This window comes from Vombatus ursinus, unplaced genomic scaffold (assembly GCF_900497805.2).
Source record: "Vombatus ursinus unplaced genomic scaffold, bare-nosed wombat genome assembly UNPS02005286.1, whole genome shotgun sequence".
Classification (NCBI taxonomy): Eukaryota; Metazoa; Chordata; class Mammalia; order Diprotodontia; family Vombatidae; genus Vombatus; species Vombatus ursinus.
The window spans coordinates 15,430,407-15,574,136 of record NW_020945064.1 but is presented as its reverse complement, the minus strand read 5'-3'; the positions used below and the strand labels follow the sequence as shown (position 1 = coordinate 15,574,136).

The following is a 143,730-nucleotide window of genomic DNA, read 5'->3' as shown; positions in this document are numbered from 1 at the left end:
ATCTTTCATTGAGTTAACAGGGTAGTATACCTGCCACCCTGGGGGATGTCCCATAGTTGCAGAGCACAATGGATTTCCCAACCCAGAGACCCATGGAAAGGTTTTTTATACTTTTAGAAGGGAGGGGGAGGAGATAGTATGAGGTCATGATGATGCAGTTTAAGGGTTCAGGGGTCCTGGGACCCCAAAATCACAACACGTGGGTCCTGCCTGAAAGAATTCGACCCAAGCCTTCTTTCAGCCAAAGACAAGGTTTATTAGAACATCCATCATATTGGGCAGACTCTTAAGGAGTCTGAACATTAGTAAACTATTGGCTTATTGGCTAGATTATAATAATCTAAGCAGTGACTAGATTATAAGAATCCCAGCATCTTAATGGAAACATGATGGACCTTATATACAGAAAGACTATGGAAGGGATCTAGGAGTGGCCAAGTAGTCTATGAGGTAATAGAACTCCAGGGGTGGCCAAGGGAGAATGGAGCCTAGATAGGATTAAGAGTGGTAAGTGGCCTGGGGCCATAGGGAGGTGTGGAATTATAGCTTCAGGAGAACCCCAGCAATTTGGCCATGTGGGAAAGTCCAGGGTTTTTCCTTTTTGGGGTCTAGATCCCATCCTCATCAATGAGACCCCAGTGACCCTTGGCAGCCTGGGCAAGGAAAACCACTTCATTCTGGCTATTCTGCCCTTCATGCCAAATTCCAAAGGAATTCCAAAGGAAGGGGGCAAGGTCATTAGAAGCTGAGATCCAGCTTAAGCTAGGTTGATGGGGTGGGAGAGTGGGGGGGGTAGGACCACTTAAAGTGTGGTTCAGATCAACCTAATGGAGAGTAGGAATGTAAAGACATTATTGAAATTCTGACATTACTAGGATCATTAAGGGAATGGCAAGTAACCTTACATTTGTCATTAACAATTTTCTGTCATCATATTAACAATTTTCTGTCACTTTTAGTGAAGAATTTATCCAAGATCACCACGGAAATCTGAGTGTAACCATGATTTACATTCCCTTTAGAGATATACATGACAGGGGATGGCAGAGGCAAACATAGGGAAGCTGCCCCAGACTAAGTGTAACAGCCATAAGTGACTTATCTCCCTCAGAAATCAGTAACCTACCTGGATAGAAACTTGACATTGATGTAACATTAGTCCATCATCTTTTCTACTTTTAACCTATGGGAATTAACATCTCTTATTACCAAAGTTTATCTTTAAAAGGTTAAACTTGGCCTGAACTTGGGGCCAGGCCCATACAATGTATATCTCTTGTATGTAATAATAAACTCCTTTTGCTATATATGCTATATTTTTCCTATCTATTTTCCTGGTTTCTTTAGAGGAAGAATTTTCTTTCAACACCTCCTTGCCAGATACGTCCCCTGCCAAGTTCTGGGGAAGCTCAGTGGCACTGATTAACCAACACCCATTAGCTAAGCATCTACCAAATGAAGGGAAAGTATCCTGAGATAGCCCTAGATCTGGAGACTGAAGACCTGGATTTGAATCCTGACTATATCAGCTACCACCTCGGTGACCTTGCAAGTAAATCACCTCTCTGCCTTAAGTTCCTCATCTGCAAAAGGAAAGGGTTGGACCAGTTGATATCTAAGGCCCGAACTCTAAGGTCCTTTCCACCTCTCAAGCCTAAGATACAATATGCTAGGCATCATCATCGTAATTAAAAAAAAAATAACTGACATTTATATATTTCTTTAAAATTTACAAAAGGCTTTACATATGTAATAGTCTGTCTTGTTGAGACTAAGCAAAGAGAAGATCAGAAGAGACAAAAAAAAAAAAAAGGCTTTAAAATGAAGGGGAAGCCCCTTCAGATACAGGAGAAATATTCTGAATTTTTAATAGGTAATAACATGACTAATATGGAAATGTTTTGCATGACTACACATGTATAATGTATGTAAAATTGCTTGTCTTCTCAATGCAGGGGGGGAGGGAGGAAGAGAATTTAGAACTCAAAATTTTTAAAATGAATGTTAAAGATTGTTTTTCCATGTAATTGGGGGAAAATAAAATGCTGAATAATTTAAAAATAGGTAATGATAATGCATATATAATATATTAAATATAAAATACACATATGTAAATGTACATAGGAAGCGGCCTTGCCAGTGGGCCAAAAGACTGGGTAGGGTACACTGGTTTCTCTCACACCTTTGTCTCTAGCCACTCATCTGCATAAGACCCCAACAGGCATCTGGGAAGTGGAACTAGATGAATCTGGATTGATCACCAGAAGCAAAGGTAGAGACCCTTACTGATGGGAGTTAAGATCCTAGACTTTGAGGAGGCAGGTCTTAGATACCATCTGGTCCAACTCCCTCATTTTATAGAGGGAGAAACTGAGGCTAAGAGGTTTAGTGAAATGCCCAGATCAGAGGTTGCATCAGAGGTTGACTTTGAACCAGGGTCTTCCTGAATCCCAGTCCTTCTTGATTTGAACCAGAAAGGACCGGCAAGCTAGAGAGGCTAGACTTTCCTCATCTCCTTGCTGAAGGTGACAAACCTCAAAGCTGAGGCTCCCTTGGTCAACCCTAGGACAAGGCTGGAGCTTTCATTGCCCCAACTAAAAGAACACAATAATAGTGCGGCCCCAAAGAGCATTGTGACACTCTAACTGAAGAGAGCGTTGAACTACCGAACTGAGCTAGTGTCTGAGAGTAATGAAAGACTGTTAGCATCAGAGAGCAAGTCTGGGGATATTGACCCTAGGGCAGGGGTGTAGGCTGGTAAATGTTTAACAGTCACCTCTCAGGAAAAAAAAAAAATTGCTGTGCGCTAAGAAGAGCCCAGCTTGGTAAGCAGCAGCACAACAACTTCCTTGACCAGGCTAGAAACGCACAGTGGGGTGACCCATTCATCAATGATACTAGAAGTTAAAGAAGGGTCTTTCTTAAAGGAACCCAGACTTAGTGATCAATGTAAATTATTCAAGGAAATGATAGGAACCATCCAATATATCACTTTAGTCTATAAAACTTCAATACCTACAGAATGCCTAGCAAGACATGCTTGGTGGCTAGAAGTACACCACACACCCTCAGCTGACCTTGCCTCATTCTTTCCTGACAAGATAGAGGTCATTAACGATGACTTCCTCTTCTTATTTCAAACCCCCTGACATCAGCCTCCCATTCTCTTCTCCTTTACTAAAGTCTGATCAAGAGATGGCCCTTCTTCACAAAGCCATTCCTTTTATATGAACCCTTGAGTCCATCTTCTCTTGTCCCCAAATCATCTCCTCTTTCTCAATAATCTTCAAACTCTCCCCATCTACTTCTTCCCTACTGCCTTCTCTACTGCTTCCAGATATACTCAAGTCTCCCTCACCTTTAAAAAAAAAAAAACAAAACACTCACAAGAAAGTCCTCTCAAGTCGTCATCCTGTATCTCTCCTCCCTTTCATGGCTAAACTCTGGGCCAAAGCTGCCTACTCTGTAATCTGGTTTCTGACTTCATCACTCAACTGAAGCAGTTCTCTCCAGTTACCAATGATCTCTTAATTGACCAATCTGGTGGTCCTTTATGAATCTTCAATCCTTCTTGACTTCTGTGTTTCACTTGACATTATTGACCACTCTCCCCTACTGTATACTCTCCCTATTCTGGGTTTTCATGACATTGATCTCATGACATTGATCTCTCTTGGTTCTCCTCCTATTTGAGAAGGTGGATAGAATGCTAGACTTGGAAGCAGAAAGACTCATCTTCCTTAGTTCAAATCTGGCCTTAGATATTTACTAGCTGTGTGACCCTGGGCAAGGGTTGGCCCTATTGGCTTCAGTTTCCTCATCTATAAAATGAGTTGGAGAAGTTTAAAATGGCAAACCACTCTGGTATCTTTGCCAAGAAAACCCCAAATGGAGTTGTGAAGAGCTGGAAATGACTGAAAAACAACTGAACAACAGTCTTCTTTGATAGCCCCACCTATAAGAATACCCCAAGATTCTTTGGTGACCTCATTACTTCCCAGGGTCTTATGTCTATGCAGATCATGCCCAGATCTTTGTATCCAGCTCTCCTCTCTTTCCTGAATTCTAGTCCCAAATCACCAATTGCTTATTGGACATTTCAAACTGGATATTCTAGAACTATAGCAGATTCGACACGTCCAGAACATAATTTACAGTCTTTCCCCCTAAACTCCTACTTCTTTCAAACTTCTCTATTTCTGTTAAGGTCACTGCATCTTTCCAGTCTCTCAAATGCAAAACCTTGGCACTAGCTTAGACTCCTCATGCCCCCTCACTCCACGTATCCAGTCAATGGACCAAATTCTGTTGTTCCTCCCTCCACAAAATCTCTTACAACTATCCCCCTTCTCTTCCCACGTGACCACAACTCTAGTTCATGCCACCCTCACCTCTTGTCTATTTCCACTGACCTCTTGATTGGTTTCCCTGCCTTATCTCTCTCCTCTCCAGTTCATCTGCCGTGCAGCTGCTAAAGTGATTTTTCTAGAGCTAGTGGTGACTTACCACTTCCCTACTCAATGAACTCCATGGACTCCCTATAGTCTCTAAGATAAAATGCAAACTATTTGGCATTTGAAGTACTTTACAACTGGACCCCTTCTTACCTTTCCAGCTTTATTATGCGTTATTCCTCTTCCTGCTGCATTTTAAAACACTTGGAGGTTTACAAAGCGATTGGCCCACATCAACTTTGTGAGGCAGTTAGTACAATTCAAGTCAACAAATGGTTATTGAGTACCTACTATGTGCCAGACGCCACGCTAAGTGCTGGAGATTAAAAACAAAAATGGCAGAAAGCAGACCCTGCTCTCAAGGGGCTCATAGTTGAATTGGGTAGATAATATGTAAATGATTATGTACAAACAAGATATAAACAGAGTTAATTGGAAATAATCTGAGAGGGAAAGCACAACAGGAAAGTCTTCTTGCAGAAGGTGGGGTTTTGACTGGGATGTCAAGAAAGCCAGAGAAGCCAAGAGATGGAAATGAGAAGGAAGATTCAAGGCATAGGGAATAGTTCGTGAAAAAAAGGAGATGAGTGTCTTGTGCAAGGAAGAGTAAGGGGGCCAATATCACTAGATCGCAGAGTTCATGGAGGGGAGAATGAATGAAAAGCCTGGAAAGGTGGGTGGGACCAGGTTGTCAAGTCCATTTTACAGATGAGGAAACAGATTCATAGTGGTGAAATGATCTGCCAATGGTCAGATGACTAGATAATGTCAAATTTGTTGTTCAGTCATTTCAATCATGTCCAACTCTTCATTTTCTTGTCAAAGATATCAGAGTGGTTTGCCATTGCCTTCTCCAGCTCATTTGACAGATGAGGAAACTGAGGCAAACAAGGTTAAGTGACTTGCCCAGAGTAAAGCAGCTAAGAAGTGTCTGAGGACGGATTTGAACTCGTGAGTTTTAGCTCTGACTGTTGACTCAGCACTGTCCCAAGATGACAGTGCAGCAATTATGTGGTAGTATGATGATTGGGAATGTTCAACCACTTCTATTTGGCTCTCATCCTGCTACTGACTTTACCTTGATGGGCTTCCCAGAATAAACACTTCTCCAGTCTGGGAAGTATAGTCAAAGGCTCTTAACCTTTTGTTAGCTCTGAGCCCCCAGCCAGAGTCAGTACTTCTGAGAAAACACTTCAGTGTTAGATTGATTTCTATCTCTTCTCTGGTGCTATTTCTCTCTGTTTCCTCCCAACTTTTGATCCAGTGAAACCTAGTTTGATTGGTCCAACTCCATCCCTAGCCCCGCCAAGATGCTTGTATTCAAGCTAGAAACTGGGCATTCCCCCACCTCCATCCTCTTGCTTGCTATGGCATAGTTAGAATTAAGCTTCCTAACTTCCTGTCCCTCTTTCCTCATTCCTAATTAGTCAATTCAAAATATCCTCATTCCAGTGGCCTAGTGATAGGCTAGGCTCCCAATCCTGCTCAAATCAGCTCTTTGTCTACAGGTTCTATAAGTTTTTTTTTAAATTAATTTATTTTGATTTATCAACAATCACTTCCATAAGCTTTTGAGTTTTAAATTTTTCTCCCCCTCCTTTACCACCTCCCTCCCCAAGACGGCGTGCAATCTGACATAGGCTATACAGGTTCTATAAGTTTGAACCCTGAATAGCTCCAGACATTCAACTAGAGTGCATCTCCTACTAGTAGCATCTCTGAAGTCTGAACCACCATCCATGTGCTGCCCGTGGGATTATAGGGCAATAGGAGGCCACATGCCTATACATCTCCCTAGTGATGTCTGTCCTCATTTCTCTGTGAATAGCGATAAAGCTTTGTTAAACACTGTCCTCATATGGTATCATCACTTCATCTGAAGCATACCCTCCCCTTTTGACTTGTACAACAGTAGCAATAATCATAAAACAGCTAACAGTTATATAGTGCTTACTATAGTGCCAGGCACTACGCTCAATGCTTTACAATTATCTCATTTGATCATAAAGTACATCCTAACCAGCAAATTTTATAGTTCATGATGTTCCTAAAAAAAGTAAACCTTTAAAACCAAGAAAGACAAAGAGATTTTTCCCTGTACCCAGAGTAAAAAGACTTCAGGCTCCCATGAGATCAAGGGGAGAAAGAAGCTATAGTATTACCAGCTGAGGGGGCAATGACTGTCCCAACCTACTTTGAGCTCAAGCAGTCTCACTCCAGGGTCCTGGTCCTTCCCTTTGTGGTGGTTGCCTCTGCCTGGACTTTAATGATGTAGTTTTGAAAAGCTTCTTTTTCTTTAGGACCTTGCTGCAGCTACTTGCCTTTGTCAAGGGATGAGTTCCTCTTTGCGACTGCCTCCTGTGCTCACTGAATTTACCATGACCACCTAGAAGTACGAGGCCTGTCATTCTTCATCCTCTAGTGTTTCTTCCTTTCTGTTTAACTCAAGAGACTCATTCACTCCTCATAAAGGGATCACCTGCCCTGGTCCAGTCTTTGTGATGGGTCTTCTAAAGGGTCAGAACCCTTTTGCTGTGATTAAGTTTGGGAAAGACCAACTCTGTTTACAAAACCTGGCCTAGCCCTCCATAGTCTTACCTCCCAAGGGCCCCAGGCCACTTCCCACCCTTAATCCTATCTAGACTGTATTCTCCCTTGGATTCCCAGATCTCTCCCAGTCTTTCTGTATAATAAGGTCCATCTTGTCTCCATTAAAGTGCTCAGATTCTGAAGAATCTAGCCAATAGCTCACAAATGCTCAGATTCCTAAAGAGCCTGGCCAATATGGCAGATCTTTAAGAAACCTTGTCTTTGGCTGAAAGAAAGCTTGAGTCAAATTCATTCAGGCAGGACCCACGTGTCATGATTTTGGGGTTCCAGCACCCCTAAACCTCAAGTCACAGCCTGCATTTGATATCTCACATCCTGCATCCTGTTTGCTTTTTGTTTCTCATCTCTTCAGGGTACAGATGATGCCTGTTCCAACTTCACCCCTGTTTAACCTCCTTCAGGTTCAAAGTTTTGAGCTCCAAAGGGGATACCCACTGATGTGAAAAGAAGTTGAGGTAAAGTGGAGGGTCAGGGCAGTGGTTGAGATAAGAGATGTTGTCATATAACAAGATAAGGTCAAAATTTAGCCACTTCATCAACTGGAGAATGACTTTACAAGTTGCAGTATATGATTGAGATGGAATACTATGTTCTATAAGAAATGATGAGGATGCTTTCGGAAAAACTAGGAAAGACTTACATGAACTGATGCAAAGTGAAATGAGCAGAACCAGAGGAACATTGTATGCAGTTGTAACAGCAATATTGTATGATGATCAACTGTGTTTTAGCTATTCTCATCAATACAATGATCCAAGACAATTCTGAAGGATTTATGATGAAAAATGCTATCTATCTCCAAAGAAAGAACTGATAAGTCTGTTTTGTTTTTTAATTTTTAGGCAATTGGGGTTAAGTGACTTGCCCAGGGTCACACAGCTAGTAAGTGTCAAGTGTTTGGTCTGAGGTCAGATTTGACCTCAGGTCCTCCTGACTTCAGGGCTGGTGCTCTATCCATTGCACCACCTAGCTGCCCCCAAGAATTGATAGAGTCTGAATGCAGACTGAAGCATACTTTTTTTAACTTTATTTTTCTTGGATTTTTTTTGGTCTGTATTTTCCTTCACAACATGACTAACACAGAAATATGTTTTGCATGACTACACATGTATAAACTATATCAAATTGCTTGCCTTCTTGATGAGGAGGAGAGAGTGAGGGAGAGAATATAGAACTCAAAATTTTAAAAAACAAATGTTAAAAATTGCTTTTACATGTAAGTGGGGGAAAATAAAATATTAAATAATTTTTAAAAGATTAGGGGATGTGGTCAGGGCAGTACTGAGAGTGGTCAGGCAACTGGAGCCTGGACAAAGATGAGAGAAAAGGAAGTAGTGATAAGTGAGAGTCAGAACTTTGATGAAGTAAGGGGAAGTGGAGATAAGGGGACTAGCATGAAACAAGAGAAGTTTACATCATGGAAAAGTCAGGGTAAGGCTGAAAGGATGGAAAATTGACATAAGGTGGGGTTCAAGGTTGTGCCCAGATTAAGGTGTAGTTTGGGTTCTGGGACTAGATCACAGCTAAGAAGAAGGGATTGGGTTTAGGTAAAGATAGAATAGCTAACATTTAAGATTTGCAAAGCACTCTACAATGTTATCTCATTTGATCCTATTATTATACCTATTTTTAAGGTTAAGTGACTTGTCCAGGGTCATACAAAACTAGTAAGTGTCAGTGGCAGTGATGTGGTGATGGGACCTGGACCCTGAATTTTCCCATACATTTCAGCAACCCAGTCCCTGGTGTTTTGCCTGAGCCTTCAGGCCCATCCCAACCCACCCAAATACTAATCCTTTTAACTACCCTTTCACTGTGACTCTCCACTACTTAACTCCTTTCATTGTCTGCACCTGGCCCACCCCAGGCTATTTGCCACTCCTTAATCCCACCCAGATCTTGGTCTTTTCTTTGTATATAAGTACCAATCTTACCCCTATTAAATTGCTCAGATTCACTTAGAATCTAGTGGCTTCTGTTGGTTTGATACTTTGACTGAAAGAAGGCTCGAGTGGGTAAATTCTTTTGAGGCAGACCCTTTGTACCCTTACATTTTGGGGTCCCTAGCACCCCAAACCACAACAGCAGGATTTGAAATCTGGGTGGATCACGGTGAGCTGAAGCAAGGAGAGAGGAGTGAAGTAAAGATGGGCAGGGGCTTGGGCTAAGTTTAAGTCGGGGAGGGGTGGGAGTGAGTCAGGGTGGTGCTGAGGTTAAGAGAGGCATTGAGGTTGTAGAGGTTGAGATAAAAAAGGGCTTAGTTTTGATGGGTTCAGATCAGAATCAGACTTGAAGGGACCTTTGAAATCCAAAATTCAAGGCACCCATGAGCAAGAATCCCATCTGCGACACCACACACACATGATCTCAGGTTTCAAGTCCCACTTCCTACAGGAAATCTTTCCCAATCCCTCTTAATTCCAGTGTCTTCCCATGGTGGTCAGAAAAAGCCATGCAAGGACGCTTTCAAGGTCTCTCTGAAGAACTTTGGAATCAGTTGCATGACATGGGAGACACTGGCACAGGACCTCCCAGCATGGTGTGCCCACATCAGAGAAGGCGCTGTATTCTAAGAGCAAAGCAGAATTGAAACAGCTCAAGAGAAACATGAGATGTGTCAACTTAAGAGAATCCACCCCAAATGCTCACATGGACAATTTGTGCCCAATTTGTGGTAGAGCATTCCTAGCTTGCATTGGTCTGATCAGTCACAGTTGGGATGCACTCTAACTTGACCTAGCATAGTGATGTCATTTTGGTCCTCTTTAAGAACAAAGGACAACAACCAGCCATTTATCCTGTCTATTGCTTCTTTGTCCCTGATTGTTTACACCTTGGCTCCTCCATTAGGTTGTGAGTTCTTTGAAGAAAGGGACTGTCTTCTGCCTTTCTTTGTATCCCCAGAACTTATCACAGTACCTGACACATAGTAGGTCCTGAGACCAATGATTTGGGGAGATCCAGAGTTTGCCCTTTTTCTATAGTCCTCGTATCAACGTTCAGTGTCTATAAGGACATTATTGATAATGAGATCAAATTAACTTTCCTCAATCTTGATCAGACTCCATCCAACTTTACCAGGAGGAATTTAATTGCATTATGTTCTACTCAGGTTTGGACGGGGATAAATTCTTTGATTAGATTGCCCCAGGATGGGAGTAATTTAAAAATGACATAATTAAAGTTCATTAGAATAGGTAGAGCCCCTCATTGTAATGTTCATTCTCTCTCATTACTTGTTAACTGATCAGAATCATTTGTCACCTTCTGGAATACTCACTTTTCCAAAGCCATATAAGCTGTGAGCCTGTCCCCATGAGGGTCTTTGGCATTCAAAAGTGCCACAGACCTCTTTTCTTAATAACACGCTAACCTTTATTAATAAAATGATTAAATTACTCAGAAACTAAACTATTTAAAACATCACAGTACTTAATAAATATTTCTTGACTGTTTTGAAGACCTCCAGGGATGGTAGACTTACGATCTACTTTGGAGCAATTGTAAGATTTTTCTTTAAAGCTAGCCAAAAATCTACACTTATAACCACTGTTCTCTGAGACCAAGAAGACAAAGTCTAATCCTTTTTCCTAGGGAAGACAGCCTTCAAAAAGAGTGATTCCCTGACCCCCATAATTTTTTTCCTGGACCAAATCAGGGTTGAAGTGAGGGAAGGGGGATCAAGGCCTGGCTGTTGTTTGAGATAGCTGAAGTCATGGAGGTCAGAATGCCACTAAGACATTGGAGTGAGGGAGGTCAGACCAGGTCTGAGAAAAAGGGATTGCTCATATTTTATGTGCCTCACAATGTACAAAGCACTTTCTTTACCACAACCCTGTGGGATAGGTGAGGTCCTGAAAGACTAAGGGACTTGTCCAGGATGACAGTGAGGGCCCATAGCAGGCTAGGCACATAGTAGTGATGGGGTGATAGGACCTGGACCCCTAAAAGGAATGTCTTTGAAATCAACTCAGTCCCTGAATTTTCCCACACATATCAGCAGCCCAGTTCACTGAGGTCTCCCCAAGGCATTTGGCCCACCTCAGCCCAACTTAGGTCACTTAGCTTACTTGACAGTCTTTTCACAGTCCTCTTAGAAAAAGGCAGCTACAATGGAGCCTGGAATCAGAAAGACCTGAGTTCAAATGTGACCTCAGACATAAGCTGTGTGACCCTGGACAAAGATTTACCTTTCATATCTAGATCTATAAATCAATGTCCCTTAAGGTCCTCTTTTGTGTCCAAATCTATGAATTTATAGTCCTACCCAGCAGACACTACCAGGCCTGACTACAGTGGAAAAAGTACTGGGATTGGAGTCAGGGAACTCGAATCAGAACCCCAGCTTAGGCCCAAGCTATGATTCCATCCATGTCCCTTAGCCTAGGAAGCACTTGCTCTCTATCTACCCAGGGGAGTCATGGGAATGACTTGAAAAATGGAGGCATCCTGACCCCCAATCCCTGTGGGGGAAATCCTCATGTTGGATGCAACCTTACCTGGAAGTAGGGGAATGGATTAACTGACCTCACAGAGTCTCCTCTAGGCCTATGCCCCTAGTACTAAGGGAGAAGGGCCCAAGTTTTCTGCAGTGGGAATGTCCCTTGTCCATGGAAGGTGGTCTGGACACCAAGGCTGGTTAGAATAAATTCCCCACCTTTCACAAAATACTGTTTATTGAGTTCCACTTATGTGTGGCCGGAGGAGGTCTAAGAGTTGGGGGAGCATAGTGGAGATAGCATCGATACCCTCTTGGCCAGGCTTCTCCCTCCCTGGCTCTGTGGTCCTTTGGGCTGAGGAGGAACGTTAGGCCACCTCATCGTCTGGACCTTTCCTTCCCCAGGTGTGACCTGAGGAAGACTCCTGGGCAGGAAGGAGAGGAAGCCTCTAGACAGGTGCTGGGAACGGCTTGCCTTTGCTTCCCCTGCCCCTTTCAGGCTGTCAGGACAGGCCACCCCAGCAGTTCTTGGAGAGGCCATCCCCATCTACTGTTGCTCTAGGTCTTCTGAGCTTTGTTTTCAAAGGCAGCTGCAGCTGCAGCCTCATAACCTTGGGGCTCTCTCCTTTCTGCCTCCAACAGATGGAAGGTAAGAACCAGGGATTTTGGCAGCCTCTTGATCCTTGTCCTCCTTTCGCAGCCCTGGCCGACTTTGGACCTTGGTCAGAGGTAGCTGGCAGAGACTCTGGGGAAAAGGCAGCTCTCGGGGTCTTCTCTTAGTTCTCCTACCATGCCCCCTTTCCCCATGCTGCTTTGTCTCAGAACTGGTCTTTCTAGTTCAGTGATGATGCTAGTTGTCTTTTTCCTCCACTGGGAAGCTACATCCCTAAGAACAGAACAGAACTGAGCAAAGAGGAGCCAGGTTCCTTCAGGAAGTAAACAATTGTTTCAGGCTAGCTCCGCTGCCCTGATATATGCAAAGGCAGCCCCTTATTTCAAACCGTAGTCCATCGTGTCCCCTCTCTATAATCAGGGTCAGTGGAAGAGGGCCTTCTGGTTAGAGGGGAAGCATAAGCAGAGGTCCAGGCTCAGTGTTCTAGCTCCACTGATGAGCAGTGGAAGTGGGAGGTCACAGCAGGGAGAGCTACTGACTTAATCCTGGGGAAATGTCATCTCTAGGAAGCTGCCTGGCCCGAGTGCTTCTGGCTGGGAAGCCTCCTCCTCCCACGATGCCACTGCCGCCGGACTTTGGGACCGGGGGCCCCCAGCTCTTTGTCGGGCTCTTCCAGGGCATGGTGCGTCTTGGGAGCTCGGCTGGAAATCGGTTTCTCTGCTTCTGCCTTTTCCAAGGAAGCCACAGGAGCGTCCCCATATGTCCGGTAACCACCAACTAGGCAGTAAGTCTCCCCATGCCAGCCCACCTGAGTCTCCCCACAACCTTGGTAGAGGACATGGTAGTGACCAGGTGTAGGGGGAGAAGTGGGAGCTGCAGCTGCTGAGAAAGAAATTAGAACAAATTAGAAATTGCTGCCTAACAGTACAGGTTTGCAATTCAATTCAATTCAGTAATTAAATACCTACTATACAACGAAGCATTGTGCTAGGTGCAGAGGATACAATGACTATTATGAAATAATCCTTGCCTTCAAGAAGCTTCAATGAGGAAGAACAGGGTGTACTGGGGTAAATATAAACCAGATCCCCCCCGCCAAAAAAAAGAAATAATTTGGATAAGGAAACCCTAACAGCTCAGGGGATCAGAAAAGGATCCACGTAGGATTTGGGTTAAACTTGAAGGGAGAGAGGGATTCCATGCCTGAGGCTAGCCTGTCGGGAGCATCACTTAGGCAGCTGTGGGTGGAATGTGCAGTGAGTGAGAAAAGAAACCGCATGAAATCAGTCTAGATAAAGGAACTCTTAACCTTAATCAGTACTCTTATTTTAAAGATATTTTGCTAACTGCATTTCCATATAATTAGTTTCCTTTGTAATCCTATGTGTTTTACACATTTAAAAACATTACTCTGAGAAGAAAATTAGTCTGGTTTCCCCAGAATTTCCAAAAAGGTCCAAAAAAAGTTAAGAATCCTTGGCTCTAGGAAGGCTGTGAAGGGTTTTAGTGTCCAAATTGAGGAGTTTACTTTGTCCTAGATGCAATAGGGAGCCACTTGGGCTCCTTTAGCAGGGAAGTGACATAAATGAATGAATGAAAAAGCATTTATGAAGTGCTCACTATATGCAAAAAACTGCTAAGCACTGGGGGGAAATTAAGAGAGTCCCTAGTCTCAAAGAGCTCACATACTAGTATGAGGTGACAACACATATAGGAGGTGTCAGATGGAAAATCCCAGCGGTCCTGGAGAGGGGGAGGGACAGCGACAAAGCTGAGCTTAGGAATATCTATTTGGCAAAAGTGTAGAGGAAAGATTGGGGAAGAGACAAACTGGAGCTAAGAGACTAGCAGTCTATTGAAATATTCCAAGCAGGATACGCTGAAGACCTGAATCAAGATGGTGGCCCTATGCGTGGGGAGAAAAGACAGATGATGGCGGTAGTATGCAGAATTGACAAAGCTTGGCAACTCATTGAATATGGAGTAGAGAGAGAAGGTGAGCTGAGAATCATGAGTTCAGAATGATTCCTAAAGGTATGCATCTGGATGACAGGAAGAATGGTGGTGCCCTTGATATAAAAAGAGGTTAAGAGGAAGGGTAAGTTTAGGAGGAGAGATAATGACTTCTGTTTTGGATATGTTGAGTTTGAGATGACTATGAGACAAACAGGCAGAGATACTCAAGCAGGCAATTAGAGATGTTGGACTAGAACACAAGACAGAGGCAATGTCTGGAGAGATAAACTTGGTTGTCATCTGTATTGAGATAAGAGTTAAATCCATGGGATCTGGTGAAATCATGAAGAGAGAATGTAGAGAGAGAAGAGGAAGGGCACAGAACTATGAGACACACTGAGGCATAGGAAGAAGGACAAGTATGATAATCCTGCAGATGAGAGGAGAGGAGACAGGACAAAAAAGAGAAGAGAGGAGAGGAGTTACCCAACTGGAATTGGCCAGTTGGGTCCCCAGTGGGGCAGCTCAGACTACTCACATGTCGTTGTTTGTCCTTCATTCTCTGAGAAGACCAATGACATCAGGAAGATGATGTCTTGACTTGCAAGTGAGTCAAACTTGAGTGAGGGAGGGCTGTGCAAGGTCTCCAGTCTTACTTTCTCCTCCAGAGCCATCTGGGTCCAGTGGAAAGATGGAGATCAGAAGACTGGAGATGGCCCCAATGCAGTGGGAGACCTTGGCCTTTTAAAGCTAAGGTCTTTCCCAGGCCTCAGTTTGACTGAGGCAACACCCATTCAGTGATTAAAGCTGGTAAAGAAGTGAGCCTAGGAATGGCCCCTTTTATCTAATTTAAAAAAAAAATCAATCTGGGAGAGGAAGACCCTCTTTGGGTTTCTGGCCAAAATAGAAACAATTACTATTTACATTCACTCTGAGACATCTGGGCCCAAATAATGACCACTAAGTGATACTTATGACTGGGACCTACTGTTGGCCAATCAGTGAAAGCTAAAGTGATTGGATTTAAAGGCATAGTCAAGTAGCTCCATTTGAATCTAAATGGTTTTTTTTTTTTTAATCAAAGCCTGATTTAATCAAATCAATTATGGATGAAAACTACATGGGACAAAAGAGTTAATTGTCCCAGTTTTTTTTTAATCAAACAAAAAACAATGACCGAATAAATAGAGAAGAAAAAAATCTTAGCTCCCCAACCCCAAGATATCTTGTGAAATACAAGAGATCAAAACCACATGTAAGAATATGACTCTCCATGTAGATAGAAGGAAAAGAGATGGAGGAGACGTGGAGGATGGGGAAGAGCAAACACTTTATAGGTATCCCAGAAAGAAACCATCCTCCTTACTCTACCCCCATTCCTAGATCCTACTCTTTGGAATGAATTAACATTATCTGTTCTAACCACACTAAATCTGAATTTTTCAAACTGAAGTTTATTAAATTAGAAAAAGACAAACCTTCTGAGACCAGAGGGACCAGAAGCTGAGGGGCCAAGGACATGATTGTCCTCTTCTCACCTGAAACCTAACACTCTGTCTAGGGCCTCTTTTTTTTTCTCTTTCTTTCTCTCTCTCTTAATGTATGTATGTATGTATCTTCCACTGATGGTCCCATTAGCTTCCATAGATTCAATTATTATCTTCTATGCAAATGACCAAAATCTAAATATCTAGCCCGTACCCCTCTCTGAACTCCAGTCCAATATGCTCAGTCTCCTATCGGATATATCCGCCTAGTTGTCCCTTAGGTATCTCAAATTCAACATGTCTAAAATTTAACCGATAATCTTCTCCCCTTCCTCATTTCTATTTTCTAGTGAATCCAAAACCCAGCCTTCCTTCAGTCTTTCCTATTTCTATGTATGGCACCACCATTTTCTAATCATCCAGTCCCTTTGCAGGCTTTACCAGTCTCCCCTGACTCTAGAGCCTTCACTCTGAGATCATCTCTAATTTATCCTGTACATATGTACATAGTTGTTGCATGTTATCTCCCCCATTAGATTGGGAGCTTCTTGAGGGCAAGAACTCTTATCTTTCTTTTTGCACAGTAAACAGTTAATACATGCTTGTTGATGTGGACTGACACTCAGGTTCACCACCCAAACCCATCCTAGACTCTTCTTACTTCTCAAATCTATTCTCTTCTCTTCATTCCCATAGTCTCTAAAGTCGAGGCCCTCATCACCTCTCTTCCTAATTGGTCTCCCAACTTCCAATTTCTTTCCCTCTCCAATCTATTTTCCACACCGCTGCCAAACTGATATACCTAAAATATAGATCTAAATTTCATTATGCTACTCAAAAATTATGGCTCCCTATTTCCTGGATAAAATACAGACTCCTCAGCCTGGCAAACAAAGCCCTGGGTCCTACCTACCTTTCTAGTCTTACTTTATATTATCCCCGCCTTCCTGCAGTTCTCCATTCCAGAGTAGCATGGTAGCTGTTCCCACTCACAAGATTCCATGTCCTGTCCCAATGCCTTTGTACTGGGGGTCCCCCATGTCTGGAATGCAATGCCTCCTCCCTGTGGACTCTTAGAATCCCCTAGCTCAGGGCCCACCTTCTCCTCCAGTTTCTCCCGATCTACCAGTTGTTAGAGCTCCCTCTCTCTTGAAATTCTTTTGTATTTTCTCCTTGTGTGTATAGTATCTATCATCACAATGGAATTTAATCTCCCTAAGGGCAGGGACCATTTTGTTTTTGTTTTTGCACCTCCAGCAAGGACTGCTGTATGTAATAGGTACTTAATATTTATTGACCTAAGCCCAATCTCCAAGAGCAGATTCCTCTGGCCTTCTTCCATACATACCCCATCTGTCAGCATCACTTTCATTCTCCCTTTCCCGGGGTCTGCTCTTCCTAGGACTACCACTTCATCCTTTTTTCCACCTGTGTTCAGCCCTTGAACATGGCGGTACAAGACTGCCCCAGCAATGTGGATGGTTCTCACAATGCCTTCAACCTCCACAGATTCAGCAGCCTGCCATCCAATTCACTCTGTGCATTACTTACTATGGTAGACAAGACCAAAAGTATTTTACTGAAAAGGCTGACCTGGGGAAATACCTGTAGCATCAATGTATATACATAGTACTTTCAATAATTGACTCACTAATTCAAGTATCAATGATCCCATCATCTTGCATCCTACCTCTACTGACCACAAACCTTCCACAACTTATCAGATGGATGGTCTTTGATGAATTAATGTGGCTGAAAAAAATGAGCTTGGAGTTAACTTGAGCCTTTCTAAACTTCCCAAACCCCCCACAACTCATTAGATGGATAGTCTTTGATGAATTAATGTGGCTGAAAAAAATGAGCTTGGAGTCAACTTGAGCCTTTCTAAACTTCCCTAGTCTGGTTCTTGATTGACAGACTACACAGCCTATCATTGGCCTTATATCCAGTTTTTTCAGGTGGGTGGGATGGGCCAGAACTTGGACTCTACTGGCAATAGCTTTTGAGAACCTAGGGTCAGTTCCGTGGCACAAGGCACTGGCAGAGGACTTTTGTGGATGATCTTCTCATATGGGAAATGGCCTGTTGTGCATCTAGTTATGCCCCCACAGGCAGACACTGTTGTACAGTTACTTCCTCTGTACATCAAGCCTACCTGCTGTACTGCCCTCCCAGGGAACAAAGGATAAGTTGGAGTGTATATAGAAGATCCGGTCAGACATTCCACTCGGCTAACCAAACAGATTGGTATCTCTTTGAGAAATGGTAGGGAAAGATTCCCCCGGAGTGACCTGTTTATGTGCTTACCCCACCATGGAAACTGTTGGGTAGCGAGGGGGCCTGTGAGGTAGTCACTGCCCTGTGAGGTCATCACTGACACCGTGAGATCACATAAGGAACCTGCCTTAGGACAGCAAGAGTCTCAGTCTCAGAGTTTTCACATGGGGACAGTGAAAACTCTGCTTATAAACTGGGTTTTAAGCAGTATGGTAGGAAGGGAGTGGCATTCCTTGGCCCTAACACACAGCCTCTCTCCCAACAAACATGTATTTACTAAGCACTTTTAGGCTTAGCATTGTGCTAGGTGTGGTCAGAGATATGTAGGAAGTTCCTCTCTGTGAAGAACTTGGAGAAATGACTTTTCTTTTTTTTGGAGGGGAGTCCAGACCTATGGTTTAATTGGCGTGAGGAGTTTCCTCCGTCTCTGCAGATTTGCAGCTATCTGTTATTTAAAGTCTTAGAGAGGTGACTAGGGTACCAGGAGGTTAAGTGACTCACCATGGATGTCCCACAGCTAGGATGGGTCTCAAGCAGAGGTCTTCCTGACACTGGGGCTAGCTCACTTATTGACCACACCTGCTGCCCCTTGGAGACAAAACTAGCATGCATGAAAAAATTAGTGTCTTAAACTGCAAGGTATTGTTGTTGGTGACATTCATAAAAGGAAAATGTCTGTGGGCTGGGCTGGCCAGGGAGGGCTTCAGTGATAAAAACAGGACTCTAAAAAGATGTAGGTTGGCAGGAAGGGAAAGATATTTCAGGTAGTGATGCTAAAGAAATGTTGAATCAGCTATGAGTAGAGATAGTACGATGAGAATGTGCACAGCAAGTGAGGATTATGAAGAGGACAGACAGCCTGACGAGAGTAGAAAAGGGCACATATTGGGGAACCCTGGATAGGATGGTACTTACTGGCCCATGAGTCCTTGGACCTGAGTATTCATGAGGGACACCTTTCATCTAGTGATTTAGAGGGCTTCACCAATCACCGCCATGATGTACTCTGGCAGGTAACTCACCAAGATGCCCCCTTAGACAAGTGAAAGACACTGTGGAAAGAACATTGGCTTTGCGATCAGGGGACCAGGGTTCAAACACTAGCTCTTTTACTGTGGGACCTTGGTAAAGTTGCTTTAAAACAGCAAACATTTACCCCTAAACCTACTATGTGGACATTACTGCACCAGCAATACAATCTTTAATCCAAGAAACATTTATTAAGTAGCTACTATGTGTAAAGAATTTGCTAGGCACTAAGGATACAAAGATAAAACAAAGTCCCTGCCCTCATGGAGCTTATAGTCTAATGGTCTCATAAATGATAATTTGAGGAGGGAAAGGGCACTAACACGAGAGAGAATCTATATACACTGAACTGATACCGGACAATCAATAAACATTTATAAAATAAAGTCCCTGGTCTTATGATAACATTTTGCAAATTGGAAATTTAGAGGGCACTCTGAAGTCTGAACAACAACAACAAAAAAAGTCCTTCTAAGACCAGCATCATCTAAAAAGAGATGTTAAAAGCCCACTAACAATAATCACATTTACATAGCACTTTAAGCTTTGCAAAGTTATTTGTGTTTATTAATAGCTCATTTGAGCTGTGAAATAACCCTGTGAGGCAAAGACTAAAGATATTACTATGCTCATTTTATAGAGAGAAAAAAAAAGTTGAGGTTGAGAAAGGTTAAATGTCTTACACCTAACTCATAAGTGTTGCAGAAAGGATTGAAATCTAGGTCTTCTTCTTTTCCCTACCCCCAACTATATGTCAACACAATTTTTAACATTCATTTTTACAAGATTTTGAGTTTCAAATTTTTCTCCCTCTATCCCTCCCCCCCTTCCTAAAACGTTAAGCAATTTGACATTGGTTCTATGTGTGTAATCATGTGAGACATTGTTCCATATCAGTCATGTTGTGAAGGAAGAAACAGACCAAAAGGAAAAAACTACAAAAAAATGAAAAAATAAAGTAAGTGAAAAAAGTATGCTTTGATCTACATTCAGAGTCCATCAGTTCTTTATCTGGATGTGGATAGCATTTTCTATCATAAGTCTTTTGTAATTTTCTTGGATCATTGTGTTGCTCAGAAAAGAGCTATGTCATTTATAGTTGATAGTCACACAATGTTGCTGTTGCTGTGTATAATGTATTCCTGGTTCAGCTCATTTCACTTTGCATCAGTTCGTACAAGTCTTTCCAGCTTTTTCTGAAATCTGCCTGCTCATCATGAAATCTAGATCTTCATGTGCAGTAGACTTTTCTCTATACCATGCTAAGGAAGCTTACTTTACACAGAAGAGAAGTTCAGGTGAAAATTAATGCAAACCTAAACCATGCTGATACATAGAAAGAGTCATGCTCATGTTTCCATTTCAGCTGCAAACATCAGGTTCAGCTTTAGGAAATCTATACACTTTGAGTACTGGAGACTTTGTAACTTCCCTTTTACCATGGAGGGTACCACCATCCTGCTAGCCTGGCTCACCACCCCAATGTCATCCCCAATTCCCCATTCACATTCATCCTACATATCTAATTTATTGTTGAATCTTACCATTTCTACTCTCACAATATTTCTGGTATATGTCCCCTTCTCTCTACTCACATAGGCATGGCCCTGGTACAGGCTCTCATCATCTCACACCTGGACTTCTGATTGGTCTCTCTGCCTCAAGACTCTCCCCATTCTTTTTTTTTTTTTTTTTGGCTAGGCATTGGGGTTAAGTGAGTTGCCCAGGGTCACACAGCTAGTGTCAAGGGTTTGGTCTGAGGTCAGATTTGAACTCAGGTCCTCCTGACTTCAGGGCCGGTGGTCTATCCACCGCTCCACCTAGCTGCCCTGTCTCTCCTCATTCTAATTCAAAGCTGCCAAAGTGATTTTCCAAAAGCTCTGTTCTGCTATCACACTACCCCCTTACTTAATAAACTCCACTGATTCCCTATTACCTCCAGAATAAAATGTCAACTCCTTTTTTTGTTATTTAAAGCCCTTCCTACTTTTCTAATCTAATTTATTCTATTTCATATACTCTATGATCCAGTGACATTGACCTCCTAGGTGTTTCTCACACATGACACAGCATCTTCCCACCTGCCTTTTCATGAGCTGTCTACCATGCCTGAAATGTTCAGTTCCCTCACCTTGGACTCTCAGTTTTCCCTGGCTTTCTTCAAGACTCAGCTAAGATCCCACCTTCTCCTGGAGACCTTTCTCAGTCTTCCCCAAAGCTAGTACTTTTCCTCTAGGATAATCTCCTATTTACTCTGTAGCTTTCAAGTATGTTATTTACATATGGAATCTCTCATTAAAATGTGAGTTCCTTGAGGGCTGGCCCTCTCTTTATATCATCAGATGCTTAGCACTGTACCTGGAACACAGTATGTGCTTAAGTGCTTATTGACTAACTGAAGTCTAACAAATCAAATATTTTCCCTGTGCCCCAGGGATCTGATGAACATGGGAGGCTGGAATTTCTTTGGAGGTATCCTAGAAAAAGTCCACATCCACCTAAATAAGAGAGATCTAATTTATTATCCAAAGGGGGAAAAAAAGTCCCTACCTTTAAGGATTTTACATTCTGGATCTCCATTTCCACATGTGCAAAATGGCGGGGAGGAAGGTTGGCCTAAGGTCCCTTCCAGCTCTAAATTCTATGACCTTGGGGGCAGCTAGGTGGTACGGTGGATAGAGCCCTGGGCTTGGAGTCAGGAGGAACTGAATTCAAATCTGGCTTCAGGCACTTGACACTTACTAGCTATGTGACCCTGAGCAAGTCACTTAACCTCGATTGCCTCACCAAAAAGCAAAAAACAAACAAACAAAAAATTTCTATGACCTTCAACTTGATTGTCACCAACTCTTTGGAATGCCTAGCTCTCCCACCACAGCTGCCACTTTAACTGTTTGATCACCTGAGAGAGACATCAGCTCTTTGAATACTTCCTGTGTTACCCTTCTCCTTTGGCAGGAGAAGGATGCCATGCACTTTAAACTCAACTAGTTAGCTAGATACCATATTGAGGAAAGTGCTGGACTTTGAGGCATGAAGACTGGAGTTCAAATCTTGCCTCAGATGCTAATTGTAAGACTTCAGACAAGTCACTTACATCAGCTTCCTTTTCTTCTAGTGATGTAAAGGGCTTTACAAATTTTAAATCGATATAAAATGTTAACCATTAGCACTTCTTGCTTCAACTGAGTATTAGATATTCTTTAGTTATTTTTTTTTCATTCCCTGCCTCACATTTACAGTCTAATAGGCAGGACATCCCATTCCAGCAGGATCACAAAGCCAAGTCCCAAGATGGGAAATAAACCCCAGAAGTCTATCCACAGAAGCCTTACTTGGGCTAACAATGTGTTTGCTTTTAGCATGATTCATTCATGTGTACTATGATTCACATAGTAGTGACAGAAAAGAAAGAAAGGGCATCACTGAATTAGGATGAGGCACTGTGCATTAATGAAAAGGGCATTATGAGATTTCTGACAAGGCAGCTGGCTGCCTGAAGGCAGGTAGACCACTCACCTCCCGTCTACCTACTCTAGCCAAAGTCCACTGTTGCCACCAGAATAAATGATGTTCAAGAAATCCAATGAGGAATTACAGAAAGTGATTCTCTTCACTCCAGAACTATACAACATTCAGCCAGAAGCTCATAATAGCAGGAATTGGAATTTTGGCACCAAAGGCAGCACCAGGTAAGGTGGCTTCCCAGCACAAGAGACAGGACATATGTAACCTTCTCTGTATCCCTAGGCAGTAAGAGAGACCACTGAGAAAGCTGCAGGGTGGTTAGAAAACTTCAGATAAGGAAACCAGAATCCCAGAGGCTCAGATCCTTAACACTTTGTCTCTAGGCACCAAAGGAGACAATTTCAGAGAATCATGAGTAGAATCAACAGATGCAAAGTGAAGTGAGCAGAACCAGGAGAACAATTTATACAAGAATATCAACACTATAAAAAAAAAAAAAAAACAACTGAAAGACTTAAGAACTGAGAGAGATGATTTTATTTAGGTCCCTATTTTATTCCAATCAGTATTAATCAATTCAGTATGATTCCATAGGGGTAGTAATTGTTAGCAATTATTAGTGATATACTCATCTAGTAATATACATTTAGTCAGTTTAGTTAACTAATATTAGCATAGGAATTACATATATTAATACATATTTTGTATATATCTAAGGATAATTAGATAAGATAGATTCTTTCTTATAATAGACCTCAAATTTTAAACTACAAACTATAAATTCACTGTCCACTGATAACAACCTATTATAAAGTTCACTTGCCTAACCACAGGAATGCTGACTAGGGGACCTCTACCCAACATGGGTGGGAATAGTCTGAATCTGCATTTTGCTCAATCACCATGACCAAGCTCAGAATGGGCAGGATGTCTTGACGTGATATGGAAAGTCCCTCAATTTACTGTTGTATCTCCGGACCACCTTCTCTTGCCCAACATGAGGAGCAGCCTATCTTATGATCTCTTAGTCAGCAGAGATGACCCCTGCCTTGCCCATCCTGTGACCCCCAAGCTGATAGATCATTTCTGGCCCTCCTGGCAAGTCTATTGATTACCTTGTCTCTTCCCCTAGTGTCTGGGGATCAAATCCTATAGAAGTAAGGCCCTGGGGAGAAGGCAGCATCTCAAATTGTGAGGATCTGAGGTCCACTTCATCAGAGGGGGCCAGGTTCCATTAATAAAGTGTTATTGGCTCAGAGCTCTGCCTCCATTTCTCTTGTTGTAGATAGGGTGTTTCAGACCCTGCAGAACTCTGATAAATGTAAAGACTAACTATGTCTCCAGAGCACCAATGAGGAAGCATGTTATCCACCTCCTGATATAGATATGATGGATATGTAGGGTATGTGTATGCATGTGCCCATGTGGGTCTGTTTAGATGTGGCTTTCAGGGAAGCTGGAATAGGTATCTCTACAATCTCTTCTTGTGTCATGTGAGAGATGAAATGACTGAGCAAACAAAGGTTTGATCTTCTGAGCATATGGATTTATTAGCAATGCAAGTCAATTACCCAACAAACCAGGACCAGACCTCCTCAGCTTAGGCCTGGACCCCTCTGTATTACAGAGAGAGACAAACTTTCATACATTAAAAACAATCAGATAAGGCCAATTAATTAAAAGGAAACAATACAACATTAGGTAGTCTGATTTCTAATTATCTGAAAGATTAGGGACTTTCCAAGTTGGGAGGGGGAGAGTGAACAGGTGCAATTCCCTGAAATCAGAAAACCTGGCGTCCCACTCCTCGCATGTGTTGGTAAACAGTCAAAGGGATATGGAAACAACAACTGATTGATCAGTCCAGGGCCGGTTTTCAGAGAAGACGTAGGTTGCTTGAGATGTACAATTGTGAGGAAAACTTCTTGCATCAGTCTGTGGATCTGACCGGGTTTCTGGTCAGCCTAATCTAGGTCCTTGGTTAAGGGTCTCTAAACAGCAGGAAGAGGGGGTCCAACTTCCCAGCCATGAAGTGCTAGGTTTGAACAATACAATAAGGTTTTCTCCTAATTCTTCCAATTGAATAAAGTTTTCTCACATGACAGAAGTTGGACTAGACCCATAATTGAATAGAAAGGGAACTGGGCTGGCTTTAGAATTAAGTCACAAGATGGAGTCAGTGTGGTTCACTCAATACCACAATTAACCAATTCTTGTCCTAATCCCTTCAATTCCCTCATTCTGCCTACACTTCTCTGAGTTAGTCTTTGATTCTACCAGGAGATAAAGCAGGCAATTGGCACCAGAGGATGGCCACTGTGCTCTCCTCAGAGAAAGGATATCAGGCCAGAATTAAGTGTATCTGTCCCCTAAGTATTGTTAATCTGGAGAAAATAATTTTTAGGATCAAGCTTAAGTCCTGATCACTATCCCTTACCAGGAAAGAATGCCCCAAGTTATAGATCTAAAGCTTGACTCCCCTCCCACCAAATGCCAGTTTCACAAAGACCACACCTAGGGGCAGCTAAGTGGTGCAACTGATAGAGCACTGGCCCTGGAGTCAGGAGGACCTACGTTCAAATCTGAACTCAGACACTTACGAGCTGTGTGACCCTGGGCAAGTCACTTAACCCCAATGCCTCAAAAAAAAAAAAAAGTGAATAGCAAATAAATCCAGAAATCAGGGAAGGTATATAGATGAGAATACACTAGACAATACATAGAGTGAATGAACTCTACCATTCAAAGTAAGCTGTCTCAACTAAATGGAGAGAGTCCTAGATCTCACCCAAGTGGAAATTCCCTGCTGTCTAGTGTAGTAAGCTGGAGCTATGGACATGAGAGAGGTACCAGATCCTCTACAAGTCAGATTCTTTCCAGAGTATTTTTTTTCCCTTCATAGACCTCTCCCTAAAGAGCATCTGGAATCCCATGTCTTCTCTCTCAAAGGTGGACTCCAGAAGATCAAGCTTTCATCAATTCCACCCCTCAGGAAGGTGTGGAGCATTGAGTAATCAATCTTCATCATTGAGGAGAATCTAATATACATGGGCAGCTAGGTGGCACAGTGGATAGAATGATGGGACTGAAATCAGGAAGACCTGAGTTTACATCCAGCCTCAGACACATTACCTATCTGACCCTGGACAAGTTGCTTATCCTTTGTTTGTCTCAGTTTCCTCAATTGTAAAATGGGGATAATAACAGCATCTATTTTTCAGGGTTGCTGTGAGGATCAAATGATATATTTGTAAAGCCCTTAGCAAGTACCCGGTACACAGTAAGAGCTATATAAATGTTTACTCCCTCCCCCACCCCTCCACTTTTGAGCCCCTGATTACAGACACAAGGTGCAGAAACATACATTTTTGGACATGGCCACTCCATGTATTTGTTCTGCTTGACTATTTATTTGTTATGAGAAGTGCATTTTTATTTCTCAGTTTTTAATTGACAGGAAGGTCAGAGGGGAGGAGGGGTTAACAATAGTGATACCAAAAAAAGAGGCTCATTGGAATTTTTTTTAAGTGCACAGAAGAGACCAGAAAGAAGTTCAGAGGGAAACAAGGATAAGCAGAAAAAAAAAATTTAAGTAATGTGTGGAATTTGTTACATTCTTTTATTATATTCCTTTAAAAGAGCAAACAGTAGAACTGGAGATTTGGTTTCATCTAGAATTCTCTTTATGTGTTCTGCTGTGTGTATGAAAATGCTCCCTTTTTGGTGTTTAAATTTAGGACTAATTTTTTTTTTTAAAGAAAAATCTCTGGTATAAGAAGTGGAAAATCTGGGTTCACAGCCTGGCTCTACCATTCATTTTCCTCTGTAAAATGGGTTTTAAAAATACCTGTATTTCTATCGTACCAAGAAGTTAAGGTTAAAATCAGGGAATATATGAGGAATGTTTTGGAAAAAACAAAAGTGATACAGTCCAGGCATGCCACATGTAGTTTATGAGACTAATGTGGCTCACCAAAGATGTTTAGCCCTACAAAATGTTAACTAACACCTGATATCAATACAGCATTTTAAGGTTTACAAAGCCCTTTGTATGCAATATCTCATTTGATTCTCAGAACACTTCCTTTTGGGATAGGGATATCAATCAATCAATAAGTGCCTAGTAGGTACCAGGACCTGAACTAGAATCTGAGATATAAATTTTTAAAGTGGGAAAGTCTCTGTCCTCCAGCAACTTATATTCTAGGGAGATGCATTTTCACAGAGAAGTAAATGCAATACGTCTCCAAAGCAAGAGTGGTTGTTGGGGATGAGGTGTAGCAAGGGCTTCTAAGAATGAAAGCTAAAGAGAAAGAACATAGGGCAGAAGAGGTAGCCTGGGCAAAAGCCCAGAAGAGGGAGACAGAATGTGGTGTGTAAGGCATAACAATCTGGCTGGAACATTGGATTCAGATTATGAGGGGCTCTAAATATCAAAGTGAGCAGTTTATATTTTATCCCAGAAGCAGTAGGAGGCACTGAGGTTCCTTAAGGAGGGGAACAATGTCAAACTTGTGTTTTGGGAATATTAATTTGTCAGCTGAGTAGAGGAAAGATTGGAGGAGAGAAACCCATCAGGAAGTCACTGAAATATTCCAGGCAAGAAGTGATGAAGGCCTAAATTAGGGTGGTGGCTGTGCAAACAGAGAAGGGGACAGATGTGAGGTATCATGGAGATAGAATTGAAAATTATGGGTAGGTAGTAATATACTGTTGGTGGAGCAGGGAGTTTTTACTGTCATTCTGGAAAGAAATTTGCAACTACATCCAAAAAGCTACTATGCTGTATGTAACCTTTAACCCACCCCCCCCGCATACTATTACAATACCTATACCCCAAAGATACAAAAGAAAAGGAAAAGAATTCATGTTTACAAAAATATTTATAGCAGCTCTTTTTGTGGAGGCAAAGAACTAGCAAGTGCTTATTAACTGGGGAATGGCTGAACAAATTGAGGTATATGAATGTGATGGAATACTATTGTACTATAAGAAATGATGAAAGGGATGGTCTCAGAGGAACCTAGGAAGACTTATATAAACTGATGCAGAATGAGGTGAGCAGAACCAAGAGAACAATTTATATAGTAACAACATTGTGAAGATAATTTTGAAAGACTTAAGAACTCTGATCAATGAAACAGCCAAGTACAATTCTAGAGGACCAAAGATGAAGTATGCTACCCATCTCCTGACAGAAGTGAGACATTTTTTTGGACGTGTCCAACATGGGAATGTTTTGCTTGACTATACATATTTGTTACAAAGACTGTTCCTACCCCTCCTCCATTGGTGGGAAAAGGAGATAGAAGGGAGAGAAAATAGATTTTTGCTAAGTGAAGTAAACTTAATTTTTTTAAGTTGAGGATATCTTCTAGGTTGCAAACCTAGGTGACTAGAAGAACAGTAGTGTATCAATAGAAATAAGAACATTAGAGAAAGGGGTAAACTTCAAGAAAAAAGATGATTTTTTTTTGATCATGTTGAATTTGAAATGCTTATTGGATATCCAAGGGATGTCCAGCACAAAGTTGTAGTTGTGGAACTACAGCTCAGGAGAAAAATGAGATTTGGGAGTAATCTGCATAATTGAACCCATGAAAACTGATGAAATTATCAAGTCAGTCAATCATAGCATTTATTAAGCACCTACTATTTGCTAGACACTATGCTAAGCCTTGGAGACACAAAGAAAAGCAAAAGCCAAGTCCCTGCTCTCAAAGAGCTCACAGTACAGAAAGAACTTTATATAAACAATATACATTGGAGATAATCTCAGAGGGATGGCACTAAAACTAAGGAAGACTAGGAAAGGCTCCGTGCAGAAGGTGGGACTATAGCTAAGACTTGAAGAAATCTAGGGAAACCAGGAGATGGAGATTAGGAGGCAGAGCGTACAGGCACGTGGAAGAGCCAGTGAGAATGCCTAGAGTCAGTCTACTGGGGAGATCAGCATGGAGGACAGTATCACTGGATTGAAGAATATGGAGATGGGGAGGAGGAGGTGGTATAAACAAATTGGTTGAATTTGGCATAAAAAGACTAGAAATGTAGTAAGGGGTGAGGTTATAAAGGGCTTTGAACACCAAGTAGAGGATTTTGTATTTGATCCTGGAGGAAATAAGGGGTCACTAGAGTTTATTGAATAGGGGATGACATGGTCAGACTTTTACTGAGGGATGTTAGAGAGGAAAGGGCCCAGGTATACCCAAGAATAGGGTATAGAATAAGGATGCTGATCCTGCAAAAGAGATGGAAAAGGATTTGTCAGATAGGTAAGGATAGAACCAGAAGAGAGCAGTGTGACTAAAACTCAAAGAGAAAGAAGTATCCAGAAGATGTTCAACCATGTCACTTGATGCATAAAGTCAAGGCTGGCACTTAAGAAAATTCCATTAGATTATGCAATAAAGAGATCATTTGTAATCTTGGAGAGAGCAAATTTAGTTGACTGATCAAAAGGGAAGCAGATTGTAAAGGATTATAAAGCAGAGGCAAACAAAAGGAGGCACCTTTTTTTTATAAATTTGACTGTTAAAGGGAAAAAATATATAGGATTAAGGAGATAGTAGGATCAAATCAAAGTTTCTTAAGAAACAATCAATCAGCAAGCATTTGTTAAGCACAGAGTACTGCTAGGCACTGTGTTTGTTGTTGGAGATTGAAGTGACAAAAACTGGGTCATCTTCATTTTTTTTTTTTTTTTAGTTTTTGATAGTTTGATTGGTATGGATAAGTAAATTAACTTAGTTAGCTTGTTTGTTTTGTTCTTGAGGCAATTGGGGCTAAGTGACTTGCCCAGGGTCACACAGCTAGTAAGTGTCAAGTGTTTGGTCTGAGGCCAGATTTGAACTCAGGTACTCCTGACTTCAGGGCTGGTTCTCTATCCACTGCGACATCTAGCTGCCCCTCACCTCCAGTGTTCTTGATTTTTGCCTTGCCAATGAAATCTGATGACTGGAAGAGAAAATGAGGCAGATGACTTTGCATTGCTCTGCCTAGCTTAAATCCAATTCACTTGCAAGTCAAAACATCACCCTCCTTGGTCCTCTTTGAGAATGAAGCAGGAACAACAGTAACAACAGTGACAAAAACAAATAGTACCCACCTTAATGTAGTACACATTCTATCGAAGGAGACAACAGCACTCTACTTTGCCCTTATCAGGTATATTGTGGTCAGTACAAGATGCAAGTTTAAGCAAGACACTTACAACCTAGAGAGTCTTCTGAAGGTGACCAGGATGGGGAAGGACTTCAGCCCATGTCACATGAAGACTGGCTAAGGAAGCACTTCTTAAGCTTTTTGGTCTTCGGACCTCTTTACACTCTTAAAAGTTATGGAGGACTCCTCCCCCAATAGCTGTTGTCTATGTGGGTTATGTCTATTGGTATTTACTGGATTTTAAATTAAAGCATCTTAGTATTATTATGAAAATAGTTTTAACCTAGTAGACCCCCAAAAAGGTCTTGAGTACTCCTCAAGGGTTCCTAGACCACATTTTGAGAACCAATGGGCTGAAAGGACTAGAGGCTTTTAGCCTGGAGAAGAAAACACTCATGGGGGTACCCATGCTAGTTGTCTCCTAGAATCTGAAGGGTTGTCATGTGAAGGAGAGATTTGGCTTACTCTGTCTGACCTTGCAAGGTAGAACTAGGGAAAATTTCACCTGAGAGGACTGTGATTCTATGTATATGTGTATGATGTATGCAGAGTGAGTACAAGGTAATTTTGAGGGAGGAGGCAACTGTTAATGGTTGAGGGGAGCTAATCAATTCATAAGCATTTGTTAAGTACTATGTGCCAGGAATTGTACTAGGTGCTGGGGATACAAACACAAAGAATGAAACCATCTATATTCTCCAGAAGATGGCATTCTAATGAGGGAGACCACAAGCGTATTTATATGCATGTGTAGTATAAATATAGAGAAGATTAAATACAAATAAATACAAGGTGGTTGAGGGGAGGGTACTAGTAGCTGGAAGGATCAGGAAAGGTTTTATGTAGATTATGTTGGAGCTGTCTTGAAGAGATGGATTCTATGGAGCAGAAGTGAGGAGGGAATGAATTCCAGGCAGGGAAGACAGTCAATGCAAGGGCATGGAGGTGAGAGATGTGTGAACAGAGAGAAAACCAGTCAGGCTGGATGGGAGACTGTGGGAGAGGAAATAATGTCCAATGAGGCTGGAAAGAGAGGGCCTAGGTTGGGTAGGCCTTTATAAGCTAAATGGAAGACTGTATACTTGTTCCTAGAAGTAATAGGGAGCCACTGAAGTTAATTGAGTAAAGGAGTAGTATGATTATATCTGGGCTTCAGGAAAATCATTCTGGCAGCTGTGTGGAGGATAGACTGGAGAGGAGAGAGAGAAGAGGCAGTAAGATCATTTATGAGGCTGTGGCAATAATCTAGGTGACCGGGGATGAGGGCCTGAGGTAAAAATGGCAGGTTTGGACAAATGATTAAGTAATGGGACAGGGAAGCATAAGGGCTCAAGGATAATGTCAGGGGTAAGCACCCTGGGAACTGGAAAAACGGTGTTGCCTTTGAAAGCAATATGTTCACTTGAAAAGGTTGATTTTGAGGAAAATTGGGTTTGAGGATCAGTAAAGGCCTAATATAGAAAGTGGTATTTGCTAAGTTTTGAAGGAAATTAGGAATGCTAAGATGCAGTGGTGAGGAGCAAGTGAATTTATTATGAGGGAAAACATGCAAAGGCACAGGATTTGGTTGTGTTCAGTTATTTCCAACTCTTTGTGACCCCTTTTGGGGTTTTCTTGGCAAAGATACTTCGAGTGGTTTGTTATCTTCTCATTCCAGCTCATACTGCAGATTAAGGAAAGTGAGGTAAACAGGGTAAAGTGACTTGAGCAGGGTTACATAGCTACTAAATGTCTGAGGAGAGATGTGAACTCAGGTACTCCCGATTCCAGGCCTGTCCCTCTATTCATTGAGCCACCCAGCTGCACACTTAGCTAGTATGCAATAAGGCAAACTGATGGGACCACAGGGTGGATGAAAGGCAGTCATATCTGTATAAGGCCAGAAAGGTAGAGTGGGGCCTGGTTGTGAAAAGATCATCACAGATTTAGAGTTAGAATGGACCTTAAAGGCTATGTAGTCCAACACCCTCATTTAAGATGAGGAAACAAGGTTGAAGGGCTTTCCCATGGTCACAGTTTGGCACAAGAGGTGGGATATGAATACAATTCCTCCAGACTCCAAGCCTAGGACTTTACCCATTTCATCACAGGTTTTAAATGCCAATGGGAGTTTTTATTTGACCCTATTACTTAATAGGGTACTGAGGAGTTTTGATAGAGGAATGACATGATCAGATCCGAGCTTTAGGAAAAAGAGATCTGGTCACATTTGAAGGAAGAAGGGGTCAGTACACGAGACTGACATTTAGGGAAAGGGGATGACAAAAGGAGCAAGCTCTCAGAGGAGTCAGCAAGACAGAAGTCCAACAGATAGTATTATCTAAGAAAAGGGCCACCTTGTCCTCTGAGACTGGCAGGATTCCTCTGAAGTATGGATTTGAAGAAAGGGGAGGAACTCTTAACAGGTTAGTCCATTGCCTTCAATAAAATGAGTCAAGGTCCTCTATGGAAGCAGGCCAAATATCAATATGCAGGTACCTTGAAGAAAGGTTCTGAACAGCCCCTGCAGTCTGTAGGGCAGAGCCAATCAGAGCAGAGTAAAGCAACACTGCGGGGCCAGGTGAGGCTGATTCACAAATGTACAGTGAATGCTGCTGGCACAAGTTCTCCAGAACATGAAGAGTGACAAAGGCAGGTAAGAATGACTCAGGGTTGGGGTTTGGGAAGGGATGTGTGGCAATAGGTCAAGGCCACAAAGAATTCAAGGGTAGAGGCCAGGGTACAATTAAGAGGTTAATTACAGGGTCAAGATTTTGGAATCGTAAAGTATTCATACCCTTTGGCCAAGCAATCCCACATACACCCCCAGGAAGTCAAAGACAAAAAGGAAGATCCCATAATATACCAAAATATTCATAGTAGTGCTTTTGGTGGTGGCATAAAACTGGAAACAAAACCCCATTGATGGGGAACCTCTTTAAAAATTTTTGCTTTTGTTTTTACCTCCCCTCAATGTATTTATCTCATTTCTCAATATGTTCCCCCTCTCTCATCAAATACCATGCTTTTTAACAAAGGAAAAGAGAAAAAAAAAGTTTAGCAAAACTAACCAACACATCACTGAAATCTAACATTCTAAAGAGTGTACCACGCTCACAAGTCCCCATCTTTGCAAAAGAAGGGCAACATGCTCTTATCTCTTATTTACTATAATTCCAGAGTTTAGTTTTTGTCCTTTCCATTCACTGTTTTAGTCATTGTGCATATCTTCCTGGTTCTGCTTAGGGGAAAGGGAGTAATAAAGATATTCAGACAGAGATTGATAGATTAAAGATACATTTTACTGTGCCAGGTGTTGGGTGAAAACTTTGTGAATATCACCATTTGGTCCTTACAACCACCCTGCAAGGTACACAGACATGGAGGAACTTGCCCAGAATCACACAGCTAGTGTCTGAAACTGGATTTGAACTCTGGTCTTCCTGACTCCTGGCCTAGCACTCTATCCACTGCACATCTTACTGCTTACTTCACTTTGCATCATTTCTTGTTTCCATGTTACTACATATAATTTGTTTAGCCACCCCCTAATAAATGAAAATCTAATTTTTTTCCAGTTCTTTACTACTACAGAAAGGGTTACAAAACTATTTTGTTGTATACAGGACATTTCTTTTTATGACTGACCTTCCTGGGATATATATTTAGCAGTAGCATCTTTGGGTTCTAGCATATATGGACACTTTAGTTGATTGGGCAATGATCAAGCAAATTATGGTATATAAATGTATCAAATCCTTCTGAGAGGCAGCGTGGCATGTGGGACATAGAGCCAGCTAATCAAAGATAGGTCTCAGAGTAAGCCAGAACAGGATTCAAGTATAATCTCTGAAACAAACTAGCTGTGTGACCCTGGAGAAGTCACAATTTCTTTCAATACCCAAGGCAACTAGCCACTAAGACCAAAAGTTACTAACAGTTAGAGATCTGCATTGGTAGAGAGAGCTCCCTACACTGATGAAATCACTGGGCTGGAGACCAAGAAATAAAAAAAAAAAATCTTGAGGAATATGAGGAATTCAGAGGAAAAAACTTGTATGAAAAAATACAGAGCAAAGTAAGCAGAACCAGAACGACTCACATGACTAAAGGGCTGAATGTGGAAGACTGGGATTGACACAGCTGCTCTATTGGCAAAACTTTTTTTTGTTCCAAGAGGAGAGTGAAGAGCCTATAAAAGGAATGATTGTGATGTAAAAAAGGACACTAGTAAAAGTGGGAAAAAAAAGAAAAGGATATATTTCACCACACAAAAAATTCATATGACCTGCATATTTATTGATCATGTATCCCACAGTAAAAAATTTTGGACGTCCCCACCCCATACAAATAGAGTAGGTGTTATTATCTAGGTAGTTTACACTAAATGCAAACCAGTCAAATTAGATTTTATTACACAAAAGTTCACACTATTATGCAGAGCTACACAAAATTCAACACTGATGTTTGGCAGCCCTAACATACAGACAGACTGGTGCTTCACAAGCCCAAAGCAGTTTAATCCTTCTCTTACTTTGGAGTGGCTCTCCACATTCTCGGACAGCCACAAGTGTCCTTTGTTCACAGTCATAAATACCCACATTTTTAGTGTCACTGGCTAGCTAACCAGTCAATTCTATTGGGGGCAAAGGCTCTTTAACAGCTCTCTTTATCCCGGGGAGGCTTCTCCGCCTCCGAGCTGCCAGCTCAATCTTCTGGACTAGCTCCACGTCCCAACGATGAGTCACAAAACTAAGCACAGATCCCAGCACCTCGCTCCCCACTCGGCCTACTCTGCCAGTTCTGTGAATATAGTCCTGCAAAGTGGGTGGAAAGTCATAATTGATAACCAGCTCCACCCGAGTACTGTCCAGGCCCCGAGAAGCTATATCAGTGCAGAGGAGAACGTCCCTGGTGCCATTCTGGAAGGACTGGAAGATGCCTGCTCTCATGGAGGCAGGCATCTGTCCCTGAAGCCTCAGGTGCTGGATTTTGTGGTCATCCAGGATATAGCCCAGCCAGTTCACGGTACTGGAACTATTACAGAACACCAGAACAGCCCCAGATGAGGCGGGCTTGTCCTCTCCTTGGTGCTTGAGAATCTGTATCAATTCCGTCACTTTCTCACTACCCTTTAGCCTTAGGAACCTTTGCCGGACGTGAGGCATAATGCAGTGCAGCCTGGGGCTGGTGATGGTAGTGAGGTTGCTCAGGTCCGTGACTTTGCTCAACAGCTCTCCCACTCCCTCCGGAAAAGTGGCCCCCACCAGCACCAGCTGGGCCCTGGGGTTGAAGGGGTCTTCCAGGTCGGCCAGGTGCTCGGCTATGGGGCTCTTGCCCAGGATGTATTCCACTAGCTCCAGGAAGCTCTCGTCCAGCAGGGTGTCCGCTTCGTCCAGCACCAGGAAGCAGAGCTGCTCCAGGCTCAGCAGGCGCCCCTTCAGCGTCTTCCACAGGGCTCCCGGCGTGGCCACCAGCACGTCGGCGGGGGGCTCCACGGAGAGCTGCCGCCGGACGCTGCCCATGCCCCGGCCGCCGCCAATCTCCCGCACGCACAGCTCCAGGGCCCGGCCCAGAGGCCCCGCCACGGCCCGCACCTGCTCGGCCAGCTCCCGGGAGGGCACCAGCACGAGGCCGCGGGGTGCGGGGCAGGCGGCGGCCAGCCTGGGCCGGCTCAGCAGGCGCTGCAGCAGGGGTAGCACGTAGCTCAGGGTCTTGCCGCTGCCTGTCTCGGCCGCGCAGAGCAGGTGGCGGCCGTGGAGCAGCGGGGGCACGGCTCGGAGCTGCACCCACGTGGGCCGCACGACGGCGGGCGCGGCCTGCTGCAGGGCCTCCAGCACGCGGGGCTGCAGGCCCAGCGCGGCGAAGCCGGCCCCAGCCCCGTGCTCGTGCTCCGCCACCCCGTCGGCCCCGGCCTCGGCAGGCAGCGCGGGCACCTGGCGGTGCGTGCGCTCGATGGAGAAATGGTCGCCGCGCGAACGCCGGTGCTTCCAGCCGCGCGAGGCGAGCGGCGCGCGCTCCCAACGGCCCAGCGTGAGACGCGCCGGCTGGTTGAATTCGGGCCGCCGCGCCTCGATAAGCAGCGGGCCGGGCCGCAGCACTACGGCCCGCGGCGCAGGCCCGCCTCGGGCCCCCGCCCCGCGCCGCAGCTGCAGAGGCTGCGGGACGCGGATCACAGGCAGCGGCTCCTGGGGCCCTTCAGAAGACAGGCCCCGGTAGGGCCCACCCGGCCCCTGCAGGAGGAGCAGCAGCAGGCGCGGCGGAGCCCGGAGCGCCATCACTCGGAGGCCGCTACCCGAGGCGGACCGGGACAGGCCGGGCGCGCCGCAGTGACATCACCGTCGCACAGCGCTGACGCACTACGGAAGCCCACGTGCGAGGGGCCGTCTGCGGCGTCGCCTGATCGCCGAGTGAGCGAGGTTCGTAGTCAGTCCCTAAGAAGCGCGGCCGGGCGTCGGGTCGGGTTCTGCTTCCACCCTCGAGTCCGCTGCCCCGGGGTCCGGGCCTGGCGGAGGGTCGGGCTTCCTCGGGCCAGGGTCTCCTTCGTCTCAGGACGGGAAGGGGTGGACCAGAGGCTGCGGCGGTCCGCTTGCGGGGCGGGCGGAGCGGGTCGGTGCCGTGCCCTGGGGCAGAGCCCGGGTCCTTGTGGCTGAGGCCTTCAAGGCCCCCCCTACCCGCAGCCTCCTGGTGGACAGCTGAGTCCGGGGGGGTCCTTAGCGCGGGGCGGCCTCAGTCTCTGGGGCTCGTGGGAGGAGCTGGACGGGCATGGGAGGGCCGCCCCCTGCTCGCCCCTCACTGACACGAGAAGCGCCCTTCAGTTACAACATTCGTCCTTCCGAGGGATCCGCAGGCTTCCCGGTGCAAGCCCAACCTTGTTCCCCGGGGGCTCTTCTTGGGGACTGGCTCATCCCGGTGGGGGGGGGCCAGGGGACCGAGGGACTGACCGCTCAGGGCCTCGGGACCCTCGGGCTTTGTGCTGCTCTCGGGGCCTGCAATCACCTCGGTTCTTTGCTTCATACTTTTTCATGCCAGTTCACCAAGATGTTCTTCCACCGTTCATTCATTAAACGTTAGGCGCTCTACGAGGCATTGAAGGGCAGTACGAAATCCACCTGAGACACAGCCCCTTCCTTCCCAGAGCTTAGCGTCTAGGAGAGAACTAAAGGAAGAAGGTTTGGGATGGTGGTACCTTGAGAGCATAGACAGATTTAAGGAAGAATTTTTGGTGTTAGAGAGACCTGATTATGTTTGTACACAGTCAAGCAACCAACATTTACTGGGTGCTGTGCCAAGCGCTTAGGAAGAAGTGTCAGGTCCAGCGCCCAGGAAGGGGGGCAAACTTCCCGTAATTGGTGCTGGAAAGAGCGGGACTTGAACAAAGGTCTTCTAGCTGGAAAGCCAGAACACTCTTGCCACTCTGTAACTCAAGTTTACCCAAATAGGAAGGGCTGAGTGGCTTGGGAGTGATGAAGGTGATTGAGAGGGTAAATGTGTGACTAGAAGATTTATTGGGGAGCAAGACAGTGGAGGAGGCACCTGGCCATAGGAGTAGGGTCAAACTGGGATGATTTACCTTATCAGGCAGTGAGGGGCACTTCTTCCTGGAGAGGGTGAGGAAGGGGAGGATGTATGAAGAAGACGCTGAGAAGTTTAGTGAGGTTTCTAGGATCAAACTGTCAGTGTCAGAGATGAGATCTGAACCCGGGTCTTCCTAATACTGAGTCTAGTGCTCTATTCACTGCCCCAAGGGGCCTCCACTTTTATTAGTATTGAGATAATGCTGTATAGACTGTACATTTGTTATGAGAATATAGAGAAAAGAGTGGTCTTATTGGAAGTAAACTCTGAATTGGTACTTGAATGAAGTAATAGACTGAGATTAGTGGAAAAGGAAAGAGGATTGGTGTGACCAAAGTTATGGATCCAAAAATGAACAGGATGTTTTTAAAGAGGCAGTCAGTGAGTTGATTTATTTGCAGAGAAACTTTATATGCGACCTTGCTATCTGGATTCTTGTCTTCTCTCTGTTTCTATTATCTCCACCTTCAGCTCCTTTCAATCTTTGAGACTTTTACTCTACAGCTAGAGGCATAGCAAGTGAAGTCAGGAAGACCTGAGTTCAAATGTAGCCAGACACTTTATAACTATAAGACTCTGGGCAAATCACTTAACCTCTGTCTTCCTTGGTTTCTTCCTTTGTAAAATGGGGATAACAATGGCATCCACTTCCCAGGGTTGTTGTGAGGATCATATGAAATAATATTTGTAAAGTATTTTGCAAACCTTAAAGCACTATATAAAGGCCAGTTATTACTATTTTCTGAGGCATTGAGGTGGCACAGTAAATAGATGCTGGACCTGAAGTCAGGAAGACCTGAGTTTAAATCCAGCCTCAGACACTTATTAATTGTGTGACATTTAAACTCTGTTTGCCTCAGTTTCCTTAACTGTAAGATGGGGTTCATAACAGTACCTACCTCCCGTGGTTGTTGTGTGACATAATAGTTGTAAAGTGTTTAGCATGGTGCCTGCCACATAGGGGGGACCTAATAAATGCTTGTTCCTTTCCATTGTTACCCTAAGTGGTTCCCACTTAAATCTAAACCTCTTATGCATTTTAGGGCTCCCCTAACCATCATTCATATAATGCCTTTCATTTCTCATTACAGTCTTGCTCAACTAAACAATCACAATTAACAAATTACTTTCTTACTTCCAAACCTTTTTATTTTGTAAATATATACTGTCCTCTCTTTCTGACTTCCCTACCTTCAGATGCTAATGGAAAGTTGATGTAGTTGTCTGGCAAATGAGCTATATTACACTACATAGAATCCAATCACTCTACTTGTACACATTAGCAGTTATGTATCTATTGGTTGTAGTGGAAAGAATAGTGGATTTGTAATCAGGAAAGATCTGGGTTTGAATCCTGGCTCTGATATTTACCAGTTGTGTGATCATGGGTGAGCCACTTTAATCTTTTTGAGGTTATTATTTTTTAAAATGTTCCAATATTGTATAAATTGTTCTTTTTTTTTTTTTTTTTTTTTTGGTCTAGGCAGTGGAGTTAAGTGACTTGCCTAGGGTCACACAGCTAGTAAGTATTATGTGTCTGAGGCTGGATTTGAACTCAGGTCCTCCCGACTCCAGGGCCGGTGCTGTATCCACTGTGCCACCTAGCTCCCCCTAATTGTTCTTTCTGTAGCTGTTCATACATACCTGCCCAGGTTTCGCTGGCAATCTCTTTTGTCATTTCTTACAATAATATCACATTAATATAATTTGCTCAGCCGTCATCCAGTGTATGAGCACCCCCATAATTTAGTTCTTTGCCACAGCGAAGCGTGCTTCTCTGTGAATATTTAGTGTATGTAGATACTTTTCTCTCTTTGATCTCTTTGGATATATGCCCAAAACTTACATTTTAATAGGGAAAACAACATATCAAAAATTATATGAGAGAGAGAGAGAGAAAGGTAATTTGTGAGGGAAGGCTTCTCACAGAAGGTGGGATTTGAGCTGAATCTTGAAACTGGGAGGCCAGAGGTGAGGGGGATGAGCATTCCTGGCATTGGAGATAGGAAGAAAACCACTACATCTGGAGTTGTAGTGTTGTGTTCCAGGAACAGCAGGAAGGCTGTGTTGCTGCATGTTAGAGTACACGGGGGGAAGTAAAGTGTAAGAAGACTGGAAAGGGAGGAAATGGCCAGATTGTGGGAAGAGATTTAAAGTCAAACCAGTGCGTCTATATTTGATCCTAGAGGAAGCAGAGAGCCATTGGAGTTGATTCAGTTGGGAGGGGGGGTGTTTTTGTGACACAGTTAGACCTGTGCTTTAGGAAGATCCTTTGGCAGCTGAGTCAATAGAAGATGCACTGGAGTGGGGGGAGTCCTAAGGAAGAAGGGACCAACTGTTGCAGTAGTCCAGGCAAGAGGTGATGAAAGGTCCCAGCCCCAGGGGGCCAGCTGTATGAGTGCAGAGAAAGGGATGTGTAAAAGAGATGTGGACGTAGAAAGAAGGCTTGGCAGCAGATGCCAAGAGTGAGAGGAAAGAGTTGAAAATGACCCCAAGACCATGAACCCAGGTGACAGGGAGAATGCTGGTTTACTTGACAGTGATGGGAAAGAGGAGAAGAGAGGAGGGTTTGGGGGGGGGGAGAGAGATAATATTTGTTTTGGACATGTTGCGTTTGAGATGCCCATGAAATATCCAAGTCAAGATGTCCAAAAGTCAGTTGGTGATGTGAGACTGGAGCTTAGGAGAAAAGTTAGAAGTTGGGTATTTAGATCTGGGAATCATCTGCATAGAGAGTCTGGTCATTGACCTCTTGGGGGCTGTCAGAATGGCCAATCAATATAGTATGCAGGGGTTCTTAACTTTTTTGGTATTATAGACTGCTTTGGCAGTTGGGTGGAGTCTATGGACTCCTTAGGATGATGTTTTTGACTCCATAAGATTACATTACTGTAGGCGCAGTGGATAGAGCATTGGCCCTGGAGTCCAAGAGGACCTGAATTCAAATCCAGCCTCAGACACTTAACATTTAATAGCTCCTGGGCAAGTCACTTAACTCCGATTGCCTCACCCCCAAAAAAATTACATTACTGCATATGATTACAAAGGAAACCAATTATATTGAAATACAGTTATCCAAAAAAATTTTTTAAGAGTTTGGAGACCCCAAGTTACAAACCCCTGGTACATACAGAGAAGACAAGATGGCTCAGGACAGAGCCTTGAGAGAAACCCACAGTTAGTGAGTTGAAGAAAAAAAATTAATACTAATAATATACTCTGAAATTTAGATCCAAGTCTGTCAGGAATAATTTTAATGTATAACTAAACCATTTATAGGTTGGAGAGAGAGATGTCTAAATGGGCATGCTTTCCAACCTATCTCTCTACTCCAAGAAAATTTCAGGTAACATTTGTAGGAATCTTGAATAAGGAAAAAATCATAATATGTTAAAACACAGTTTTGGGTTAATGTTCCAGAATAGTCACCCACTCAATTTCTTCCTGGATTACTGCTTCCCCTTAAAGAGTTCCTTCTTGTGATCAATATCTTAACCTTGAATTTTGAAAGAGATGACCCCTACTCTATGTGGGTCATGGCAGCAGTCACTCCAATTGGTGGGGAGGCAATCATACCATTTAGACAAGAGTTCAGTTTGTTTATCACCCTTAGTCCATTTCAAAGGAAACCCTTTGTTCTTTCCACTTTCCGAAAGGGAAAGGTCTAGAAAGGATTTTTGGCTAGAGAAATAATATTTCTTACTATTTCTAGAGAAACCATAAAAGCTTTTTTTTTTTTTTTTTAAATATGCTTCCGTATTTGGATGAAGACCCAGCAAAGAACACTGAGAAGGAGTGGTCCAAGAAGTAGTAAAACCAAGGGAGATTTAGTACCAGTGTTGCCATGAAGGGCATGCAGAGGTCATTCCAAATTAGCTTTCAAAATGGTTGGACCAGTTCTCAGCTCCACAAACCATACATTAGAGGTCCTGTTCTGCTACGTCCCCCCTCCAATAATGTAATCTTTTTTTTTTAATCTTTTTTGCCAATCTTATAGGCATGAATTGTTTTAATTTGCATTTCTCTTTTTTTTTTTAGCAACCTGGAGCATTTTTTCACGTGGTTTTGATAGCTTGCTTTCTTTCTTTTGAGAATCACCTTTTCAAACCCTTTGAGCATTTTTCTATTGAGAAATGGCTCTTATATATTTGAATCAGCTGTCTGAATAACTTAGCTATCAGGCCCTTATTATAGAAACTTGCTGCAAATATTTTTACCAGGTAACCACTTCCTTTCTAGACCTAACTGCATTGTTTTTTGTTGGTTTTGTTTTTTTTTTTCTTGTACAGAAGCTTTTCAATTTTATTTACTCAAAATTGTCCATTTTATCTCCTGTGATCTTTTCTCTCCCTTTTCTGGTCAGACCTTCCCTAGCTAAAATTTTGAAGGATGTCTCCTTCCATGCTCTGAGAAGTTATTTATGATCACCCAGGTTGTAGTTGCATTTGGTGCTGTTGGCTTCTGGTTAGCAGTGCTTACTAGGGTATGTGGTGTGAGATGCTGGCCTGAACCTGATCTGTACCAGACTGCTATCCAGTTTTCCTAGCAGTTTTTATGTAGTAACGAGTCTTTATCTCAGGAATTGGGGTGTGTTTGCCGCTTGTTAAAGTTCTTGCTGAGGCCTAGCAGGAGGTCTAGCAGAAACCCAACAGTGTCTGGGTACTCACGGTTTTTTCCCTCATTTTTTGTCTTGGAAGAAGCAAAACCAACGATTCCAGGGCTCTGACTTGTGTAACACTGCTGCCTCAGACTTTTATTGGTGGTGGTGGTGGTGGTGGTGGTGGTGGTGGTGGTGGTGGTTCAGTCATTCAGTCACGTCTGACTCTGTGTGACTCCATGAACTTTCTCCGTAGGTGGTTGTTGTTTTTTGGTTTTTGGTTTTTTTGTTTGGCAAAGATACTGCCTTTTACTTCTCTAGCTCATTTTACACATGAGGTACTGAGACAAATAAGAGCTAAGTGACTTGCCCAGGGTCACATATCTAGTAAGTATCTGTCTGCGGCTTTGAACTTAGATCTTCCTGCCAGTGCTCTATCCACTTCACCACCTAGCTACATTGGTACCTGCCCTTCTAATAGGCTGTCACAGTGTCCTCAGAACCTGGATTCCCACTTTCCTGGCACTTTTCTTATCACCTAGGGCTCTTTCTTCAGAACAGAAGTGCCATTCTAGATATTTGTTGTTCAGTCGTTTCCAACCAAAGATATTGGAGTGGTTTGCTATTTCCTTCTCCAGCTCATTTTACAGATGAGGAAACTGAGGCAAACGGTTAAATGACTTGAGCAGGGTTGTGCAGCTACTAAGTGTCTTAGGCCAGATTTGAACTCAGGAAAATGAGCCTTCCTGACTCTAAGCTGTGCACTTTCTGTGCCATCTATCGACCCTGATCTGGATATTTAGGAAGATTTATTTTCAGATATTTGCACTATTATTAATTAAAGGAAGAGAACAAGCATTTATTAACTACCTACTATGTGGTGGACGCTGTGGTAGGCACTTTACAATTATTATCTTATTTTATCCTCACAACAACCTTATTAAGGAAGTGCTTTTATAATCCCCTTTTTACAGGTGAGGAAACTGAGGCAGACAGAAAATAAGTGACTTGCTCAGGGTCACACTGCTAGTAAGTGTCTGAGACTAGATTTTAATTCGGGTCTTCCTGAATTCAAATAGATCCCAGTTCTCAATCTGATGTGTCACCTGCTGCCTCAGTTACATTAATTAACATACTCTTAGGCTTCCTGTTGGTGGCAGGGGTCAGTAGTTGGGGATGGTGGTTGTGATTTGACTCATGTGGCACGTGCTGCCTCCTGTCTCTCCCTTAGGTACCTTGCTGCTTGAACTCACCTGACCTGTCTGTCTTAGAGGTGCCAGTTGGTTGGCCTCTTTTGAGGTACTATTGGTCAGTTTATAGAGGCAATGCACTAGTTCCGAGAGCACTGGGCTTTGAATCAGGGGAGTTGTTCTTGAATCCTGCTATATTTTTCTTTGGACTAGTCACTGAATTTCCCTATGCCACCAGTCTCTTCCTGCATAAAACAAGGAGACTGAGCTAGAGGAACTCAGGTCCTTCTAGTTCTGGATCCATGGCTTGTGACCGTGGTTCAGAGGGAGCCCTCTGGCTCGTCCAGGCAAAGTCCCTGAAGCTGGAATAACAGAATCGGGAATCTTGATTGGGAATCACTAAGGTTCAATTCAATTAAACCCATATTTGTTAATATTAATAGTGCCTACACTCTACTTGGGGGAGAAAGGGACAGAAAAATGACCAAGAATGAGTTTGCATTAGAATAAAACATGGTTCCTTTTCTCAAGGAGCTCAAGGGTACAAATGCATGTACACTATGCAGTAGATTCCAGTGTGCTAGGGAGGGAGGGAGAGACAGAGACACAGAGAGAGAGAGAGAGAGAGAGAGAGAGAAGGAAAGGGGGTGGGGTGGTTGACTTGAGTCTTCTGGGTCCAAGAATGTTTCATGGGAGGCCACTGGAACTGGGGCCTAAGGGATAGGTACAGTCTTATCTTCTCCTGTATAGGGAGAGAGCAGATTACAGGCAGGAAAGGGTGGGATGGCCGTGAGTCGAGATAAGCAGCCTGAAGTTCTAGGAAAATGTGGGGTCAAAAAGCACCCTTGTTTTCTTGAGATGTTGCTACCCAGCATGCCGCTTCCCTTCCTGTTACTTTATCAGTCACTGTTTGAAGCTGCTTTGTTTTCCACCCACATATAATGGTGATTGAGTAAATAGCCACCCATGGAGATTGTTTTAAATACCAGAGAGAAGTAACTTTGCTGTATAATTTTTCTCCAGTATTGCTAAGATACTTTTTGGGGTAATCCATACGTTTTAACTTCCATTGGGCATCTTCCAATGAATTATCAGGTAGATAGCCGGTTGGTACAGTGTTTGGAGCACAAGGCCTGGAGTCAGAAAGACCTGAGTTTACATCCAGCCTGGACAGTTACCAGCAGTGTGACCCTGGGCAAGTCACTTAACCTTTGTCTCAGTTTCCTCAACTGTAAAATAGGGATAATAACCTACCTTACAGGGTTGTTGTGAGGATCAAATGAGGTGATATTTGTAAAAGCATTCAGCATAGCAGCTGGTACATAGGAGGTGCTATATACTACTACCACTACTACTAATTATTATTATTATTATGATGATGATGATGATGTCAAGGTGACCCTGGACTCTTTATGCTTGAATCACAAGAACATAAATTCTGGTAGATCTGATGAAACTAGAAAGGCTCTGAATATGGACCCAGTGAAAAATTGTGCATCTTGTCTGTTATGTCCAAGATCAAGTTTAAAATCCTCTGTTTGGTTTTTATAACTGTTCATCCTCTCCCCACCTCCCACCCCAACTTTTCTAGTCTTATTGCCCCTTACTCCCTGCCACATACTCTACTATTTAGTGACATGACTTTTTTTGCTATCCGTCCAACAAGACACTCCATCTCCTTACTTACTACATTTTCACTGCCTCTCCTTCATACCTGAAATTTTCCATCCTCCAAAGAACTGATGGAGCCTAAATGCAGATGAAAGCATATTATTTTCACTTTTTTTGTGTGTATGTATGGTTTTTCCCTTTTGTTCTGTTTCTTTCACAACATGACTAATACGGAAATGTCTCACATGGTTGCACATATATAACCTATATCAAATTGCTTACCATCTTGGGGGGCCTGGAGGGGAGGGAGGGAGAAAATTTGGAACTCAAAATTTTATGAAAAGTGAATGTTAAAAATTGTTTTTTATGTGAAATTGGAAAAAATAAAATACTGTTAAAAAAAGAATTCTCCCTCTTCATCTCTGCCTCCTGGCTTCCCTTCAAGTCCCAGCTATAATCCCACCTTCTACAGGAAGGCTTTCCTGATCCTCCTTCTTGCTAGTGCCTTCCTTTTGTTGATTATCCCTGATTTTTCCTGTTTTAGTCCCTTTGTCTCCCTCATTAGACTGTGAGCTCCTCGGGGGAACAGCTGTTTTTGTTTCTCTTTGTATCCCCTGTACTTAGCACAGTGGTTGGCAAGCCATAGACACTTAATAAATGCTTCTTGTTGTTATTGTCGGCTTCTTCATCCTCAACTAACCCCAGCTAAGTTAGGAAAGGATTTATCATCAAAGGGTTAGTTAGCCTTGGGGTTTGACTGTCTGGCGACATTAACAAATGAAATCATCTACTAAGGGAGGCAAGGATAGTGATCTGCACTGGCAAAGGGAATAACAGTGAATGGTCATGGCTGATATTCATATAACATTTTAAGGTTTACAAAATATCGTATATATTTTAACTCATTTGCTCCTCACAATAGCCCTGTGAGGTAAGTACTACAGTTAGTTTCCTCTTCTGTAAAAATGGGGATAAGGTTAAGGCTGAGAAAGGTTCATTTGATAGTCGAGCTGCAGGTATTTATTAAGCACCTGCTTTATGCCAGATGTCATGTGATAGGAGATGGGGACTCAAGCACAAAGAATGAAACAATGCCAACTCAAAGAGCTTACGTTCTAATGAGGGAGACAAGTACATATGTAAATATATGCAGCACAAATTCAAAACGAATACATGCAAACAGTTTGGGAGAGGAGGGTATAGGCTGTCGGAGATAAAGTTTGGAAGATGGAGCAGTGTGTACGAGCAGTAAAGAGACCGGTTTTGTTGGGTTGCAAAATGCAGGAGGAGTAGTAACGAGGCTGAAAAGATAGGCTAGGACTGGGTTGTGAAGAGCTTTAAATGCTAAGCAGAGGAGTTTGTATTTGACCCTGGAGAAACCCGGGAAACCACTGGAGTTGATGAGTAGGGAAGTCAAAGTCAGACCCAGGCTTACAGTAGATTCCTTTGTCAGTAGGGAGGATGGAGTGGGGGAGACTTGAGGGAGGAACACTAAGTAGGAGACTGTTTCAGTAATCAAGGAGAGAGGTAATGATCTGCACTAAGGTGGTAGCCATGTTAGGAGAGACAATGAGTTAGTGTAAGAAATATTGTCAAGGTAAGAATGGCAAGATTTGGCAACTGAGTGGATATGTAGGGGTGGTGGAGAGGAGTTCAAGATCACCTGGAGGTTATAAATCTGGGAGCCAGGAAGGATGATGGTGTCTTTCCCAAGAATAGGGATATTTAAAAGAGGGAGAGAATTGGGGGGGAGGGGGGTGAGTTCAATTTTGTGCTTACTGGGTTTGAGACATTTCTTTTTATATATATATATATTTTTTAGACAATTAGGGTTAAGTGACTTGCCCAGGGTCACACAACTAGTAAGTGTCAAGTGTTTGGTCTGAGGTCAGATTTGAACTCAGGTACTCCTGACTTGAGGGCTGGTGCTCTATCCACTGCACCACCTAGCTGCCCCAGCAGATAACTTTTTCAAGGATTTTAGCTGACGAAGGGAGGAGAAATAGAGGAAAATAGCTTGAGGTGAAGGAAAGTCATAATGAATGTTCTTACTGTGTTTTAAGGGTAGAGGAGACTTGAGCAAATTTGAAGGCAGTAGGGAAGAAGGTTGAAGGTTTGAGGGGGTGAGGATGATTGAGATTTTGATCTGCCAGAGAAGACTGAAGAGAATGGGATCAAGTGCGCGTGGAGAGGAACTGGCCTGCGTGGGAAGGACTACTCATTGTCCGAGATGAGGGTGCCGGGAAAGCAGAGGAGAAGAAGAGAATGAAGGATGATGTCAAGGGGCTCAACAATTAGCCCACGGTTAGCCAGCTGGGAGTTACTGCAGGCCGGATTGGAAACCGTCTCTCGTGACTTCACATCTAGTGCTCTTTTCTCCTACTCCTTAACTCCTCTTTTTAAAAAAGCTTTTATTGATGTCTTTGGGTTTTTACACCACAGTAATTTTCCCCATTGTCCCTTTTTCCCAGCCCCAGAGCCATCCCATATAACAAATAAGTTATTTAAAGATGAAAAAGAAAAAAAAAAGATCAAAAATTAGCACAACTGATCAACATATTGAAAAGGGCTGAAAAGATGTGGAGTGTCTTCTCATATCTCTTCTTTCAAGCCATGTTTGTTTTCTGTAGTTTTACAGTATTTTACTTTTGATTTTGTGTGTGGGGGGGGGAGTCTTTCAATCTACTTGTTGTAGTTGTGTACACTGTTTTCTTGGCTTTGCTTACTTCACTTTGCATTAGTTCATACAGATCCTTCCATGCTTCTTGGTATTTGTCATATTTGTCATTTCTTACAGCACAATAATATTCCATTATATTCATGTACCAAAATTTATTTAGCCATTCTCCCAATCAGTGGACATCTATTTTGTTTCAAATTCTTTAATATCATGAAAAATGTTGCTGTAAATATTTTGGTGTGTATGGGAACTTTATTCTTGTCAGTGGCCTCTCTGGGGTATAAACCTAGCAGTATGCTCTTGGTCAAAGAGCATGGACATTTTAATAATTTCATTTGCATAATTTCCAATTGTTTTCCAAAATGGTTGTACTGTTTTACAACTCCACCAGCAATGTGCTGATGTGGCTCTCTCCCTACAACCCCGCAAACATTGACAATTCCCATCTTTTGCCATGTTTGCCAGTTTACAGATATACCATAATTTCAGTCACTCATTCTAGAAGTCTTCTCTTGATTAAATTGATATTGAAACAAAGTAATATTTTAAACAATAGTCACTGTTGTTTGTGGGATCTCAAGTGACACTGACAAAGACTGATTTCAGTGTGGGATAGCCCAACATGATATCTGAATTTTATTCAGTGTTATAATAACAGTGATGCTATTTTGCATAAATATTCACTGCTGATTACTACTCTTAATTTGGGAATGCATGTAAATGAGCAGATTCTGTGTATATATAGCTATTACTGGTGATCTACCCATCCAGGTAAGCACATTGAATACCAACATATACATAACTTAGGAGCGCTGATTATAAAACAGATTGGGCCAGACAGAGAAAAGCTGTGGCCTACCCACAACGCCATAGAAAGGCAGGTACGCAAATCAACCTTTGGGGTAGATTGTGGCTATACTTAATATAAAAGGGCTAAGGTGTTTACTGACTTTCTTTTCTTCTTAGATTTCCTGCAAAGCCTACAGGGGTTGAACAGAGCACCAAAGGGATGTAGAAATGAGAAAAAGCAGCAAACGCTGGCCAATTCTTATGCTGCCTGGCTAAGAACCGGGTCTCTGTTTACTTTCAGCTTTCCAATTCTGAGTGTCCTAAGTTGGAAAAAACTTTGTTTAGCGATTCAATTCAACACATTTATTGAACAGCTATTATATACGAGGCAACCTGCTTACTTTTAGGGTTATGAAGATAAAAACATGTATAGTCCCTTACGCAGTTAAGTATAATGCAAGGGGGTGGCAAATGAGAGACGCAAGTGAGTGTTCTGGGAGACTTCGAGAAGGGAGAAAATCCTTTGAAGTAAGGGGTCATCAGGTCAGACTGTATTGAGTCCAGCTTTGAAGAAAGATTATTTGACAGGAGAAGATGAGAAGGGAATGGATTTCGGTTATAGGTGATGGCCTGGAAGAATGCGAAAGATGTGAGGTTGGGACTACAGCCTAGAGGGTGCAAAGGGGAATAGTGTAAAATGATACAGGAAAATAGAGCCAGATTGTGGCTTAAATGCCAAGCTAAGGAGTATTTGTATTTTACTCAATAGGTAATAGAGAGCCAATGAAGGTGACTCTGATGTTTTAACTCTATTTACAGATACTTATTGAGCATTTCCTACTGTATATCCAAGGCACTGTTAGAAATTGTAGGAGCTGTAAAGATGAGGAAGACAATTTGCCATCAAAGAGTTTATAGTCTATTAATAGTCTATTATAGTCTACGTGCATTCCCAAAGTTTGATTTCAGTGTTAGATGACCATATCTTAGTTGTTTGGCAACATAGGGAAACAGTACAAGGCAGGGGAGGTAGACAGAGGTTAAGTTACTTGCCCAGGGTCACATAGCTAGTATGTGTCTGAGGCTGGATTTGAACTTAGGTCTTCCTGAGACCAGGCCCAGTGCTCTATCATCTCTGCCACCTGATAGTCCTTCAATTAAGTTCTTTCTGGTGCCTCATGATGGCATGGAGGTGACCCTTGGTTCGCAAAACCATGCCAGTGCATCCAAAAGCCCCAACCATTCCAGAGAAGCTTTGGGAACAGGCCTAGCAACAGATTCTGTGTCTGATGTCCAGGGACCAGCCTAGTTAAGTTTGGCCAGTTGAATTTTACAGCCATAACAGCCCTCAGATTCCTTCTAGTAAAGCTGTAGAGAGATCATGGCCTATGTAGGTGGAGTGCATACCCACCCACACTCATGAAATCTCAGCTCTTTGAAGTATTTAAGTATACAACCGATTGAAAAGGAAAGCAAGGGCAGCTAGGTGGTAAAGTGTATGGAGCATCAGTCCTGGAGTCAGGAAGACCTGAGTTCAAATCCGGCCTCAGACCAGACCCTTGGCACTTATCAGCTCTATGACCCTGCAAGTCACTTAACCTCAGTTACCTCACCAAAAACAAAGGAAAGCAGGTGAAGCCACAGTGTTTCCTCAATTCATGAAAAGCTGCGTGCTGAACATATAAATGATAGGAAATCTGGGGGTCAAGCAGAGCACAGTGTCCTGCTGCTCTTTCTCCAGTACTGCTTTCTCCAAGCTGATTTCTTGGAAGGGGGCCCACGTAGTGCCTAGAAAGCCAGGAAGACCTGGTCTCAAGTCCCAACCCTGACACGTGTTGCCTGGGTGACCCTGGGTCACTTATTTAACCTCTTGGTGCTCTAGCAGTTCTGAGACTATAGGGTGTTCTGAAAGTTTTAAGTTATTAAAGTTTAAGTAAGCACCAAGATTTATTTTCATCCTTTATAAACTGCAGAAAATATACCAGCCTGGATTCCTAGAGGGAGTTTACTCATCTGGGAGTTCCCTGTATCAGTGAAATCACATGTCCAATCCCTATTCTGGTTTAATGTCTAGAGCAGTGGTTCTCAAAGTGTAATCTGTGGCCTCTGGGAGCCCACACGACCCTTAGAGAGGGTCTTCGAGGTCAAAACTATTTTTATGTTACTAAGATCTTATTTGCCTATTAAAATACTCCTCCCTTTTCCAACTGCATATCTGTGTGAGGTTGGATTTTCAACCAAAACAGTATATTGCAACAGATTGAATGCAGAAGCAGATGTGAGAATCTCATTTTCTTCTATTAAATCAGACATTAAAGAGATTTGCAGAAATATGTGAAACAATCCCACTTATATCACTAAATTTTGTTTTGGAAAATTGTCATTTTTCATAAAAATGTTATTTATATGAACATGTTTATTACTGTTATTTTAAAAATGAATTAAAAAATATTTAAAGAATTTGCCATTTTAAATTTCTAATACAATAAATATCTGTATATATAACCCACACAAACAAAAGATCTCTGGGTAGAAACTAATTATTGGTTTTAGGACCCCTTTATACTCTTAAATATTTTTAAGAACCATTGATCTAGACTCCAGTATTCTGCTATCTAGCCTACTGTAAGTAAGTTGTCATAAGGAACTTAACAGTAAACAGGACTGCAGAATTGTGTTACTACAGGAATTTTGTCATAGTAATTTATTCACCGGACCAATCTCCCGTAACCATTTCATTGATCATGTCATTCACAGAAACCTTTCTTTTGCTTATGGGACAGGCTTTTAATCTGGCATTTAAAATCCCCGCAATCTGGCCTCTTCTGACCTTTCAAACTTTATTTCCTGTTGTTTGCCTTATTGAGCTCCCACCAGGCTGGTCTGATCTCTGTGCCTAGAATGTATTTGGCACCTTGCCGCCCTTCACATTGCTTTGGTCAGTGCATTGTATACAAGAAACATAGGAGAAAGAGTGCTGGACTGAAGGGGTGGGGGGGTGGGGTCAGGCTCAGCTGTATCACTTACCAGCCTGGTGACTTTGGGCCAGCCACTTACTTGCACTGAGCCTTATTGTACCCTTTCATAAAATGACTAGATGATCTCTAGAGTTCTTTATTGCTCTAAAAATCTATGATCTATATTTCAAACTACAAAAGCATGAACACAATTTCCATTTTAAACTAAGATTCCTTATTTAGTCTTAAATATTTAGACAAACAGGACTTTAGAGTATTATTAGCTAATGTAGTCTTCCAGTTTCCTCCTCATTCTTGCAGTCCTACTTGTGTGTTTTTTTTCTCCGTCACCTCCTTAATAGCTTATGTTTATATAATAATAATTCACATTTGTATGATGCTCTAAGGTTTACAAAGTGCTTTCTCCTCAGCAGTCCTGTGAGACGTATAGTACAGGCATTAATAGTTGAGGAGACAGGCTCAGAGAGGTTCAGTGATTTGCCCCCAGTCACACAGTTAGCATCCAAGCCACTCCTCAGACCCAAGTGTTGTGACCCTTGAGTCTAAAGTTCTTTCCCCTGTTCTGGGCTGTTTATAAGATGTTTTAATGTTACCATGCTACATAGTGAATATTGAGAACGGTACAGAAAGAGATGACACAGGTGAGAAGTCATGGATAGCTTGCCATGCTTTGCACTGAGGGAGGGAATATCACTTGCACTTGTGAGATCATCACTCTGTTGCATGGGATTGTCATTCTAACTCTGTGAGATGGCTTGCTCAAGGACACACAATTTGTAATTGTCAGGGCTAAAGCTCAAAACCCAGACCATCAGATGAGGCCAGGTCCTTTGATTCCTTCCACTAATCTACACCTGGATCACTTAATCAACAGGCATTTATTCAGCATCTACTGTGTGCCAGGGATCATGCTAAGGATTGGATATACAAAGATGAAAGTGAAAACATTCTTGCCTTCAGAGGGCAAGGATATTAAAATACTCTTATATCCTAGCGGGGAGATGACGGTGGTGTGCATATGCATGTGTGTCATCCAGGCTCTAGAACAAGAGCCCTATCCCCGAACAGGTGTGGCCACTCTGGATGGATTCACACAGACTAGGCTCCTTCCTGGACAAGCCTGACCCAAGAGAAAGGGGAGTCAGACCTTTCCTCCTGTCTCAGGCTTAAGATGTCCCCTGATATTCCAGGCTTGTTATATCCCCGCAAGAGTAGGCCCCTTCTTTCCTTCTTATTGGAAGAGGTTTGATATTTAAAAGGAGAAAATAGTAGAATTCTAGGAGTCTGGGAACTTGAGAGACTGGTAAAAAAAATATTATTACCCTGAATTAAGTTGTTGTGTCTTATTAGAGTTCCTTGTTGCAGGAGATTTTGGTATCAATCAACTTAGGAAGATTCCTAAAAAAAAGTGGGTTTAATGTTTATATAACTAGTATATCTCTGCAAGCATATTGGATGAGAATCTGATTGTTCCTGTATTCTCTAATACCAATCTCCATCCCCCTTTAGGTAGAGAATTCAGCTCGTAACAACTGTGATTATTTCCTTAGCTAGGGGCAACATTTTGAAGGTTTGTGGTCCTTTGCAGCATCTAACAATGGAGTTGTACATGTTTGTCACTTGCAGCTTAGGTGTAACTTATATGACTGCAGTCAATTGTTCTGAACACAATTTACAGTGGAACTCTCTCCTCCCATAGAAGCAAGTCATTTCAGTGTTAAGACAACTTTTTTAAAAAGCTGCTTGAGGCATCACAGTATAGTGGAAAGAATACCTAACTTGGCATCTGGATTCAGTTCTTAGTAGCTAGCTGGGTGACCAGATAAGTCTCCAAGTCGCAGTTTCTTGATCTGCAAAATGGAAGTATTAGTACCTACACTAACTACATCATCGGGTTGTTGTAAAGTCATTGGTACTACTACCATGATCATGTGTTGAAGCATCAGATGGTATGTGACTGAAAAGGCAAGAAATTCAGTCATATTTCGTTATAGAAGATACCCTTCTTTCAGTAGGAAACGGACAAACAGGACAGTGTTGAACATATGTTTATTTTGTTGTGTACTTGAAGGGAGAAGTGAGTTGTATACAGCTGGGTGTGCAATCCTCTTTTACTCTTCTGCTTTTGTGTGGAAATGCTTGTTTTATTTGGTGATAAGTTCAAAATTTTTTTTAAAAAATCTTTTTTAAAGATAAAATATCCTCCCCATTCCACTGTTTTTCTGGATATCAGAGAAGCAAGTGCTTACTAGTTGGTCTGGGAGCATTTAGGACAATCATGATATAAACTTGAATGACATCTATTGATAGATGCTTCTGATGATTGTGCAGGTTGGGAGCCAGGATAGCTTCACATAGGTACGTGAAGCTGGTGAATTCGGACGAAATTAGGGCAGAACAGGCATTTGCAGTGAGACCATGTGCCACAATTGGGAGTGGTGAGTGTTTGCCAGGGATTGAAGTAGTTTACTGGAATCTACTGGAATCAGGGTGTGAACTAATTGCTAGTGGGACTCCTCCCTCTCCTCCCCTCCCCCTCCCCCTTCCCCATAATGCCAGGGAGTCATGATGTGAGGCTGTAAGATCAGATTTCATTTCATGTAATATGTATGCATTGTGGCTTCTTAAGTCCCTCCAGGATTCTGTTTTCAATGGAGATTACCAGGGCAGGGGGAACAGAATAATTGAGGTAGTGTGACAGTCTGTCTCTCACATCCACCCTTCTTTTTCCATTTACTGTATACACAGAGTATTGCTGTTAATATCAGCATTCTTGCCGTGATTCTGTGTGACTGTGAGTCATTGAATACCATTGTCTCTGAAGAATTAAGGTTTCAGGTTATCCAAACGGTAATGGAGAGATGCATGGTGGCTGTGAACAGCCTTTAGCATATTACCAGTGAAAAACTGCTCAGTAGATGTGGTATAAAGGGAGAGAAAAAAAGGGATCTATGACCAGCATGAGGTCAAGTGTTAAAATTTAGCAGACAGCCCATATGTTACATTGGAATCCACCCAGGGTCCAGAGAGCTAGGGGAAGACCTTTGGAGGATAGGAATAAAATTGACCAAGGAAAAAAGAGAGTGAATGGGCTATAGTTGCCACCTTTAGAGGTGTTCACACTTAGGAGATCCTGAGCTTTACTTTGACATCAGTATCTCTCTAATGATGTTGTCTAACCACCAAACAGATACTATGCATCATGGAATACCAGTCTGTGAAGACTCTTAGTTCAACATCATCCGGAGGGCAATGGGAGTGAGGACTCTGGTGTGATGATAACTCACAGCTTATATAGTACTTTAAGGTTTTAAAAATGCATTTCTCATGGTAACCCTGTGAATTGTAGGGTGTATGTATTATTATGTCCATGTTACAGGTGAGGAAACCGAGGCTTAGAGGTAAAGTGACCAGGGTCACACAGCTCGTAAGTGTCTGGGTCAGGATTTGAATTCAAGTCTCCTGAATCCAAATCCAAATCTTTTCCCTGCTGTGCCACCCAGGTAATTTCATTTGTTGCTTTCCCTGGAAGGCTGTTATAGAACCTAGAATTTGCAATTAGCCTGAAAGACCAGAAGTTTTCTTTCTTGTGATGAGTGAGTAGTTTGTCTAGGCAGATAGTGTTTTAGGGTTTTCTGATTTTTGGTTGAAACAAAAGCTTCCTGTCCCAGAGATGTCTGTGTGAGTAGGTCTTTATCACCTCTGTCTGCCACCATGTGCTTGCTAGATTGACTTTCTCAAAGACAAAATATATTTTCTGTTGTTGATGGATGCCTAATGGGACGTATTTCAAAGTCTAGGGCTTTTCTGAAGTGGACTTTGAAGTTTTTGTGCGTACATCACCAAAGGAGGGAATGTATCATTAGCTTCCATTATAAAATTAATGTTAATAGAAGAAGAAAGAAGGGAAAGGAGCAAATAAGACGCCATTGGTGTGTTCTGCAAACCTACATATGCTTTTTAGTGAGGGAGGGATCAAACTGAGTATTTTGGAGCTCAAGTTTTGTTAAAATTTTATTTTGTTTGTTAATGGTTTTAATGTTTATAATAAAACCTGAAAAGAAAATGAATGTTTAAATAGAGATTTAGGATGGAAACAATCAAACCTTTGCCCTTATATTTATATTTTCCCCTTGATAGCCACATCACTTTTTTTCCCCTTCAAAACTGATTGTAGTATGATCTGACTTCCTCTCTATGTTGTCTTGGTCAACTTGGTTGCTTAAAAATTTCCTAGCTTTCATCATCAGTTAATAAGCTGAAGCAAGTTTAGAGAACAAGCATAATGAAGAGACCCAAAACTATGTCACATAGGAAGTTTAAGGAACTGGGGATGTTTATCCTAGAACAAGTAGCATTGGGAAGGACCTGCTCACTGTTTTCAAACATTTGAAGGCTGTTCCATGGAAGAAAGATTAGCTATGTTCTGTATGACTCCACAGAGCAGAATGGTGACCAATGGATAGGAATTACAGAGAGACATGAGACAGTATAAGGAAAGACTTCCCAATGTTGGAACAAGCTCCCTAATGAGATGGTGGGCTTCCTGCTCCTGGAGGTGTTCAGGCAAAGGCTGGACAACCATTGGTTGAGGATATTCTAGTGGATATTCTGTGCCAAGTAGGAGTTGTCTAAGCATATTTTTGTGACATTTTTTGGTAGTTTATTATGGGACCTAAGACAGACTGTGTGTGTTGGCCAAAGACCAATCTAGCTTCGTTTGGAGAGGCTCATCACTGTTAACTACAAGGTGACAATTTCTCTGCCATAGTAACTTTTCAGGAAGACCAAAGTTGTAGAGAGGTTTCTATCTGCATTGGTGGGTGCAGTGCTCACATTGACAAAATCATAAATCCCAAAGCTTCGCTTTATAGGGAGCTCAGGATTTTCCAGCTAGCTTCATTTCCCACCAGCTGTGCTTGCTTGTTTTAGGTGCCAGGAATATCATGCCTCTCCCAGGATAAGCTCATCACCTAAACTCTCATCATCATGGAGATTAATTCAGCTTTGATACTTTCCCCTTTGATTCAGAATTTTCCAGTTAACTTCATTTTCTGTGCTGCTTGGTTTCATGCTGGAGGGACTGAGTCCCTCTAGCACCCAACACCTGTCCCATCTCCCTACTCCCCACCTTTTCAGCTACCTTTTGTGTATTGTTGTCTCTATTAGATTACAAGCTCCTTGAGGGCAAGGACTGTCTTTTTAAAATTTACATCCCAGCATTTAGCACAATGCCTGGCATGTTAGTAGTTGCTTAATAAATATTTGTTGGCTATGATTGTGAAATAAATTTCTTAGTAACATCGTAGTCGTTTAATAGGATTTGGACTCTTGTAAAGCTCAGATCATTAAATCCTAATGATTCTCATGGAAGCTTAACCAGTTTTCTTTTTTCCTCAACTCTAGACTTTTAAAAATTATTTCCTTCTCAATTAGCAAAAATCTACCTTCTCTCTCTCCCACCTTCTCCTCACCCTTATCCCCCACTGAACAAGCAAGAAAAATAAGACCCCTGCTATAAACATAGTCAAGCAAATCAATCCCATGACCTCCCTACCCCCAGTCACCCCCAAATAGGTCACAGTTCGTACTCTGCATGTTTCATCATGAGTTTTCTATAATCGTAGTTGGCATTGTGTTGATGAGAGTTCTCAGTATCTCAGAGGGGTTTATCTTTTAATTATGTGGGTATTATGTAAATTGTTTTCTTGCCTTCACTTATTCACTCTGCATCAGTTTTTACAAGTCTTCCCAGGTTTCTCTGAAACCATCCTCTTCATCATGTTTTATAGACCAGTTGGGATTTAAGAAATTGGGCTATACCGATCAATTTGTTCTTGTCTCCTGTGAAAACTGTATTTTATAAATTAGAGCTCCAGTGGCTCAGCTGCGTGCAACAGTGGTGTGTGTGTGTGTGTGTGTGTGTGTGTGTGTCTGTCCGTCCGTCTGCGTGTGTGTGTGTGTGTGCGCACAGGCATGTGTGCATATGTAGTGTTTATGTGTATTTTAATTCCTCCACAAATAAGGTATTATCGGCTTCCTATTATTACTCTCCTCCTTGAGTATTGATAATTTGTATACAACATTCTTGCCTTGATGACTTTTTTATGGAACTAACCAGTCAGGTCAAAAAAAAACCAAAGTGAATCTGGGGCAGAGTACCTTGATTAGACATAAGATGAAAATAAGAACTGTCACTTTGAACGTTAGAGATGATTTTCCTTCTTTATCTTTCTGACTCTTGTTTCCTGTTTCAGCTCACAGCAGAGGAGGAATGACTGTGAACAATCTCATGCTGTGTTACCAGGGCAAAGTGATCCTGGCTCCTATGGTTCGAGTAGGGACTCTGCCTATGCGTCTTTTGGCCCTGGATTATGGAGCTGACATAGTCTACTGTGAGGTAAGAAGGCCTCAGAGCTTCCTCGAGTGGCCTTCCTGCGGTGGGTTCTCCCTAGTGTAGGGGAAGATTCACTGACGCCCCAGAACTCGCTTTTCAGAGATGTACTGGAGCCCCACGGAAGGAAGAAATGTGTGTTTAATATGTGGGCGTGCACGCACATGTGTCTCCTGAATGGAGAGTTTTGGCTGAGGAGATCTCAGCGTTGAAAGCCCAGCATTAATGGATGCCAAGTAGTCTTGGGCCTCTGGACTGGTCTGTTTCAGGTTCAGCTCCAGAAAAGGAGGTTGGCCTGGGAATCCAGGTCTGTTTTAGATCTGCCCTGGGGGCAGGGACACATAGATATGTTCTGGAATGGCCTTGGGTACCTGGGATCTACTCTAGAACAGACCTGGGTCTCAGACTAGAATATAGAAGTGGACTGAATGCAAACTAACTAAAGTTTTGGGGTCATCTGGAGATAAAAGGATTTGGGGTGGAATTGGGCCAGGTGTCAGTTGCTTAACCTCACTTGGCCTCAGTTTCTTCTTCTGTAAAATGAGGAGGTTCAACTAGATAATCTCTAAGGTTCATCTCTAAATTCTGCGATTTAGACCATAAGAGCATATATGTACATTAATTTGAACACACAAATATCAGAAACGTCCAGTTTGCTTCCTTGACTCTTGTTTCTTCTTCTTTGTGATTTTGTTGTGCTCCTCGCTCATTCATTCATTTTTCCATAGTCACGCTCATTGTGCATCTTCTAGTGCTGCTTTTTTCACGCTGGACTCCTTCATCTGTTTGCCCTCATTTGGTCCAAATCATTCCTTCATTAATGTCATAGGCACTTAGGAGACAAAAATGAAAGGCAAAATGAAACAGCCCATACTCTTGAGGAGCTTACATTTTGGCAAGGAGAAACAACATGCACATAGAATATTCAATACAGAATCTATGCCAAGCAGTTTGCTAAATAGAAATACGTGAGGATGATTGAGGGTAAACTCCCAGAGGACATGGGCATGAATAGGATCAACAGTTGCTGATAGAGAGCTGATCAGTGAGGACTAATGCAGCAGTAAGGACCCAGCCGAGATAGGATACCTACATTTGCAGTAGGCTCAGTTACGCGGTGGTGTGACTTCTTCCATCCACATATTACACGTGGAGAAGTGGAGAAAAGCTGGTGGTTGGAGTGATCCTGGGTGGGGTTTTGGAAATGGATGAATGTAGATAAGACCAGGAGTTAAGGAACTCAACCTGGAAGGATGATGGCATAAAGTTGAATGGGCTACTCTGAGGCCTAGATTTTGAAGGGAGAAGCTGGAGGCCAGAGCAGTAATTAATTAGGGCCTGGGAAAGCATGGAGGAGTGGGTTGGAGGTTGATGTGAGATCAGAGGATGGGTTTAGCATGGGTGATGCACAGGGAGGCATGGGGAGGCTAAGAGGTTCTAGTCAGAGGACTGTCAGAATTATGGGTGTTGGGGGTGGAGTGCTTGTGGGTAGTGAAGAAATCAAGGGCAAGACCAGTCCCTTGCGTGACTGAGGTAGAATGAAGATGTGGATCATGGAAGCTAAAGCATTGGGAGGGTCATCAAAATGTAAGTGGAAGTCCCAGAGTATAAGGGTGGGGGTGGGGAGAAGAGGAAGATCGTATTTCTTTACATTTCCTGTTTGTCATTTTTTGTGACACCATAATATTCCATTACATTCATACAATACAATTTGTACCACTGTTCCCAGATTATTCAACGCATGGGTTGTTACCAGCTTTTACTTATGCTTCTAAAAATTGTTAAGATTGTATTCTGTGCTCTCAAACCCTAGCTGCTCCCGTGCAAGTTAGCCAGGAGGACAAAGCTGAGTACTTTGTTTTCAGTTGTACGGTTCTCCATACGTCAGGAGAGGAGTGTGGGGGTATATGAATATATGTGCGTATCTACATATGTGCAAGCATATACACATCTAGACATGTGTACATGCATGTGTGTATATATACACGTGTATATACCTCTAGACCTGTGTACGTGTATGTAGGCATAGGAGAGAATTGTGGGGTGTATATGTATATGTGCACATATACATATGTGTGCGTATGTATGTGCATACATGTATAGAGGATTGTGGATGTGTATGTATATGTGCACATGTGAGTATACACACATACATATGTGTATAGAGAATGTATATGTGTTAAGACAGTTTGGCACAAGGGATAGAAAGGTAACTTCAGAGTCAGCAAGGCCTAGGTTCAGGCCTCACCTCTGTCAAATTGACTGCGTAGCCCTGGGAAAGTCAATTATTTCTCAGTGGCCCAGACTACTCTTTAGAACTGTAAGTTGCAGAACAGATGCCTGAATGCATTGGTAGGAGGCTTTTACTCACTGGTAGCCCCTCATGCCACTGAAGTCCCTTTCCAAAAAAACAGTGTCAATAAATGCTTGACACCTTTTCAGAAGCTATGAGAAGACTTTGCTTATTATTATAATTGTATTAACTAATATAAATTCAGCTAGTCTAGTATTATACTAGAAAGGCTAAGTGGGTCAATTGACACAAAGATTCACTTTGAAATAAAAAAATTTCATCCTGTTATTTGTATTTTCTTTGCCTCATGGATTAAGAAAAAATGTACTGTTTTGATTGACACAGGTTGTCATAGAATACCTTCATACATAGGAATACCTTCAAGGTATTCTTAAATTCCAGTCCTTCTGGTGTTAATGCACAGGACAATAAGCAATGTTTTAGTTCATTTGTCTCAGCTGACACTTTCCTAATGTTTGGAGCATTTCCGCTTGAGCATCAAAGTTAGAAAATTTATAAGAGTGAAAGGTCAAGAAGAAGGGGAAACACTGTATGGTAGTCCCTGTTGAATAGGGACATGCTATAGAAGAATCATTTCTAGTGTTGTTGGTAACAAAGGATATTTTTGAAAGCATTATTCTAATGTTAATTTTTTTTTCAGGATGTTTTTTCCATTTTTAAAAATTGTGTTCTAGTATAAATGTCAATTCTGTTTTTTTCATGCTATTCACCAGTCACTTTTTGGGGGTTTGATGGTGTCTTCAATTGTTTGTGGATTTATTTATAAAAAAAAAACCAAAAAACAAAAAACCCCACAGTTTTTTAAGTTACAAGCTAGAGACTTCAACATGGCAGAGTGAATAGGAGCAGAATCGCCCAGCTTTCTTGTGTAACTACTCTGGCAATTATGAATAAGAAGAGCACCAGGCTGAGTAATGCCCAAGTAATCTGAGGAGAAACTGTAGTTAGTGCATTTTTTCCAACCCAGGTCTCTATAAGGAGATAGCCAGAAGCTTGCAAGCATTTCACTAGAGAAAGGGTTCAGCCAGGAAAGGTGGGTCCAAAAACACAGAGCTTGAGTGCTGTACAGGGCCAAGGGCAAGCTAGGGAATCTCGGAGCTGTGCTGCTCTGACCTCAGACTGGTGATGGTGAGCCTTCTGGGCCTGGACTGAGAAAACAGCACTTCATCTGCGCTGTGGGTTGTGCTACACCAGAGCAGCCCCCTGGCCTGAGCCGCCCCTGAGGTCTTGGAAGACCATATCGCTTAGTACGAGGAAGAAGCAGTGGCAGGATCCCAAATGTGACGTATCAGGATCACAGTAGGCCCTGTCGTTGCTTCCAGTGCGCAAAACCTGGTCCTGACACAAAGATAGATTCAGGTATTAAGACTGGAAACATAAGTACTCACAGGAAAATCCCAGTGATCCAGGCATGCCCAGGACACAGACTCAGAAGCGAGGCAAGAGCGCCTTGCTTCATCTCTAAGCATTTACATTCTAATGGTGGGAGACGTAACAAGTACCTCTCATAACTCTAAGGTCTTCAAAGGCAGTAGAGGGAGAAAATAAGACAGAGGCCTGAGAGGAATTTTTCTAGATTTTGATGATTTTTTAAGAAAGAAAAGGGAAGGAAAAAATGAAGTTGAGGAGGAAGGATGAAGGAGGTTACTTACTATCTCACATGACTGAAGTGCGTGAGAAGACTATGCAAACATGGTGAAAGGGTTGGGAGAAGAAGTAGGCTATTACATGGACCTCCCTTTCGTTTCAACCAGACAAAGGAGGGTTGAAAATATAACTCCATGTACTCACACATACGCATAAAGACTTTGGGGTAGGATTATATCAAACCCGATAGGGAAGCAGGTGGGAACAGGGGGAAGGGAGATGGGAATAAGGGGAAGAGTAGATTTATGGAGAGGTTAGGCATTAGCAAAATAAACTCCAACTTCAGAGAATAGATCCAAAAGGGAAGAATAAAAGGAAACAGGAAAAAGTAAGAACATGATCAGGGGCAGGGTGAGGGAAAGAGAAAAAGAGGAGAGGAATAGAAGCTCATTGCATCAAATATAGATCACTGGTGTTAATCACACTCCCTTTTCTTTGTGGAGGAGAAACCAAGAGAGGAAGGGGATGGGGAAGAGAAGAGATGAGGGGAAAAAGTGTAAGAGCATAGGGTGGAAGGAAATGCACAATTAACAATCATAACTGTGATGGGATGAACTCGCCCATTAAATGGGGAATTCACAACAAATGAGCAAGAAAAAAGGAAATTATTTGAAACTGCCTTGTCCAGTTATGCCAACAAAACTCACAAATGGAATGGCAGTGTCAGAGGAGAGAAGTGGATGGATATGTAAGAGAAGTGATGAGAAGTTAGAAACTTCAAGACTTGGCAGCTGATTAGACATGGGGGTGAAGGAGAGTGAGGAGTTGAGGTCAATGCTGGGAGCTAAGGTGGCTGGAGAATGAGGAGTTGAGCGTAATGCCGAGATTATGAACTGGGAAAATGGACGGTTTCTTTGACCGAAATAGCAAAATTCGGAAGAGGGGAGAGTTTGGGAGGGGGAGGGAAGTTAGAGTTTGATTTTGGACATGTTGAGTGTGAGATTTCTCCAGGATACGCAGTTGGAAATGGCCAGTACTCAATTGGTGATGTGAGCCTGAAAAGACTGGAGCTGGATACATAGATAGATCTGGGAGTCATCTTCCTGGAGGTGATGATTAAACCCATGGTAAAGGACAAATTTACCAAAGAAAGGCACATAGAGGGCTTAACACAGTTAAGGGGTGTGATATGGACGATGAGCCAGCAAAGGAAGGGTCTTGAGTTAAACAGCCTCACTTGTCTTCATCTAGGGATTCAGGGAAGGGTGGGTATGGGAGGATTGAAGAGGAAGGAGAAGGTTTGGAATACTTTCTTTTGGGGAGTGAGATAGGGAATCAATTAAGGAGAAATAAAATGACTGCCTTCTTGTAGTGAGAGCCCAAATGAAGTTGAATCACGTAAATTTGTAATGTACCTTGTCAGTACAATTGTGAAGGTTATTCCAGCTGCATGAGCTGCTCATGAGTAGGAGCTCAGAATAAAATAAAAATTAAAGTTATGGGCCTTGAATTTTTAGAACAGTCCCAGAATCTACTTTCTCTTCAATGGGCAGAGCCTGATTTTTTCTAGTTTGACCATTAAGACGATTGAGTAGAATGAAGTGAATGAACACCCAGTTTGAAGTCGGAAGAACCAGCTCAGTTCAAGACCAGTCTCTGCCACTTCAGTCCATCATTTATTAAACTGTAACTGCACTTTCTCTTCAGGTATTCACACTTCCCCTGTCTTATCCCTCCAGGCCATCCAGAGTAATCTTTCTTCCCACAGGATTAGTTATGTCATTCCTCTGCCTGGCATTCAAGGCCCCCTGTCGTCCCCGTTCCCCCCCCCCCAGTTTGCCACTCTGCCTTTAAAAACTTCATCTCCTTGTTTTCCTTCACTCTCTCTGTGCCAGCCAAGCTAGACCTCTCCAGCCTCTGAATGTGGATGTCGTTCTTATGTGCATTTATTCAAAATGTTCTTCCTCCCACCTGCAAAATTTCTGTCCGTTCTTTAAAGGCTGACTTAGTTGCTGACTCTCCCAGAAACCCTTCTGCCATTTTCTCCTTGATAACAACCTGTGCCCTCAGGCCTATTTCTTTGTACATTTTAGTTATCTGTATGTTTCTAGTGCCCACCATAGTGTTCTATAGGCTGGAGGTGCTCAATATTTGATGTTCTGTATTATAAGCTTACTATATGCAAGATGCTAAATGACTCTGGGCAAATCCATTAGTCTCCCAGAATCTCTGTGTTCTTATCTGTTAAGTGGAGGATAATAATATTTGCCCTCACCACTTTAAAAGGTTGTGTTTGGATCAAATGAGGAAATATTTGTGAAAGCACTCTTTAATTATAAAGCTTCTGGTATTCATTTTTATCATTTATTTTATTGGCTATGGACTATTTATTTTTATTATCCCAGGTTACCCACCTTCTTCAGGCTTAGCTTGAGTCTGTACCTTTAGTTATAGGACGTGATTAACTTTGACTTTTAAAAACACATACTTCTAATCTGGAAAGGTTACGGTAGTTTAGAAACATAGCAAATTGGGCAGCCGTCAGGGGATACCCTGGACTGTAACTCATCTTGCCTAAAGTACAAAGTGCAGTTATTCCATTCAGAGAAGAAAGATGCTAACTGACCTGTCGGCATTTTTATTTGCATTATGTGACCTGGTCTTTCCCCTCTGTGGCTATTAAAGGGACATGCTGCCCTCTAGTGGAAGCAGCCTGCATGGAACGCGCGGCTTCGTCAGACCTGGAGTAACCCATCAAAGATGGTAGGGTTTCAAGCTGGAAGGGAGCTTAGAGGTCATCTCCCTAAATCTGCAGAAGAAGAAGGCCTGGGAAAGGGAAGTGATTTTTCTGGGTCAGGTGGTGGCGCCAGGATTTGAACCTGTGATCTCTGACTCCAGTGCTAAGGCTGTTTCTACAGCTTCTTCTTGACCAGATCAGCTTTTTGTTACCTTGGAGCTTATTAAAGGCACTCTTCATGTCTGTTTCTCCATCTCTAATACAGGGATAATAATATTGGCCCCACAAGGCTGTTATGAGGGTCAGGGAGATCATTTGGTCTAGAAAGCACTTTGTATGAATTATACCTTTTATCTTCTTACCTTCATCCTCCTCTTCCTCTGGCCAAAGTCCTGTGGCTGATCAGTCAGTGGCTGAGCCAGCATTCTTCCCTGGGCTGCCTGGCTCCAAGGGCCAATGTTCTTCTCCTTCCTGCACTACCCCCCCCACCCCCAGCTCCCCCTTACCTGATGCTGCCTGTGCTTTAAACATACGGTCAAATAGAGCAGATGCAGCGCACAGTCACCACTGGTCTTCACGCAGGCTGTTAGCCAGAATTGCCTGCAAGAATTCTGCAGGACTGTCCTTGGATTCATTGCTCCCATTACTTTTCACTAATGAGGATGGGAATCAGCTTCCATCTCCAAGCCTTACTTTGTTGGGCACAGGAGCAGGAGAGGAGGTGGTGGTCCCAACACTCGGTTGTTTGCTGACTCAGCTTCATGGTCTCCTACTGCCTGGTTTCACTGATTAAAAAAAAAAGATGTTTTACTATGGTAATACAAGAAACAGAAAACATCAATAAAAATTATTTTAGAAGAAAGATATTTCAGATTGTCAAAAATGTTGGGATGATTGTTGGATGTCAGCCAGTAATTCAGTTCAACACACCGTGATCTGGCATCTCCTGCATACCAGACACTCCGGCAAGTGATAAAGGTACAAAGGGGAAATGTGCCTAGGTTCTGAATCCAAGGGGCTCACAGTGTGTTGGGGGGATACACCATGTCTACAGAGAATTCAGTGTGACAAGGCTAAAGGATTCCAGACAAAATACTGGAGTAAAGGTTGAGAAGGGAAGGAAGACACTTTTTGCTGAAGTGATTAAAGAAAGCTTCATGAAGGACATAGCAACTGAGTTCTGAGCTGCGCAGGAATAGTAGGACTTTAAGGGGTGGAGGGATGTGTGTGTGTGTGTTGGGGGTGGGGGGGGATTGCATACTCAACATGAGGAAATGGCCTGCTTAAACAAGGTAAGAGTTTGAGATCCAGTATAAACAGAACACAGAGGGCATGTAACAAAGGTGATGTGAAATGAGACTGCTTGATTGGAGCCAGATTTTGGAGGCCTCTACTTACCAGGCTAAGGAGTTTGTATTTTATCCCCTCAATAGTAGGGAGCCTTAGAAGGTGTGGGAGCAGGGAAGTGACAGGATTCACAAAGATGAATGCAATTAATTTTGCTGCCTGGACTCTTCTCTTGATTTGGGATTTTTGTGACTTATTACCCCACCTTGAATCTGGTGAGTAGTGGGCACACAGTGTTTTCCAGAACAAAGGTTTAGATGACCAGGAGAAAGAGAGAAGGGGTTATTCAAACTTGCTTGGGACTCCTTTGTGAACATATGGCATTCTTTTTAATTTTATAGTACATTGTTTATGCTCAAAAGCGGGTGAAGAAAAAACTGAGATATTCACTAAAGCACGTACAACAAAGCAGGCAGCAGCTCAGACGGCGTGTTTCTGAACAAAACGTGGTGATGAACAAACATCAGCTGTAGCTCGAGAGGCCTGTCTGCTAGTCAGAAGGGAAGACGCTGTGCGGTTCCTCATTGGCTGGATCAGAAACACTCAATTCACTACCCGTACCTGGGAACCCTGGATTTGGGCCACCCAGGTTTTTCCCTAGATTGAGGGTTGCTAAATTAGGCCATCCCATTTTTAGGTTTCTTGGAACCTTGGAGTAGGAAGAGGCCTCAGAGGTCACCTAGCCCATCCGCTGAGAAGCATGAATCTCTGTGGCAACATCCCCAAAGAGGGACGACCTTCAGGCTTGAGGAGGAGTTCGCTGCCCTTTCCTCCCCTCAAACAGTCCATACCACTTCTGGATGACTCGGATTATTAAATTCTTCCTTATTGAGCAAAACATCCTTTTCCTCGTAGTTTCCACCTTGTAGTTGGTCCTCATTCCTCCCTCTGGGACGAAGTGGAGTCATCCCTCTTCCCCATGTCTGCCGTCCAGATGGCTGAAGGGCGCCCAGGAGCCCACCACCTTTTCTTCTCTAGGAGGAACATCTGCAGTTCCCTCAGACGACTCTGAGAGGGTGCGGTCACCCTTCTGTGGCTGTCCATGACCGACTGTGAATGTCATTTCTAAAGTGTGGCATCTAGGACTGAGCACACGACATCAGTTGGGCTCTGATGGTTGCTGAGTATTTAGGAGAGGATTCAGGGCCTTGATGCTGTCAACTCTCTGAGTATCCAATTTTCAAGTATTGTCATAGGCAGAGGCACTGCTCTGAGAATACTGGGGAGGTCCCATTGAGTCAGAGAGCTCCGCCTGCCCAAGGACTCATGTAACACGCTTTCATTTCTTGACAGGAGCTGATTGACATTAAGATGCTTCAGTGCAAGAGAGTTGTCAATGGTAAGCACAGGACTCCTCTCCAGCTCTTCTTTGGGGTGTTTTCTATTTCATATTAAATTAGTGCTGGCCGGTTTTAAATAGACTTCCATTCTTTCATGTCATTTGGGAATGATGTTAAGGAGCTGGTGGTGCAGGGCCTAGAGTCAGGAAAGCCTAAGCTCAAATGCAGCCTCAGGCACTTAACAGCTGTGTGAACCTGGGCAAGTCACTTAACCTTTTGGCCTTCAGTTTCTCATCTGTCAGATGGGGATAATAATAGCACCTGCCTCCCAGGTTTGTTGTGAGGATCAGTTGAGATAATTGTAAATGCTTAGCACAGTGCCTGGCACATAGTAGGTGCTATATAAATGTTTCTTCCTTGATAAAAGCCTGCTTCTTTGTGGGAATGGCCAGCAGGCTGCTATTGTGTTTATGAACATGAGACATATAGGCTTTTTCATTTTGTCTCTATATTCTAAATTTCTATAAAAGCAATCAGATTTCTTAAGATGTTGATAAATATGAAAAGTACTGGGAACTTTTTTCATCTGTAGATATTTTAGGAAATACTGTTTCATGACTAAAATATGGATGAATTTTATATGGAATTGTCTGTTAAGAATGGTCTGCTCATAGCTTATTGGCAAAGTTAATTATCCAGTTTGAGGTTTCTGCCTTGATTAGCATCGTGGATTCAGCCTTGTGGAATTCATGGAAATCTAAACTTTATTCCATTTAAATCTATGCCTCATTTAAAGAAAATCCAGCATACAAAAATATGAATTTATGAAATAGATAAATAGGAGTGATTATGTCATAAAATAACCCATCGTAGATTTTCATTATTAACTTTCTGTTCGTTAAAATTTTATTTATATGAACTTTTTAAGAGAGGCACATTTATGTTAATAGTTCTAATCAAGGCAAAACACCTGTACTTAAACAAAGAAGCTTCTCAGTAGAAGACTAATCAAAGGGAGATGACATTCATCACATTTTTTGAAAACCTGCCATGACGTGGTACATGTGGGAGATGTGATGATGAATCACACAGTCTCTCTCTCACTCTCTCAGAAGCTAGAGCTCCATTTCTTTTTTTAACTTTTTTTTATTTTTTGGCTTTTTTTGGCTAGGCAATGGGGTTAAGTGACTTGCCTAGGGTCACTTAGCTAGTAGGTGTCTGAAGTCAGATTTGAACTCAGGTCCTCCTGACTCCAAGGTTGGAGCTCTATCCACTTTGCCACCTAGCTGTCCTAGAACTCCATTTCTAATTGTTCTTGTTTGTTATTGACTTTTGCCAGAACTGCCTGTATCTGTGATATTTACTTACTGATAGGAGTTAGGCTGGAAAGGATGGGCAAGAATTCAACAGGCAAAGAGGAAGGGAGGACATTCACAGCACAGAAAACAGTGTAAATAAAGCTTGTCAAAGCCCTAGAGGGTAGACTCCACGGGGTGGGATGGTGTGAAATCCAGTTCAGAAAGTCAAGATCATACCAGATCATGAAGAGCTACAGAGAATTAGGTAGAGGGGAGGCCACAACTAGGGGAATTAGAAAAGGCCTAGTATAGGTCGTAGTATTACCTGAGCTAAGCCCTGAGGGAAGCTGGGTATTCTAAGAGGCAGAGGTGAGAAGGGAGTGCATTCCAGGTATGAATCAGTGACTTTATTGAGCACCTTCACTGGGCAGAGGAATACAGTTACAAAAGTTGATCTTAAAGAGCTTACTTCATCAATCAATCAACATTTATTAAGTGTCTACTATGTACCAGGCACTGTGCTAATTAAGCACTGGGGATACAAAAAAGGCAAAAGACAGTTCCTGCCTGCAAGGAGCTCCCAATCTAATACAAATATGTACAAAAGAGTTACGTATATAAACCGGAAATAAGTAGGAAAGAGAGCCTTTCAGGCCTAGGGGACAGCCAGAGAAAATGCCTGGAGCCAAGAGATGGAAGGTCTTGTTTGGGAGATAACAAGGGGGCCGGTGTCACTGAATTGAAGAGGGTGTCTTGGGGAGTGAAGTTTAAGAAGATTGGAAAGGTAGCAGGGGCCAGGGAGTGAAGGGCTTTGAATCCCAAGCAGAGGGTTTTGATTTTGACCTTGGAGCTTACCTAAGGGAAACAGCCCATGACAGTCTATTTATCAATGAATCAATACAGGATATACGCAGAATAAATACAAAGAAATAGGATGAGTGGAGCAGTACTAACTACTTAGGGAAGAAAGGCCTCTCAAAGGAGGTAATACCTGAGCGGAGCCTTGGGGAGATCCAGAGAGTAAGGAGTAAGGTGGAAGAGCACTTCTGGTAGGAGGGAAAGCCTGTGCCAGGTGGATTCAGTTCAATTAATAAGCAATTTATGCCACAGAACCAGAGTCTGAAGGAGTGACAAATGGGAGGAAACCACAACTAATGGCATTTAAACTGTCCATGGAGTTGAAGGGACTGAAGTTGTTAAAATTTTAACATATTATAGGAACAGAGAAGGAAACTAACTTCTAGACAAAAGAAGAAAAGTTTTCCAGAGACATTCAGCTTTTCTTTTTTTTTTTTTGGTCCAGATTTCTTACCTCTAATTATGGAAGAATGCCAGAATCAACAGTCCAAAAAACAAAGCTGATGGAAATAAATCCTTAAGGCCATTGGTTTAAGTACATGTGATTCTTGGGCAATGACTTGGACTTAAAACCACTGGGGTCAGTTTTTTATTCTTCTAAGGAATCATCCTAAGATGTCCTTCAGGCATGTACAGTGATTGATCTTCCTCAGGATGACTCTGGATCATCAGAAACGGTTAACTCATAGTGGTAATGATTAACAGGAATAGGAGGATCAGGGGATTCCCTGCGTGGTCATTCCCTCCACTTAGGTTCAGCATTGTCTGTGCTTAGTGTATAAGCCCCAGGGTTGTGCCTGAGGCAGATTTACAGCTGATGGGCACCTTTTCCAGCCCCTTCGTTTTACAGAGGAGGAAGCCGAGTCTCTGAGAATTGAATCGAATCCTCCTGTGTGCCAGGCACCATTCTAAGTGCTAGACTTACCCAACATCTTACAAGCAGTAAGTAGCAAAGCCACAGTTCCAGCTCAGGCCCTCTGACTCTAAATCCAAGATGCTTTCCAGACCCCCCCCCCACCACCACCACCACACACACTCACACGGTCTCTACCTCCCCAGAGACACGTTGCTAGTAAGTGCCACAGATCTCTTCTGTCATGTTACCTCTAAGAGAATTATGATGATGATAACACTACTATTGCTAATTGTTATTATTGCTGTTGGGGTAAGGTTCAGTTATCAATCAATCAATCAATAAACATTTATTAAGCTTCTATTATATGCCAGGCACTGTGCTAGGCATTGGGGATGACAAAAAGAGGCAAAAGACGATTCCTTCCCTCAAGGACCTCACAATCTAATGGGGGAGACAACAAACAAATTAATATATACAAACAAACTAAATACAATAAATAAGAAATAATTAGCAGAGGGAAGTCACTAGAATTATGAGGAGTTGAGAAGGGCTTCTTGTAGAAGGTAAACTTTTGGCTGGGGTTTAAAGGAAGCCGGGAAGGTCAGTAGTCAGAGCGGAGGAGGAAGAGTGTTCCAGGCCTAGGGGATAGCCAGAGAAAATGCCTGGAGCTGAGAGATGGAGTGTTTTGTTCATGGAACAGCCCAGAGCCTGGCATCACTAGATCTATCACTAGTAGATTTGAGAATCACCGTCATAGTAATTAAATCCATGGAAGCTGATGAGATCACCAGATGAAGCAGTACAGAAGGAGAAGAGAAAAGCACCCAGCACAGAACCCTGTGGGGATAACTCTGTGGAGGGCATGAACTGGGAGAGGATCTAGCAAAGGAGACAGGGAAGGAATGGACAGAGGGGAAGGAGAATAACCAGGAGAGAGTAATGTCCTGAAAACCAGAGTGTCAAGGAGGAGAGGTGATCAAGAAGGTCAAAGGCCGGTACATGGGTAGGAGTGAAGGTGGCAGATGGCAGGAGTGACCCAATGGCTAGGCATTCAAGTGTAGAGGGTAGAATTGAATCAGTTCACCAAGGGATCAAGATGGAGAAAAAAGGGGAGAGTGGCTAGTGTAAGGGAAATGGCCTGGGAGAGGATTGAGGGGTGTAGGGATTGGAGGTCACAGTGTGAACATTGAGTAAGGTTATCTGGAAAATTCTCTTACGTAGACAATCCAATTACACGTGGTTCTGGGTCATTGAGATGTTTCTGTACTTGAAAGTTGTGCCTTCTACCTGTCTGTATAAAATCTGAGAGGCAGTTATAGGTCCATATAAAATAATGTTTTTCCATAATAGCATTGAATTGTAGATACAGAAGAGACCTTAAAGGTGGTCTAGTCCCCCTTCCTCCTTAAACAGGTGAGAAACCAGCTGCACGATCACTGGCTTAAGCAACCGCTCTCTTCCTGTCCCAAGGATCCTTCTGCTTCATTTGATCAGAATAGCCAACGGGAGGATAGTGTCAATAAGTAAACATTTTTAAGAGCCTACTGTGTCCTGGGTGTTGTGCTGATTGTTCTTCCCCTTTGATTGCATTCCTTTCTGGTTTTTTCCTCTTTCCACACAGAGGTGCTGGATACCATTGACTTTGTAGCCCCCAACGAGAGAGTCGTTTTCCGTACCTGTGATAGGGAGCGGAACAAGGTCGTCTTTCAGATGGTGAGAGTCTAAAGGCCCTGCCTTGCTCCACTTGGCCCCGCTCCTTCTCCCGCTTCACTCCCTTCTGTCTTTCCTGTGGTGCTCTTGCTGACGCACATTCTGAACATCACCTCTGTTATTTCTAAAGTTTGCTTCCTTAGTCAGTACACTGCCCATATGCAAAGCACATTGCAGACTCTAGAGTGCTGTATAAATGCTATGTTGTTATCATCGTCATCATCATCATCATCAATTATGTGATGACCCTGTTCTGGCCTCTAAGAGCTGAGTTTTTCTCAGGATTATAAACATGTATTACAGTACACTTTATTTGAGCCAAGAAATAGTCTGGTGTATTTTTCTGTTTGAGAATTTAATTTTTGTAAACTTAAAAGGAATAATCCAGCTGTTTAGCTTGAATTATTTATCTTTATTCCCCAGTACTCTTCATTACTCCCTTCCAGGTCTTCATATCAGTATCTTCTATAACTGCTTCTTGGGGCCAGAATTAGTTTTTTCCAGAAATTAATACTCAGATTTTTCCCTTGACTTTTGAAAGATGGATTTTGGGGGAGAGAATTTCTTCTCATGTCTCTACCTCTGGGAGGCAGTGTGGTGCAAGAAACGTTCCCGGGACTCAGAAGACCGGGGGTCACCGCAGTTTGGCCGCTTCCTCCCTACGTGACCTTGGGCACGTTACTGAATCTCTCTGGGGCTCAGCTTCCTCATGCATGAAAGGAAAGATTGGGTGCTGGCTGGGGCTAGATGATCTTTAAGGCCCCCTCCAGTTGTGAGTTTATAATCCTCCCCTTTATTCTCTGATTTGAACATTTCTTGGTGTCTTTTCAAAAGTAGATCCTAAATGCCCTTCTAGCCTTAAAAAGCGTCAGCATCAGCTCGATCCCCTGGTTTTCAAATGTTCTCATCCCTTAAACATTAGTCTTTATACAGCAGCTAATGAATCTGGTGATAATATCCTTTAAAGAGAGAACAGTAGCTAGATTCCTATCTCTCTATGCTTCGTGTGTCTATACGCTTGCCAGGCTTGTTATTAATGTCTTGTTTTGTGTCCCAGGGATCTGCAGATGCTGAGCGAGCCCTTGCTGTAGCCAAGCTTATGTAAGTTCTGCCTGAAGTTTATCATGAGTTTTTCCTTTGCCTTTCTGACAGGCCACTGGAGCTGTGGTTCCTTACCTTAATGTGCATTGGTAATGGTAGTGCTTGATCAGCATCTCAGACTTTGCTCCAGCAGCACTCACTCAGAGTGGGCCATGTACTTTCTGATGGGGGCTGCCTTGGTCCCTCTAATGAACTTTAAAGACAAGGCCAGGCACATGGAAATCCCTGTGACTGAGGTGTACCTACAAAGACCAGAAGAGGATAAGCCGCCTTATGAGTTGCATGGGGCCAACTTTTCAAACATATTTCTTCCAAGATACCAATTAGTCACAAGTATAGCAACATCCACTGAGGCTGTTTGTAAACAAATGTGAGACTTGTGGATCCCTTCCTAAGTCAGGCCAGATTTACTCAAACAACTCCTTTTTCTGAACATGTGGCGCATCTGCTGTTTATATCCAGGACACTGGATAGGAGAGCCTGCTTTCTTCTGCCTTTGTGTCATGGAAAGACTACTAGCTCCAGCACTTAATAGCTGTGTGACCACAGACAAGTCAGTTACCTTTTCAGAGCCTCAGTTTCCCTCTCTACGTAATGCAATTAATCATCCTTGGCACCACCTAACTCACAGGGCTGTTGTGGGGAAAGCTCTCTATGAGTTTGAGCTGTTAGTGTTATTACATGTGCTCTAGGACAGGCCTCCTCCAGGCTTCATTGTGGGGTGGAGGTAACTCTGAGCCTGTCAGAAGAGTGTAAGCCTCTGTAGCCTGAAAGGCTTTACCTTTGGGCTCCCAGAAGGCAGAGTTTGTGTGACTGATCCTCAGGCTAAGCAGCTGCCTTTGGTTCTGAGGGGCTCCTCACCATTAGGGGCATGCACTAAGTTCCTAAAGAAGTTGTGATTTGCCTTGGTGGGGGCCTGCCTGCACCAGAGAAATCATGGATCTTTAAAATGTTGGCATCGTCACACATTGAAAAGAAGGTAGATAATCCCCACTTCATTGAGGACAGCAGAAAGGGCATGTGCCTATCATTAAGGTGGTGGTGTGTGTGCACATGCTGTGCTCCGACAAGCAGCAGCTCCAGGTCAGAACGGCCTTCAGTGACCCGTGCAGAACAGAACCTCTTGCAGGCCGTGTTTGGTGAGCTCCTGTGATTGTGCACTTGAGGTCCTGGGGCATGTGTTGGCTTTGCAGAGGCCCCACCTGAGTGGGGAGTGCTGCGTCTCTCTGTGGCGAGGTAGTCTGGGCTTCCTTCTCTAGCTGTGTCTTTGAGAGCTGTGATCAGACACCACGGTTCTATGATCAGTAAAGTTCCAAAGGCTTCCTCGGCTCCCTTACCGCCAAGTGAAGTTGTTGTGTGTATCCCCAAGCGATGTGTTGGGCTCGGAGGATCATCTGCCAGCCATGTGTGCATGGTGGAGCAAAAGATCTCTGGGCCCCCCTGTGCTTGGATGGGCCTGTGATACCAGCTTGTGAACTCCTCTCACTAGCACAGGTCACAGCCCTCCACATCTTCCTACCCATCCTTGCAGAAGTCCTCCACGGAGGATCCCCCTAGCATGCTGGATGCCTCCTTAGGGTTCTTTTATTTTCTTGGGGGTACCAGTATAGCTCTCAGACTGGCCCTCTGTTGCCTCTAATCATTATTACATGATTAGCCTACCTGCCCCCCCTTGCCTTTTCTTACTTATGATTTCTTCCTTCTTTGAGTTAAATATTTATTCCTTTTGTTCCTTTTTTCTTTTCCTAGAGAGAATGATGTAGCTGGTGTTGACATTAACATGGGTTGTCCAAAAGAATACTCCACTAAGGTAAACTGTTTCCTTTTGCTTTAGATATGCAGAGTGAAATATATATGTGTAATTGTTATACATTAAATAAAATCCTTACGCTTACTTTCTTTATTGAAGTTCATGGGTTCAGTCATCATTTAATCTGGTTTTGTCTTTGAATAGATAGTCCAAATGTGACAGCCTGACTGACTGAAGTGTCCGGGTTCGACAAAATATGTTGTTCTGTAGCCCCAACTCCATAGGGGTAGGAAGATTTGCTTTCGATTTACTTCAGCAAATGTTTGTTGCCTTCTGGACTGTACAGACCTTTAAGTATTTCATTTGGTCCAAGAAGCTGTATAGCTACCCAATGGGACATGAGGCAAAGGACATATGAAAAATGGAGGGCCTTTTGTGTCACTTTTTACGTCTTAGTAGTCGCTGCTAGGACCTAGAAGTCTTACCTGACCAGTGCAAACTTGAGTACTTGGGCTCCATCTGATTTGTCTTCTAGGAACTTCCTATTAATTGTGTAGCACAGAGGTCGACAAACTTCATACAACCTAATGGCCAAATCCAGCCTGTCCCCTATTTTTGCACAGCCCAGAAACCGAGAACACTTTTTACATTTTAAAATGCAACATAATATTTTTTCTATATACAGCTCACAAACTGTACTAAAACAAGAGCCAGGCTGCATGTGGTCCTCAGGCCGTGGTTTGTTGACCCCTGGTGTAGCAGCACCGTGGAAGGGATGTTGGACTTGGAGTCTGGACATCCTGCCTCAGACAGTCACTAAGCCTCAGTGTCTTCTGCTGGTTGTGACTCTCAGTTGAGATAATGTACGTGCAGCTTGAAAGTGCTCTCTCTGTCAGTATTAGCTGTCACTGTTAGGTAAAGAGTAAGGTTCCTTCTGAGAACTGTCAGGAACATCTTCCAGCTCTTCATACTTGACACCTGTCGCCAAGCTAGAGTCTCAAGTCTCAGCTGCAGCTGCATCCAGCATGGCAAGCTGAGCTTGAGTGAGCGAGTCTTTACAAGTTTAATTATCCCTCTGATATTTAACCTGTCTTCCTCAAACATGAAATTAAACAGTCATTATTTAAAATAAACCTCTTGAATGTGTCCCACGGGCATTCATTAATACTTGGCACACATGTTAAAATAATTACTGCTCAAATTCTCTCCTGTCAGCCCCCCACACTGCTGTTATACGGCAGCATGCTAGGTGAGTCATTGGTTTTCACACTGGTTTAGATGCTTTATGGGGCTAATGGCCTCCATTAGTTAAAGCTTGAATTGGATTTGATGTCATAGGTTGAGGAAGAGAGGGAGAGAGCTCATAAAACCTTAGATTTAGGATGTTTGAGGTAAGTAAGAGTGAAACAACTGGATACAGCTGACAAGTTGAAATCTGTCCGGGCCTTCCATTTGTTTTGGTTTTGAATGCTGTTCCTTACTGACTATGGGATTGATGCACACTGCCTCCCAAGCCCCCCTGTCTTTATCCCTAAGATGACTGTGGCTTTTCTTCCATATGTGGAGAAGTTACTAATGAAGAGTAGTGCCACCCCTGATGATAGCTTGAGTCCCTCAGAGGTAGGTCCTTTGCAAGAGTAAAGGCTAATACTGAGAGCTGATAGGTGTATTAGTTGTAATAGGTCTTTTCCCATGTGCTTTTTCTTAAGGGAGGAATGGGAGCAGCACTTTTGTCTGACCCTGACAAAATTGAGAAGGTGAGTAAATAATTCACACTTCCCTAGACTAGACTTTAACATATTTCTATTAACCTCATTTAGATTCCAGAAATTATGTAAAAGCAAATTCATAACCTACCTTTTATTCCCAACTTGGACAAGATACCAAGCAAGGTCCTAACCCTTCCCCACTATATCTTTCCCTGTGCGCACTGGTCAAGTTAGGTGAATTTCTGAGGTTTTCTGCTTACGTTCACTGCTAGGCTGGACATTTATTACTATTCTTAGGGAGTTCAGACCTCACATAAGTCTGAGATAGACCCACAGAGCTTTCACACTGCTAGTAGACAATAATGATAACATCTCATGGAGGGGCACTGCAGTGCAACAGATAGACCCATCTTCCAGCCCTGCCTCAGTGACCAGGATGCATCACTCAACCTCTTAATGCCCTAGGTAGCTCTGGGAGACATTAAGCCACAAGTCAGGTATTAATAACAACAATTAGCATTTATCTGGCACTTTAAGGTTTGCAAAATGCCTTTCAGACATCTCATTTTATCCTCACAACTCTGTGAGGTAGGTGCCATTATTTTCCCCATTTTACAGATGAGGAAACTGAGTCTCACAGCTAGTCAGTGTCTGAGGTCTGATTTGAACTCAGATCTTCTAACCCCAAGCCCCAGTGCTCTACCCCCTGCATCACCTAGCTGCCTCGAAGCAAAAGAATTAAAATAGTAAGTGACCCAAAGAACAATGGAAAGGTAGATGATGGAATAGTTAGGTGGCACAGTGGGTAGAGCACAGGAAGATCTGAGTTCAAATTTGACCTCAGACACTAGCAGTGTAAGCCTGGGCAAGTCACTTAAACTTTCTCAACCTCATTTTCCTCATTTGTAAGATGAGGATAATAATAGCACCTACCTCACAGGGTAGTTGTCAGGATCAAATGAGATGATACTTGTAAAGAGCTTTGAAAACCTTAAAGTGTTACATAAATGCTAATGATGATGATGATGACGATGACATTGGGTATAAATTGGACACAGCACATTACCAACACTGACTTGAGCATAAGAATAGTACATGAGACATCAGAGACATGTATCAGCAGAAGAGGTGAGACAAGCCAGAGCAGAGGGGTGACAGGTGGACAGTCCACATGCTGAACTGTGATTCACGAACAAGGGAATGCCTCCTGTGCTTTGGCTTGGGGTCCTTGGGGCCCTAGACCAAAATAGACCAGGACAGCAGGCCTGGGTGGGCTGCAACCTGAACTGAGGAGATGATGGAGATATCAGATGGAGATACGATAGAATGTCAGCCTTTTGGGTCAAGAGCCAGCTCTACAAGCAGGCAGGCGAGGGAGCTTAGTGGTTCCTGAAGACGGCCAGTCAGAGCTTATTCCAGTAAGCTAAAGCAGTAGAATAGGGAAATTTGAAGGGCTGACTGCATATGAAAACCTTCTGCCCCTCTCTATGAAAGGCACTGATGCGATGGTTCCATTGCAGGATAGAGGGCAATGCCTGCAGTGACATCATTAGGACTGGTTGAACCTTCCTCTCCAATGCTAAGTGCATTGTCTCGGTCTCTTTAAGTCCACCATGAAACAGAATTACAAAATGTAGACGAAACTCAATTAGGAAAATGGACCTTCTAAGGAATTAACATGACTTATTCTTGGCTGAGAAGTAGTTAAGACCCAGGTTTTGTTGGAGGAGAGAGGAGAGAATTTATAGTATGATGTAATCTTGTAGAAAGAAGGCTAGACCTGATGCCAGCTCAGAATTAGCTTTGTGACCCTGGAAAAGTCAGTTCACTTCTGAGCCACAGCTCACGCATCTGTAAAACGGGGCCAGTAGCTCTCACACTGTTTACTTCATGGGTAGTTGTGAAGACAGTGCTCTTGAAATTCGAAGACGTTATAGAAATGTGATGAGCACCTCCCTGTTCTGTGCCCCTGAGTAGCCCATAGTCCAAAGGGCCTGATGGAGAAGCTGAGAGGTTAGCAAGGCATGTTCTCTAAAACTCCTCGGGGCCTTCATCTGCGGCTTTTACATTCTTGAAAAGGTGGTTCAGTTACCACATGAAGCTCTTTCTGAAGTTTACAAAACATGACAGTGCCTTTACCCATACCCGATGAGTAAGAGGGAGCATTATCGGCAGGTCCGTTTAGTTGGATAGGTTTTAAGCTCGGTTGCCATTTTACCACTACTTGTATCAGAGAGTTAGAGTGGGAAGGGTGTTTCAGGGTCATATGGTGCATCCTTTTCCTTCATTTTACAGTGGAAGGGACTGAGGTCCAACAGGTCACCTTGGGAGCAAATAACCAGAGCCACCATTTTAACCCATACCTTCTGACCACTATCACACACATGCACTCACACACACCATGTCTATGGTATGGGGATATGTAGGTCATGTTATTACATCTTAAGAATTTATATAACAACTTACTGTTTTTAATTAAGGAATAAACATATGATAAAGTTACTGTCCCAAATGCTTCTGTTTCTCCCCCTCTCTGTAGATTCTGAGCACCCTTGTTAAAGGGATTTGCAAACCAGTGACCTGCAAGATTCGGATCCTGCCATCGGTAAACACAGTTCATTTCATTCAAAAGAGCTTGTCAATTTCTAATGAAGTTGGGAGGAGGAAGGAGGCACAGAATGAGATGGTTAGATGGGAAGCTCCTTGAGGGCAGGGACTGTCTTTCACCTCTTTTTTGTAGCACAGTGCCTGGCACATAGTAGGTGCTTAATACATGTTTGTTGATTTCGATTGGGGAGGGCAGATAGAGAAGAGCTGAGATCCCTTTGTGAGTTAGGTGACAGTGATTCAGTCCCCATAAAAATTGAGTAACATGTCCCTCCTTGGTCATTTTCCTCAGCTTGAGGACACATTGAATCTTGTAAAGCGGATAGAGAGGACTGGGGTTGCAGCCATTGCGGTCCATGGAAGGTAAGTAAATTTGATGGGAAAGGAGCATTTCTAAGAGAATTTTTCCAGTGGCGTACTGGATCATAGATTTAGAGATCGTTCCACCCAGCCCCTCATTTTACAGATGAGAAAACCAAGACCCAGAGAGGAGAAGAAACATCCCCAAAGGGGCAGAGGTAGGACTTGAACCCAGGGCTGACTAAATCCAGCGGTCTTTTCCTTTGTACCACACTGCTCGTTATGGGAAAGGAATGGATTTTTCTCCGTTGTCAGCCAGATGAGTTTATCCATCCCTCAGCACGAAGCTCCAGCCTTAAATGCTCAGCTCTTATAGCCAGCTCTGTTTAGGAAGAAAATGGGGCAGTAACCCCATGGAAAGGAGCTTAGCATTCTCTTGACATTTTTCTGGGATTGCAGTCTCATGGTCACCTCTTTACCATTATGGGCAATTCTGCTACATCATTTTTATTTGACCTTCTCGGGGAGGTGATTCCTGGGCACAGACCCCATCTGCGGTCACATGAGCAGTGAAGCACATAAGACCCTAAAAGCTCCTCCTATGAGTGGTCCCCTTAGGGTCCCAAAATTTTAAGATGGTCCAAATTTAATAAAATTCCCTAACGAGAGAAGGAAACCAGGGACTGGCATTACTCTTAAGATGAATTTTACAGAAGGTCTTCACTTGTCACACCATCATACAAAATGTTCTCTGCATTGTCCTTGCCCTTGTCCACTGTGGGGCTGTGAGCTTTGGTTACTGAATGGTGATGCAGCCCAGTGATGCCTTTAGGACCTGCTGAGGTGGACAAGGCCGTTGGCCCAAATTCGTTGTTCCCAGGTGGCCTTTCTTTTGTCTTTTCCCTCTGTAGTCACTAGCCACTGTCACTTACCAATGGTCTGAGTGTCTGCTTTAAGCGTCCCTTCCAACCAGTGCCCCTTGGGTTATTACCAGTCAATTGTCTTCCCAAAGCTAATATAAGATTGTTGTTTTCCAAGGAAAACCAAGTATCCAGTCTTGTTCAGTCTTTGAACCTAGTTTCACTCACTATTCTAGTTCCATATGCCCTACCCTGAGGACCCCACGGTGGTGTCACTGCTTTCCTGGGGAGTGCAGCTACGTGGGCTTTAGCACTGCTCCCCAATGTGCTGGTTTCTGAGTTCCCAACAGTCTTCTGGATGGCAGAGGTGGTTAGTAGACTGAGGGTGAGATTAGTGGGGTATTAAAAAGGGTCATAAACACCAATGGCCTCTCTTGGAGATTTTATTCTCCTTAGAGGAAGGTGGAAGAGCCCCTCTCCTGCTCTCCAGCAGCTCTAAGTTCTGGTGCATTGGTCCAGCCACTGGTGGATGATACAGCCCTGCTCTTGCTTCACAATTAAAGGGCTCCAAAGCCCAGAGGACAAGTCCTGTGAAGAATGGGGCAGGCTACCTTCCAAGCTGCGTGCCTCCTGGAATGTGATCGGTAACTGACACAAAATGTCACCATTGTGTCAGAGGGTAAATCATTTACATGTAGTCTTGAAACATCTGAGAAACTTTTATCTTCTTATTGTCATTTTAACTGATAAGTATAAATAACTGCGAGTAACCTGGATCATAATCAGCTGTAAGGGATGGTAAGTAAAAGGCTGTTTTATTTAACTTATGGTGAACTGAGCAAATGATGTGGGGATATCAGAGAATGTCTGAGAATGTTGTATCTGTAATTGAGCCCGAGTCTTGACAAGTGGCCAGAAGCATTTCATATTCACTTGGAGTACTTGTCTATGGAGAGGTTTCCTGGAACACACTAAGGTATTGACGATTCATGTCAATCTCAAAGGTACAAGAGCTGAGGTAACATAGTATCCAACAGCATTGTAAGCAACCTATGGGCAGAATAAGGCTGTAGCTGGTCTGTTGGGTGGAATCTCCTGATGTTAGGACGATCACCTCGGGTTCTCCATTGCATGCATCCTGGTTGGCTCAAGCAAGCTGTAATGAGAACTGACATTGGCTGAGCACAGGGAAGTGTGTGAAGCACTTTGGTTATCTCACTTGAACCTCCCAGGAACCTTGCAAGATTGACACTGTGGGTCTTCTCCTCGCTGTGTAAATGAGGAATTGAGCCTGCTTACATGTGGTTATGTAGCTTGCTTTCTTCTTTCAAAGGCAAAATTTGAACCCAGGGCATCTTCTGCCTTTAAGTTGAACACTTTTCCCACCATAAGCCTCTGCTTCACACCAAAATTTCAGTTAGGGTCTGATTGACTCTGTCATCCAAAGACACCCCACTCAAGTCAAGGGCAGCAAGATTAGCTCTAGACTGATGAGCGCACTCAACCATGTAACACCTGAAGACCATATACAAATTGTGACTCCTTGAAGTATTGAAGCCTACACTCAAAAACTGTAACTTACTCCTTCAGAGAAACCTCTGCCTCTGCCTCCTCTGGGCTTTTCCTTCACCAGAGGCTGAGTCCAGTGTCTCTGATGGTTAATGTAGATTTTGGTAGGGGCCACAGCCAATATTTCCTGTGCTCTTGGTGGAAGGCAATTTGTGCCCAGCTGAGATGGAATGTGCCATTGACGAGCCCTGAGGCTCTCGTAGACAAGGGGCACCAGCCGTGGTCATCCTCTGTACCAGCCCCACAAACATTCTGCACCTCTTCCTCCACCCATAAGGGCCTCATCAGTTGAATTCAGTAGTCATCTCTTAGTGTCTAGTATGGTCAAGGCATTGTGCTAGGCTCTGCTCTAGGGATATAAACACAAAGTAGTCCCTGCCCTCAAAGAACTTATGTTTTACTAGGGGATACAACAGGTGCAGATACCTGCACAGATACAGTGATTTGAGGAGGGAGAAGGCATTAATAATTGGAAGATAAAGATTCAGAGGGGATATATATGAGCACACATATTGACGCATGAAGCATTCTAAACCCATGAAGAAATAATTGTTACTGATTTTTTTCCTCAGGAGAAGTTCATGATGTGGGGTGGTTAGTCTTGAATTGTTTTTCAGTCCCTGAATAACATGTTCTTCACCTTCATCCTCTGTGCTTTCCTGTACTGAGGTTGTTAGCTATTTGAATTGGAAATTCCCTCAAGGACCAGGGCCTATAAGTTTTTATTGATTTTTTTCTTAGATCCCCGAGGTGTCTCCCTTTGCCCCTTCCAGAGAACCACCCCATATAACAAATGGTATTTTTTTAAGAGAGGACAGAAAAGTCAGCACAACTGATTGATACGTTGGAAAATTCTGAAAACGTGTGTAGTGTGTAAAACCTGTGGACATCCCATCTTCCTGAAGGGGCTGGGATGGGGGCATCTTCTCATCTCTTTCCATTGGAGTCCTGCTTGATCTAGATGATTTTGTTACATTTACTTGTGATTTTTGGTGTGTTGTCCTTTCCATTTCCATTGGTTGGAGTCGCCATGTCTCTTGTTTTCTTGGGTCTTCTTACTTCACTGCATCAGTGCATAAAAATCTTTCCATACCTCTCTGTATTCATCACTGTGACAGAATTGCAGTGCTGAAAGGGACTTCCAAGACTATGTAGGGCAGTCCATCCACCTGAACCAGAATCCCTTTCTGACACCATCCTTCCCCCACCCCTCAGGGACCTTGTGCTTCTGCTTTGTGGCTGCTGACAAGGGAGATACCCCCATCTCCTGAAACAGCTCATTTGGGTGTAAATCCTATTGTTAGGAAGGGTTTTCTTACATAGATTGTAAATCTTCTGCAGTCTGCATCATTGTTCCTGGTTCTGTTGTCTGGAGCTAAGCAGAAAAAATTGAATCCCTTCTTCACAGGGTGCAATAGCCCATTAAATCCGTTAAAATAACTGTCTTGTGTTCTCTGAGTCTTCTTTTCTCCAGACTAAACACCTGGGCTCCTTTCTTCTAGCAGCATTTTTGATGGTGTGTATACCAGTCACCTCACTCTCTGGACAGTTTAGTAATGTCATCCTTGTGGCCTGACCAGAGCAGAATGCTCACATCCCTAGAGCACTTTGGAGCTTTCCTCCTGACAGTGCCAAGTGGTCCATAATGCAGGTATTGTTGTCCCTATTTCACATAGGACAAACTGAAGCTTTAAATGCTCTAAGTGGTGTCCAAGGTCATCCATCTCTTCCATGTGAGAGGTAGGACTTCAACCCGGGTCTCCTAACTCTGAAACCCAGCCCTCTGCCCTCTGCCATGTTTACCAGCCTCCTAATCATATGCTCTGGGCAGGCCCACTCAGCATCAAGTAGGCAACCAGTCATTTTGGTCACTTTTTTTGTAATAATGTGAACCTGTCCCATTGACACACAGCCTTGTGTCCCTTTGGTTGATTGGGGGGAACAGGGGAAACATGACGATTTGTTATGCAGGTAGAGTGCAGTAACTTCAGTTAAGCTGCAAAAATGACCAAGTTTTGTTTTATCGAGGGACTGTTCTTGCTATAAAATACCAATTTTTCTACCTTTTCTGTCTAAATCTAGGATTCCATTGTGGTACACAATGCTTCGTACATAATCTGTAGCATCAGTGTTTGTTGAATGAATCTGTGAAATCCTAGGAGCTATATATTCCCAAATACACAGACACAGGGTCCTTAGGATACTCCCCGAATCTAGGGTCTGCCTGCTAGTGATTGATAAAGTTGACACTAACTATCAAGTAGCACAGTAGCTATTTGTGGCAGGCTACACATTTTACAGAACATTTTCATAGCCTGATCTCAGATTCTTTCAGAACTCTCATGTGGGTGCTCTCCCGTCCTAGTGATTTATCTCTATCTCATGTGTTGGTTAGCTCTAGAGCATCCTGTTTTCTTTGCTCTTTGTTTCTGCAGCTCAGACTTGTCTGTATCAAAAGGTTGTTTGGGGGCAGGGGATCTATTAGGCAAAGAATTGATTTGCCCTCTCTACTAACTCATTTTCATCCTTGAATACATACCTTGATTAAGTGGTCCTAGTGATTCTCTAGCTGGCATGTTCCTCTCAGTGTAATTGAAGATTCTCTTTACTGACTTTGAAGGCCCTTGCAAGGTACCTCTTGAATAATTTTTATCCCTCCTAATTTCTAGGTTATTTTTCACTTGCCATGGGATATTTCCTTCCTTCCTTCTTTCCTCCCTTCCTCCTTTTCATTCTCTCTCTCTTCCTCTCTCCTTTCTTTCCTCCCTCCCTCCCTCTCTCCTTCCTTCCCTTCCTGCCTTCCTTCCTCCCCCTTTCCCTCTCTGTTTCCTTCCCTCTCTTCCTCCCTACCTTCTCTTTTTGAAAGATAACCTTTATTTTCTGTGGTAGCCCGTTTGGCTTTGCTAGGTAGCCACACAGGTCTTGGTTTTTCTCCTCTCTGCACCCCATGTTTCTGGTATTTTTCATCCTGGGCTTCCAGTCATTCCACTCAGTTCAGGAAACATTTGGTGGAGATACAATGGTGGAAAATGGCATAGTCCTGACTCTTACGTTCTGCTACGGAGAAATGACATAGAGATAAGAGTAATGCGAGGCTATGGGTTATGAAGAGAACCAGTGATAAACAGAGACATATGAATTGTTATAGGAAAATTTGAGAGGAGAGTCTTTCCTGATGAGATCAGGGATCTTTCAAATTATGTATCATTGCTTATTATCAGCTTAGTTAGGACCCCATTTATCCTTAAAGGCTGGTTTCATGCAGTGGGAATTACATTTATAAGAAATGAAAATTAAAAGCAACTTGGGAAATACATGAATGTCCTGACTAATAATCTGTAACTGGTTTTGTGTCCCATGAACCAGGAGACCCAGTATTTGGACATTGTGCCATCTGGATTCAGTCTCCATGGTTGAAAAAAATGATGGATCCAGAGTGATTCTGATGTAGCCTCAGTGGGGCTAGGTAGGGTGATCCAGGGTCCCTCTCCCCTCCAGCCCCACAGTCTGCTTGGGCATTATACAGACAATAATTCCAGGGCTTTAGTTTTTGTGGCTTCCAGTCTTTTCAGAACTAGTTCAGGTGAGTTATGTTAGTCATGTCCATCTTGTTATTCCGTCACCCACCACTAATGCGTCTTCACTCTTGCCCCATATCGATGTTGTGTTGGGGATCTAGGACTGACAGCATGAGTGGGCCAGAGGTTTTTCCTTCTGCTGCACAGGCATGCACCCTCCCACCTTCCACTGAACCAAAAGTGCCTTCTGGTTTCATCAGAGTCAAGCTTATTTCTGGGACTGTCCAGGAAAAAGCATGGTTGTGTTACCTGACAGCCCAGAGAAAGTTTTGGGTGCATTTTGTTAACTTCAGTGTTTTCTCTCCCTTCTTTTGTTGTAAAGGAAGAAGGAAGAGAGACCTCAACATCCTGTCCACTGTGATATTATCAAAGCCATTGCTGAAGCTGTCTCCATTCCGGTAATAGCTAAGTAAGTTTTTCTTATTAATCAGCAATTCAGAGTGATTCAGATTGGACCTGGATGCTAGCCCATGGAAATGTAGCCGGGGAACAGAGTGCATTTGTAGGAATGGTTCTGCTCGTTCTGTCAACATAGAGGTCATGGGGGCAGAGGGCCAGGAGCTTGGGAAATCCCCTAGGGTCTGCCTGCTAGTGAACATCCTCGGGGATCTCTTCTGAGTTCTTGAGTGGCTCCCAATTCAGGTTTGTTCTGCCTTCTGCAAACCCAGGAACTGGCCCAGGTTCTCCCTTTTCTGGCTGCCACCACTCATTCTTCTAACCAAGGTTTCTCCTCTCCAGAGTCCACTAAACAGGACGCAGCTTTTCCCTCTGTCTCTAAAGCAAACACACACTTTTTTGATGTCTCTTAAGAGTTTTTACTACATAACTACTTAAATAGTTTTTATTGTTACGAGGGAAACAGCTAAAAATTGCAATCTTGGGAAAGTTTAAAGAAATTGCTGCTGTTGGTTGGAATGTAAATAGAGGCAGGCCTAATCATCTCCTTTGGCTCCTTCACTCTGTCATCTTTTTGTTCTTGTCTTGAGAGACAGCCTCGGAAGGTGACCCCCCTTCTAGCTTCTTTTTTGTTCTGAGACTAGTGGTCTAGGGTTTTCTTCTCCATTTCGTATAAGGAGGGTTTAAATCTCAAAGGAAACCCTAGGCCATCATCTCTGTCACATTATCTTCCCATTCCACCAAGGACATCCTTTGAAGTCACTCCTTGAAACAAGGTAAGGCTGTAATCTAAGGCCAAGGTGGAGATGGGGAGGCAGGAGCCAGGGAAGCAGTTGAAGTTAGTAAACATACAGGTACTGAGTGTCACGTCAAAGCACCAAGTCATCAGGTAGGCAGACAACGGCTGGAGGATAGCACAGGATTTAGGGCTGGGGTGTACCGTGTGTTAGGGATACCTGCAGCAAAGAGATACTGATGCCAGGGCAAAAGCCAAAGGTGTGTCCAGTCCAGCCCAGAGCCTGCAGGTAGGACCCTGGGAGCCATATTTGGGAACTGATTGTCAAGTCAGCTTGGCTGAAAGCAGAGGTGTGAGCCACTTCTGCTTGTTTCAGATCCAGTTAGAGTGACTGGTCCTCTCCAAGGGGCAGCGTCTAAGAGAGGGCTTAGAGGTGGTTTTGGGAAAACAGAAACCCTACTCGTTGGGGCCAGCTTAAACTTCGGACCCTGGATCCAGATGTCCAGGTCTGGTTTTTTTATGACTTTCATCCCTGTCACAGAAATGTCAGAGGTGAGATTGTCGGTCAGGCTGCAGAGTGTGGGCATATTGTTAGCAAACTGCTCGGGTTACTGTGATCACCACAGAGTATTCTTGTCTCTCACAAATGCTGCAGCCTGCTGAACTCGAAGGTGCCATCCTCCCCACTTAGCAGCGTGCTGAGACATGGCAGCATGTAGCCTCTGGCTCTGTCGTCTTGTCTTGTTCCCATTTGGGATGCTTGCAGTGTTGGGGCAGGGGTTGGGCTCCCATCGCCACTCTGCTTGATGAGGTTGGCCTCATAATTGCAAACAGCAATAACTCTCTCTGTTGGCTTTCAGTGGAGGATCTCACGACCACATCAAAGTATATTCAGACCTAGAAGCTTTCCGGCAAGAGACTTCAGCATCTTCCGTGATGGTGGCACGTGCGGCCATGTGGAACCCGTCCATCTTCAGGAAGGAGGGCCTGCAGCCTCTGGAAAAGATCATGCAAGAGTACATAAAATACGTAGGTCTCATTACTTGTCAGAGCAGTTATAGAGATGCTAGAAGGAACCTTAGGGATTATGTTGTCCAGCTCACTGTGCAGAGGAGAAAATAGGCCTACCGTGTCAGTGACTTGTCCAAGGCTCTACAGGTAGTGCTGGAGTCTTGGTCCTCTGCTTTATGCATCCCCTGCTTTTTCCATCATACTCCAAATTGTGGTTGGATGTGTGTGTGTGTGACACTTGTAATATAACAGCTGATATTTGTGTTGTGCTTAAAGCTGCTGGATTATTTTACTTATCCTTACATCAGTAACCCTGTGAGATGAGTACCCCAGCATTATCCCTATTTTGCAGATGAGAAAAATGGAAAGTTAAGTGCCTTGCTTATAGTCACAGTGCTTTTCCCTGTTCACCATGCTGCCTCTGGTTAAAGCTTTTTTCTTTAAAATCCTTCTCATTTGGGAGCATCATGTTAATGCACACCCCAGACCTCCTGCTCTGTTGTTTTTTCTCCTTTCTTGGCTTTTCCAACACTACTTTTTCTCTCCCCTTGCTGACTCCACTGAAACAGGGGAGATGCTAAATAAAAGGTCCTTAGAGCGGCTGGCTGGACTGGCTAAAGACTTAGTTGTTTGCCTTGATAAAGACTTGTGTCTGTTGTTCTTTTAAAAAAAGAAAGCATAACTTCTGCCCTTGTGAAAGTAGTAATCTTCAGTGGTAGGGAGAGAAGGAATGGTACAGACATGAATTTTTATGAAACACACAGAATAAACAACTTAAGAACCGGGATGCAACAGCAGATTAACCCACATTAAAATAATACAACCTAAGAGTACACCTCAGTAGAATGAGCAGAGTAGAAGGGGGTTAATGTAACAGCTGTTGTGGACAAAATCATCTCCATGGCGATATATCTTTGGGCTGTTAATCAAAACTGTTTCTAAGAATCTACTGCTTCATTCCCAGAATATTTTAAACCCATGAACTAGGAAGGTGAGATTGGGAGTTAGCTGTTCCTAAGCCAGTTTTCCTTAGGGGGAGGGTTTGAAGGAGCTGCCAGATGCAGTTATAAATAAATCTGTAATGAGTATAAATAGGTGAGGGGCAAGGGTATCACACTTGAGCCTAGAAAATAAGAAGTTGCCAGAATGTTGTTTCTGTATTGCTTTCATCCCACTGACAGAGGGACCTTAGTCGTGTCTTTGACTGGAAGTCACACAGGTTGGCTGGGTAATGCGATGCTGGTGGAGGGATGAATGCTTTTGAACAGGAGTCACCGTGATCCAGTCTGGAAAGAGTCTGGAGCGGGTTTGCTTGTACGGTGAAGGCCAGGTCTAAAAATTGTATGGGGACGTGGTGTGTGCTCCAACAGCAGAAGATTTCACTTGTGAACCTGAGTTTCCTCTTCTGTAAAATCAGAGATTTGGCCTGGACTGAGCTCTAAAATCCTTTCCCCTTCAAACTCTTTGTGAACCTCTATGGTCATCCCCCACACCCATCCCCTTCTGGCCAGTAGCTTTAGGTATTTCAGAAGGGAAATGAGATCATAAGGGAAAAACCAAATTTAAGTGGAACTTGTGAATTTGAAAAACAAAATTGGGTGAAAAAGAGACATTTTCTCTCAAACTTTTTGGTTAGCCTGTTAAGTGACTCCTCGTGTTCTCTTCCAGTGGGCATGTTATCACATAGGAAAGAACCAGCTGACTTGTTTGAGCAAAGCGCCTCTTAGCCTGCCAGGTGTTGCCTGTAGAAAACAAGCTAAAATAATGATTGTAGGTGGCCTTGCAAGCCTCCCTGCCTGGCTGGGGTACACCCACTCCCGGTCTCGCTGTGAGCCAGTAACGGCATCTTTACAGTTGTTGAAGATGCTGAGATAGAGAGATGGATATGCTTGGAACAGGGCAGAATGTGCTTTCACTGCTAAATAGAAGTGCAGGTTGCTGGGGTGAAACCACAATGAGCTGATAAAACAGCCAGAGGAAATGGAATAAGGCTGGGCAGAGCTTTGCAAAGTGAGATGACTCTTCTTCTCTCTCTCTTCTTCCCTGCACTGAAGGAGTATTCACCATGAAAGAAAACATTCTCTCTTTGAAGTGTAGGAAAATCAAAGACTCCTGATTTGTTACCTTCATTTTGGGGTGCAGGGCGCTTCTCCATCCGTAGTAGTCAGGTCTGTGATCTCTCCTGCCCTGCAGAATGAAGGGGCAGCCCCAGGAAGGTGGTGAAGGGAGCTCTGAGTTTGGGGTCAGGGAGCCTGTTTAAACTCTAGCTCTGCCACTCACCACCTTGGGCTAGTCACATGAGCTGACTTGTGTAAAATGAGAGAATGGAATGACATGGCCTCTTCCATATGAGAGAATGCGTCAGAGGTGAGGTGCGTCCTACTGCACATGGGTCTGGCTGATGACTCGGGTTGGCAGGGGCTTTCCTAGGAGGTAGGAGCTCTGAGGGTCCCACTCATTGATGAAGGACCATGTGCCCACCTGGGCCTCTCTCCACTGCCTCTCCATCCTAGGAAACATGAATTGCAGAGTTTATTCATCATCTGTGAAGCACCCTGAAAGCTACAGGTTAGGGAAAGAAAAACAATAGAGATAGCAGACAGCTCTTCATCCTCTCTCACGGCATCCTTCCCCCTCAAGTTTGGCTTCTGATAGGTGGCTCTTTACCCCATACTTAGAGGGATCAAACACTTGGTTTAAGATACAACTTTTTCTGTGAGACTAAACACTCTTTCCTGTTCATAAGAGGAGCCAGGTGTGTGAATTCCTCTGAAAATTGCCTTGGAGGGTCCCTTCGTAGTGAGGGAGGGGCCACCCTTGGTGTCAGAAACTTGCATTCAAGTCCTGACTTTGACACGGCCTAGCCATAGGAACTTAGACAAGTCAGATGGTGATCGTCTCACAGGGTTAGCATAAAGGAACCACTTTAAAAACCTTAAAACACCATGTAAAGTGAATTATCATTATTGCTACAACCCACAGTGGTACCAAGGAAGCTGATCTCTTGTCACTACTCAAGAAAAGTCCCGCCACCTTCCTGGCCCAGGCAGGAACCATAGGTCAATCATTGGTCTGTACTGCAAAGGGCCTCAGAAGCCATCTGGCCCAACCCTCTCATTTTACAGATAAGGAAGTTGAGACAGGATTTGAACCCAGGTCCTCTGACTTCAGAGCCTCATGAAGGGTCATAAAAAGAGGGGTCTCCTTCCTCTCTCACCCTGCACACGGTCCCTACGCCTCGCTGACCCCTCCTCAGCGCCGAGTCTCATTCTTTCTTCACTTTTCCTCCTAGGCGGTGAGATATGATAACCACTACACCAATACCAAGTACTGCTTGTGCCAGATGCTGAGAGAACAGTTAGAAACTCCCCAGGGAAAGAAGCTCCACGCTGCTCAGTCTTCTCAGGAAATCTGGTGCGTATGGGGGACAGTCAGAGAGATTTACCGCCTAGGGAAGAAGCCCCTAGACCAGAGGCAGGCCGAGTGGTGACCGGGGTGGAGGTTCATTTCTTTCCTCCAAGGTCCTTGTCAGACACATCAGGGATTCTCAATCAGTCAGTCAGAAATTTATTGAGCACCAGCTGTGTGTGGGACCTGAGAATATAAAGACAAAGACCAAATCAATCCCAGCTCCTAGGGAGCTTCCATGTTCCCTGGAGAGGGCCAGGCAGGGCCCCTCTAAAGAGTCCCTGAGGCCTCAAGGAGCTCCCTTGGGCCCCCAGGACCTGTCCCAGAGGAGCATAAAATCTGGTCCCTGCCCTTGAGGGACATAGATACAGAGATGAAATAGCGGCAGAAGGCTGCCGTGAACATGGGCTGGTATGAAATGAGAGGTCTCTATGGTTGTTGTAAGTGTTGGAAAAGTTAGGAGGACAGAGATGGTACAGGATCGACCAGTCTAAGAAAGGGACCTTGTTCAGTGTCATTCCAGGCCAATCCGAATCCCTTGTACAACATCCCTAAACAAATGGTTGTCCAGACATCCCTGGAACCCTGTACTTGAAGTGTGGCCTCTGGGGCAGCTTTCAAAGGACTTATTATAATACAGCCGTGTACCTTGAAGCTGTGCTTTTCTTAATGCAGCTCAAGATTGCAGTAGTTTTTTTGGCTGCCACATCACACTGCTGACTTATCCATAAGTTCTCCAGAGCTTTTTCAGATGTGTTACTTTATATATTTCAGAAGGGAAATGAGAACCCAAATGTAAGTTGAACTTGTGAATTTGAAAAACATAAAACTGGGTAAGAATGGGATGTTCTCTCTCAACTCTTTTGGTTAGCCTGTCAAGTGACTCCCTATGTTTTCTTCCAGTGAGCCTATTAGTAGGTATTTAATAAGTATTTGTTGAGTTAAATTGAATACAAGGAAGTGAAAGGTTATGGTTGTGGAATATTGGGTATACTGTCAAACACAAAGTGTTTGTTCTTTGAATTTCTTTTTTTCCTCTTTTTGGATTCTTTGTTGCTAGGAATGGTTCCCCAGGTAGGGAATGAGAAGTGATATATTTGGAAATGAATCAATAAAAATATTTTTAAATGTAGTGTAATGGTAGGAGGGAAGGTTGGAGAGGTAAATTGCAGTAGGTGGTGATGCCACTGTTATCACATTGGAAAGAAACAACAGACTTGTTTGAGCAAAGCTCCTCTTAGCTTGCCAGGTGTTACCTGTAGAAAACAAACTAAAGTAATTATCATAGGTGGCTTTGCAAGTGAACCTCACTGCCAGGTCCCCCATCCCATACTGGTGAAATTGATTTTTTGAACCTATGCAAATCTTTACATTTACCCCTACTCAGTTTCGTGTTATTAAATTCAGCCCAGTGCTCTACTTGTAAGGGACAGTGTGGGTGGAGCTCTGTTCTAGGCTAGGGGAAGATATAGAGTGTAGATAAGACATAGTGCCTGCCCTTGTGAAGCTTGAAAGTCTTAGAAGAGAGAAATGAGACACACATAGAGATGACGAGAACATTCAACATCATACGATAAGTGCATTAAAGAGAAGCAAAACGAAAGTATTGTGTGAGGTCTGAGTGGGAAGGTCTACCAGCCAGAGGGTTCAGAGAAGGCTTCCTAGGCTAGAGCATGGCTTTAGAGTTGGACTTTAAGTGATGGCATACTGGCAGAGGGTGGTTGGTGCTTTCCCCTCATGCCAAAAGTCATCTAGACTCTTTAGGTCACTGCTGGCCAGAACGGACGAGAAGGACTACTCCTTATATTTCTGAGTCTGTTTCTTGGGGCAGGTGGTGGTTGAGTGAGTGACCACATTGGCTCTGAAGGCAGCCTCGGTGGGAGGTGAGAGAAGGCGGTTGTCCTGAACGTTAGGCTCTGGCCAAGTGCGTGGCATTTATTGGACAGAAGAAGGTGAGCTGTCATTATCTGATAGAAGGCTCCTTGCTGAGCTCCCAGGGCTCTCTTCTCCATCTTTGCTGAAACCATGTGTTTGGTGGGGCAGGAGACACACTCATTGCCCTTAGAAAGGTTGAGAAGCAGTCTTGCTAGTGTATCTCCCTTGTGTTTGTAAAGACCCTGCTAAGATCAAGATTAATTCGATGGTCTAAAGCCTCTAGTTTGGGCATAGTTAGCCCCTTAGTACCCCAGCAGCATCAAGACAGCAAGTGGACCCTTCCTTACTGGCCAGCAGTTGCCAAATTGTGCATTTCCAAGGGGCCACAGTGCCTCCTCGTGGTGGTGATGAACCATTGCAACCAATTCAAACCCGTACCAGTCTAGGATATTTGGTGGCCTAACAGCAACTGTGTGAGCCAAGGAACTGGTGAGATGTGGCATGTGGTAATAGGAGTGTAGCCTGGCAGGGCCCGGGGAATGAAGAGGACAGAAGGAGAGCACACACCGGTTGGGGAGGGAGGGAGCGCCACATTTTTCTGGTGCCCGCTGAGAGGCGGCCATGCTGTGTGTTGCTAAGGACGCTCTGCTGTCTTCCACAGTGACGCCTTTGAATTGGCCAGCTTCTACGAGAAGACGATCGCAGAGTTGGCAGCCAAAGCAGCCACACTCCAAAATGATGCGCAGGAGGAAGATGACCAGGCTGGAGACGCTGATGTCATCAAAATGGCGGTGAAGTTTGACAAGTAAGTCATAAGCTCGTAGGCAGGAGGGCACTCCAGAAGGGACGGCAAGGATTGCCTGGAGGCAGCGTGCTCCAGTGATGGAGCCCTAGACTTGGGTTCGGATCTGTGTAAGACACTTACTAGGTATAGAATGATGAACAAGTTCTTAGCCTGCCAGAGCTCCAGTTTCCTCATCTGGAAAATGGGGATAATGATTACTGTACCGCTTACCTCACAAGGTGGCTGTGAGGAGAGTCCCTACGCAACCTGAACATGGTGCATAAAATCTGATTGTTGTAGAGTTATCGTTAGCAAACCCCTTCATTGTATTAATAAGGAAGCTGCTCAAGCCTTTACTGGGGGCCTAGGGCTGAACCTGATTCATCATCTTTTCTAACCCCGTGGAAACAACTTTGACCTTCTGGGATTCTTTCTCAAGGTGTTTGTGTTGAGTTGTGTGACCTCTGCAGCAGTTCTTTGAGCTCAGAAGAGAAGTTTTTCTTGGCTTGCACTATGAAGCTCCCCTCACCCCAAAGGAAGCTCAAACATTTCTTGATGGTTTTTTTATTCTTGACTTGACGGTTTCATTATGGGCATATCTCTCCCAAGAAAGAGCATCTTTCTGAAAATAGAAGCCTTTTTTTCTGGTGAGAGCCTATGATGGTTGCCCTCCCCTGTTATCTTCCTAGTTGAGGGATCAGAAGGGGGCATTATGCAATATCAGAAGAACAGCATATTGCTGACTAAATCCAGGAATCCATCTTCCCTCGCCCTCCCTTCTTCACTGCCGCTGCTGGGCCCTTTGGCTGGAGATAGCTGGCTGCCTCTCAGGGCTCTGACGGTCCAGGACTGTCTTCCTTCTCCCCGCCCATGCCCCCATTCCCATGCCGCCTCTGCCCTCTGTGAGCCCTTCTGTTTTCCTGATGCTGCTGTCCTTAGTTAGACTGATCATCCTGTTGTGACAGCTGCACAGGCTGCCTGGGGTGCTCCTGCTGGTTTTCCCCTGTGAGTCGCTTTGCGTTGAATCATGAATTTCATCCCTACGTGTGATTCTCCATCCTTTGTGAGCTGGGATCTGTCCCTTCCCCCAAGCCCTGAGGGAAGGTCTGTTGGTTGCAGGGCCTTCATTCTGGAGGCAACTTCAGTGACCAGGGGCAAGGGACATGCCTTCCTGTGTGTAGAGAGAAGGCCTCAGGAGCAGTAGGGCTGGCCATCCTCTTGGGAGAAGGCCATCGGGTGACAGAGGCGGCCGCTGACTTAGCAGAATATCCAAATAACAAGACACGTGGAATCATGATGCTTTCATTCCTCTCCTGCGCCTCTCACATCTGTACGGGTGCTTCTGCACCTCCTGCATGAGCGCCGCTGCCCAGCGATTGCCTGACTCCTCCATCCTTCCTCCTTCTCTCTTCTCTTCTGACCCAGGCAGTGCTGCTGGACATCATCAGCAGGGTTGGGCGTGCTCTTCTTGGGAGCTGGCATGGCTCCTTTTGGGCTGCTGTCACTCCCTGGTGGGCAGGTGGACATTGGGATTTGGATCTGGGAGGGACCTTTGAGGTGATCTGGTCCAGCACCAAAGAGGTCGCATGGCATCACGCTGCAACGCTGGCGTCAAAGCTGCGTCCTTAGACGTTACAGCCAGTACTTTTTTCTGCTTCCACAGTGGTGGGACTTGGGGAGTGTTCCAGGGGATCCCGGGTTCTCAGCAGATCAGTGAGAGATCAGTGTTGCAAGGAGAGCTCCCCAGACATGGTGGTTCATTCCCTCAGCCCATCCAGCTCCTTGCAGTCCTTCCTCTGTTCTTCAGAACCAGACATTTGAGATCCATGAGCATCAGAAGGGAAAAGAGAGCAGCTGGGAGCCACCTGGCAGATAAATTGCATGCATTACAATGCATCCTTTTGTTTGGCTGCACCCAGCAGGGAAGGAAAGACAGTGAGGACTGGTTGACAGTCTCTTCCCCTTTTCCCTTTCTTCCACTCTCCACAAATGGACCATTTTTTACTTCTTTTCTCCTTCAGGAGACAGTACCCACCCCAGATCACACCTAAGATGTGCCTGCTGGAATGGTGCCGGAAGGAGAAGTTAGCCCAGCCAGTGTATGAAACAGTGAGTTGGGGGTGGGGGGAGTCTGTTCTGCCATGCCTGTCGGTCTGGTAGGCTGCAGGGGAAAATGCATTTCATGTCTGCTTCGGTGAGTTAGGGGAGGCCTATTTGGGGCAGCATATTAGCCCAAAATTAGCTCAAAAAAGCCCATATGTGGTTTGGTGGGAGTGGGGAGTGAGTAGAAGTCAGACTGGTCCCCGTGTGGGTCCAGAGAGCTTCCCTGAGTCCATTCACACCAAATCATCTAAGAGGCCCAGACCACTCAGTCTAAAACTGAGAGGGCCCTTCTGGAGACCCCACCCCATCACAGGGCAGGACATTGACCATGTCCTCCTGGTCCAGCTGGTGAATCCTGATTAATTTAAAAGTTAACTATTGAATTGGAAGCAGTTACCCAATATCTGGCATATGCCACTGTCATAATTGTTTCTTAGGTGATGATGTAGCGAGGCAAATTTTGACCTGGTTGACCGAACTAAAGAATTAATAGGTCAACTTAGAAGGCGGTTTCTAGTGGAGGGTCTCAGGGATCTCTCCTGTGCCATTCAGCATTTTTTTATCAGTGACTTGCAAGGTTAAAGAAATAAATGAAGTTCTTCCAAGTCTACAGATGACAAAGCCAGGAGGGGAGCAATGCTGGGGGTGACAGAGCTGGGTCAAAAAGATCATATATATATATAAGATCAAACAGGAAACCAAATCGAGTAAGACCAGATTGGATGGGGATAAATGTCATGGACTTGGCTTCAAAAAACTAGCTGCCCAGAAAAGGAGGAGAGGAGGTGTAGCTAGGCAACCATTGGTGTAAGGACGTTCTGGGAATTACTGTCTATGGCAAAATCAGTATGGTTCATCAGGGAGATAGCACAGCCAGAAATATTACCATGTTATAGGGCGGCCTTAGGACAGGCTCACTGCCCATGGTGAGGAGGGGATCAGTGGATTCTTCCCTAGACAGACCAGATTGGATGGAATGGGGTGCTCAGTGCAGGCGCCCCACTATAGGAAGAACATCGGTGAGCCAGAGGGTCACCCACAGATAGAAGGACTGGCCTCCCTACCACGTGAAGAAAAGTGGAGAGAGCCAGCAAGGTGACCTGGGCAGAGGTAAATGTGACTGTCCAGGTATCACCGAGCTTCGTTAGATGAGACCCGGGACTGAACCATGGCTCTGAATGGGAGAGATGATGATGGTGATGATGATAGCAGCAGCATTGATCTATGCTTTACCGAGTATCTTACATATACTTTCTCATTGGATCCTTACAGCAATCATGGGGCATAGATGCTATTATTACCCCCATTTTATAAATGAGGAAACTGAGGCAGACAGGTTAAGTGATTTGCCCACAGTCAGCTAGTATATGTTTGAGGCCAGATTCAAACTCGGGGCTTCTTGATTCCAGGCCCATGGCTGTGTCTACTGTCCCACCAGCTGCCTTAGAAACATGATAGGCTGTTTTGTAGCATTGTACATTAAGAAGGTATACTCATATTAGGAAACCCAGGATCCAGTGGGGAAGTGTGGTGGGGGGCACTTGGGTAAAGATCAATGGAGGCAGAAACGGAAGTGGTTTTTTTCATTAACGTATTTAACGTAGCACGTAGACAAAGGAAATCAGCGAGCTCAGGAAGCAAAACAGGAGCCTGGCCCAGAGGCATGATCTCCTAGTGGTGGAGGACTTCAGTTATCCAGACACCTGTAAAGGCAGAGCAGCTAACAACTGCTTGGATTGCTTTAATTATTTCATCCTTCAAAAGGTGGAGGAAACACCAAAAAGACATTCTAGTCTGGATCTGATTCTCACCAATAAAGAAGAATTGATTGCTAAGGAGAAAATGATGGGAACGTTGCAGGGAAAAGTATTGCAATGTTCCTTAGACTTTGTGACAGAGAAGGAAAGGAAAGCCATGTATAGTCTGACATTCACCTTAGTTTTGAGAGAGCATATATATTTCAGGAAAAGATAAATAAGATCCTATAACTAAAATTCTAACAAGGGAAGACAACCCAGAAGGGATGTGAAACTCTCAAGAATTAAATTTTAAAGTCATACAGAAAAACAATTCCAGTAAGAAGAAATAATGGGAATTGTCTAAAGAGAACAATATGGGTACACGGAGAGCTTACCCGCCAACTTAGATTTTCCAAAGATAAGTAGTGACTATGGAAGCAAGGGCAGGGAACAAAGTACTGATACAAAAGACTGGCACTGTGTGTGCCGTAAGAATGGTGTCAGGCATGAGAACGAGCTGAGGTTAAGAAGGAAAGCTAAGGACGGCCAGAGGAGGGAGTGAGGAAGGCAGCTGTATTTGGGGGAGAAGAGGAGGCTCATGGGATCACAGGCTGAGAGTCTCAGTCCAGTGCCCTCATTTTACCATGAGTAAGCTGAGGAAGAATTCATTCCAGGGGATTCCAGTGCTCTTCTCCCCTGCAACTCTCTCCCTGACTTTTGGACTGGAAAGGACGGAACACGAATGGCTAATAAGGAGTTGATATCCAGCCTCCATTAGGGCACTAAGAAGGGGTGCTTAGATATCCTTGGTGAATTCAGGTCATCTGGCCCGATGAGCGTCATATTCGGGGAACGAAAGGACTCATGACTTTGATTGCTGAGCCACTGTCAGTGATAGATGAGAGATTATAGTGAACGGCTGGGTGACACAGGACTGGAGGACAAATGTCCCAATTCTGCAAAAGGGGAAGCAGATAGAATCTGCAAGCTATACATCCACGAGCTGGACTTCAATTCCTTGCAAAATTCTAAAGCATTATTAAAGGGATAGCGAGAGAGCGTGTAGAAAAGGGAGCAGTGATCACAAAGAGCCAGCGTGGTTTTGTCAAGAATAGAACATAAAAGTCCAATCGTATTTCCTTCTTTAAAAGGGGTCCTGAACTGGTCGATCGGGAAAATGCATATAGTTTGCCTATTAATGCCATTAATGGTGCAATGTCCATTTGGAGGTGGGTCCCCAGTGGATTACACCTAAGGATACGTGCATGGTCCGCTTCTCAACATTTTTACCAGTGATTTGTTGAAGATGCTTGGATACAAATATCCTGCTTATCAATTTACATATGGCACAAACCTGAGAGGAATAGCTAGCATTTTGGCTGGTGGCCCAGAAAATTTGGGGAATGTAATAAATTGACATTTAATGGGAATAAAATGTGAAGTCATATTTGAGTCTTTAAAAATTGGCTTCACAGTTTTAAGAGAAGAGACATAGACAGCAGTGGTTCTGAGAAAGATGTAGGAGTTTCTGTATACCGCAAACTCAGTGTGAGTCCATGGGGTGATAAGGTAACCAAAAACACCACTGCAAAGAGGACTGTATTGAGAGAGGCCTGGCTTCCAGAAGTGAGGAAGTGGCATCTCTGCACTGTGTCTGGGGCAGACTACTTCTGGAGTGCAGGGTCCAGTCAGGGGGGCCACACTTTCAGACAAAATGGATAATGGAGAAGACACATCCGGAGAATGGCCTCATTCCCATATGGGCCATACCAGAAACTGGGGAAGGAGCTGGGGAGGGTTAGCTTAGAAAAGAGAAGATGGCTCTGGGGGAGGCATGGAGCTGTTCACAGGGACTTCAGGGGAGATGAGGCAGTGGACGGAAGGGGCAAAGAGGCAGATTTAGGCTGATGAAAGGAAAAGGTCTTAGTAGAGAACTGACCAAAGTGGGATGGGCCATATCAGGAGGGGCTGGCTCATTCTCGTCCAAGCTCTTCAGTTGTGGCTTAGTGACCATTTGTCAGGTAGGTTGTTGTAAGGTTTAATCAGATTAAACGGCTTCTGAAGTCCTTTCTTTTTGAATTAGTTTGTGGGAAAATGGTGGTGTCCATGACATAAAGGAAGTTTAGGAGAACGTTTTGGAGGAAAGATAATGAGTTCTGTTTTGGACATAGCTATTTTGAGGTGCTTATGGGGCATCTAGTTAAGATGTCCAAAAGGCATGGGGCAGCTAGGTGGCGCAGTGGATAGAGCACCAGCCCTGGATTCAGGAGGACCCGAGTTCAAATCTGGCCTCAGACACATAATACTTATTAACTGTGTGACCCTGGGCGAGTCACTTAACCCCATTGCCTAGCCAAAAAAAAAAAAAAAAGATGTCCAAAAGGCAGTTGGTGATACATGACTGGTGATGAGGAAGGGGACTGGGGCTAGAGGCACCGATTTAAGAATCATCTTGGATGTGATCATTGAACCCATGTGAACTAATGAGAATACCGAGGCAGATAGCATAGATGTCAGTGATGTCAGACTCCACTGATCCATACATAAGGACCCCTGAGGGCCTTTTGAAGTGTAATATTATCTATTGTACTGTTATTTATTTTGTTAAATATTTGCCAGTTACATTTTGATTTGTCTGGGATGGCACGTGGCCTCAGGCTGCGTGTCTGATGCCTCTGCTAGGGAGTGACAAGAGAAGAGGGCCCTGGGGAAAGGCCTGGGTGAAGACCCAGCAAAGGGAGGGTCAGAGGGCTGGGAAGATAGCCGAGAGCTGTGCCACTGCACCAATCACAGAGGAAGGACACCGAGAAATGGCAGTGAGGAAAGTAATGATCAGATTCCTTCTGTGATACAAGTATGGTCTGAGATCTCAATGAGGGAGAGTCAAAACAGAAAGAAAAATATTGATACTAAAATTTTAGATAAAATATTGGCAAGGACATTGCAGTAACACATCTCAAGGATGATGTACTCTGACTAGGCCAGATTAATATCAGGAGCACAGAGATGGTTCAATATTAGGAAAATTATAAACATAATGACCATATTCATAACAAGAACAACAAAAATCAATAGATGCAGAAAAGGCTTTTTGACAAGACACAACGCCCATTCCTGTTAAAAACACTAGAAAGTATAGAAATAAACAGATCTTTCCTTGATATGATCAGTAGCATCTTGTCTAAAACCAAGAGCCAACATTATCTGTAATGGAGATTAACTGGAGGCCTTTCCAATAAGGGTGTCCCATTATCACTGTAATTATTCAATGTAGTGCTAGAAATGCTAACTGTAACAATTGGACAAGAAAAAGAATGTGAGGGAGTAAGCATAAGAAAAGAGGAAACAAAACTATTACTTTTTGCAGAGGATGCAACTAAAAATCTAGAGGGCCAGCTGAAAAAAAGTAAATGAAAATAAACCCACATAAGTGATTGGCATTTCTATGTTACCAACAAAATTCAGTGGGAAGAGATAGAGAAATTCCCATTAAAGTAACTACAGAAAGTATGAAATAATTGCTAAGACACGCAGGAATTATATGAACACAATGACACAGAAAAGTTATGGTCATTTAACCTCTGTCTGCCTCAGTTTCCTCAAGGTAGTAGCAGCTAGCTCCAGGGTTGTTGTGAGGGTCAGTGACACCCTCATGTTGTAAAGCTCATACCAGAGCCTCAAGCTGTTGTTAGATAGAGGACACAGATTTGTAGTATACCGGTCAGTCTGCCTGTGAAGGAGTAGGCAAAGGAGCAGCCTGGGGGGAGGAGCTCTTTCATGTGTTCCCAGGGACCCTCAAGGTGTTGGTGCCTGCAGAAAACATTGCTTTAGGCTTAGCCGCAAGGGCCCACCTCGGTTCTCCGAGGCAGTCACCTGCGGTCCCTGGGCCCCATCTCAACTCTCCCCATCTAGATCCAGAGACCACTGGACCGCTTGTTCTGCTCCGTTGTCACCGTTTCTGAGCACAAGTACCGCTCAGCACTGTGGTAAGTAGCAGGATCTCACTTTCTCCGACCTGCTGCCCCTCTGAATGTTCCTGCCCCACCCAGGGTTTGGGCAGAGAGGCAAGAAAGAGTAGGGAAGAGAGAGAACGAGAGACTTGAGTTCCCAGCCCCCACCTCTTCCTAATTGACCCTGACCGTGATCCTCAGCCTCTCTGAGCCTCAATTTCCCCATCTGTAGACTGGAGATAATACCACCTCATCAGCCCAGGGGCAGGCAAAGACCAGTTGGCCCCCACCGGTCAGTCCCTCCCCGGCCCAGCATCTCAGACATTGCCTCTCTCTGTGCCTGACACCCAAAACAGCTGAAATATCCAGCCATCACCAAGTAATATTCCTAATGCTGGGTATTTCCTCTCGTGCCTCGGGATACAAAGGCAGCATGGGAAATAGTCCTGTCCTCAGGGAGCATCTGTTTGTCTGGGAAAGCAACATGTGCCCAGATAAGTAAATAGAAGAATGGTTTTTGGTTGTGACCTGAGATGTGAGTAATGCAGGAAGCAGCCAGTGTGGACATGCCCCCACTGAGGCAGATCTGCAAGTCTGGGCCACTGAGGCCCCCAGACACACAGCTAACGTAGGTCAGAGGCAGGACCTAGGTCTCTCTCTGGCCCAGAGCAGCTCCCTACCTGCTCTGCCACCATGTAGAGACAGTCTTTGTCAATAATGTTGTGCCTCATTGAGGGTAAGGGGTGAAGGTGCGTGCCGAATTTGTTTTACGCTTCCCCTGTGACCACTAGCTGACAGACCCTTGGGGGACCATGAGGAATGATGTCCTTAGCAGTTGGGCCCCAGAGGGGAGGGGTCCTTGGAAGCCAGCCTTCTTCAGATCAGGCTCCAATGAAGAGCCCAAGGCCTGAGACCTTTGCGTCACCTCCTGTTGCTCTGTGCCTGGTCCTCTTCTAGGGACAAGTCCAAGAAGCTGGCGGAACAAGCTGCAGCCATCGTCTGCCTGAGAAGCCTAGGGCTTCCCGAGGGGAAGCTGGGTGATGACGCACAGAGTCCCCGCATTCACAAGCGCAAAGTGGAGGAGAGAGAACTTTGGAAAGACCAAGAGAATGAGAAGGCCCTTCCTGGAGGGGCCCCTCACAAAAAGCCCCACCTGACCCCGGGGACCAACAACAGTGCTCCTGACAGGCCGTGACTCTCCTTCACCTTCATGTACGCTCCCCACTGCCGCCCCAGGATCCCTGTGGACCCAGAACATGGATCGATCTGGGGGAGCCCCCAGGTGGGAAGCTCTGGGACTTCTGGAAGGAGTGGCCGTGGGTGTAGGTGGGGCTCAGGGACTGGGGCATGGAGCTGCCCCACCCCATCAGGTGCTGGGAAGCAGAGACTTGGATGGTTTGGTCCGGCTTACCCTTCCATAAGACAGGTCTGAACACTACTGGAGGGAGTGGAAGGCAGCCATTCAGAACGTGCATAAGCCAGTGACCAAAGACCTTCGGGTTCACTATGGACTTGGGATGGGCGGAGGGGGTGGCGGGGGTGAACATTGAGTAATTCTGTGTCCTGGGGAGGGAGAACAGAAGAGCTGGAGGCCTGGAGCTGGGGGGAGGGGGAAGTTGGAGAGGACACAGGAGGATGTCGTCTGGGGCTGACAACGCAAGTCCAGAGTCCGGGAATCTTCTGTGGTGCCCCGGCTGTTCCAGGCACCCTTTGTTTTCCTCAGTAAAGATGGCCCTTTCCACTGAGTTGAGCCTTCACCCCTATGAGCATCTCAGCCCTCCTTGAGGCTACTGGAGGGGCAAAGAGGGCCTCCCTCCACTGTCACTAGTAGGGTCTTCCTGAGCTATGAGGGTCCAGGTGGGGAAAGAGCAAAAGAGTTTCTGCCTTTCCTCCCACAGCACCACTCACCCACACCTTCTACCCTACCTCCCAGGGGAGATAGTTGAAGCAAGTGAAACAGTGTCTACTTGGGGAAGGTTCCCCCCATCCCAGTGGTAATTGGCTGCTATCAGCCACTAATCATCTTTGCTGCTGCTAATTGGGAGACCCTGGGAACAGATGGATAGAGTTCTGAGCCCTGGTAACTTGAACTGATGGTCAGAGCCTGGGCAGCCACTGGAGCATAGAACTATGACTCCTGACTCTGATGGTCGCAAGGACCCTCCTGCAGCTCTGATGATGCTGAGGGAATTGGGAGCTCTTAGTCCTAACGAAGGATGAAGAGTGTCCACAGGGCCCTCTTCCTTGCCCCCATGCTGTCTTCATTGAGGAAGATTGTTTGGGTGGGTTGGATGTCAAGGAGGAGAATTAAAAAAGGGTTAAGCAGTCTTCTGTGTCTGCGCTCCTATCTGCACAGTTAGAACAAGACCAAAGGCCCATTTTATTAATAGGAATACTGACAAATTGAAGGTAAAAATGATTCTTGGAGCATGAGTGGAAAAAAATACTGCAGCCTTTTGAGAACCTTTGCAGTGCCATATGTAGGAAGAAACCTTGGATTTTAACCTGTCTTGGGACACTTGCTGATTGTGTGCTTTTGAAAGTCACTGTCCTCACTAAGCCACCTGAGAGGATGAGATCTCCAGCTATCCATTTCACAAGGTCTTGAGGCAAGTACTTTGTAGAAATAGGAGCCAGTCAAAGGAGAGATGAGCAAAATTGAAAGTAAACCCATTGACCTAATAAAACTAGGAGCTGGTTTAAAAAAAAAAAAACCCACACAATGAAATGGATAAGCCGTTGCTAATATGATTAAAAAGAAAAGAAAACCAAATTACCAGCATCAAAACGGAAGGTGAATTCACAGACAACAAAGGGGAAAAAAAGCAATTATTAGGAGCTATTTTGCCTATCTGCTAATAAAACTGACAATCTCAAATAAAATGGATGAATATTTGCAAAAATATAAATTGTCCAGATTGACAGTAGAGGAAATAGAATATTTAAATAACCCTATCTTAGAAAAAGAAACTCAACAAGCCATAAATTAACTCCCAAAACAAAAATCCCCAGGACTGGGTGGATTTACAAGCTAATTCTACCAGACATCTAAAGAACAATTAGCTCCAGTACTACACAGACTCCGAAATCAAACAATAGGCAAAAATGGAGTCCTAAAATTCCTAATGTGACACAAATAAGGTCTTGATACCTAAACCAGGGAGAGTCAAAACGGAAATAAAACTATAGACCGATTTCCCTAATGAACATGCAGAAAATTTAATGAAATGCTAACAAGGACATTACACAATATATCACAAAGATACGCTATGACCAGGCTGGATTCATACCAGGAATGCAGGACTGAGTCCATATTAGTTAAGTATAATTGGACACAGAACTAAAACAAAAATCGTGATTATTTCAATAGATGCAGAAAAAGCTCTTGACAAAATAAAAGCTAGTAGTTTTGTCTCCTGCTTGGCCCAGCACTTGTTCTGCCATAGGAAAAGATTCTACACCAAGGCATCGCCGTTTCAGACGGGAGAACTCCAGGGCTGGCTCTCATGAGTAGAGTGGGGGGAGGAGGAGGCGGCAGCGGCACTTGGTGGAATAGAGGCTAATGTGCCTATGCTGTCAGATGCTTCCTAGGGTTTGAGAGTGCTGCGTGTGGGTACGGATAATGGACCTGTGGTCATGGTCAATGGATTAGGATTAAGCAAACAAATGAGAAACCTGGGGAAATCCTGTCCACGTGGAACTGAATGAAAGTGGGAGTGGAGGTATGGTCCGTATTCAGAAGCTTTTACAGGACCAGGGAAACTGATTGGGTTCTGCTTCCAAGATAAGGAGGCAAACAACACTGGAGTAAACCTCCAGGCCCAAAGATCTGTGCAGTTCCAGTGAAAAGCATGGCATACACTCTGGGGCAGTGTTTTCTGAGACCCCCCCACCTCAAGAGGTGGGCTGAAGAAAGAACCTCTTCTGTGCTCTGGCCTCGGGTCCTGTGCCCCCACCCTTGAGTTCCCCAAGTCCCTGTGTTCTCCTGCAAGATTGGCTGCCCAACCTCGAAGGAAGTGGCAGGTTCTCATTAATTTCCTCCCAGTAAGAAACAAACATCTTTGACCACATCTTGTGCTGCCTCCCACACTCCTGGCCAGGGAGGGGGCGGTGGGGTTCCTGTTAAAGGTCATCCTGCCAAATCAGCCACCCCAGCTTCCTAAACTATAAACAAGGTCCCCACCCCTACAGCCCACTGGGAGGAGGGGAGCCCCAACCCATCGACTCACCTTTCCTTTGTTTAAACAACTCCTGAAACCCACCCCCCCAACTCCCTGTTTAAATAGGCTACTCCCATAATGCCTTAGTTCACCCATGCTCCCCACACACTTCTGATGGTTCTCCTTCCTCCGCTAGTACCTGCAGGTTTGTTTTGGTAATTGATCCAGAAATTGGTTTTCTTCTAAACTAGTTTAATTCATATTCATCTTTCAGTATTTGTCCTGCTGTGTGCTGGACAAGCCTGTTTAGATACAATGCCTGGGCTAAAGCCCAGCTCCAATCAGTGTCCTATGATGACACTGATGAGGGAATGGATGACAGTGGAGAATAGCCTGATGATCGAGAATGCAACCATCCTGGTTCCCAGCAGGCCAGGAAAATGCTAAAGCTTCAGACTGGTCAGTTTTAGGTTGGGCTGTTTTTATTTAGGGGAGGCTTCTATATTCTAGTTCTGTGGCATTCTGGTAAACCTTGGGTCAGTCACAAGTCAACAGCCTCTGAGCCAGTTACCTCATCTGTAAAATTGGGGAGTGCTATGGGGAAGGAGATGAAGTTGAATTAGACTGTTTTAGAAGGTCTCTTCCAACTCCATTAAATGCTAGTAGGTCCCCTCCCCAGGGCCCAGGCAGCAGCCAAAGTAACCAGTATACACAACAGCCTCTGTCCCACTGAGCACCCTAACCAGGGAGGAATCAGGTAGAGGTGGGCAGGGGGAAAAGACCTAAATTCCCACAGGTACAGCGCTTTGGAGAGGACTCATGGATTACCACTGTCCAGGAAGGACTAAGTCCAGGGACCTCTCCCACACCCAGTTGCCCTTCCTTTTCCTGAATTTGACTGGGGTAGAGGGTAAAAGATTACTAAATATTTGTTGCTCTGCAGTGGGGGAAAAAAAAAAGATAAAAAGATCTAGCCTGTGATCACTTCCCAGATCCTCCATTTAAGGTGGCTGGCCAGGACATCATCATATCCCACCCACCCAGCTGCAAGAATTCAGCATTCCCCCACGCAAGAGAGGGTACCTTCTCTTCCCCTCCCCCACCCCTCTTCAGCTTCTTTTTATGTGTTGTCTTTCTCCTTTAAATTGTGAGCCCCTCAAAAGCCTTCCCTTGTATTCCCAGGGCTTAACACAGTACCTGGCACAGAGTAGGCGTTTAATAAACGTTGCCTATTGGCTCTGAGACTGCATGGCAAGCTTACCCAGAGACACATGAGGAAAACCGCACCACCACCCCCATCCTACTTCAAAGGAAAAAAACAAAAACAACCGCTCAGCCCAAGACCCCAGGGCTCTCTAGTCGACCCTTTCGGTGCTTTTGAGATTGCCCTGGTAGTGTCTTGCTCTGGACAGGGAAGTAGGTCATCCTTCCCTCTGTCCTGCTCTTCGGCTAGTGGGGAGAAAGGTTTCTGCCCCGGCTAGTGTCCTCACCACGGTGCCCGGAGCTTTTGTCCCTTTGGGAAGGACGGTAAGAGGTGATCGGCGTCAGAGAGGGCTCGAAGGCCTTTCTTTTTCCTATTCTCCCAATCCAGAAACTTGGGGGCCCGGCGCCCTGGGGAGCAGGGTCTCCTCCCAGGCTGGATGGGGAAAGGATTAAATGGTCCTTAGTTTTCTCTCTGGCCCTAGCCCTAACATAATTTCCGCAGCTTTTTAACACGGCCCTGTCCCAGCCCAGCCTTGGCCACACTTGAGGAAGGGATGTGGCCAAGAAGAAGGCGGGACTCGGGGGTTAATTGCCAGCGGCTCGGTTCCCCCACCCCGAACCCCTCGGCTTCTCAGTGTGGGGCCCTGCCCTCGGCCGGGCGGCTCCAACCCAAATGGACTTCATTTCCTAGGAAACTTGGGGAACGTGGGAACAAGTTTTGTCTGTTAGTACAGCTGTGTGCCCTACTCCTACATGTCTGGAAAGAGGAATGAACTGGTCTCTCCCTCTCCGACCGGGCCATGTGGCCAAGAGTTTGGGCTGATTGGCCGAGCCTAATAGGTTAATCCCATTTCCCCAACCCCCACGCGCACAGCCCCGGACTGCAGGGGCGGACTAGAGTCACGCGGCCCTAAGCCACCTGCGGCCTCCTCCCAGTTCTTGCTCGGAAACGGCTCCGCCCCCAGACCAGCCCTTCTGTCGGCCCTACCCGCCCCACCCACAGCCCAGCGTAAACGGGTGAATAGGGTCTGGGACAACGCACCCAGAGCGTTTGTGTATTGTGCTGTTGGCCGTATTGGGGTGCTCCGTTTGTACAATAGGGACGCCTCGAGTAGGGGGCGAGGAGGCAAGCTGGGGTGATTTTTACTCTCCCTCTCTTTGTAGACAAGGGAGGACTTATCCAGGTGAGGGTGGAGACAGGGCAGGCACCCACCATCCTCCAGATGGTGAAGCCCTGAGAACTGGGGGAGGGGAAGGGCAGGTGGTCCAGAAAGAGGAAGTGAGAAATGCCCCGCCCCTGCCCCATAATTATGAAAGAGTATGTGTCAGTCAGATAATTCTTCTCTCGGGGCTTCGAGGAAGCCTTTTTTTTTTGGCTAAGGAGCTTTTTTTCCTTGCCCTGACTTCTTTCAAAGTAAAGTTGGAGCTTGAGAGGAGGTGTAGAATTACATTCCAGAATGTGAACTCCTTGAGATCAGGGACTGTTTTAATTTGTCTTTCGATTTGATTCAGTTCAAAAAACACTTATAAAGGCCTACTATGCATCAGGCACCATACCAGGCCCCGGAGATACAAAGACCAAAAAAAAAAATTCTGGGGGTGGAGAGAAGAGCAAGAACACGGATTTAACTGAATGCGACCTTTATACAAAGTATAAAATACTGTACTTTGGTAGGTTGTAAGGTAATAAAACGGGTGTGTGTGTGAAGAAAAGTCTGGTAGGAATGGGCACACAAGCTTAGCTTGGCAGGAGCTAAGGGAGCAAAGATCCCATATGATCAGGGATAGCATTCCAGGTAGGAGATGGGACGTCATTTATGATCAACCAGTTTGGTAGAAACAAAAAGTGTGTGAGGGGTATTAATATGTAATAATTCTAGAAAGATAAACTGGACAAGATTACAGAGGGCTCTTTTCTTCCCTTCACTGCTGCCTGGATCTTCCTTCTTCACTTTTCAGCTCCCTTTTAGAAGTTGTCTTCTCCATTAGAAGGTAAGCTCCTTGAGGTCAAGGACAGTTTTTTACTTTTTTCTTCAGTTTGTATTCTATTTTAGCACAGTTCGAGGCATGTAGTAATCCGGTAAATAAATGCTTGTTAATTTGATCTTAAATGCCAAACCGAGAGGTTTACCTTTTATCTTAGCCTAGGGGCAGTAGGTAGTCATTCCACCTTCCAGTGTGGATGAGAGTGGATGACATGGTAACACCAGTGCTTTAGGAACTCTCAATATGACAACAGTATAGAAGCTAGGTTGGAAATCTGAGAGATCGGAGGCGGGGATACCAATTAGGAGGATACTTAAGTAATCAACTCAGCTAGAGCGATGGCTGCCTTTGTGGAAAGAAAGGGGCAGATGTGAGAGATGTCGTGAGGTAAACCTGACGTGGCCAGGCTATTGGATATGGGAGTGAGGGAAAGTGAAGAGGCAAGGATGATTTAGAATAGATTATGAATCAAGGTGATTAAAATCATGGTGGTTCCTTCAGCTGAAGTAAGGAAGTTAAGAGGACTGGGTAGGTTTAGGGGAAAAGGTAATGAACACTCAGCTGAGATGCCTCTGGAACGTTTAAGTGGATATATCTGTCAAGGAGTTGGAAATGTGGGGCTGGAGATCGGGAGAGGTATGAGATCTGTGTATGTAGATTTAGGAGTCATCGGTATAGAGATGATAATTGACCCCAAAAGAGCTGATGAGACCACTGAGAAATTATAGAGAGCAGAGGAGTCAGAGCAAAGTTTTGAGTGTACACGTAAGCAAAGGGGGAGGGGTGTGGATAATAACCCAGTAAAAGAGACAGAGTGACTGTCAGACAGGTAGGAGAGCCAGGGGAGAGCCAGGAGAAAGCCGAGCTCAGTGAAAACTCAGGGAGGACAGTGTGCAAGAGAAGAGAGTGGTCATGCCTGTCCAATTCGGGCAGTGTTATTGAGAAGGGTGAGGATTGAGAAAAAGTCTCTAGACTAAGCAATTAAGAGATCTTCGGTAACTTTGAAGAAAGCTATCCTGGTAGAGTGGTGAGGTGAGAAGCCATATTATAAGAGGCTGAACTGTGCATGGAGAGTGAGGAAGTAGGATAATCATAGTCCAAAGGAAAACAGCATCCTGATTGATGCAGTGTTCTGGCTGTTGGTGAGGCCTGACTCCCTCCTCTCAATGGAGAGTGGGTACCTGCGTAAAATGAAGCATTGGTTGGCAGACATTGCCCATGGGTTGAATTGTTTCACTTAATTGTGTTTTTTTGTTTGGAGGGAAGGTGTTCTGATGGGGGAGGGGGTGGAAATTCATTGGAAAGTGACCCTGATGTTTAAAAAACAAAACAGAACTCCAATAAAACATTTAATTTTTCAAGTCCAAAAATACACTTTTGGCATCCTTCCCCCAGGCCGCCAGGCCACCCGGCCACCAGGCCACCCGGCCACCCGGCCACCCTTCCCCCAAAAGAAAGAAAGTGAGGAAATTTACACAGCCAGTGAAGACAACTTTTTCTTAGGAATTCAGTTGTATAAAGGGAAGAGATATAGGATTATATCTTGGGATAAAAGATGCAAGTAAAGGCTGTTTTTTGTTTTTTTTTTTTGTTTTTGTTTTTGTTTTTTTTTTTAAGGAAGAGGGAGGCCTGGGCAGTTTGGAGACATCTAGGAAGAAATTTGTAGACCGCTAGGGAAAAGTTGATTGAAGATTAGAAAGAGAGAGGGTATAATTGAAGGGGCAAGTTACCAGAGAAGAAGGGAGGAGAGCATAAGCAGAAGGGTTGTCTTTGGCAAGGAGGAGGCTGCCTCTTCCTTCAATAGGTAAAGAAAAAATGGCACGTCCTTGTATCTCCAAGGCCCAACATAGTGCCTGCCTGCCTTACATAGAGAGCGAGCCACAGAATAAATGATCGGTTATCTAGCCCCCCTAACCCCCCATTTTAAAGAGAAAATGGAGGCCAGTAACAAAGCAGTGAATTTCCGTACCATAAAATATAGCAACATGACTAGAAAGGAGGAGCCTTAGCTCCTCAGGTCCTAGCTGCTTCCCTTCACTCCCCTTGGCCCCCTTGGCCCCCACCTACCTACCTCCCTGGGCAACCAGAGCCCCAGGGCCTCTACTCTGAGACTAGCCGCATATGTATCTAGCTGAGGAGCTAGAGACTTGGGGGGGAAGCGGGGGCGGGAAGTGGGGGTGGGAGGAAGAGGATAAGAAGATGAGGAACAAATAGTAAGGTTTAGGTTTGGTTTGGCCTGTTTGGGGCTCCTGATTTCCTTCCCCTTTTTACTTTTTCTTGCTCAAACCTTTCTCAATACAGATTTTGGCTTCTCACCTTCCTATGTCTTCTCCTCACCCACCCCACCCCCAAAGATGCTGTCACATTGTTTGATATCTCCGAGAGAACATACATTTCTAGTTCCCTCCCACACTTGGAAAGAGAGAGGACAGTAACTATAATAGAAGCATAAAGTGGAATCAGAGGACCTAGGTTTGTACTATCCCAGATTTGCTACTTATAGCTAAATAAACTTAGATAAGTCACTTTTCTTTGCTGGTCCTCACTTTAGTCATCTGTAAAAAAGGAAGAGTTTCCTCCCACTATGATCAATTAACATTTCAATTTTACAGATGAGGAAGCTGAGGCTTAGACAAGTTGTGACTTTACCAAGGTCACTCATATTAAGTAGCATCATCCAGATCCAGGATTCTTAACCTGAAGTTGGTGAACTTTAAAAAAAAAAATTTTATGAACATATTACAATATAGTTGATTTCTTTTCAGGAAGACCTGAGTTCAAATCCAACCTCAGACACTTACTAGCAATGTGACCCTGGGCAGGTCTCTTAACCCTATTTGCCTCAGTTTCTTCATCTGTCAAATGAGCTAGAGAAGGAAATGGCAAATCACTCCACTATCTTTGCCAAGAAAACCCCAAATGGGATCACAAAGAGTCAGACATGACTAAAACGACTGAACAGCATTTTATTTTATGTATAGAGATGCCCCACATGTAGCAAGGTCCCACATGTGGCAAAGGCTGTCCTCCATATGTAGCATGGTGCTGGTGTTGTTGCGTGGCTTGGAGGGAGGCAGAATAGTCATCTCTGGCCTCTTTCTCTCTACCCTTCCCCAAGGGACACTTTAATTTCTGCCAGGAGGGGAGGCAGGAGATTGGGAGCAGAGGTCACTCTGCTCTCCTCACAAAGAGGGAGTAACTGACTAGAATTCTATTTGTCTGTTCCCATAAATATTTTAGTCTGGGGGATATGATCAGATTCAACCTAACTTCTGCTCACTCTGTCACTATTGGGGAGAAAAGATCCCAAGCTTTATAGCCAAGGCTTGACTCCCTTTCCACTCACGTAGAGCAGGTATCCAAATTGGTAGCAAAACACAAATCAGAGAAGTTATACAGAGGAGAATATATACTAGACAGTGCAGTGTAAAGGAGCTCTGCCATTGGGTGCAAGATAATTCAGCTCAACCAAGAGAGACAATACTAGGTCTTACCTATGAAGAAACTCTGGCAAGCTGGGGATAGGGACATGATGGCAACTGTCAGTTCCTCTCATATTCTCCCAGAGTCCTTTTTTCTTCAGCAACCTGAAGTGGGGTTGACCTCTTCCATCTTCCCTCGGAAGCTGGAATCCAGAAGCACCCAGAGCAACTTTACACTTGACGAGCATCAACAAGTGAAGCTCTTTCGTCACCGACTCCATCCCACCCCTGGGGATGCATTCATCTCCACCAGAAAGAAGAGAGTCTCATACCAAGAAGCTTTGGGACTGGGGCTACATGTTACGTTTAAAAACAGTCTGAGAAGGTATCCACAGGCTCCTCTAGACCGTCGCTGGTAAAGGGTTCCATGACACAAAAAGGAATGAGATGAAGTCTAAGGTTGCTTCCAACTCTGAATCTATGATCCTATGAAAGGAGCTTTGGGAGGAGTCTGTATATAATAATTATGATTCACATATCTATAGGACATCAAAGTACCTTCTTGCTAAGGTAGTAAGGGAGTAGTAGTCAATAGTCAATAAACATGTATTCAACAACTATTATGTACCAGGCACTGGGCTAAGTACTGAGGATACAAAGATAGACCAAAGACAATCCTTGCCCTCAAGGGGCTTACAATCTATCTGCAAGTAAATAAATATGTACAAACAAGCCATATAGAGGATAAATAGGAAGTAATTTAAAAAGAGAAGGCACTAAAATTAAGAAGGGTTGGGGAAAAAAACTTCCTGTACAAGAGAGGATTTTAGTTGAGACTTTAAAAAAAAAAAAAACCAAGGGAATCCAGTAGGCAGAGATGAAGAGGGAAAGCATTCTAGGTATGGGGAACAGGCGGAGAAAATGCCTGGAGGAGTACCAAATATTATTATCCTGTTTCATTTTTGTCTTGTATCCCCAGTGCCTAGCACAAAGTATACACTTAATAAATGTGTTTTGACTATTGATTAGAGAAATGCAAATCAAAACAACTCTGAGGTGCCACATCACATCTATCAGGTTGGCCAATGTGACAAAACAGGAAAATGATAAATATTGGGGAAGCTGTGGGAAAATTGGAACACTAATGCATTGTTGGTGGAGTTGTGAAATGATCCAGCCATTCTGGTGAGCAATTTGGAGCTATGCCCAAAGGACTATAAAAATGTGCATACTCTTTGACCCAGCAATACCACTTCTAGGGCTGTATCCCAAAAAGATCATAAAAATGGGAAAAGGACTCACATGTACAAAAATATTTATAGCAGCTCTTTTTGTGGTGGCAAAGAACTGGAAATTAAGGGGATGCCCATCAACTGGGGAATGGCTGAACAAGTTGTGGTATATGAATGCAATAGAATTCTATTGTGCTGTAAGAAATGATGAACAGGAGTATTTCAGAAAAACCTGGGAAGACTTGTATGGATTGATGCTGAGTGAATTGAGCAGAACCAGGAGAACATTGTACCCAATAACAGCCATGTTATATGATGACTAACTTTGATAGACTTAGCCCTTCTTAGCAATGCAAGGATCTAAGACATCTCCAAAAGTCTCATGATAGAAAATGCTATCCACATCCAAAGAAAAAGTATGGAGTTTGAATGCAGATCAAAACATACTATTTGCTCTTTTTTTTCTTCTGTTTTGTTTTTTTCCTCTCTCTTGTGGTTCCTCCTATTGATTCTAATTCTTCCTCACAACATGATGAATGTGAAAATTTAAAAAAATAAAAGGAGAGAAAGACTAGGAAAAATAAATAAATGTGTGTTGAGAGAAACAGAATTAAAAGCAGGGTTAGAAGTGGAATTACGGTTAATTATGTTAGATACAGAATGATGATAATCCAGCCCAGATCTCTCTACCTCATGAGAGATACCTTGTTCAACAAATACCTTGTTAAAATTAGATATGCTGCGTTCTCTTAGTTCCCTTAAACCATGACACTAGGAAGCTTATCAAAACAGAAAATAACATTACTCTGGCTTGAACCCCTGTTTGTCTTTGTAATGATCACGACAGTTATGTTTAATTACAGATGCCATTTTAAAATTTAAATTTTTATTTTATTTTTTCTCAATTACATGTCAACAAAAATTTCTAGCGTTCTTTTTTTTAAATTTTGGATTTCAAATCCTCTTCGAGAAAGCAATCAATTTCATATAGATTATACGTGTGTAGTCATGCAAAATATTTCTGTATTAGCCATGTTGTAAAAGAAAATTCAGACAAAAAAAAGAATAATAAAGTAAAAAAGTATGCTTCAATCTGCATTTACTCCATCAGTTCTTTCTCTGGAGATGGATAGCATTTTTCATTATAAATCCTTTGGAATTGTCTTGGATTTTTGTATTGCTGAGAATAGCTAAGTCATTCACAGTTGATCATTGTACAATATTGCTGTTACTGTGTACAATGTTCTCTTGGTTCTGCTCATTTCACTTTGGATCAGTTTGTGTAAGTCTTCCCAGGTTTTTCTGAAACCATCCTGCTCATCATTTCTTATAACACAATAGTATTCCATCACAGTTATATACCACAACTTGTTCAGCCATTCCCCATTTGATGATCATCCCCTCAATTTTCAATTCTTTAGCACCACAAAAATAAATGCTATAAATATTTTTGTGTAAGTAGGTCTTTTTCCTTTTTTTAACATCTATCTGGGATATAGACCTAGTAGTGGTATTGCTGAGTCAAAGAGTATGCATAATTTTATAGCCTTTTGAACATAGTTCCAAATTGCTTTCACAATGGTTGGATCAGTTCACAACTCTACCAATAGTTCATCAGTGTCCCTATTTTTCCACATCCCCTCCAACATTTGTCATTTTCCTTTTCTGTCATATTAGCCAATTTGATAGGTGTGAGATAGTGCCTCAGAGTTGTTTTAATTTGCATTTCTCTAATCAATAGTGATTTAGAGCATTTTTTCATATGACTGCAGATAGCTTTGATTTCTCCTGAAAACTGCTTGTTCATATACTTTGACCATTTATCAATTAGGGAATGACTCATATTTTTTGTAAATTTGACTCATTTCTCTAGACGTTTGAGAAGGGAAGCCTTTATCAGAGAAACATGCTGTAAAAAACTTCCCCCCTAGTTTCCTGCTTTCCTTCTAATCTTGGATACGTTGGTTTTATTTGCAGATGCCGCATTTTTTTTTAAAAAAGATATCGACCATCTGCTTTGTTTCCAGTGTAGCTAGAGGCAGATAGAGCACTGGGCCTGGAATTAGGAAGATCCAAGTTCAAATCCCCCTTCAGACACTTAATAGCTGTGTATCCTTGGGCAAGAGATTTAACTTCTGTTTGCCTCAGTTTCTTCAACTGTAAAATGAGTATTATAATAGCAGCTACCTCACAGGGTTGTTGTGAGGATCAAATAAGATAATATTTGTCACTTAGCAAAGAGCCTAGCATATAGTAGGTACTTAATAAATGTTTGTTCCCTTCCCCCCTTCCATGACCAGTGTGGGGAGAGTAGAAATTTTGTTGATACCGAAAATACAGGACAAAAAAAAAAAATCACTAACTCTACCCTGATTAACCCAGTCTTGCTAACTACAATTCCTGGATTGATTTGTATAGATCTAGATAAAGACCAGGGACTTGATAGTAATTGAAAGATGTTTTCTTATTTCATCCCAAAGAGTAGACAAAGTTTAAGGAGGAGTTTGAGACAAAAACAAGGGAGTCAGATGTAATCCAGGCCCAAATGACTTGTTGGCTGGCTGGGTGTGCCTGTGGGCCTGCCTCACAGAAAGAAATGAAATAGTCTTTTAGGTAAAATGAGCTGAGACTGCTTCCTGGGGGAGAGGCCACATAGCACCTTCAGCTCATCCAAAGAGCATAGGTTGGTAATAGAAAAGTCAAGCTAGGAAGCATTTATTAAGCACTTACTGTATTCTAAGAACAATCAAAAGATAGTCTCTTCCCTCATGGCGCTTATGTTCTAACAAGGGAGAACAACATATCAAAGTAAGCTGAAAAGAGGTATGGAGGGCAGAGAAAGTTCAGAAAGTCAGGAGAGAAGCCTGGGGAAGAATGAAGAAGCAGCTGGCCTAGGAGTTTTCCTTAAAACGGAGTTTCTGAGAAGAACCAGCAAATCGAAGGCAGTAATCCCAGGGACGGAGCACTTCCAATGTGAGAAGTTCAGAGGCGAAGTAAACTCGCAAGGTAAAGAAGTTTCTTCTCTGAATGACCAGAAAATCCTGAGAGCGCAGCCTGGGGAGGAGAGCGGCCCAGTGAGGAGCCCCTGTAGGTGACAGTGCTGTACAACAAAGGCAGGTGAGGACGCAGTGGAGAGAATCGCTCAACAGCGGACACTAGGAACTCACAGTCCAGGAGTCTTTGAGTCAATAACATGTCCAGATGAGCAATGACATTAGCATCCCTTCAGGGCAGCAGCAAGCAACAATCTGAGACACAGAGAGGGATACAGCTGGGATATAGCCAGGGATGTGTGCTTAAATGTTTAATAATCGGCTCTCTGAAAGGGAAAAAAATGAATGCACAACACACTTTTAAGTTTAATCTGTATCATTAAAATTTTCACCATTACTTTCCTAAGCCTAGAAAATCAACAAAACAATAAAATTTAGCTCCAATTTGTAGCATTTGCCGATTTCTTTCTTTCTTTCTTTCTTTCTTTCTTTCTTTTTTTTAGGCAATTGGGGTTAAGTGACTTGCCCAGGGTCACACAGCTAGTAAGTGTCAAGTGTTTGATCTGAGGCCGGATTTGAACTCAGGTCCTATCCACTGCGCCACCTAGCTGCCCCTGAATTTGCTGATTTCTAAGGTGTAAATGCTCACGTTGAAAATTTAACAATCAGCTCTCTAAAACTAGTTTGAGCTAACTCCAGTACACCCACACGTATTCCCTAGTCACACCTGTTCCTCCCCTGTGTTTTCTTTTCCACCAGGAGTGTGGAAATTTTATAGGAACGTGAACTTAGAGCTGGAAGGGACCTTGAAGGCCATTGAGTTCAGAAAGTATAAAGTTGGGAATGAGGGGATGGAAGGAGAGCGTTTCCTGGTCATTTATTTTACTATGCTGTTTCATTAAATATCTTTTACGTTTAACTAATGAATCCTCTAATTGAGTGAATGAATGAATTAATGAATGAATTATAAAGCATTTGCTATGTATGAGGTGCTGTGCAAAGTTCTGAGGACACGCATACAAAAAAGAGAGTCTCTGTGCTCTAGATTCTTTTATTCTGTAGACCATATATACTGTTCTGGGACGGGCCGGGGTGTGGCAAATCAGGTCCCCAGATTACTGTTCCCCCATAGGGCACTAGGAGTAGCTCCAAGGGATCAGGGTGTGGTCGTTTCAATGCTATTGGCCTGAGCCCCCATTTCTGGTAGGTTATCCCCAATATCATTCCCTAGTACAGTTATTTTCTCCCTATATCACTGGTTGACCCGGTGATTAGCTTCCTAACAGAACCATCCAGAAATAGAATGTGCTACCTTGTATAGTCTTGAGGTGAATTCCTTTTCAGTGGAGATCTTCAAAGTTTAATTAACTGCTTGTCAAGGAATTGTAAAGGGGATTTCTGCTCAGATAGTGATTGGCCTAGATCATCACAAAATGACCCAGTGGTCATCCGAGGTGGCTTCCAATTCTGAGATTCTATAAACTCATAAATGTCAATTATTTTTATTGTTATTCTCTGACGGGCCTTTGGGCAGATCTTGATTGGAAGAGTCATGAAAAGACATAGAGAAGAATGGTAGGAGATGAAAAGGAATGTATCAATTCTTCTACATTGGCAAAAAGAGCACCCACAATAACTATAGACTGTGAGCTCCTGGAAAACTGGGGTGGTCTCACTTTTTTGTCTTTGTATGTTCAGTTCTTAACAGGGGTGTATGGGGTGTTCAGGAAGGAGCAGCATCTCTGGTGTAAGGGTTTGCTGAGCCCTTTTCAGGGCTGTCTATCCACCTTCGGGGTCCACCTTCACCCAACTTTCACCTGTGGCTCAAGAAGCTGTAGCATGTCCAGTGGCCACACCCCAGTAAACCGTGTGTTCCAATGGCCATGAAGCAGCTGAAGCTCCTGTGGAGTGATCAGAGCTTGGTCAGACATCAAAGACACAGAGGTCATCCACTGCATCCTGGGACATCTCCAGTTGTCTTGACTTTTTTCTTGCCACTGACCTTCAGTGACTGGAAGAGAGAGCAAGACTGACGACTTTGTACAACTCTCTCTCACTTAAATCCAAATCACTAGCAAGTCAAGACAACCCTTATGGGTTGTCATTAGTCCTCTTTGGGCCTCAGCTTGTTTCTCTGAAAAGGGAGGCGTTGTATGAAATGATCTCTGAGGGCTGTTCCAGCTCTAAATCTATGATCCTACTGAAGAGGCACCCTAGCCCGCCTTCAAAAAAAACCTCTGTGCCCTTGGTGTGTAATCAGTCCCAACACACCATCAAAGCACCCAGGGAAGAGGCTGATTAAGCTCTGGGGACGGGGAGGGAAGGAAGGGATGGGAAGAGTATGAGGTTACAGTGGAGGTGAGGCTGCCTTCCTCCCCCCTCCTCCCATCATTCCAACACACAGAATTGCTAATAAAAAATAGCTTTGTTTTCTTGTGAACTTCTGACCTCCCTCACTTTGCCCTCAAACTTTTATCTTGGGGCTCTGTGGTTGGTCACTTAGAGGGGTAAGAGCCCAGGTACGCTCTGGGAGAAATGCCCCTTACTCCTTCCTCAGGTATGAGCCACCTCACTCCATTCTCCCACTTCTCTCTGTGCCCTTTAGAAGGGGAAGAAGTCTTGAAATACCTACTGAAATTCTTCCTGTCACTCTCCCTCCCACTCAGGCTGGTGGCAAAAAAATGATCTTTCTAGGGACCTGTCCTTCACTTCCCCATGTCTGCCCTCCGTCTGAGTCAGAGAGAGAAAGAGACTGAGGCTTAGGATCCTGGGGCTGAGAGATGAGGCTAGGAGGGTTATGGCGAGGAAAGATGTCACGAATCAGGCCTGGAGGTCAGGGAGGAGTTTATATGTCTGAAGCACACAGATGGTACCAGTCCTGGGAAATGACTCAGGGTGAATTCATCCACAACATGACCTGAATAGGGTTGCCTGTCCATCTGTCCAGAGATCTGGAAGGCTCAGCTAATTCAGCTACCTCAGCTCCCCCATTTCTATCTCTTAGTCCATTAGCCTTTATCTTCTAAGCACCTACTATGTGCCAGGCATTATGGTGCTCTCTGGGATATTAAAAAATGTCAAGAAGCTCACTATCTAATGGAGGAGACAGCGTGCAAACAGTTATATACAAACAAGATGTAGACAGGATAATGGGAGATAATTAGCAAAGAAAAGGCACTAAACATGAGGAAGACGGGGAAAGACTTCTTGCAGAAGGTAGGACATTAGGAAGAAAGGAAGGAAGCATTAATTAAATGACTGCTATGTGCTAGGCACCATGTGCTTTACAAATATTATCTCATTTGGTCCTCAAGACAACTCTGTGGGGTAGGTGCTATTCTCATCCCCATTTCAAATTTCAAAGGAGAAAATATTTGTACGAAATGCCTAGCATATATAAATGTTTATTTCCTGTTCCCTGACTCCCCTATTTCACAGTTGGGGAAAATGAGGCAGAAAGTTTAGGTCAAGTGATCTGCCCAGGGTCAAAACTGCCATTAGGTGTCTGATGCTGGATTGGAACCCAGGTCTTCCTGACTCCAGGCCCAGCATTCTATCCAGAGTCCCTTCCTACTCTGATGTTCTATATTCAAAAGCTCCTTCCAGCTCTGATGTTCCATAACCTAAGGGTCCTCTCTAATTTTATGTCCTAAGACCCTATGATTCCTACCATGTGCTGGTCATTAGGGGAGATACTGCAGATGGAGAAGACAGAGTCCCTTTCCCTCTTAGAGATTTAAATCTTGGAGAGATAAGACAGTATATCAATAACTGCAGTACAAAGGGGAATGTGATAAGTGTCCTAATAGGTACAAAGTACGCTGGGGATTTGAGGGAGAAATCACAGTTGATGAGGGAGAATGAGGAAGGGCTCTCAAAGGAGGTGGCATTTTCTCTGACACTACTTGGGGACTTTTGTGACTTCACCAAGTCCCCTAGTTGAATACCTCTCCTCCCCACCCCCTGCTTTCTGACTTCCTTCCCATTATATTGTAAACTCCTTGAGGGGTAGGGACTGTCTTTCTTTTTTTGTATTTGTCTCTCCAGCACTCAGCCATTATTGTTTGTCCTACATTTTTGAAGAATACTAATGACATCCTGACATAATTGGTGACATCTTGACTTCCTCCCAATTGGATTTTAATGAGGCGGAGCTGTGCAAAGTCGTCATCCTTACTCTCTTCCCGAGTCATGGAAGGCCAGTGGCAAGGAAAATAGTCAAGACAACTGGCAATATCCCAGGATGCAGTATGTAACTTTGGTGTCTTGATGTTGGACCAAGCTCTAAGCACTCCAAAGCAGCTGTTTCAGCCTCTCTACTGGCACCTAGGAAGGCCTGCATTCAAATTCTGCCTCAGTAACTCACTAGCTGTGGGAACCTAAGGAAATAATTTAACTTCTCTGGACCTCAGTTTCCTCCATCTGTAAAATGAGGATGATAAGGTACTTTAGTGGGTCGTTGGGAAATCAAATAAGATCTGTAAAGTGCTTTGCAAACGTAAAGCCTTATGTAAGTGTTAGCATTTATTATTAATAACCCCATTCATTTTATAGATAGGAAAACTGAAGCCCAGAAATGTTGTGATTTACCCAACATCATACAAATTCCATATCAGAAATGGGATTTAAACCCAGGTCTTCTGACTTCAGAACAATTTTTATCATGAATCCTTTGGAATAGTCTTGGATCATTGTATTGATCAGAGTAGCTGCCTTTCACAGTTGATCATCATATAACATTGCTGTTACCACGAACAATGATCTCCTGGTTTTTCTCACTTAACTTTGTCTCAGTTCATATAGGTCTTGCCCTGTTTTTCTGAACCACCACTTTCCTCATTTTTTTTAAAGCTTATTTAATATTTTATTTTCTCCTAATTACATGTAAAAACAATTTTAACATTCTTTTTTTTTCAAATTTTGAGTTCCACATTCTCTCCTTCCCTTTTCTGTCCCATTGAGAAGCTCTCTTCACTTCTTATGTCACGATAGTACTCCGTCACAATCATATGCCTTGTTCAGCCGTTTCCCAATTGATGAGTATCCACTGGATTTCCAATTCTTTGCCAGTACAAAAAGAGCTGCTATAAATATTGTTGTACATATCGGTTGTTTTCCTTTTTCTTTGATCTCTTTGTGATTCAGAACTAGCAGTGGTATTGTTGGGTCAAAGGGTATGCAGAGTTTTATAGCCATTTGGGCCTAGTTTCAAATTGTTCTCCAGAATGGTTGGATCAGTTCACAACTCCACCGACATTTCTTTAGAGTACCTATTTTTCCTCATCCCCTCCAGCATTTGTCATTTCTGATAGGCATGAGGTGGTATTTCAGAGATGTTTTATTTTGCCTTTCTCTAGTCAATAGTGATTTAGAGCATTTTTTCATATGGGTATGGATAGCTTTGTTTCTTCTTCTAAAAACTGCCTGTTCATATCCTTTGACCATTTATCAGTTGGGGAATGGCTCTTATTTTTATAAATTTGACTCAATTCCCTATATATTTGAGAAATTAGGCCTTTATCAGAGAAAGTTATTGTAAAATTTTTTGATATTACTTCATTATCTATGGTACCTTTTAGCAAAATGTTGTTTCCCTGATTATCCCATTTAATTAGGTGTATTTTTGCTTTTGCTTTGTCTGAGATCGTGATTGCTACCCTGCCTTTTTTTTTTCCCATTCAGCTAAAGCATATTAGATTCTGCACCAGCCTTTATTTATTTATTTAATTTTTGGCTAGGCAGTGGGGTTAAGTGACTTGCCCAGGGTCACACAGCCACTAAATGTCAAATGTCTGAGGCCAAGTTTGAGCTCAGGCCCTCCTGAATCCAGGGCTGGTATTCTATCCACTGCGCCACCTAGCGGCCCCTCTAACCTATCTTTTAACTCTATGTATCTCTGTTTCAAGTGTGTCTGTCTTATAAGCATCATATTGTTGTCTGGTTTCTAATGCATTCTGCTGCTTCCTTTTTATGGGTGAATTCATCCCATTCACGTTCGCAGCTATAATTTGTATGTGTTTCCCTCAATCCCATTTTCTTCTGTTTCTTCTTTTCTCCCTCTTTTTTATACTGCCCCTCCTCAAAGTCCATCTTACTTCTAACTATCACTTCTCTTAATCTGTCAACCCTTTTATCATCCCCCCTACTCCCATCTCTTATCCAGTCCCCCTTCTATTTCACTATTGGATAAGTTACATTTGTGTACACAACTGAATGTGTATATATATTCTTCCTTCTTGGAACAATTCAGATGAGAGTGAGGTTCAAGCATTGCCTGCTACCCACCCCATTTCCCCCTCCTTGGTAAAAGCCCTTCCTGGCATGCCTCTTTTATGTGAGACAATTTTCTCTATTGTACCTCTCCCTTCCCCCTCTTTCTCACCTCTTTTTTTTTTGAGATCATTACAACATAATCAACTCACACCCATGCCTTTTGTCTATGTAAACTTCTTTTAACTGCCCTAATAATGATAAAGTTATTAGAAGTTACATGTATCATCTTCCCATATAGGGATAACTATTAACTACATTGAGAATATTGAACTATATTGAAACACTTCATGATTACTCTTTCATATTTACCTTTTTATGCTTCTCTTAAGTCTTGTATTTGGAAATCAAAATTTATATTCTGGGGGGCAGCTAGGTGGTACGGTGGATAGAGCTCTAGCCTTGGAGTCAGGAAGACCCGAGTTTAAATCTGGCCTCAGACACTTGTGACACTTACTAACTGTGTGACCCTGGGCAAATCACTTAATCCCATTGCCTAGCCAAAAAAAAAAAAAAAAATTCTATTCTGCTCTGGTCTTTTCAACAGAAATTCCTGAAAGTCCTCTATTTCATTAAATATCTACTTTTCCCCCTGAAGGATTATATTCAGTTTTGGTAGGTAGGTGATTCTTGGTTGTAATCCTAGCTCTTTTGACTTATAGAATATCATATTCCAGGCCCCCCAATCCTTTAACATGGAAGCCACTAAAGTTTGTGCAATTCTTACTGTAGCTCCATGATATTTAAATTGTTTCTTTCTGGCTACTTGAAGTATTTTCTTTTTGACTTGAGAGCTCTGTAATTTGGCAATAATATTCCTGGGAGTTTTCATTTTGGAATCTTTTTTAGGAGTTGATCAGTGGAATATTTCCTCTATTTTACCCTCTGGATCTAAGATACTGGAGCAGTTTTCCTTGATAATTTAAAAAATATTATGTCCAGGCTCTTTCTTTGATCATGGCTTTCAGATGGTCCAATAATTCTTAAATTATCTCTCTTCAATCTGTTTCCCAGGTCAGTTGTTCTTCTGATGAGATGTTTCATATCTCCTCTCTTGTTTTTTGGTCTCCTATTTTTTTCATTCGTTTGACTTTGTTTTATTGTTTCTTGATGTCTCCTGGAGTCATTAGCTTCCAATAACTCACTTCTAATTTTTAAGTAATTATTTTCCTTAGTCAGATTTTGTACCATTTTTTCCATTTGTCTAATTCAATTCTTTAAGGAGTTCTTTTCTTCCGTGAATTTTTGTGCCTCTTTTACCATTAGGCCCGTGTTGTTTCTTTCTTTTTTTCTATGTTGTTTATGAAGATGTTATTTGTTTCAGTATTTTTGGTACCTCTTTTACCAAACTTTTAATTCATTTTTTTAATGATTTTTTTGTGTCCCCCTCATTTCTTTTCCCAATTTTTCCTCTACCACTTTTATTCTATAGCTCTTCCAAGAATTCTTGTTGGTTTTGGGTACAGTTAACATTTTTCTTTGAGGCTTTGTTTGCAGCTCTTTTCACATTGTTCTGAGTTTATGTTTTGGTCTTCCCTGCTTCTGTAGTAGCTTTTATGGTCAAGTTCGTTTTTGTTGTTTTTTGATTATTTTCCAGCACATTTCTTGACTGTGAACTTTATATTAAAGTTGAGCTCTGCGCACCTGAGGTGAGGAGGCACTATCCCAAGCTTCAGGTGTTTTTATGCTGCTGTTTTCAGAGCTAGTCCTGGGGGTCTGCAAGTTTTTGGTACTTCTAAGGTGGTGTTACCCTAGGAGAAGTGTGATCACTCTTCTCTGCGTCTGAACTGTGGTCTGTACTCAGGAAGGGCCCCTGAAGCCACAAGCTCTTGGCCCTGGAACTGTGACCAGGGCCCCAGCTCCCTTCTGACCAACCCGCAGCTCTCCTCTCTGCCCTGGAACTGTGACTTAGACCTGTGTGTGTGGGCAATAGAGTTGCCAGTCAGAGCCAGCTATACACAGTTCTAGCCAAAGGGGCCCCTGTAATCTCTTTCTGACTAGTCATCTGATCCCCTTCTTATCTCTGACCCCCTTTCCATCTGTGGGCTGAGAGCTCCTGAATCTGCTGCTGCTGTGGCCACTCTGGCCACCCCTGCGTGTGTGGGCTCTGGACAGGCTTCCACTCCCACATGGACTTCTCCAGCTGACCTCCTAAGTTTTTTTAGGCCAGAAAAATGTCTCCCTTGACCTTTTGTTGGCTCTGCTGCTCCAAAATTTGATTTGTGCTGTTACGTTAAAGTTGTTTGGAGGGGAATGTTGACAGAGTTCAGCTGGGTTGCCTCTAATGGTCATCTATATTTTTATATATATATTTGTTGCCTCTCCCATTAGAATGAAAACTCATTGGGGGTAGAGATATTTCTTCTGTGCCTGGCACAATGCTTGGCACATAGCAGGCACCAAATATTTGTTGATTGATTGAAAGAACATTAATTAGCATGGTGTGTACAGGAGACAAAAAGGATGACTTTAGGTGATGGCAAACATTAGAGCTGGAAGTGACCTTGGAACACAGAATGCCGGAGTAGAGGAAATCTTTAAGATCATACTCCAGCCTCTGCATTTTACAGAAGAGGAAACTGAGGCTCAAAAAGGCAAAGTGACTCGCCCAAGGTGACAGGAGTAATTGGTGAGGAGTGTGCTTGGGAATGATATTTTTCAAACGACCAAGACAATTTCTCCTGGGTCTGTCTCTCTCTCCTGCCTCCCATCCCCATCCACACTCCTCTGAAAACTCTGGCTGGATCCCTGGCCTTGGAAGAAAAAAGGAGAATCAATGCAGAGCAAGGGACCCTGGAGACAATAACCTGGGCCAGCTGACCTACTAAACTGCCTCCCAGATTCTTACTGTGGCTCCTGGGACACGGGGAAGAGAAGGGCAACATGGAAATCCCCTCAGCCAAGCATGAGAGGGTGAAGTCACGTCTGGGGATAGGGCAGTCAAAGGCTGACTTTGTCTCTAGCAGGGGAGAGAGACAGGAAATACAGTGAAACAGCTGTGCTGGAGGTGGGGGTGGGTGGGTCAGAAAGGGGATTGGAGGAAGAACCCAAAGGTATTGTTAAAGTTTTATGTGGAGTGAGTCTTTCATAGCTCCCTGAAGCCTTGGGGGTCATGTTACCAATGAGGCACAAATGGGCGTGGAGGCATGACCAGCCTGGGGAGGGGGTTAGAGATTCGAAGGGCTGGGGACTGGAAGAGGGAGGTAAGGGATGACTTGCCGCAAATTAAACAGGTGAGGAATTGGGGAGGGGGCCTGAAGCAATTTGGAAAGGACAATTCAATGGAATCTGACATCAGGGATCATTGAAGACAGTGAAGAATCATAAGTATCACAAAATATATAACTGGAGGGATCTTACGGATCATCAAATCTAACCCCCTTATTTTACGGATGATAAAAAGTGTTTGGAGGAAGACAGGATATTTAATGATTTGGAGTCAAGTCCTTTCCCTCTTTGGGGGGATGTTTCCTCATCTTTCCAAGCTCAGTTCAAGAGACCTTTCATGAGGGGTTCGTGCTCCTCCACTTATGATTTCTTCACATATATTTTTTATATGTTTTCGTATTGGCTAATCTTTTTACAGGTTGTTTCCTCTCAGTAGATTACGTTCCTAGCGGGCAGGATTATTTCATTTTTGTTTTTGTGCCTTCAAACTCAGTTATGGTTCCTGATCCTAACCCTAATTCTGAGGGACTTAATTATCATTCTTGTTTGTCCTTCCTTCTAGAAGAGGACCACGACATCAGGGAGGTGGTGCCATGACTTGCAAGTGAATTGGATTGAAGTGAGGGAGGTCTGTGCAAAGTCACCAGCCTCACTTTCTCCTAAGGAGCCATCTGGGTCCAGTGGCAAGATAGAGATCAGGACAACTGAAGATGGTCCCGGAGGTACTCAATAAATGCTTGCTGAACTGAAAGTATTTGCATCTGTAAAATTAAGGGGTTGTACTAACTGATTTCATGGTTCTTTCCAGCTCTGAAAATTCTGTGATTTTTATCCCGCTATGACTGTCACGTCTGCCCCTTGGAAGTTAACGAAATTACTAAGATCTGTGACCAGGCTGTGACATGAAGTGGGCCTATTCCGCCAGTACACATACCTTGCATTCCCTCTACAGATGGGCCCAGAAAGAAAAAGGAAGAGCAGCTTAGATTGCATTTGGGATGTTGCACAGCATTTTTAACAGTCGAAAGTAACTCTCTGCTGCAAAAATCCATCTTTTTTTTTTTAACACCAATATTCGTCCACGGCTGTAGATCACAGAATACCATAACCACTGGAGAATCGAAATTGTGAGTGAGGTCAGAGATAATGGAGAGACACTTGGTGGGCTTAACATCATCTTGAGAATTTTACCTCAAGAAAACTTGGAATCAGGAAATGATATAAGAGACGTCATCCTGGAAATGAACGATGGGAAAAGATGGTGGGCCCCAAAATACATATAAATGCATGAATGAATGAATGTGTGTATAATTAATTATACACACATTCATTCATGTATGTACACATATACTGTATTGTGTATATACAGACATACTGTACATGCAGATATGCATATATGGATATACCTATATCTGTGTATATTGTGTATATGGTGTATGTGTATATACAAGAATGAACGTGTGTACATGAGTGAATATACATTGTATAAACAGATATATATGTATATCCACATACAACTATATACATGTATGCAGCACATCTGCACACACATGTAGGTATGTTATATACATGTGTGTACATATGTACATGTGTGTGTACACAATATAGACACATACATTCATAAAAAACAAGGTAATTTGGGGAGGGGGAAGTAGGAAGATAGAAAGCTTCTCCATCAGTAAGAGACTGAGAAGAGCCAGCATACCAAGCTGAAGTGCCACAGTTGCCTTCGATGAAGGTTCTGGCTGCAGTAAGATTTTTTTCCAGACAAGCCCTATTAGAATTGGGAGTATCTATAAAGGATTGAGATATAAATTATTTTTTGGAGGGTAAGGGGAATGAAACTGCACTCGCTAAGAATGTAGACTATGACTACTTTCTGTTGTACATGTTTTTGAAAAAAATTTTTTTAAAAAATATTATTTTTATTTTTATTTAAATTTTTCCCCCTCCACACTGGCAAAAGTTCTGAGGGAGCTTAAAGCTTTGTAAACATTTTAATTATCCCTCTTCCCCTTTCCATAAATTTACAAAGCAAAAGACATCAGGAACCCAATCATGGATGGTGCCCTGTCTCACCATGCAAATGAATCCAAAAACCATATATCTTTTTAAATAAACTCTGTTTTTTACTGTTCACTTCTGTTATGAGTGAATGTTTTTATGTAAAGATTTTAAAATTGGAGTCAAGCACGATGAGCCAGAAAGGAAATTCAGAGACAGGAATCCATTCTGGCCATCAGAAGCCCAAGGAGTGCTACAAGACCTAGAGGAAGGCCTGCAGTGTGTGAAATTCTGTATGGTGGTGGATTTCCTGCAGACCATGCATGGGAACCCCAGCGTGAAGAGGCACGCTTGTGCTGTGCTCCATGTTGTTGGGGAGGGGAGGCATAGGGATGAGATCAAAGATGAGCGCAAGTGTGTTAGAATTGAAGTGTTGGTCACACCTCTATCCCATGCCACCCTGGCCACAGGCTCTGTGAATATCTCAGATTTAGAGTTAAAAGGGGTCTTCAGAGGTCGTCTAGACCTAGGCAAATGGCATGCCCAAGGTCATGCAGAGAGTAACAGAGTTAGCATTTAAACTCTAACTATAAATTAAGTGCTCTTTCCACTGAGCCCGTTGCTTTCTCATTCTTTCCACATCCTTGTCTCTGGGATAATGTGCACACAACCCTCAAGATACTAAGTGTGTCTGTGTGTTTGGGGGCATAGGGGAATGAGGGGGAATGGAGAAAACTACCAGTCCCGTGCACGTCCCCACTGACACTCCAGGCTGCATTTGGTGTCTCTGACTGGCAGCATTCTCAGTTCATAGCAAGAGGCCTGGACTTTCCTGGTCAGTAGGTAGCCATCTTCTCCAAATCTGGGGTACCCGCTGGCCTCAGTGCCTGGGATCTGTGGGGCCTGGGGAGTGTCTAACTTAAGGTCCTGGGTCACCCACTGTCATCATTTCATAGGATTTCATAGCTACCGAGGAATTTAGAGGTCATTTGGTCCAAACTCCTCATTTTGAAGATGAGAATACCAAGGCACCAAAAGGGAGGTGAATTGTCCTAAATTGAAGAGATTACAGTAAATGGAGGAAGTAGGACTAGAATCCAGGACTCCCGGCCCAATCTTGGGTTCTTCCCCCTGCTGTACTATATATACCACCCCATGTGGTGGATGACCAGAGAGGCTCTTCTGAGGAAGGTTTGGGAGAAGGGAAAGGAGAGGGAACAGATACCAGGTTGAAGGGACATAGCTGTCTCCAGATAAGAGGCTCCTGCCAGTCTCTGGGGCAGGGGGATGAACAGAGTTGGGCCCCCTCCCCCACCTTCTGCCCTCGGAGCTGCTTTCTTTTCTTTGCTTTGGTGGTGAGGGTTTTGTTAAGGAAGGAGGTAGGGGAGCTCCTGGGGTTCCGCGGTGAGCCCCTTGAAGGATGAAGGGGAGCAGGCACACTTATGTTTTTGTTTTTTTGTGTTGATTGCCCTGAGAGTCTCTCTGAAAGCTTTCTTCCTCTTCCATCCTCCCCTCCCCATCCAGATCCCTTTCTCCATTCTGTCGCCCTCTGGGGCCCTTCACACCTGCTCCTCAGGGGAGGTTTCTGGGACACCTGCCACCCGTGGCCGTTGGGTTCACTTAGCAACCACTTCACACCTGGAGGTGCCCTGTGTGGCTCCCCCAGCCCTACTTACCCCTGGAGGTGGTGGTGGTGTAAGAAAGGGGTTAAGAGAGGATCACAAGGAATCTGAGAGTCGTGTGTTTCCCTCCTCCCAGGGCCCCCCATATGCCATTGTTGGGGGGAAGGGGAAGCTGGTGATATAAGGTCATGCTGAGGATGGCCCTGAAGTGTCCTCTTAGGTCTGGGCCCAGTTTGTCCCTCTGTCTGGAAAGAGTCCTCTCTCTTTGAAGGTAGGATAGAGCACTAGGCCTGGAGTCAGGAACACCTGAGTTCAAATCCAACTAGCTGTGTGATTCTGGGCAAGTCACTTAACCTCCACCTGCCTGTTAACTCATTTGTAAAATGTATAATAACAGCACCTCCCTCAAAGGGTTATCATAAGGACCAAATGAAATGATAATTGTAAAGTGCTTAGCACAGTGCCTGGCAAATAGTAGTGCTTAATAAATTGCTTGTTGACTGACTGACTAAAAGCCCCAGGAGTCCTTCATGTGAGCTAGGTGAAGATTTCTTTCTTGAGTGAGTAAACAAGCCAGACCTTACCTCACCCGTCCTGAATGCTCCTGCGCTCCCTCTTCCAGGAACCCCTGGGAACCCATCCACTGGGGATGGGGCGGGGAGCTTCAGGCTGCCCAGAGATGTTATTAGTTCTCCTGCAATTAAAATGTCAGGAAGGGCTCCCAGGGCCCCAGGACAAGAGGCCACCAGGGCCCACAGGGTATCGAGACTGGTCCTGAGCCCCAGGCCTGAGGCAATGTTTAGTTTCTTTGTCCAGGAGGAGCTGAGGGCTCCTTGGGGATCCAGGCAAGGCCTTGGGGACGTTGGGAACAACAACTCAGCTACTCTCTGCTTGGTAGACCTGAGGCTCACCTTAAGACCTATATAAAGTGGTTGTTTTTCAGTAAGGATGGGAGGTGGTGGGGCAGAGAGACCCTTTCTTGGGCCAGCCCTGGAGGAGGGGGTTATTGCGATGACTCCAGAAAAAAAAAAAAAAAAAGAAAAAGGAGTTTGGTTCAACACCCCAAAACCCATTTTGACTCACTATTCACCAAACCGCATTAAGCACTCACCGTGGGCACAGTTAGCCATTCACACTGGTAGGACAGCTGACACACCTTAAGCTTTACAAAGGGCTATTCTCACAGCTCTCCTGTGTGTCAGATAAGGCAAACATTTTTACTCCACCCCCCATTTTACAGATGAGGAAACTGAGGCTCTGAGAGATTATGCTGCATGATCACCCTGCTAGTGTCTGCCCTGGAATTTGAACTGGAGGCCTGAGAATGCAGACACTCCACCACACTTGGCCATGCAATCTGCTGCATCCGAGGGTGATGTATAAAAATGAGACAGTCCCTGTGTTTGAGTGGCTTATGGCTTCCATAGGCTGTTCTAAGCACCACCTGGGAAATGCTGGGGGGGGGGAGGAGACGAAAGGCTGCTAGCCACTCACCCTTAGGGAGATAAACAAGAGGCTTGTCCTCACCTTAGCTCTCTTTTTTTCCTGCTTTTGCCTGATTTCTAGCTTGTCACATGGTCTGCAGTGACCCCAGATAGTCCTGAAGTGGTCAGCTCTGGTACAAATCCTTCAGGATCCTGGCAGGGTTTCAAACAGTAAGATTACCCTCGGTCACCAGTCCTGAGGGGCATGGAAAGGAGTCCTTCCTAAGCCCCAGGATTTCAGGGAAGCCTCAAGTAGACAGAGTTGGCTCTGATCCTTGAGGGTCAACGTTGCAGGTTCTGAGAAGGGCCTGAACTAGTGGGAGGGTGCTAGGAGTTGGGTAGAGAAAGTGTGCCTGTTCCTCACAATTCATAGATTCACTGATTTTTCCATCTAGAAGAGTGCTGGATTTGGAGTGTTAGAGGTCTTGGATTCAAATCCCATCACTCCTACTTATTCCCTGTGAGACCTTGGACTAAGCCCTTAAACCTTCCTGGGCCTCAGTTTCCTCATTTGTAACATGAGGGGGTTGAGCTAGATGACTTCCAAGGTCCATTCCAGCTCTAGATGGATTATCTATGAGTGATCTCTATGGTGCTATTTATATCTCTAACCCTGGTTCAACCTTCTCATTTCACAGATGAGCAAACTGAGGCCCAGAAAAGGAAATGGGATTTGTCCAAAGTCACCCAGCTAGAAAGGAGCAGATTTGGAGCTTAAACCCAAGGCCTTTGACTCCACATTTGCTGTCTAATCTCATTTTTGTGTTTGTATTCTTGGCCCCTAGAACAGTGCTTGGTACATATTGGTGTTGTTCAGTTGTTTTTCAGTTGTGTCCGACTCTTCGTGACCCCATCTGGGGTTTTCTTGGCAAAGCTACTGGAGGGATTTGCTATTTCCTTCTCCCGTTCATTTTACAGATGAGGAAACTGAGGCAAACAGGGTCAAGTGACTTGCCCAGGGTCACACAGCTACTAAGTGTCTGAGAGGCTGGATTTGAATTCAGGAAGATGAGTCTTTCTGACTCTAGGCCCGGCACTCTATCCATTGTGCCACCTAAACACATATTAGGTGCTTAATAAATGCTTGTGAACTGAATCTTTCCTCTCTACTATGCTGGCTGTCCTTTCAATTCATAAGGGATGCTGTTGTGACCTGTTTCTCTCAGATAAAATCATAAAATATAAATGTGTGGTTTTATATATGCTAATGTTTGTGCTGAGAGGAGAATGGACTAAATGTGTGGGCTGGGAGGGGGTGCTAATTGCACAAACTGAAAGGGGAGGTTAAAAGGGATCAAGATGATGAAAGAAAAGAAATTGAGAAGAGGGAGGAGTCACAAAGCATTAGGATTTGGTGTAAGCTGAGCGACTGCAGGAGCAGCTCCTAGAGGGTGTTTTATTCACCCAAGGGCAAGTAAATCAGCTAGAAAGGTAAGGGAAAATTTCTCCTTGTAGAGAGAAGGGACCTAGATCTCTTGGACGCTGTCCTGTGGTATACGTGGGACATGGAGAGTAATTATAATTTCATAATTATTCTGAAGGTGATGGCCAAGGATGGAGCACATTGTTGGGTTCCTACTGAGCTGTTAAGGCCAGTGGTATGTTGTATGTCAGCCAGAGAATCAAAGATTTAGAAATTACATGAACCTTAGAGGTTGGGTCTAACTCCTTCAAATTACAGATGAGGGAACTGAGGCCCAGATAGTCTAAGTGACCTACCTACGGTTTACATGTTTAGTTAAGTAGCAGAGCCTGGCATTGATGTGAGAACCAGTCTAGATAGGCAATCTTGGCTCTGGGCATTTTCACTGGCTGTCCCCCTTGGCTGGAACTCTCCTACCTCATCTCTGCCTCCTGGCTTCAGTGACTTCCATCAAGTCTACCTCCTATAAACCAGCCTCTGCCAGTCCCCCTTAACTGTGGCACCTTCCCTCTGAGATTATCTCCAGTTCATCCTGTATGTATCTTGTATGTAGTTGTTGACGTGCTGTCATTGCCCCACTAGATTTTAAGCTCCTTGAGGGCAGGGACAGTTTTTGTCTTTCTTAGTTGGGCTGGCACACAGTAGGTGCTTAATAAATGCTTCCTGACTGATTGTTGAATGTAGAGAGGCTTCATCACCATAGCTACAGTGACTCACCAAGGTTAGCCATCTAATGAGGGGGAGGCTGTGTTCTGTATGGGTGGGTGGGTGGGGGAAGGAACATCCGCACCAATAGAATTATGAAACCTTGAAGTTCAGAACAATAATACTTGCTTACCTTCCTGTACAGGGAAGCTAGTGCCAATATTATTTCCATTTTACAGATGAACATACTGAGTCTCACGAAGGTTAAATAACTTGCCCAGGCAGCAGTGGCAGAATTTAGGTCTCGAGACTCCAAATTCACCGCTCCTTCCACCTAACCAGGTAGCCTTCCTCCCTACTGTGCCGAGCAAGTGTGACTCCAAGATCAGGGTCCTTTCCACTCCCGGGAATTCTTAGAAGTGAGGGGGAGGGGAACCCCCCAAAAAACAAAGGTGATGGAGGTATCAGGCAGCTGCTAGAATGTGGTTTCAATCTGGAACCTAGCGAGGTTGCTATCTGGGTCCATCTCCACTGAATGGTGGCTTTGGGGGGGGTTTAGGAGGGGGGTGCTTGGCAGGGCACTGGGACGAGTAGGTCATCAGCTCAAGCCTTGTGTCAGACTGGATTGGGTGACGATGTACATTTATTTATTTACCTGAGGGCACATAGAGAGCATCACGCGTACTGTCTGTCTGGCAGGCAGCAAACATCCACTAAAGCACCCACCATGTGCTGGGTACTCAGCTAAGCGCTACGAATATATAGAGAGGTAAAACAGTCCCTGCCCTCAGAGAGCGCACAGTCTAATGGCCGCGACAACATGCCAACAATTTACACTGGAAATGATCGACAAGAATGAAAGTATTTCCTTTCCCTGTGTGTCGTCGGGGGTCTTTGGCTAAGCCAGGTTTATGCAAAGGGTGAAAAGCAGCCCGGGACGGAGGGGAGAAGCCACAGTTTCCAGGCCCCCAGATCTCACAGGGTCACAAAACCAGCGAGAGCAGAGATTCAAACTTAGGGGCCGAGGCCACTCTTGTTCCCCGGCTCATAGGACCCAGGAGGCTCTACCAGCCTCTGTCCGCGCTCAAGAGCCCGGTGCGCCCTCAGTTCTGCCCATATCCTGCTTCGTCCAATCAGGAGCAGGCTGCCCACCCAATAAGGCGTGTCCTCTTCTCCCATTGGTAGTTTGCGGACTCTGCCTCCAATAAGGGGCAGTTTACTTCCCTTCTCTCAGCTCTCTCGGAGTTAGGAGAGGACTGTTCTCCTCTCCCCTTCAGAGCGTTTCAGACTTGAGGATTAGGTAGGCGGAGACACTGAATACGACGGTTCTCCACGGGACCTCCGCAGGCTCAGAACTACAACTCCCGGCAGGTCGCGCTGTCTCTACGCCTTTGGGATCACATGGTTTCCTCCTCTCGTTTCCCCCCCTTCCCTTTCCTCCTTCCCCCACTGTCCCTTGCCCCTCCGGCGCCTCGAGTCACGCGGGTTCAGTCAAGAGCAGGGAAAGAGGGCGGAGCCTGAGGGGCTAGAAAGCCGCACCAGCGGCCAATGGGATGGGCGGAGCAGGGGCGCCCTCCCCCGCCCCCAGCCGTGCGCGTGCTGACGCGGGGCTGGAGGGGCGGGGGCGCGCCCGGCGGCGGCGGCGGTGTAGGCGGCGGTTGGGGGGGCGGGTGGCGGTTGGAGGCGGAGGCGGCCCAGCTGAGGGGCGGCCGGGCTCACTTGCTCCCTCACTCCCTTGCGCTGACAGGCAGCAGGCCGGAGGCCGGGACGAGGCCGGGAAGTTTGCGGCGGAGCCAGGCATGAAGCGGCGCTGAGGCGCAGCCGAGCCGAGCCAAGCCGAGCCTCCGCCGCCTGAGAAGGAGGCGCCACCGCCGCCGCCGCTGCTGCCGCCGCCGCAAGTCCCCGGCCACGCCGATGACTACTGCAAACTGCGGCGCCCACGACGAGTTCGACTTCAAGCTCATCTTCGGGGAGGACGGGCAGCCGCCGCCGCCCCCTCCCCCGGGGCCCGCAGGTGAGGGCGCCCCGGCCCCCCGGGAGGCCGGCCTCCCCGCCCTACCCGCTCCCGCACTCCCCCGGGGCCTGGCCGCGGGGCCCGGCCCGTGAGTCTGCGCCCCCCGCGGAGGGGCCGAGGAAGGGACGGGCACGGGGCAGCGCCTGAGAGACAGAGACTGAGACGGGGGGGGAAGCGGGGGGAAGATCGGCGGGGGGCATGGCCGGACCAGAGATAGCGGGGGGGGGGGAAGAGGAGCGTGGCCAGACTGCGCGCTAGGGTGAGTGTGCAAGTGTGTATGTGTGTGTGTGTGCGTGCGCGCGCGTAGAGCGTGGTTTTACTATGGGCTGTGTGTGCCATGACTTTACTACTGCCTCTGCTGTGTGTGTGTGTGTGTGTGTGTGTGTTTAAGGAGGAGGGGTTAGAGGAGGAGGCTTAAGCTCGTCCCCTGCCGTCCTTCCCGGCCCCAGTAAACCTGTCCACCTCGGTATCATTTGCAAATTCGGAAAGCCTTCCCTGCCCGCCCCTCGTGTTCTGAAGATGAACGTCTGTCTGCTTCTTCAAGTTGAAAGCTATCAGATGTGCACACAATGTTGTGATGCCTGTGTTTTTCTTACGACCCTAATGATTGGTGTTTAGCAAATCCACTTAATGTAGAGGGGTGCTGTGGAAAGGGCTTTGGATTCGGAATCAGTCAGATGGCTGACTCGGCGGGGTCACCGTGTGATCTTACACAAATCATGTAACTTCTCCTGGCCTCAGTTTCCTCATCTGTAAAATGAAGGTGAGGGATCAGATCACCTTTCAAAGGCCACTTTGATCTTAACTCCGCAAACCCCTGTTTTCTCTGCTAGAGAAAGTGAAAAATAACAACTGTCACAGTTGTACTCATAAGGTTCCTTTTCTGCATTTTCTTCTCACTGCTTAATTTGGAGTAATTTTTGTCTCTGAGGTTTTCAGATTTATCTCATGCAAAAACCTGCTTCTTCTCATTCAGTCTTGGATGCTGTGACATGTTTTTCTTGATAAACTTACCCTTGGTAGAAAGTTGTGGAATGAAAAACTACTTAAAGTTCCTATTGAAAAAGTTGTCAGTGTTTTCTACAGCATAGTAGTAGTTATTGGTGGTTTTTATATTTCAAAGACCACAGTGCAATAAGAGAAAATGTAAATGAACGTTACTGATGTGGAAGTAACAAATACTGAAACTTGAAAGGAAACGATTAACACTTCAATTTGGGATGCCATTTGGTAGAACAAATGCAAGATTGGGAACAGATTTTAAGTGCTCTGTTTTGTTGACCCTGTAGAGAATAGTTTAAGTCTTCTATACCTTTTTGGGGTGGAGCATATTGCTGAGAAACTAGTGAGAATATCCTTTGAAAATTTATGCTTTTTTTGGGAAGTACGTTGTTTATTGTGCTTTCTAGAATTTGAGGTGTTTAGTAATTTGTGAAAATGTTGGTGAAATCTGTATTTAGTTCTGTCAAACAGGTAAGAATTGTTAATAGTCTATTTTAACGTTATATATTTATGTAAATCTAGACCCAGTTTATTTGAAAGGATAAACAAAAAAACAAAAGTGTTCTGAAGGTGTATTAAGTTGGTATTAATAAGGCAAAATATTTTGGAAATTGGTGTTCTTTAAGATTTTGCTTGAATGTTTTGAGAATAGTTAGGTGTTTTTTCATAAGAAAAAGTTCATTTTGAAAGGTACATTTCTACTATATAACCAGTTTACTAGTTTAAAAGGAATTTTGGAAAGAGGAGAGACCGGTGCATTAATCAAAATCCTCTGTAGTAGTTTTAAGGAGGACTGACCAGCTTAAGTGAGTGCTTTTATGACCTAGCTTGGAATCCTGAGTGTGGTAAACCTTTAATTAAGCTTCTTTTTTTTTTTTAGTTAAGCTTCTTAAATGTGCATTTGAATGGTATAAAATGAGACTAGAGCAAGCTGAGTTAGTCTTAGTGTGAGTTCAGCAATAAACTACTTGATTATTGTCACTTGGATCGTGCTGAAATTACATTTACATAAATAAATCAGAATTGTAGTGGCTTTTTAGACTACATAGTAGATTGGGCTTGGGAACAATCGTTATTTTGATCACTTTTTATCTTCATTGCTAAATACCTAGACTTTGTAATAGTAAGCAGTTTCAACCCAAAATATACTTAGATTTGCTTAGGCAATTGGAGTTAAACGGTTTTATTATAGAAGAAATAACTTGATCTTTGATTTCTTCCAGCTCTAAATTCTGTGATTCCTGGCAGCAAGCATTTAATAATAAATATTCTGTGTAATGCTTTCTTTTATCTCTTTATGCCAGAAAAAGATAGTGAATAAGGTAAAAAATTACTGTGTATTCATTCATTATTTCTGAAAATATAGTTTTCGTGATTGTAAGGGGAGAAAACTCTGCTGTATTTCATTGTTTTTATTTTTAAAAATTAGTCATATATTTGTTTTGACAGCAGATACTTCCAAACAATCCTCTTTGCAAAGTACATTTCATGGAAGTCATTTTATTTTATTTTTTTTAACGGCAAAGTAAGACTCATTTTGCAATTATGGTACAAACATTGAGGGTTATACTTGGCCAGAGTTTTGCTTTATCTTCACTTGAGTTTATTTACACTGTTGCAGTTCGTATGTATATTCTTTTATTTTTGTATCACTTTGTACAAGGCTTTACATATTTCCTCTAAGTTCTTCATATTCATTATGCCTTATGGCATATGTATACAACATATATATATACACACATACCATTATGTTCATCTTCCATAAATTGTTCTGTCATTCCACAGTCATTGGGTATTTTCTTGGTTTTTACCTTTTTTGTCTTTACAAATGATAGTTCTATGAACACTTTTGTGTGTATGATTTTTTTTTTTTTTTGTAACCTCCTTGGGGGCATAGTTTTGGTAGTATTGATGGATCTGATATTGAGATGGCTAGGGCAAAGGGTATGAACAATCAGAAACTTTTCTTTCTTAATTACAAATTATTTTCCAGAGCAGTTGAACGAGTCACAGTTCTACCTTTCCTGATTCAATGGGCAGAGATTCCCATATTTTAACGTCTTTGCTAGTTTGATGGATATGAAGGGGTACTTCATGGTTATTCTAATTTCTGTGATAGTTATTTTTTGGCTTGAAAATTGTAATATACCTTAACATACTTATTTCAAACCTTTATTAAGCTAGACATTTGTCAGCTATTTAATGCAAAGATTTTTCTCCCAAGCCTTATCTTCTTATTTTAGCATCAGTGCTTTTTTTGGGGTGTCCAAAAGCTTTAAAAGATTAATATAATTGTTATGTTTTGCATGATTGCACATGTGTAACTTGTATAAAATTCTTTCTTTCTCAATGAGGAGTGGAGGGCAGAAAGGGAGGGAGAGAATTTGGAACTCAAAAATTAAAAAAAAATTGTTAAAAATTGTTTTTACATGTAATTGGGGAAATAAAATATAAATTAGAAAAAATTAATAAAATTGCGATTGTAATATGATTTTCTTTTATTTTTTGTTTAATGACAAATCTTTATCCATAATTGTAAAAGATAGATCCTTCCATTCTGTAATTTTTCTTATGGCATGGCTTTTTAATTTTTAAATGCATATCCATTTGGAATTGTGGCATAAAATGTCTTTATTGTGTGTTTCCGTAAAACATATGTTTCAAGATAGTTATGATTTTAGAGGATGTTAAGATTTATTCCAAGAGTCACACACAGTCCTAGTATGTTAGAGATGGAAGTTGCTCACGAGGCATAGTGACCTGTACAAGATCATTGTAAATCATTAAATGAAATCCTTTTCCACTCTTTTGGCACTTTAGATTTAATATCAAAAGGAGCAGTTAAAAAATTTAGGGATTAGAATTTATTTACACGTGAAATCAACATATATTTTGATGTACATCATTTTGAGCTTTGAATTAATTGTGATTTGAAGTAACCAAAAGTGAGTTTAACAGATTTGCCTTTGGAATGAACTTGCGTGGTAAATTGAGCCATAACAGTTTCTAGGATTCAGTAGAGTATTGTTTTTGCTAAATATTTCTTCTTGCCTGTAAGCATGTAAGCTTGTTATAGACAGAGAGGAATCTGTTGGAAAATCCTTTGTTTTTTTTAGTAGGACCCATTTGTCCCAGTTTGTCAAATTACAGAAGTGTACTGTTTGAGCACATCCTAGTCTGTCTGATGGGCTAGTGTGGTTTTAGATCTTGTTAAAGGTTTTAGGGGCCTTTACCACAACTGAATCTCCATTTGTTCTCTAATTAGAGTGTTAATCATAACATACACACAAAAGGAGATTTCTGTTTCTCTGAGAAGCCCTTATGACTTCTTGCTGTTAATTTTGGTATCTTTCCTAAGTGGGCATTTAAGAGTTGGGAGGAGGAGAAAGCAAATCAAAGGACTAAATTTCTGAATTAAAATTGTTAGAATACAAACATTCAGCATATGCTAATATTTCTTTGAACTGTTTTTAATCATACAAAAATATATAAATATACACACAAAATAAATATACACACACTACCACTTTTTACCTTTGCTCTTTCGAGGTGATGTTTTACTAACTGAAGCTGCTTGAAATTAAAAGAGAATCAGTGTTTTCTTGCAAAAGTTTACTAGCTCCCTAAGTGAATTAAGCAGCTGCTTTGGTTTTAAATTTGCATTGTTTTCCTTTTTTAAAAATCTTAGACCTAGCTTTCAAGTACTTCAGACACTAAGTAGGAAACTTAAAATAATGTAATTCATCAATCCTTAGTAATACTGTGGATAACATGATTTATTCATTTCAAAGGGCAGCTTGCTTGATGAATTTTTGTTAGCTTAACCTTAGGGCTCCAATTTAGTTTGACATTTCATTATCTTTTTTTATTTTTTTTTTGCAGTTTGACATTTCATTATCTTTTTTTTTTTGCTCTGTACTCCATTTACATTTTATTTTATTTTTTCATTCTTTTTTTAAAATTTATTTTTAGTTTTTAACAATCACTTCCATAAGATTTCGAGTTTCAGATTTTCTCCCCATATCCTCCTCCCCCGTTATCTTTACTTTTATGTTTTATTCTCTGAATATGCAGATTCTGTATTTTTTTCTTCTGGCTAAGTTGTTATTTGTTTTCCTTAGCCTAAGTATTGAATTTCTAGATCTAAATTAAAATTACTAAAGAAGTTGCCAATATTAGGGAGCTCTAGAGTGGAATAATAGCAGGCCCCCCCCATTCTGCAGTTTTTCTATTTACTATTTTCTTTGTTTCTTTTTTAAAGAAAAATAATTGGCCTAGTACATTTTTTTGATGAGATGTAAAAAAAGTTATTTAATTGTAGGCATATAGCTAAGAGCTATCCTCTTCCCCCTCAAAATTACATACCTTCTTTCTTTTTCAAGTTTAATATTTTATTTTTTCCAAGTTTACGTGTCAAGAAAATTTTTAACATTCATTTTTACAAGATTTTGAGTTCCAAATTTTCACCCTCTTTCCCCTCCCAGCTCTCCTGAAAATGGTAGGCAGTTTGACATAGTCTATACTTGTGCTATCAAAAGCTGCATTTCTTCTACTGGAATGTTGAGGGAAATTTTTATTTTCATAATTTCTTTACCTTTTTAATTCTTATTCTTCAGATAATGAAAATAATATTAGCCCTAAGAAGAATTTTTTTCTTTATTCATTACATAGTAACTTTTTTTTTTACCTGTGTCAGTTTTTGGATTATTTACATATAGGCTTTAACATTTTCTTTAAATGATACTAAAACCTTTTCCCTACCACAACATCTTTTGCTTAAAACAAATAGATGGGGGAGGAGATATAAACAATTATATGAATATATCCAATTTAAAGTCTTGCATACTTAGGAATATTTGATTTCTTGTTTAGCCCTTCTAATTTCATTTTGATTTTTTTGATGTAAGTTTCATTTTCTCTTCCATCATGAGCCTCTGGCTATAAGCACTAATAATGTATTAGTGTTTGCTTTTTTGGCGGGGGGGGAAGAAGAGCACATACCTCCTTCTTTGCAGAAATAGAGGTTACTTTTGCTAAATTTTGTTTTCTCTTTTTACATTTTTTGTTATAAGAGATGACCCTTTGGAAGAGAAATGGAGAGAGGGATACATTGGGAAATGTAGGTGGTGTAAAAACAAAATATCAAAATGTATTAAAAAATAAAGAATATTTGCCCAGCCATCTTGTTTTCTAGATAGAGTTTAACGTTGCTTACATGTGCAAATCTTAGTAAGCATGGAATTATGAATGATGATGATCATTATCATCATCATCCTGGTCTATATAGTGCCTATATGTGCCAGGCACTGTGCTGAATGCTTTACCAAGAGTATCTCATTTGATCCTCATAACAGCCCTGGGATTGAGGTGCTGTTATTGTCTCCATTGTACACTTGAGGAAGCAGGCACATGGTGGTTAAGTGACTTGCCCAAGGTCACATACAAAGCAAGTGTCTTTGGCTGAATTTGAATTTAGGTCTTCCTGACTATAGGCCCACTAACTCTGTCCACTTTGCCACCTAGCTGCCTCAAATTATAAAGATAAATTCCTCTGGCAGAGAGAAAGAGAACTTCCTTAACTTCTTTTCTGTAGAAACTTAATGATGTGTTTGTAAGCTCATTATAGACATATTAGATCATATGTGTAAAGCCTCCTGAGGTTGGATAAAGGTGGACTATATAAATTAGACTTGGTAAGTTTCACTAGGAAGAATTCAATAAATTTAATAAAATTTTTATCTCTAGAGCTCTAGGTGCAGAAACCTGGGATCATTAGCATAAATTAGTAATAGAGGAGCAATCTAAATTTGTATTGGTGTTGGGGCTTTCTATGTGTAAATATTGGGGGTGGAGGGGACTGCCTTTAAAGGATCTTATGCTGCAAGTTAAAAAAACCTTATTGTAATTAGTACTGTTAACTCAATTCTTTCTTTGACTTTTCCCTTTGTCAAATTACAGAAGGAATACTTTGGCATTTTTCCCAGTCCCACTGTTAAGGGAGGTAGCTCATCATGTACTGAGGTTTCAGTTATATTAGATGTCATAACATTAAAAGCTTTATCATGTATTTTTCAGCAGTAAGACTTTGTCAGTTTTTAGTAAGAATTGTTCCTTAAACTCAAGAAGTTGATTCAGTATCATAAGAGAAAGAAGTTTCAGGCTCAAGAAATCGTTTGGCATTCTTCAGTTAGAATTGATTTTGGCCAAATTCTGTTAGTTCTGGCAGTATCCATCTGTTTCTGTTTAAATGTAAATTAAGAGCCCTGATTTGTTCTATTTTTTTTTTTTTTGGTTAAGCAGCAAATAGTTATCACTTTTGGTAAGATATTTTAAAATTATTTTACATTGCTGGAGATAGTAATAAAGCTTCTATCAGATTGCAGTGTTTACAAAAATTTTGTTTATTGTTCAGATTATGTGGATTAGAAAAATTGAAAGTGAAGGAAATTACTTTTAAGTTTTGCTAGTGGAGTGACAAGTGATTCTTCATTACAGTATTTAGCTTTAAATAAGGGAGTGGTGTAACAGTCAATAGTATTGCTCTTAAAGATGTGAGAAACATGAGTAGGTTGGGCCTCATTTGATAGTAAGCAGCAGTTTGACTGTTCACAGCAGTAACATAAATAAGGGAGGTGTTGTCTAAAGCTGCCCTGGTGGGTCAGGGGAATAGACATAGCAGAGTTGGCAGAAAGCCTGGCCTCTAAAACAACATCCAAGTCATCAAATTTGCCCAGGCACGCCATGTGAGGTTCAAATGACAGTGGAATTTAAGATGAGTGAAATGATCACTGTGGCTTAGGAGAATCACAAGCAGGAGCAAGCTTTTTAACAAGCCATCATTTTACTCAGACTTCACATGGATTTGCACATGTTTTTAGTATTTGTGTGGTGTTGATACTATTTTATTGCCCAGTTCTCACCTTCCTGAGTGGTCAAACTCTTGTAGACTGGCAGAATTTGTTTGACTTCAGCAAAGAGAAACAAGTAAACCTGTGAGATTTAGTCTGCATTGTGAATTGACAACCTACCAGAAGCTGAAACTTAATCACTGTCACAGTAGTTGAGTATGCTGGTATCAACTGCTTGAAAGGGAATTATAAATTTAGGAAAGCCAGCAAAATCCCTAGTAAACTGGAAAGGTAACTTCCAGGGTTTATTTTCAAATATAACTGGATGGTATCAGTATGCTTTGTGCCACAACAACAGGTGAGACTCTGTGTGTGTGTGTGTGTGTGTTAAAAAATCCTGTAAATGACATTTTTTTAAAAAATATTTTGTTGAATTTTTATTAGTCTTGCTGGTTTTGTGCTAGTCAAATCAGGTACAAAATTGGTCTAATTTGAAATCTTTTGCAGCTGGACTCTTCCATTGTTGATTGTTGTTTTGTAAGAGAAAATACTGAAGGCAAGCACCTTTTAAAAAAAAGATTTTTTCAGTAGAGCAACCAGTGGTCAAAGTAGTTTTGCTAACAGCATGTGACTTGTACTTAAATGTATGTTTTTCATTAAACTGTATTTGGAAAATATTTACTGTAAAGGCCTTTTAAATAGATTTTCGCTAACTAACTGCTCAAGCTCTTTTAAAATCAAGTTCCAAGATTAGTATAGGAAAAATAGTAATTCTAGCTTACTACCTTAGTAATTCTACCTTAAGATAGTAAAATGTCAAGTTGAGCATGCTTTTTATTGGTTTATTAAGTATGTAATAAATAAGCAAGGCATATGGTGTTTGCAAAATCTGATTCTCATTCAAATTGAAATCTTAGTATCGAGATTAGAGCTATAGGTATGAGTAGTGGTGGAAGGATATGGGAATACAGATTGCTTAGAGGTTGTACTCTTGAGCAGCTTATGTGTCTATCTGTGTGGTTGTGGGTTTGGTTTTGTGCTTTTGTTTGCCCAAACTGCCCAGGTGTTGGTATTGAGATGGAGAAAACATTTTTCAAATATTTACATTTTTATTTTCCCTCTAACTTGCTTGTAAATTGACCTATCAGTACGTGTCTGTATATGAGAATAGAGTTATGGATTAATGCCACAGTTTGAATTATCTTTTATGATCCTCTGAAACTAGAATGTGGCTTTGGGTTACAAGACTAGTTTTCATTTGTCAGAGTTGTAAGATTGTTGAAAGGGATGTTTTTTGGTGTCTCTTATGAGGGACAAAGAGATATAATCAGGAATAATGAAGATAAATATATTTTCAGTTGGTGAATTTTTGAAGCAAACTATCAGTTTTTTAGGCATTCCCATTCTTGAGGAACCATATGCATACTAGGAAAAGCATTGTTTTAATTTTTATTGTGTTGGGTCATGTATGTGAAAGCATATTGGAGGGGAAAAAGATA

The 143,730-nt window shown here is 43.4% G+C and overlaps 4 protein-coding genes and 1 pseudogene across 7 annotated transcripts in view; 3 read left to right on the top strand and 2 right to left on the bottom strand.

The window, feature by feature from the left end:
- LOC114031317 overlaps nt 1-12,282 on the top strand; it is a 20,784-nt pseudogene extending 8,502 nt beyond the window's left edge.
- Nucleotides 12,283-12,677: 395 nt separating this feature from the next.
- DPEP2NB (DPEP2 neighbor) lies at nt 12,678-17,780 on the bottom strand. The gene is made up of 2 exons (XM_027846372.1): nt 17,714-17,780; nt 12,678-12,997 (listed from the first exon to the last, which is right to left on the bottom strand). Exons 1-2 carry the CDS (start codon nt 17,778-17,780, stop codon nt 12,678-12,680), a joined length of 387 nt encoding a protein of 128 aa, XP_027702173.1.
- Nucleotides 17,781-33,753: 15,973 nt separating this feature from the next.
- Nucleotides 33,754-35,767, bottom strand: DDX28 (DEAD-box helicase 28). The gene has a single exon (XM_027847626.1). It carries the CDS (start codon nt 35,751-35,753, stop codon nt 34,098-34,100), a length of 1,656 nt encoding a protein of 551 aa, XP_027703427.1. The 5' UTR covers nt 35,754-35,767; the 3' UTR covers nt 33,754-34,097.
- An 86-nt stretch (nt 35,768-35,853) lies between these two features.
- DUS2 (dihydrouridine synthase 2) lies at nt 35,854-103,501 on the top strand. Of its 3 annotated transcripts, none has more exons than XM_027847705.1 (16): nt 35,854-35,894; nt 57,156-57,298; nt 66,571-66,616; nt 71,191-71,282; nt 72,337-72,380; nt 74,130-74,190; nt 75,840-75,887; nt 78,379-78,444; nt 78,739-78,809; nt 85,076-85,162; nt 86,746-86,914; nt 90,189-90,310; nt 92,841-92,984; nt 94,985-95,072; nt 100,718-100,791; nt 101,713-103,501. In XM_027847705.1, exons 2-16 carry the CDS (start codon nt 57,173-57,175, stop codon nt 101,948-101,950), a joined length of 1,476 nt encoding a protein of 491 aa, XP_027703506.1. In that variant the 5' UTR covers nt 35,854-35,894; nt 57,156-57,172; the 3' UTR covers nt 101,951-103,501. The 3 variants fall into 3 exon arrangements, with proteins under 3 accessions (XP_027703506.1, XP_027703507.1, XP_027703508.1); XM_027847706.1 differs by lacking the exon at nt 35,854-35,894 and adding an exon at nt 69,159-69,293 and having other exon boundaries at nt 57,253-57,298; XM_027847707.1 differs by lacking the exons at nt 35,854-35,894; nt 57,156-57,298; nt 66,571-66,616 and adding an exon at nt 69,338-69,655.
- A 30,764-nt stretch (nt 103,502-134,265) lies between these two features.
- The window catches only part of NFATC3 (nuclear factor of activated T cells 3), a 180,051-nt gene continuing 170,586 nt past the window's right edge, over nt 134,266-143,730 (top strand). For both annotated transcript variants that reach the window (XM_027846877.1, XM_027846879.1), the window contains exon 1: nt 134,266-134,381. In XM_027846877.1, coding sequence (XP_027702678.1) covers nt 134,282-134,381 — 100 coding nt within the window. In that variant the 5' untranslated portion in view covers nt 134,266-134,281. The remainder of the gene's footprint in view (nt 134,382-143,730) is intronic.

Coding starts and splice junctions, on each gene's coding strand:
- DDX28 (XM_027847626.1), bottom strand. CDS start 35,753: ATGGCGCTCCGGGCTCCGCCGCGCCTGCTGCTGCTCCTCCTGCAGGGG.
- DUS2 (XM_027847705.1), top strand. CDS start 57,173: ATGACTGTGAACAATCTCATGCTGTGTTACCAGGGCAAAGTGATCCTG. Junction 75,888..78,378: donor ACCCTGACAAAATTGAGAAG/GTGAGTAAATAA, acceptor CCCTCTCTGTAG/ATTCTGAGCACCCTTGTTAA. Junction 78,810..85,075: donor GCCATTGCGGTCCATGGAAG/GTAAGTAAATTT, acceptor TTTGTTGTAAAG/GAAGAAGGAAGAGAGACCTC.
- DPEP2NB (XM_027846372.1), bottom strand. CDS start 17,780: ATGTCTGACCGGATCTTCTATATACACTCCAACTTATCCTTTGTTCCC. Junction 12,998..17,713: donor CTGGGAGGGCAGTACAGCAG/GTAGGCTTGATG, acceptor TTTCTTTCTCAG/CAGCTGCAGCTCCCACTTCT.